Genomic DNA, 144,179 nt, shown 5'->3' with positions numbered 1-144,179 from the left:
GGACTCCAGCAACCCAATCTTGCCGTAAAAGGCGACTATGCTTGTCGTAAGAGACGACTAACGAGACCGGGTGCTCAGGTTCGCTGACTTACTTGATGCATGTCATTGATCCCATTTGCGTGGATCGATGCTCATGTTGTCAATTAATGGATTGTCTGGTCCAAACTCAATTAATTACAGACCGCCGTCATATAGCTGGAATATTGCTGAGTGCGGCTTTAAACAACAAACTAACGTAATTGTCATTTATTAGGAAAATAAAGTGTATTATCTGAGCCTTTGGAAAGCATAAGTCATATTGCTAAATCCTAATTAAAGGCATTTACGACGCGGAAACACACGAGGGTAATAACCTCTTTTATCATCATATAATGTCATTCTTAAAGTAATGGATATTTAAGACGTAATTTTACGACGAAACTTAAGAAACCTTGTATTAATAACTTTTGAGTGAACCGCCCAATGTATAATATAGTGACTTGTAGAAGCGGTGTTGGGAAGCGGTGGGTTAGCCTAGTGGTTAAAGCGTTCGCTCGTAAAGCCGAAGACCCGACTAGGCATGGGTACAATGTGTGAAGCCCTTTTCTAGTGTCCCCCGGTCGTAATATTGCTGGAATATTGCTAAAAGCGGCGTACAACTCAACTCACTTAACTCAATCACTACCCATGTTTGTCGACATGTACACTGGAAAACATTTAAGCAAATTGGGAACGTTAGTCAAGAATATTGTTGAGAAAAAAAAACGCATAGAGATTTGGAGGTTGACAGTAGTTCCTGCCAGGTCACCTAATTTGCATATTAATCGAATTATGATACCAGGTTTATCGGATTGATTTATCGCATCGAAGACACAAGCCTGTATTTGATAACATTTGTTACCCACTGACATTCCCATGAGTTAATCGTCACGATATGGCTGAAATATTGCCGATGTGACGGTAAACTTTAACTCACTCACTCACTCCTATCAGCTGTCGCCCTGAAAGCAGGGTTTATCGATTAACGAGGTAGTCCAGAATAACGGGTCCGGACCAACAAGGACACGGTGTAGACTAATTTCTCGTTTACGACCCTCTTCTTGAATAAGGTATGTCTGTAGTTTTATCGTCTTGACATTCCAGTAACCAGAGCCCCATGGCAATTTTTAAGGACTAACTGAAATATGTATGAAATGTTAAAATATGTGATCTATGTGAATGTGTGCATAGGTATCAGTGGTGGTTACATAGATCATTTCACAACGAGCGGCCGTGATATACAGTGAAACCTCGCTTATCCGGACGGTAGCTTTCGTACTTAAATCATTCGGATTAATACTGTACGGATTTGGGAGTATAGAAACAGACGGGATATAGACGGGATTCCGGGTTAGAATAGGTCCTCAGCAAGTTATGCTGGTTGCAAGGCAACATAATGGATCGAGTGGTCAGGCTCGGGGACTTGGTTTATTGCTTGCCATCGTACTCCGACGGCGTGAATGAGTGTGTGAGTGAGTAAGTTGGGTTAAACGCCGCTTTTAACAGTATTCCAGTTATATCACGGCGTGTCAGCTTAATGTGGGAGGAAAGCCCGAAGTGATGCAGATCTCAGACGTTTACCACTTCGATGAAACCCACGAGCACGGGTATGGTGCTGACAAACCTAGAAACATAATCGGGGCGAACCGGGATTCGAACCCACAATCATAGGTTTCTGGCGTGTGCAAGGGACGCAACTCTGCACAGCGAATTGCGGCGCCTTAGACGACTGGGCCACCCGTGCCCCCACGGCGTGAATGAGCGTGCAAGGATTAAACTGCGTTGGGATTCCGGTTTAGGGTTGGTCCCCAGCAACCTATGCTGTTTGAACGAGGCGACCAAATGGATCGGGTAGTCAGGTGATTGCGGATAATCGTACCCCGGCGGCACTGATCGCTCTCCCAATATCAATCACTGGGTTCTCTGGCCTAGAATCGATTATTCACAGGCTGTCGTCATTTAGCTGGAATATATCTGACTTCGGTGTCAAACAACAAACAAACGTTTTTCGTCCGGTATATGCAGGTTTCCTGATTCATATGGTCCGGACTAACGAAGGTTTAGTCAACTGTAATATTTCTGTCTGTGACTAAATACAACACCCCCATGCATTCAAATTTGCATAACCTATAATGTAATTTAATGTAATTCAGTCTGCTTCCACCACAGGCAATACATGACACTTCAGGAGGCGGCAAACATCATGCAGAAGGACCATGCCTTTGCCATGCTGGTTGCCAAAAAGATGGATACTGACGGTGAATATCCTTACGCAATATCAACAATATATTGTGCTCTCAACACATATGATTTAAAAGAAGGTTTATTAGCGTTGAGCGCATTAAATGGATGTTTGAAATGAAAGCTAGCAAGTTAAAGCTTACATGGAGACGTTACATCCATCACTGGCCTTGAAATATAGGCTTTCCTTGATGTTTAAAACAATAGTGGCTCTTATAAGTCAACAAAACATATATATTAAAAGAAGTTTTTGAGTGATACTGACAGCCTCCGCGGTCAGAGCGTCTCCCCGGAGACAGAAAGGTCGGTGGTTCGATACCCGGCCGCGTCATACCAAAACACGTTAGAAGATGGTACTTGTTGTCACGGTGCCTGGCTCTCGGTATTAAGGGGATAAAACAAGGGTTGGTCGGCTCGGAGACAGTATACTTTGTCCGAGTACGGAATTCATGTCAAACTGAGGCATGGTATCTTATCAGGATAGCTTGATAACACCGGCATTAGTCTTGACTAGTACGAGCACGCAAGCACGCACACACACGCATGCACGCACGCACGCTCTCTGCGTGTCTCTATCTTTGTGTGTGTCTGTCTCTCCATTTCTCTCTGTGTGTCTCTCTCCCGTCCTCTCTGTGTGTGTCTTTCTCTCTCTCCGTGTCTGTCTCTCTCTACCCCCCCCCCCCCCCCTCTCTCTCTCTACTGCGTTCCCTATTCCCTGTTTGCATGCGACGCTAGTGCCTTCACAACCATTAAAACATCCTGACTGAACATATCTTCCAAAATAAGGCGTTATGAGTATAAAACACCGTGACGCTAAATTATGATAAATAAAGTCTAATTTTGGGAATGAGCAGCGCTTGGAATGAATGCTCGATAGTTACCTTTAAACATTGCCTATATATTTTTCTGCAGTCACAGATCAAATGACTGTGTACTCTAGTTGGAGGCACTGTATTCCAGACAACCCCTTTTTGCTCTGGAAATGAAAGTCGCTGACTTCTTTTATGTCTAAGTGTAACAATAGCATATCAAGTCCAGACACAACAGTAACATTTACACGCTCCTGTAACAGATCGTTATGGAGCGCAAGCACATTTTATTTAGTCTCACTTGGTGTAAAACGTTTTTCGAAAACAGCACATAAAGGTTAGCCTGGGTTCGGTACATCTTCCCTTCCATTCCTTGGCAAACAATACCTTCCATTGCCACACAAATGTCAAAAAAATTAAATTGGACATCATTTGTGAAAAATGATAACCGGCATTTTGATCCTTCCCACATCTTGCTATTTGGCTGATGGGAGTAACTTTTAGGTGCCACACATACAAACACATTGTTCTGAAAATGGGCGATTAAAATCAAATAGAGACATGTGTTCATGTTTAGTTGAAATGAATTAATTGATCAATCGTTTAATATTCTGGGGGTAGGGTGAGAGAGATGGGGTGGTGTTGTGCGCAAGACATATATTTTGTCAGTCAGAGGTTTGGTTTTCGACATTCATTTTTCTCAAATATATGACTAAGATCATATTCGTTTGATTTGAACCCACACTCAAATTGTACGCTATAATAATTGACATGAAGGTTTAAGTCGATTCCCTTTCATACACAGCAGTTGATGCAAGTATAACAGTGAAATCAATAATGTATGCTTAGATCCAAGCCAATTCGGGATGAAATCATTATAATGGATTTGATTACAAGAAACGAGAATGAAAGCTTTATGAAAAACTATTTTCATATGAGGACCAAGAATTATGCTCCTTGTTCTCAACTGTAATCTACGCGAAAACATATGTTTATTTACTAATGGATTTGTGCCTAAGGTTAATAGTCATGCCTTGTGAAATGAAGTACGCTCGTTTCTTAAGACATGAACAATGCTGAATGGGTATCTGGTTTCCAAATGAAAATGAGACACAATATTGTGATTCTTGATGTACTTAATTAAACTAGATGTTGATAAATAAGTTTTTTAAAATCTCAAAGTGGGTACCTAAACAGATTGAAATGAAGACAGTTGATCATAATTAAAGCGTTTTTCTCAGCTAACTGATCTTGTCTGTCATGTGACCCCATGTTGAGAAATAATACAAGGCAATGATAATGGAGTAATTAAATTCAATTGATGAAAGAAGTAAAATCCTTTACCAGGTGTGTATTGATTTATGTAGAAGGCAATTAAATCCAAGCAGACACTGCCATGATAACTACATGCAGACAACAACAAGTTCTGAAGTTCACTTGTGACAACAGTTGTCGAAGCGTCTCAATATAACACTGTGACCTTTTATCTACATCTATAATAAATCATACATATTGCCTTTATAGATGATACAAGACATGTTCATAGGTAAGAAATGTTAAAACGCAGAATGATATTTTCACCAGGATATGCCATGCGTGTACACAATAGATAAAATTCCACTAATGAGCAATAAAGAAGTTTTTGAAAATGTCACTTTGCCATGAAATAGGAACATTAGAGTATTTTTTAATCTTTGATTTGAAGTGACACCATAAAAGGAACGATTAATTAACTCAACTGAATACGTGTTGTTTTATTTTAGGTGATGGCTACGTGCAAGTAACGGATCTACTTTAATGACGTCATGAGTTACTGACGTCATGGCCTGATGACGTCATGAATCAAGGATCCCCTGCGTGCCTTTTATTGCCCTTATGTGTTTGTGTCATATCTACGTGCTATGTACTGGCCATGTGATGAGAACAATATCAACTGATACACTGCACTGCTCCTAAATAAGAAAGAACATTTTGTCAGACAAATGATAACGCAGATCATTTCAATGTGAAAATTTCAAAGGCACAGCTGAACATGTTTTGGATTGGACGCATCTGCCAGAACGTAACCCATGCAGTGGTAATAAAATTCACTTCGCTCGGAATTCCGTTGTCTCCAGGCTAATCTTTATAACGGGTAAATCAAGGCCTGCAACTGTGTACATAAACAGAAGCCTCATTCCTAGGGGTCAAATGCAATATTCTTTTTATTCTACAATAATGTTACTTCAAAGTGTATTTGAAATTCGGGCATTTAGAAACTACTAACACTTGGAAATATTACAGAAAATGATGCTACATTTACTTCTAATACTTCTGTCTGCAGCATTTGAGAAAAGTATGTTTAAAACATTTATTCTTTTCTTTTAAGAACCAAAATAAAACATTTATTTGAAATATTATCATCAATTGTCATCACTTTATTGCAATGACTGAAGTAGCAATATGTACAAGTATACAAGAATCATAGATCGACAACGGATGTGGTCATTGGTGGTTGGTAACTTCATGCCTTCTCTGGGTAACACATGATGCCATCTCAATCAGGGATTGACATGAACAAATATTTCTCGAGGAAGACGACGACGAAGAAGAAAAAGAAGACGTTTATTCTTTTGAATCACATTTGTTTGTTGTTTAACGCCGCACACAGCAATATTCCAGCTATATGGCAGCGATCTGTAAATAATCGAGCCTGGACCAGTGATTGACATCATGCGCATCGATCTACGCAATAGGGATACGATGACATGCATCAGCCATGTCAGCGAGCCTGACCACCCGATCACGTTAGTCGCCTTAGACAAGCATGCTCTTGAATCACATACAGTGTCATAGTCAACATACAGTTCTTATATAGTAATTTACAAAATACATAAATAAACAGTACAGAATAAATATTATTTTAATACTTACACAAATATTCTTAGATATATTCAGCTATTTTTATCATGAATGGCTTAAAATTACATTCAACAAGAAAGATAATTTTTTCTTGAGTTGGGTGTTTACATAAATATTAGGATAACATGAGGTTTCTTGAGTATGAAAGACTTGGGCATTTTAATATAAGTGATACTCGTCTCCCACAGCTTAATCACATGATGTACAAATCCTGTGAGCATGATCATTTTCATGACAGTGGCAATATTTGAGTGGGTTGAGAAAACATCTTCAGATATTCAGGACAATTTGTCAAAAATGAAAGCAAACGTCATCTGAGGTTTACTGAAAAAAATAATATGTGAAAGTTTTGATGTTTTTTTCTTGATAAGTAGACATCATCCTCTTGTTGATCTATTTCTTTATGCATATGAATCGGAATTTCTGCTCGGATTGGCAAAAGCAAAACAAGAAGTTTAACTAAAGTTTCAGGTATATCGAAATAAAAGTGACCAGTGAAACCGCCTCATCTATTTCATAAATATGCCTAAAAATTCAGAATGACAAAAACTATCCTCAACACTCGATCTTAAGAAGGATGACTTCAAGTTTCCAATTTTCAACTTTCCATTTATGTGTAGCGATATTCATCCTACTCCAGAGGTCTACATTTCGCTACGAATTTTTAAAAAAGCAATATATGACTTTTTCTCACAAAGGTTTACAACATTCAAGGCCTCAGCAAAACTTTCAAAAAGGTCTTATAGTGGACATGTGGAGGCCATTTTCTTAAGGCATCAGTAACCAAAAGGATGGGATTTTATCGACAACAATTAAATTGTCCCCGAAAATACTTGAAAACAAAAATTATGCTTCAGACTGTTGAAAAATATGAATTTGTCTGCCACAAAGATTACATTGTTGCACCGTGATCCTGGCACAGTCAGGCTGGTTAGGCTCATCATCAGCTCAGGGCATTAAGTCAGAGCAGTGAATCTACTTCAAGCTATACCGTACGTAATGCTATGGAAAAAAGGTACTATCTTCATTATTAAAAAAATAAATTCAAAACATAAGTTAAGATTTGCAAATCAAATTCTGGCAAGATGACAGACATAGATTGATTCTCAATTTTATAACATTAAAATATTTTAAGTTTCTTTCCGTCAATATAGAATCGACAAGCACTGATGTTACGTCTTTTAACGTATAAAGACAGCAAGCTTATCTATCAAATGTTGTGTTATAAAACGAGTGAACCACTTAGCCACCAAATGGAAATCTAAAGTGGGAGAACCGCTATCAAATGAACACCTCTCTATGTTTTCAATGGTTCAATGAATACAGCATCGTTTGTATCGTTTTTATACAGAATAGGAATATCTACAGACTTTAAGTGGAACTTCTGCAATGACGAATATGAGACGTTGGAGCATCTCTTCTATGACTGTCATTCAGTTTATTCCAGTTATTTGATCAATCAATTTCAAACTTGGTATAAAGCATTTTACTTAACCACTTATTCAAAATATATAAGGCTCTACGTGTGCATGCCTGTATGTATGTATGTACGTATAGTGAAACTACACTAATTATCAATCAACTGCAGAATATGATAAGACAAAATTCTTTCATTAATTTTTTTTAATTCGAACATGGTTGCGACAACGCATCATGTCCAAACAAATGGTCAGGTGTCGCTACATATCTACAAATATATAAATACAACAACAAATATATAAATCTGCATATCTAGATTTCCCTCTACAATCCACTTACTTTAATTCTTTAAGTCCCCCGCCGTGATATTGCTAAAAACGGCGTAAAAGCATACTCACTCACTCACTCACTCACTCACTCACTCACTCACTCACTCACTCACTCACTCACTCACTCACTCACTCACTCACTCACTCACTCACTCACTCACTCACTCACTCACTCACTCACTCACTCACTCACTCACTCACTCACTCACTCACTCACTCACTCACTCACTCACTCACTCACTCACTCACTCACTCACTCACTCACTCACTCACTCACTCACTCACTCACTCACTCACTCACTCACTCACTCACTCACTCACTCACTCACTCACTCACTCACTCACTCACTCACTCACTCACTCACTCACTCACTCACTCACTCACTCACTCACTCACTCACTCACTCACTCACTCACTCACTCACTCACTCACTCACTCACTCACTCACTCACTCACTCACTCACTCACTCACTCACTCACTCACTCACTCACTCACTCACTCACTCACTCACTCACTCACTCACTCACTCACTTCTTTAAATGTCAAAGACAAGTTTAGATCACCGTGACTAAATTCTTCCTTACACGAAGTTAAGGATTTGTCAACCTTAGAAACATATTTAGGTCCAGTCATCTGATAGTGATAGTCAAACAAGGAACATATATGATATATTATGCCACCTAACATGGCCTACCTTTATCTCACAAGCAGTTGGAGGAACTTGAAGAAGATGGACACGTTTATGAATAAGAACTTCTTTGTTAATTTTAACGACGTCTCAAGGCTAACCCCAACACACTGTGAGTAGTTTTCCAGCAATATTACGACTTCACTTGTTGTACAATGTGGACACCAGAAATGCGTTTCACATATCGTGACCATGTGAGGATTCGAACCGGGTCTTCGGCGTGACGCGCGAACGCTTGAACCACTAGGCTACCTCATCGCTCCAGTATTAAATGACGGACTTCACACGTTTCATGATGACATGGTAGACAGTGGTATGTGCCATGCGTACATATCTGCTTGGTGTGTGCACACTCCATGAGCCATTAGGTAAAAACATACACATGGCCCCAGGAAGGGGACGGAGCCGCTATTCTAATACTAACCGAAACAAGTAACTGTGCTTCATATCAAGTTCAATAAAAAGAATTTTGAAATTAAATAAAACACCTTCCATTACATATTCATGAATACTTATCCTCGACTTAAAAGGTCGCTATTCACAATTTGCAGGTGTAGTCTAGTGCTTGTTAATTCCCGGTGCACATTTTGGATGTTTGCGTGATTGTTGGGGGCTTGATACTCACACACCTGGTTTTTGAATGTGAACAGTACACAATTGTTGTTAAATGACTTATATTTAACTGTACATAACGCTTACGCAGTGCCACGACTTGATAAAAATCGCCGGTGTAGACAGCCTCGGAGATTCAGAAGACAAGACTTGGGCAGTGTGGTTGGTTGGTTTGTTGTTTAACGCCGCACACAGCAATATTCCAGCTATATGACGGCGGTCTGTAAATAATCGAGTCAGACCAGACAATCCAGTGATTAATATCATGAGCATCGACCCACGCAATTGGGATCGATGACATGCATCAACCAAGTCAGCGATCCTGACCACCCGATCCCGTTAGTCGCCTTTTACGACAAGCATAGTCACCTTTTACGGCAAGCTTGGGTTGCCTAAGACCTATTCTACCCCGGAATTTTCACGGGTCACTTGGACATTTTGCTCTTCACAGATGAGTCCAGGTTTCATCTGGACAGCTCTGATGGTCGTGCTAGGGTCAACCGATACCCTCAGGCTGCCGTTGTACAAAACGACCCTAAACTAAGGTTGAGTGAATGAGTGAGTGAGTGAGTGAGTGAGTTGGGTTTAACGTCGCTTTTTACATTATGCAGGGACGTGACGTCACGTTGCAGCGGCATAATGCCCTCCCAGTAACATAGTTACTTTTTGAGCCAGCATAACATTGATGTACTGTCAAACCGGATGTTTCTCCAGACCTTTCCCCCATAGAACATATCTGGGATGGGATGGGTAGACGCCAACGCCAGGCTCAGAATCGCCCGATAACGCTAACTCAGTTGGGCCAATCTTTTGTTGTAACAACAACCCCCAGGTTGTTTTCAATCATCAGGAGTCTTCAATGCGCCGCCGCTGTCTCGCTTGTACCAACGCAAATGGTAGTCACACCCGATATTGACATTGTTAATTGTTACATTGTCACACCACCCCTCTTTTAGACTAAACTTGGCCAGGCGCTGCAAGAGGAAAGGGACAGACTCCCTCAAATCTCTATTGAGGACTCATATGCGGTATGCCTCGTCGTGTGAATGAATGTTTGACAAATCGTGGCAATATAAGACACGACTGATCCAAAAACGTCAGCATTGATTTTTCCATTTTTCCCTATCGTCCTTTAAGATCGTTGGCGGTCATACCATCTTCTGTCTTACTTCACTTCAAGCTGTAACGTATTCCCAATATGTTCATTATTATCCTACAACTATTACCGGAAATTAGTTATTCTTTCAAGTTTGGAAACTCAAACTCAAGTTATTTCTGAGTATAGCCAATAACCTGTGCCACCCGCCTAGTTGCTTCTATTCCCATCCCAGCCACTGTGTTCCCACTGTTTATCATGATGCGCTCGTCTGTATATTTATATTTATTGATTTTCTATGTCGAACCGCACGGTCTGTGGTTAAATACAAAATATAAATATGATAGGAACTGTTGCTTTATCAAATGTCTGTTGCTGGGAGGATGAAATAAAACAAAATCGACAACATATAACTCAGAATCCCCTTGTTAACTGAACTTGTTTTATTAACCCCAAGAAGTGTGTCACAATCGTAGACATTTGTATTGCTGACAGTTGATACACAGTGATGAGTATATGTTTTCTAAAACTCTGGACGGAAAAATTTCTAATATAGAGAAACTCACAGTTATCCAATCCCCTGAAATCCGTATCACATCTTGACGGAATGCGGATAAACAAAAGCCTTTCTGACCGGAAAGCATAGTACTCGCTACATACCCCAAGGGAGCTAAACATACTTGCCACTAACGAGGAGAAACAATAAAGCGCTACTAAAATATCTTATTTACACACTGATACTGACTACCGTTGCAATGAGGAATAACAAGTAAAACAAGTCATATGAAAGCGGTGGTTATCCATTAATCGCATATGCCACTAATTATCACTACAGTAAACTACGGTTATAACGAACTCAAACGGACCACTAAATTCAGTTCGTAATAACCGTAGTTCGTTAAAAAACATATAAACAGCATACATGCAACTAATGGCCGGGACTAAAAAATAAGTTCGTTATAAGCGTGTGTTTGTTATAAACGTAGTTTACTGTATTTTGTTTTTTACGCCCAGTGGAAACTGTTTCGTCGGATACTCGAAACTGGTTATGCTCTGGCGTTGACGTTATATATATTTTGCAACAAAACCCTTTTCCACAACCATAATATAAATTGTCAATGCAATTGAATAACCAGTCTAGATTATCCACCGAAACAGATCCCATTTGGCGTCCAGGGCAAAACAGCTGTGAAAATAATATGAATGGACCCCTGAAAATCAGTTATGACACAAAGGCCCACTTACACAAAGCAATCTTAGGACTACAACTATTGTAAACCTATGTTAAAGAATGGTAGTTACGATCATCTTAGCGCTAAGTTCGCTTTGTGCAAGTGGGCCCAGGTGTTCGCAAAAAGGGTAAGCATGGCTTATCGGTAACACCCGCCATTCACCGATTTGCACAAAAAATGCGACGGCGTCCTATAAACAAACCAGACAATCAAGTGATCGATGAACCAGAAAATCAAGTTAAGCGATAGTGCATTAACTGCTTTTGCTGAAACTTACAAAAACGATATGATAATATTGAACTACATGCTGTGTACAAGAGTTTCAACTGCTAATACGTAATGAAAAACGTTTTAAGAAATATATTCCTTTTGCAACACAGCGTGGGGCAGTGTTACTGTCTCGGCTCAAACATTTTGCAGTTGACTCAGCACAGATAAATGCTACTAGGCTCATGACGAAACTTGGGGGCTTCAGTCCACCAGAAGAAACATCGACCCAGTTTTTCGGGTAAATATAAACTGTCGATGCAAGAGAATATCAAGTCCAGACAATCCGCCGAAAAAGATTCCATTTGGCGCACAGGACAAAATAGCTGTGAAAATGGACCACTGCCGATCAGTGATGCTACAAGGTTTCCCCGAAAAGGGTTATCATATCCTGCTTTACCGGTAGCACCCACTGTACACACAGTTTGCATAAATGGTAAACATTCATTGCTTGCGGCGAACATTAGGACTCCTGCCATGCGACCAAAATGTCATCTCTACGAAAAGCAGAGCCTATGGCATATTCCAACTATATAAGCACGTGTCTATGAATCACTATTAAACATCGATGACACCTGGTGTTCGCGAAAAGGCGAGCGCACCCAAACTGACCGGCGCCACCACATGAAACAACGAGCAAGAGTTTACTACCCGTTGTTGACACAGAAGTGGCTTTCAATGTACTTTGTAAACTTGCATCATGTGATACATGCATTCCTGATGACTTCTTACTGTGGTGTAGGACGCCACAAATAGATGCGCAGAGTTGCTTCCCTTAGATATGACAGTATCCGCTGCTCTTGGATTCGTGTCCATTATAATCCTAAATCTGTATGCATAACCTTGTTCATGAGACATGGGTTGAGCTATCAACTCAGGTATTAATGTCTCATGTGGAACAAAGATGACGACGACGAAGATGATGATGATGATGATGATGATGATGATGATGATGATGATGAGGATGAGGATTGTGGTGGGTATTGTGAGGGTACGTAGACGTATAACACTTTCGCGAAAATCCCTACCATTGATGTATATAGTGCGGCCAAAAATCATGCATCATAATCAGGATGTAACTGAGATTCATCAAACCCGCGTTCAACGGAACTTTGCATCTCTGCACCCAACAAGGGCGACATGTTTCTTGGTTCTATTACTCCGTCGCGTAACCGCCCCCCGTGGTACTTGGATGGAATGTCTGTCAGGGAGCTGAAGGTCGTTCCCAAGCCGTGTCATCCCCGAAACGTTAAAAGATGGAACTTGTTGTTACCCTGCCTGGCGCTTGGCAATAATGGGATAAGGAGAAGGCTGTCCAGTTCGGAGCGTAATGTGTATGAGTGGGTATCAATGTTAATCTGCGGCATGATATTTCACCCCACTTCACCTTTGAGAACTTGTTTGTTTTGAATGGTGATTTACCTTATGTATAAAGAGAGTCTAACTGATAAATACCCCCATGAGACCAGGCCGTTGTCTCTTTTTATGTGTTCTAATGGCACTCAGCCAACGTTTGAAGGCGTGCGAGATAGCAACTGTTTGATAATCTCTTGCCAGTTCAATTTAATGGCGCAGTACTTTGAAGAACACGAAGCCAGTTTCCAACCCCAGTTGTACCCGAAGGATGCGTAAGTCGTTGCCGCTAGCTTTGATGATATATGCCTCTCAGAAGTGACAAAATTGATTTGTCCAATCCTATGTGATACGTTACACATGTATGCATGATGGCTAATTCAATAACGTTAACAGCGCGGTTTCCACTGGAATATCAAAGAGTTGTACATCAAAGATGTCTCTTGGGGAAGACGCCAATGTCAAGTTCTGACCACTCGTATCGTTCCGGTAGAGTGAGTAAGTTTAAAGCCGCTTTTAACAGTATGCCATTTACATCACGGCGTGTCAGCTTAATGTGGGAGGAAAGCCCGAAGTGATGCAGGTCTCAGACGTTTACCACTTCGGTGAAACCCACGAGCACGGGTATGGTGCTGACAAACCTAGAAACATAATCGGTCACAGAAGGTCACAAGAAGGTCACACAGTCTGGTTCCAGAATACGGGAAATAGTAGAGGGTTAACTATTAGTGATAAAATATTTGTAATGAAAGCGACAAAATGATTTTCATAATTAAAGTCCGTTGTCCGATTCCTGCTGAGTCATAGCCATGTGTTTATGAATTATTATTGAATAGTGATGGCATCAAGTGTTCGCGAATAGGTGGGCGTATCCTGTCCCGACGGTGACAAACACATGCTAAGGAAAGTCAAGTGTTCAAAATAGAGAATTGAGACCCGTGAAGATCCGGGGTAGAATAGGTCTTCAGCAACCCATGCTTGCCCTAAAAGGCGACTGTGCTTGTCGTAATTACGAGGCGATTATTCACAGACCGCCGTCATATAGCTGGAATATTGCTGAGTGCGGCGTTTAACAAGAACAAACAAAACAAACAAAGTTAGTCGTCTCTAACGACAAGTATAGTCTCATCTTACGACACGCATAGTCGCCTCCTACGACAAGCATGGGTTGCTGAAGACCTTTTTCTGACCCGGATCTTCACGAGTAGAAATAGTGGTAGTAGTAAAATGCCTTCGATCGGCAACCACAGGCACAAGGCGTCCTTCTTTGAAATAAGGAATATGATGATGACGGCGTCTATATTTCGCTCAACATTACATTATATTTAGTGTTCAAAACCACACTCAAACACATCGGCCAAGGGACAACCTTCGTTGGTCACCTATAGGCGCGTTTCTATATTGGTAATGTGTAGAGCTAAAATAATCATTTTACGTATGGTTCATCAAATTGCTTTCCTAAGTATGTTTGTTTGTTGTTTAACGGACCGCCTCCGTTAAAAGATGGTATTTGTTTTTACCCTGTCTGGCGCTCAGCATTAAGGGGCTAAAACAAGGACTGGTCGGCTAGGAGTCAGTGTACTGTGTCTGAGTGGGATATTCATGTTAAACTGCGGCATGGTATCTCAGTGAGCTAGCACTATAAATCGGCATCAGTCCGGACTAGTACAAGCAGCCACACACACACATACACGTGCATGCACGTGGCTACATAAGTGCAATAATGTTTGACGCGACATTAAACCCCATTTCACCTCACCTGTTGTTTAACGCCGCACTCAGCAATATTACAACTATAGGACGGCGGTCTGTAATTTATCGAGTCTGGACCAGACAATCCACTGATTGGCATCATGAGAATCGATCCACGCAATTGGGATACCATGACATGGATCAACCAAGTCAGCGAGCCTGACCACCCGATCCCGTTAGTCGCCTCTTACGCAAAGTCGCTTTCCTAAGTAAAGGGATGCATAAGGTAAAATGAGCTTTTCATTTTGTTTTAAAGATTGGTGTCCACCTCTCATATCACTTGCATTTGCTTCAAACAAAATGGCGGCGCCTGGTCAAGATGATCTGATCAAGTTATTCGAAGAAAAGTTTCACATTCCCTGTCTCAGACACCAAGTGGAGGGGGGGGGGGGGGGGGGGGGGGGCGGATGTCCAAAACTACATTTTGTCTTCAAGAGGGGGGAGGGGGACCCCTGGTTCCGCCCCTCAGGATCCGCCAGGGGCGTCTGCCCGGAGAGCGGAAGGTCGGTGGTTCATCTGTAAATACGTTAAAAGATGGTACTTGTCCTTACCCTGCCTGGTGCTAGGCATTAAGGGGATAAAACAAGGAGTCAGCATAATGTGTCTGGGTGTGGTTATCGTGTCACTGGATTTTTGTCTGGTTTGTTTACAGGCTCTTATCGCATGGCAGGAGTACTAATACTTACTTCTTTATGCAAATTGCATGAATGGCGGGTGCTTCCGGTAGGTACACGCTTATCCTTTTCGAAAACACCAGGTGTCATCACTGATTTTCAGTGGTCCATTCATATCATTTCCACAGCGATTTTGCCCTTTGCGCCAAATGGAATCTGTTTCGGCAGAAAATCTGAGCTAGTTATTCTCTTGCATTGACAATTTATATTTACATGTTGAACTGCGGCATGGGCTACACGCACGCACGCACGCACGCACGCACGCACGCACGCACGCACGCACGCACGCACGCACGCACGCACGCACGCACGCACGCACGCACGCACGCACGCGCGCGTTAATCCCCATTTTACCTCAACTCACTTCACTTCACCAAATGTCTTGATGGGTCAGAGAAACATCATTATCACGAACCAATTCCGAAGAGCACGTAAAAGATTAAGACTACACCCGTTCATGATGTTCTCAGCCTCAACGATGAACTGTGCACGTTCCACAAAACCATCTGAGCGCTGAGACGATCGTAGCTCCCACACTTTAACACAGATTTACGACGATCGTAGCCCTAAGATCGCTTTGATGAACAGGCTCCTGGTCTATTTTCTGAATGTCCCAATTCCGGGCAGGACAAATATTCAGTACCTCATGTTCGTGGTAACCTATGGTTTGTTTATTTGTTGTTTGACGCAACACTCTGCAATGTTCAAGCCATAAGACGGCGGTCTGTAAATAATCGAGTCTGGATCCGACCATCAAGTGATTGACATCATGAGCATCAATCTACGCAACTGAAATACGATGACATATACATCAACCAAGTCAGCGAATATGACAACTGATTCCGTTAGTCGTCTCTTACGACAAAAGTGGGTTGCTGAAAAACAATTCTAACCCGGATCTTACGGGCGTACTGTAGCTTATTGATTGTCATCGTGTCCTGACGTCGTGGATCGTTGCTCATGCTGTCAATCCCTGGTTTGCATGACCTATACTCGATTATTTATAGGCAGCAATGATATTACTGTTATATTGCTGACTGCGACGTAACATAACTTTCATTCACTCACTCCGCTATCTGTTCCTCCAAGGGATGACACTGAATGACCAGGTATCATTACCAACACATGAAATAAATAGTCAAATGCAGCGGAGACCCGTTTGCCCGGTAACCCCACAATCCGAACGATTACTATTCAATATAAGGGACATACAACGTCCTACGGTGCAGGAGAGCTGGGGTAGCCCAGTGGTTAAAGCGTTCGCTCGTCACGCTGAAGGCCCGGGTTCGATTCCCCACATGGGTACAATGTGTAAAGCCCATTTCTGGCGTCCTCCGCCGTGATATTGCTGGAATATTTCCAAAACCATGTTCATTCACTCCTACGGTACAGTCAAGGTGAGATGAAGAGAGGTTTAACATCGCCTTCAAGATTATTGCCTCATGTAGCGATGTGCGTGTGCGTGTGCGTGTGCGTGTGCGTGTGCGTGTTTACTAATGCCGATTGTATTGTGCCAGCCCACTGAGATACCATGCCGCGGTTTAACATGACTACTCCACTCGGACACAGTATACTAACTCCGAGCCGACTAGTCCTTGTTTTAGCCCCTTAATGCCGAGCGCTAGACAGGGAAACAACAAGTACCATCTTTCAACGTCTTTCGGTATGACTCGGCCGGATATCGAACCCCGGACCTTCCGCTCTCCGGGCGGACGCTCTACCACTAGACCACGGAGGCGGTCCTACAGTCAAGCGAACGTGTTTCAATGAATATCCATTGTATATGCATTGAAAGTTTATTGACTTGAAATATCTGGGACAAATATATTTCGACTGATCAGTAGTTCGTGATAAACGGGATACTACAATATATCCTTATGCCGAAGATGATGCTGTCGGAGCCTCAGTGAGACATTAGAGGTTGCAGCGTACACTGTACGTGAATTGTTTGACACATGCACACCTTCTTTTACTCTCATGGTTCGTGGGGGCACGGGAGACCCAGTCGTCTAAGGCGCCGCGATTTGCTCTGCAGAGTTGCGTCCCTTGGGCACACCAGAAACCTATGATTGTGGGTTCGAATCCCGGTTCGCCCCGATTATGTTTCTAGGTTTGTCAGCACCATACCCGTGCTCGTGGGTTTCACCGAAGTGGTAAACGTCTGAGACCTGCATCACTTCGGGCTTTCCTCCCACATTAAGCAAACGCGCCGTGGTGTCACTGGAATACTGTTAAAAGCGGCGTTAAACCCAACTCACTCACACACTCACTCATGGTTCGTGTACAGTTTTGGTTGCAGAATAATTTTGTTTGCTCGACAAGCAAAAGACCGGGTTCGATTCCCAACATAGGTACTATATGTCAACCCATTCTTGGTGATTGTTGAAACTGGTGTATGACAATACTCACTCAAGAATTGTAACGTATACAAAGACAGACGTTTATATATATGCTAAGGACAATAGTTGAGGGAAGCCCTGTCATTTCAGGTATAAGAATGTTTGTTTATTTGTTTGTTGTTTAACGCCGCGCTCAGCAATATTACAGCTATATGACGGCGGTCTGTAAATAATCAAGTCTGGACCAGACAATCCAGTAATTGACATCATGAGCATCGATCAGCGCAATTGGGATACGATGACATGCATCAACCAGGTCAGCGAGCCTGACCACCCGGTCCCGTTAGTCGCCTTTTACAACAAGCATGGTCGCCCTTACGACAAGCATGGGTTGCTGAACACTTATTCTACCCCAGATCTTCACGGGTCAGCTATAAGAATGAAAAAAAGGACCGCCTCCGTGGTCTTGTGGTAGAGCGTCCGCCCGGAGAGCGGAAGGTCCGGGGTTCGATCCCCGCCCGCGTCATACCAAAAGACGTTAAAAGATGGTACTTGTTGTTACCCTGTCTGGCGCTCGACATTAAGGGGCTAAAACAAGGACTGGTCGGCTCCGAGTCAGTATACTGTGTCTGAGTGGGGTATTCATGTTAAACTGCGGCATGGTATCTCAGTGAGCTAGCACTATAAATCGGCATCAGTCCGGACTAGTACAAGCAGCCACACACACACACACGTGCATGCACGTCGCTATATAAGTGCAATAATCTTGGACGCGACGTTAAACCCAATTTCACCTCAGCTATAAGAATGAAATGGCCGGCTTTGTTGCACGAGACACAGTTACTGACAGCGGTTAACGTAAAACAGGATGACACATCCGGGTTACTTGCATGTGCCAATAAAGGTCACAGGCACGAAGTTCACTGATCGGGTACAACGAAGGGAACTGCCGCTAAAAGTGAACATGACAGAAAATGAAAAAAATGCGCGCAATAAGTATGAAACTGGACCCAATAACAGAATGTAGTTGCCGGACACTTTGGTAAATCTAAAAGTGTGATATCCCGACTGATGGAAAGCTATCCTCAAACGGATGGGGTTAAGATTAGGATGGGTAGAAAGACTACTCCCAGGCAGGTATTGTCGCACCACTGCGTCCCCAAACCTGAGGTACAACTTCAGGGCGGCCACAGGAATCCGACTTTCTACGTTAACGATACGTAACACGTTGAAAACCTGGTTTGAAACCAAGACGTCCTTTCAGAGAAATGCGTAGCACACATGCGCCTCGGATGACAATGGGCACATCCGCTGGGGATTGTTAACAGCGGCATTGGAGACATACCATGTTTCCTGATAAATCGAGTTTACCCTTTACAGATGGTATACAACGTGTTTGGACTGAGTGAGTGAGTATGGTTTTACGCCGCTTTTAGCAATATTCCAGCAATATCACGGCGGGGGACACCAGAAATGGGCTTCACACATTGTACCCATGTCGGGATTCGAAACCGGTTCTTCGGCGTGACGAGCGAACGCTTTAACCACTAGGCTACCCGACCGCCCCCAACGTGTTTGGAGACGGCGTGGTGAGAGGTAGTATCCGACAGCAGTCCAAGAGCATGATGGGTAGGTGGTGACAGCATTATGGTCTAGATTGGCATCACTTGAAACAACAGGACGTTTATGACTGGTCAACGTTATGTGGACCACATTTTACGTTCAGTGGTCTCCCAGTTGCCAGTGTGAAGGTCAGAATGTTGAGTTCCAGGATGACAACGCACGTCACCACAGGGGTCGTGTTGCAGTCGACCGTCTGAGGCAGCAAGGTGTCACAACATTGACCTGGCCAGGCAGGTCTCAAGAAAGGTCACGGATTGAACACCTTTGTTCTTGGGGTCAAAGGGTTCGCAACCGACCTAAGCTTTCCCAAAATTTGAACAGCCTGGGTATGTACATGAAGTATGGCGAAGGATACCAGGGGAGACAATCCGGTGTTTGATTTGTAGTTTGCCCAGAAGATGTCGTATCCGCATTGATGCTCACGGGGCATGGGCCAGATATTGGCTTCATCGTGAAGATTAATTTACACACATCATTTCTGAATAAATTCTTTGGTTCTTAAATATTGTACCTGGTATATATAAAATGCATAGAAATTCCTTTGTGTGTCGCATTTCTGATGTATCCTTCCTGCCTGTGTATATGTCGAATATTGCTACAATTCCGACTCATATATTAAACTAATCAATCGATATAGTTGTTGAACTATGAATCCGATTGTAATGTGATAGAGGTGTCATAGGAACCCTATCCATTTCTCCAGCAATTCTACAGGTGTAGTCACAGATGAGACCGGTGTCCAGGTGTTATAAAGATGAACGCTGTTTTCACTCTATTGTTTTACAAGAAAAACGCCTTTTTACGCATCTTATTTCAGTCGGTAATGGTGTCCACTTTTATGGAAGGATAAACAGCAGTACTAATGTTCTCATGACGGTCTGCAGCTTTTGAATTTGAAACAAGATAATTGTCAAAGTTACCATACACAACGCCAGTACGTTATAATGTTACATTTTGTATACTGTTTCATCTGTATTGAAAAGTTTTTTCGCCTGTTCTGATAGAAGTATTGGTTTGCAGACCATTCATTCAATACACATACTTTTGAACAGCTTACCTAAGCATATAAGGGTTATGAAATAATAAATAGTCTTTGTGCACTCAATTCTGGCTCAAAGAATTAGTTGTTCTACTAATGTTTCCTTTATCTGCCGTTTCCTTCTGTAGCGAAATCTAAATTTCCATACCCATCCATATCTTCCCGTGCTTTTTCCATACTAATCCGTATTGTCACGTTCCTAAATCTATATTTACACACTTGTCCTTATCTTCTCATACCTAAATCTATCTTGAAATACCGTTTATAACAGCCCCTAAGATTTCACCATATCCCAGAGTTGAGTCATGGTTCCCGCTCAAAATATATGGTCATTGTATGTTTGTTTGTTAAACTTATTTAACGCCGCACTCAGCAATATTCCAGCTATATGACGGCGGTCTGTAAATAATCAAGTCTGGACCAGTCAATCCAGTGACTGACATCATTAGAAACGTCCACGCAATTGTGATCGATGACATGCATCAACCAAGTCGGCGAGTCTGACCACCCGATCCCGATCTTAATTTAAAGTTGCACTGTAATGTCTATAATTACGACCACCCCAGTAGTTTAGTGGATAGAGCACTTGCCCGGGGATCGGAAGGTCGGTGTTTCGGCCCCTGGCCGCGTCATACCAAAAGACTTTAAAAGATAGTACTTGTTGTTACCCTGCCTTGCGCAAGAGAAAACAAGGACTATTCGGAGTCACACACACACACACAGATATATACACACACAGACAGACACGTCGTTAAATAATTGATGCAATCTTGAAAGTGAAGTTAAACTTTAAGTTCAATTAATAAATGAAGTTCTTATTTTGAAGTGTGTTCACTGAAGTTTTTGAACAACCATTATTTATAACCTGAATATGATCACCGAGAGCAGTGATACAGATCACAGCCGTTAAGCCAGCAAGGAGTATCGTTACAAAGGGACCAAAACAAGAAAACAACAACAAAGATTAGAAATATGAGAGAAATACGACTTTAGTTTTCAGATTAGGTTCTGTTGAAATGTCGCGATGGAGCCGATACTTTCCTTTCTCAACTATAAACTGTTTAGATTAACGTATAAATGTATAATGTTTCTGTTCGTTGTCTCTAGTTTTTTTTTGTATGGTTGTACAATTACTGTGTTACTAGGTATATAAAATATAAAACATCAACGTCAGAGAATAACCTGTCTCGATTATCCGACCAAACAGATTACATTCGGCGTAAAAAGAAAACTAGCGGTGAAAATGATATGAATGGATAACTACAAAAAATGTCAACCCGTATACCCTTTTTAACCGAGAAAGTAATGCAATAACCCTTAAAGCGTAGACATTGAAATAAACTGGGCGGCAAAAGTAAGTATAGGTCGAGTTCCATGATCGATAAAAAAATAACAAGAAGAGGTTTTGTTGTGAATTATAATATAATCTAGGGAGGGGTAACACATGATTGATCAACCACATTTTGAATGAAATTGTGCAATCACAGGTAATGTAAGCTCAAGGTAAACAATGGTGGGGTAAGAAATTTCATTTTCAAAAGTTATCTGAAATGTCACCAAAAAATTGTCAGACACACTGCAAGTTCATTGTCGACACAGTTGCCTTCAATAGCGTGTATGACCTCCAGCTGCCCCAATGCATGCTCTGATACGCCGCCTCATCGATGACGTCAGTCTTCTGATGACGTGGACTGGAATCCGTTGCCACTCGTCTCTGAGGGCCTGCTGCAATTCTTGTCTGTTGACGGGAGGCTGATGGTATGCTCTAATCTGTCTGTCAAGAGGGTCCCACAGATGTTCAATAGGATTCATATCGGGTGAGTGGGCAGGCCAGGACAAAACGTCAACGTTCTTCTGGTTTAGAAAGTTCCGAGTCAGTCTTGCAGTATGGGGCCTGGCATTGTCGTGTTGAAACAATGTCCCCTGCTGTTGATTTTGTAAGAACGGAAGCACAACTAGCTGCTTGGTCTGCACAGCGTTCAGGTTTCCCTGTATAATCACCAAATCAGTCTTCTGATCTCCACAAATACCGCCCCACACCATGACACCTCCCCGCCGAATGGATGGACCTCTCGAATACACGCCGGAGCCAAACGTTCCCCTCTGCGTCGATAAACTCGTTCTCTGCCGTCATTTCGAAACAAGTTAAACCGACTTTCATCAGTAAACAACACTCGACGCGAATTTCTCACTTGCCTCGCCCATCGCAGTCTCAGGCGTCGATGTTGAGCAGTCAGTGCCATTCCTCGGAAAGGACGATACGCTCGGATTCCAGCAGCACGAAGTCGTCGTAGTATTGTACGTTGGCTAATGGGATGTCCCAACGCTGTTGCTGCCGTCGCCGTCGCCCTCGCCGTTACGAATCTGCTTCGCAGGTGAATGAGCCGTATCTGACCGTCTTCCAGTGGTGTTGTCACTCGGGGTCGTCCGGTTCTAGGCCTGTCCTGTGTCCTCCCTGTCTGCCTGTACCGTTGAATCAGCCCGGCTACTGTCAATGGTGTACAACCAAACCTTCTGGCAATTTGGACCTGTGTTGCCCCCATTTCGGCCATACCGATGGCTCTCTCTCTCTGCTCCTGTGACAGTCGTGGCATTTCTTTTGTGTGCTTTCATCACGTGTGGTTATACCCTGCAGACGAACGCATTTATACAGCTAACATGCACGTGCAGTTTATGCCATAGGCGGGAAACCTGTTTCACCATTTTTTTTTGTCACCGCACGAGCGCCGTCAAAGATGGCGCGTTCGGGTGAGATGTTTTTTTGGTACCTGTTCCTGGGCAGTCATATTCCCAATACCCACTTTCCACTAGTTATCGCTGTTTTTAGGAAAATTACAAATTGCCAACCTATACTTTCTTTTGCCGCTTAGTTTACATTGCCAGTGTGCCTGATGAGGCTAAGCGATAAGAAAATGTTATCAAAGGACTTGTGAAATCAAACACGTCTTACTTTGGGCCTTTTAACTTAGTGTTTGAAGTTGAATCTATTTCAAGTCGCCTTCATGCCATGCCGCACTTTAACATGGTTATCCCAGAGAGATAATATCAGACCGAGAGACCAATCCTTGTTTTATCTCCTAAATGCCGAACACTTGACATGGTAGCAACAAGTACTATTTATAAACGTCATTTGGTATGACACAGCTAGAGGATCGAACAACCGACCTTCCGCTCGACCACAGAGGCAGTTTCTTCCACAATGAATATCGGACGGCCATGGTACTTTATGTAAAGCCTTGTTGGCAAATACGACGATTTAAATTTATTTGTTTTTCTACCCTTACATTGGAATATTTTCTTATTTCACTCTCCTGTATATATTGTCTAACGTGTAGAAAAAAATGTGGAAACTGTACACAATTTACTAACTGTGACAGACATGAATTTATCCGGACAGTAACAACCAAAAGCATTGGAATACGACCTGAAGAGGTCCAACTTACATTGATTTGAAATAAGACTTGGAGAGGTCCAAGTTACATTGATTTGAAATAAGACTTGGAGAGGTCCAAGTTACATTGATTTGAAACACGAGTTGGAGAGGTCCAAGTTACACTGATTTGAAACACGACTTGGATGGGTCCAAGTTATATTGATTTGAAACACGAGTTGGAGAGGTCCAAGTTACACAGATTTGAAACACGAGTTGCAGAGGTCCGAGTTACATTGATTTGAAATACGACTTGGAGAGGTCCAAGTTACATTGATTTGAAACACGAGTTGGAGAGGTCCAAGTTACGCTGATTTGAAACACGAGTTGGAGAGGTCCAAGTTACATTGATTTGAAACACGAGTTGGAGAGGTCCAACTTACATTGATTTGAAATACGACTTGGAGAGGTCCAAGTTACATTGATTTGAAACACGAGTTGGAGAGGTCCAAGTTACATTGATTTGAAACACGAGTTGGAGAGGTCCAAGTTACATTGATTTGAAATACGACTTGGAGAGTTCCAAGTTACACTGATTTGAAATAAGACTTGGTGAGGTCCAAGTTACATTGATTTGAAAAAAGATTTGGAGAGGTCCAAGTTACATTGATTTGAAATAAGACTTGGTGAGGTCCAAGTTACACTGATTTGAAACACGAGTTGGAGAGGTCCAAGTTACATTGATTTGAAAAAAGATTTGGAGAGGTCCAAGTTACACTGATTTGAAATAAGACTTGGAAAGGTCCGAGTTACACTGATTTGAAACACGAGTTGGAGAGGTCAAAGTTACATTGATTTGAAAAAAGATTTGGAGAGGTCCAAGGTACACTGATTTTAAAAAAGACTTGGAGAGGTCCGAGTTACATTGATTTGAAACACGAGTTGGAGAGGTCCAAGTTACATTGATTTGAAAAAAGATTTGGAGAGGTCCAAGTTACATTGATTTGAAACACGAGTTGGATATGCAAAAGAACATTAGAAAGGTACAACCTGAATAGATTGGAACAATACTTGCAGAGATCAATCTTTCATTTCTTGGAACAAGACTGTAAACCGCCATTTCGCTTTTTTAGTTTACAAAGTGTTCTTGGTTCCTCAGAGAATTAAGTAAATCACTGTTAGAAATTAATGGAGTACAAATGAGATTTGGCTGTATACATTTCATTTTATTTTTTCAAAAAGGAAAACAAAACATTTTCATGAGAACTAACATATGGTATATATATATAAATATATTGATGACAATAGAATGTGATCATCTAAGGCATTGTTTTGCTGCAGATGGTATGTCATAACCTGAACACCGTTATTAGAGCAACAACTACCACCCTGCCACCACAAGTATGTGTGACAAATTGCAGACACGACAGTTTATTTTCCAGCTTTCGAAAAACGTTCACACATACTGTGGTGTGTGTGCTTACAGTTCATATCAGTAGACGGAGTGAGGTAAAATCACAGTTAGAAGAAACACTAGTATGTGTCATTGATACAGACATACATTCAGTTTTAATCGATTTAAATTCAAACTAATGTTGCTGAAGCGGGCTCATTCATGCAGACATACAGTCAAGTGCTTCGTATGCGAAACGGTTAATCGTATAAGGCACATCTGGAACCGTCTACTTCATCCTTCTTAAGAACTCCGCTTCGTTTATGAAACCATCACCTTAAGAAAAAACGAGACATCCTGTTGCATACATAAGTTTTTATCATCTCTGAACATTGAATAACGCTCAGAACAATTAAAGACATTTGTGATTATATTTCGTGTTCGTGTTTTTTGTGTGTTCATATGACATTTGCCAGGTGACTGATCCACATAAATCAACTCTAGACTCGAAGGAAAATATTATTTCTAATTTCTAAAAATATGATTAAGTTAATAAATTTCGGAAAATGTTTAATCCTTGGTTTTAAAATGAACAAAACTGGTTAAAACTAGAGCACTACGACATCGTCCCTTGAAGATCCGGGTTAGAAATTTATTGTTCTTCAGCTGGTCGTAAGAGGCGACTAACGGGATTGGGTGGTCAGGCTCGCTGACTTGGTTGATGCATGTCATCGTATCCCAATCGTGTAGATCGATGCGCATGATGTCAATCACTGGATTGTCTGGTCCAGACTCGACTATTTACAGACCGCCGTCATATGGCTGGAATATTGCTGACACAACAACAGACACACAGACAGACAGACTACGACATCTTAATACATTAATTAATCTTAATTAATCTTAATTAACATTATTAATTATTAATCTTAATAGTACTTTATGTATTTGTTCTTTATAGACAATATCATGATATCTAACACAACCGAAAGTCGCCTCATACAAAAGAGCATGAGTGTAATCAACTTATGCAGTGTTGTGTTAGGCACGCCAGGCGCCTATAATTGCGGGTCCGAATCCCGGTTCGCCCAGATTATGTCTCTTGGTTTGTCAGCACTATACCCGTCCTCGTGTGGTTCACCAAAATAGTAAATGTCTGGTAAACTTCAGGCTTTCCTCCCACATTAAACTGATGCGACGGGATACATAACAGGAATTGTTTTCAAAGCGGCGTTAAACCAAACTCACTCATTCCACTTATGTATGACGTACAACGTATGTTTTTTGTCAATTAACGATTGTCAAGTAAATATCTGAAGTTCAACGTTAATTACACTTAACGTTTCACATTTACAAGTAAAATAGTTGTGGACTGTTTGAGCATTACTTGTTATAAATTGAAAGCACAAACCGTTTTGGTCCACAAATTCCCTGACCAAGTAAGATGCTAGTTCTGGATCCTGTGTAAGTTGGAGTACCATTTCTCTAACAGGTATTGGAATTGATGCACTGGAAAGAGAGAGGGTAATATATTAGTGACATGCAGCCAACATATCACTTACGTTTGATGTTAATGATTTACTTCTGTAATTCCCGCCGATAATTTAGACACGTGAAAACACTTGATTCTACCATGTACACACAATTATGCATTACATGTACATGCATGTCTTGAATATATTGACCAAATTTCACAAAGTTATAAAAAAATAAAATCCCAAACAACGCTCACTTCCATAAATAAAGTAATATATACTTACAGGTCAAGCCAACAACCACCTGCCATCTCTTACAAGGTGAGGCTTTATAAATTGCAGCTTGTTAGTGCCCATATATCTTCCTCCCCTAGAGGTTTTTAACCCATCTGACCTTTTCTACAAAAGGGGGGGGGGTCATTAAAGTTTCAAGTTGTTAGATCCTTCTATTTTCCTTCCCTAAAACAACCCTCTTCTATCTCCCTCCCCTTCAGGCTCTTACCCCCTCTACCTTCCCTACAAAAGGGGCGGGGTAAATAAAGTTTGAAGTTGTTGAGCCCTTCTATTTTCCTTCCCTAAAACAACCCTCTTCTATCTCCCTCCCCTCCAGGTTCGTAGCCCCTCTACCTTCCCTACAAAAGGGGCGGGGTAAATAAAGTTTGAAGTTGTTGAGCCCTTCTATTTTCCTTCCCTAAAACAACCCTCTTCTATCTCCCTCCCCTCCAGGTTCGTAGCCCCTCTACCTTCTCTACAAAAGGGGCGGGGTAAATAAAGTTTCAGCTTATTCGATCCCTTCCCCTTAAGCAACATCTTCTATATCCCCCTTCTCTATAAGGTGACATTACACAAGAACGTCCATTTGCTTACGTTTGGAATGGTGTTGGCACAATGTAAACACACAATGTTTCCAAAGATTCCAATTCATCTGGTTACATTCGCAAGCATATCTACTTTAGAAATGAGGTTTTGAAATTTCAGCATGTTAGCCCTTCTATTTATTACTTGCCCGTGAAGAGATCACCCGTTTAATAAACATACAGCTGTATTACACATTGTGTAATACCAAAACGCGTGCTTTTGTACTCTCGGAACACGTTTCACGAACAAATATTGAAAGCTCTCAACATCGCTTGGCTTATTCAACGACATTGCGTGTGGAGTTGATAGATCACTGAGAGGAGCTTATGCAACCTTGTTGCTAGGCTGACGTCCCATGGCATTGATTCGCCGATGAATCTTGCAACAAAATTCCACAAATTACGTCATCGGGTATTGTGACGTTATTGTAAACTTTGAGGTGCAAGGCCCGTTCCACAAGGCGATCGTATTGTAGCGCAACGACAGACGTTAGTCTGTTAAAGCTTTCGCTCGTCAGATACCACAACTATTAACTCGTTTAAAAAAAAATGTATTACACGGGAGCTCGTTTAGTATTCTATATATATGTCCTACAGCAAAGCCTGGCGTTGAAGTTTCAGGTTGTTAATCCTTTCCACCTTCCCTCTACAACAAGGTGAGGTTTTCAAGTTTAAACTTGTTAGCAGCAAATACTTCTTACCTTTGACCCAGATCAGAAGGGGTGAGTAGCATAGCGGACAGCCAATCAGGTCGCTGCTTGAAGAGGTCATTAGCGATGTTCCCCCCTGACCTTTTGAACCCCCAGTTTTGCCTATATGCACTCCCTGATTTGAAGGCACCACATGCTCGTTGAACCCCCATCGTGATGACCAGCGCAAGGCAGCCTAAAACTAGAGTTAACTGCATCGTCGGGTCTGAAACATAAGAACCGCCTGTAAAATATGTTACACTGCATTTCACATAAGCTGGTGAAAAATGGGGTTTAACATGCAAAGGCAGGTCAAAGTGTTCCCCTGAATAAACACGGGAACAAATTGTCAAATTAGAGAATTTCATCAGACATAGTTTGGGTCACTGATGCTTCAAATTTGGAAATTGTATTCCACATAAAACCCTTTGAAAGATTTACTCTAGTATTGGGATATTGCAACCCTGATCAAGCAACGTTTCAGCAAGATTCGTATGACGCCCTTTGAAATTGTTGTAGAAAGCGTATGTTCAATTGGACCCAAGAAGCTAAATGAAGCCCAAAATACATATGTTAAATTTAAGTAGTTCCAGATATTACATCTCATACTGAGAGAGAGAGAGAGAGAGAGAGAGAGACAGAGAGAGACAGAGAGAGAGAGAGACACACACACAGACATACAGACAGACAGACAGACATTCCACTATGCTATACAAGGTATACAGTGATTCATCCAATCACGCACACAGACACAGAGACATTGAGACACACACACAGACACATACATTCAATTATGACGGTGCTACAATACAATGACTCGTCCAATTACACACATACAGACACACAGGATGACACACGCATTTATACACACAGACAGACATTCCATTATACTATCTAATGATTCATCCAATTACATACATACGTTCAGACAGACAAACACATTCACGTCACTGTCAGTTAACATGTACAATATACAGTAAACTACGTTTATAACCAACATGCTTATAACGAATTGACGGATATAACGAACTTATTTTTAGTCCCGGTCATTTGCTGTATATATGCTGTGTATATGCTTATAACGAACTACGGTTATAACGAACTAAATTTAGTGGTCCCTTTCAGTTCGTTATAACCGTAGTTTACTGTATTGTAAAATATGTCGTTCATAATTTTGTCATTTCCACCTTTTATATTAGAACAAACATCTGCTGGCACTTATGCTGTAATCAATATTAACATGTTTTAAAAGCGATCCGACCCAATAAGGTAATCAAATATTTAAAATGTATTAGCTTTCAGTGCACAAACGTTTAAAAGTTATATGAAATACAAACGTGAATACCCTGTAGTATACACCTCGTGCCACGCTGTTTAATCTCCATGACCACCTTTCAATACCCAATACAAGGATGAACCCAATTTATATTCGCTCCACTAAGCAAACAATGTTAAGTGATTGGTGTTATTCAAAAAGCCAGGAATCACTTATGCGAAGACTATAACGGGCCACGAGAGCAATCAACGATGCATCAATACATAAATCTTCATATTTCACACTTTGCCATTTGTAGTTTGCAGCAGCTTAACTGAATGACAACAGCTATTATAAAATCTGCGATAATAAAAAACCATCAGAAATCCATTTTGGATGAGTATTAATTATTTTTTGAAAATTGTTGAAAAATTCGGTCGACAATGAGGTGATACGAGTTACTACTGAAGACCAAGAATATAACCGGATGTAGAGGTTGTAATATTTTTTACGCTTTTAACGTACATTATATTGGACAACAAACTGCTCAGCAACGAAGCTGCTCAGGACGAGTCACTTCCAACTCAAAACCGTCAATGTGTGATTTTGCATCAAAATGTATATATGAAATGTAGATGATGCAATGAGTTTAATTGTACTGTCCAACACATTGTCAGTGAATGCCCATCTTTGGCACAAACACAGTATCTTAAGCGACATGATGGAGTGGCTCGATCCTTTTATTACCGTCTTTGCCATGCTTGTTTGTGGTTTGGACACATAGGCCCATCCATGTACGATCCACAATATGTAGAGGGTGTCATTGAAAATGATAAATACAATTCTTTGCAATAGTCCCGTATACAGCCTCAGACCTATCAAAGTCAACACACATGACCATGCCCAATTTGACAAGAACAATAAATTCATTTATATCATTGAATTTTCTGCCCCTTTTGACACTAATGTGATTGACTAGATTCAGGCAAAACATGGAAATGTGCAGACCACGCTTTCGAAATGTCACGCATGCATCCCAAGTATCAAGTTGTCAGACTCCTCATTGCCTTAGGTTTTGTACCTCCCAATCTGTTGACTGACACTGGGAGAGTACCCGGGTTTGCTGCCAGTAATACAGCCCTTCTGACATTCTGGGTAATGCAAAATACTGCTGTTTTGGGGAGTCTTCACATTCTCTCAAATGTTCTGGGTGGGTTCGATTAGACTTCGTTTCCTGGGAGAAGTCCCATTCGCTTTCTGTGCTGCGTGCAGAGGGGGCAAGGACCTTGAGCTGATGATGAGCCTAACCAGCCTGACAGCCAGGATCACCCCCCAAAAGTACGAGAATCTGTACTTAATTAAAAAAGAGTTATCCTAAATATCACATGTGTTACATTTGACCACTTTCTAAAGTGGCATTGCATGTTCACAATATTCCAGCTATATGACGGGTGTCTGTATATATGCAGTCAAGAAAGAGCTTGATAATGATTGTGAGTATCGATCCACGATCAATAATGGTGACAATCATAGTATTTATCTATCAACTTCAGTAGTCCAAAAGGTTCTGCATAGCTATGATTAAAACTGTACAGCAATTCAGTTCTGCCTCAGATATTTGACTGGTGTAAGTATGTCCAATCATTATGTTAACTGGTTTATGTCATATTCCTGACATTTGCCTTCATTGAAACCTATATGTATTTTCCGTCTATCATTTTCTTTCGCGAACTAACTTCCTCATTTAGACGATCCTTTGGCATCATGTCTTTCGTCAAATTGACACGACATGGAACAGTTATTTCAGAGAAATTGTGAAAAAAACTTTATTTATTACCGACGACGTTCATTGCATGCACGGCACCTTTCCTGCATGGTAGCGCTCTGGTTTAGTAAAAATCATTATATCACAAAGATGTCCAATCGGCGTATGAAGGTCTGCTTAGCGTGACCAGCTGTGGGCAGTGAGAGCCAGGAAAGCTGGTCACAAGCCGAGGACGATTACCACCTTTGTGAACTTTCTGTAGGACCAAGGATCATAATGCGAGAGAATCCTGATCATCGGATTCTGGAAAGCTAAGTGACACTACTCCACACATTGAATTGGTCCAATTATGTTCAAAAGCGATGCCCGCAAACCAAATGCTGTCCTACGGGATATCATGTGAGGAGAGGTGAAATGGGGTTCAACGTCGCGTCCAAGATTATCGCACTTGCATATAGCGACGTGCATGCTGGTTTTATAGTGCTCTTCCACTGAGATACCATGCCGCACTTTTAAAAGGACACTCCGCACTCATACTGACTCCGAACCGACCAACTCTTGTCGTATGCCCTTAATGGCGATCGCCATGCATCAGTTATGATGCGGCAAATGGATCTAACTACCGACTTTCCGCTCTCAGGACAGGCGCCCTGTCCAGTAGACCACGGATCCGTTCTCGGGATATAATGAACTCTATCTACCTTAAATATTAAGGCAACATGAAGGCAACTACTATTAAAAATGAAGTCCATTTTCTAACATCACCAAAATATGCTTAAATTAAAGTTGGAGGAAATTGTTATTTCTATACCGTCTCCATGGAGTATTTTTCATGTGGCACAAAATAGTGCAAAACTTGTCAAATTCTGATAATTGATCCTGATTTCAAGTCTAACGTTACAGCAAAAAAGATACTGCACAAAACCTTTCAAAGATCTGTTATGTCAAACTAAAAACGTCATTTAAGACATTGAATGTACACTTTGTGTATTGATTTACGTTGGAGAGATTCAACAGGTCTTATAACCTCAGACAAAGAATAAGAGAACGAATGTTATGAATGTAGCTGTCGTTCATGTACATTTACAATACCGGGGTGAAGCCAAAGTGTGCGCGCCCATAACGGAACACTCACTGACGCAACTGATCTAAGCATACGCTTAAATGCTTCCGAGACAGTATCTCAATGAACATACCAAACAGTGTAGTTTATCGATTTAATTTATGGGGTTGCAATGAACGAGGCAGTCCTAAAAAACGACACCTACACAGGATCGTCTCATCACATTAATTGCACTACGCAACGGATTCAAATCTACTCCTGTTATCAATAGAGAATTCCGTACAAAAACAGATCGGCGAACATCAACAGTTGCCGTTAAGAACCGGCTTTATGCAGCCCGCCTGAAAGCAAGGCGTCCTGTGGAGGGTTTGACCCCGACAGCTTAGCATAGACGACAACACCAGGAACGGACTGTGCGCCGATGGCTTTACAGCATGTTGACAGACGAATCAAGGTTTTGCCTCCGATTCACAGATGGCAGAAAACGTTGTTAGCGACGTAGTGGTGAGCGGTAAGCCAGGACAACAATTCTTGATCATGGGTGCGGTATCACACATGACAGGCGAATGATTTGATTATGAATGGATATTTGACTGGCCAGAGATATGATGACGAAATACTGCGTCAGGTCCTTGTTCCATTTCCTAATAACATCGGCAGTCTTTTGGAATTGCTAGATGACAATACCAGACTACATCGTGCCCAAGTCGTCAGCTATTATTTCTGACGAGAAGGCATATTGCATTGGTCTGGCCCGCTAAATCCCCTGACATCTCGCCAAAAGGGCAACCGTGAGATGTTCTCGGGAGGAGATTGTACGCCAGAAACCCAGTACCCACCAACGTAGCCCAGCAGGCAGAATGGGCAACCATACGCATGTTAATCACTAATAAGCCTAGTGGTTAAAGCGTTCGCTCGTCACGCCGATGACCCGGGTTCGATTCCCGACATGGGTACAATGTATGAAGCCCATTTCTGGTGTCCCCCGCCGTGATATTGCTTGAATATTGCTAAAAGCGGCGTAAAACCATACTTACTCACTTATCACTAATATGCCATCAATGTGTCGTCAATATGTCGACAAAAATGGTGGACACACCAGATATTGATCTCCACGCTCGAAAATAATTTTACAGACATTTATCGTCATTACTTCTTCACGATTAATTCATCAGTTACCTTATTCTCTGTCGGTTGTAATATATTTTAAAATGAACACCAGTCAACCAGCTCAGATCTATCACCAACAGAAAATATTTCCAATTGTGTATACCAACATTTCAATTCTCACTCAGTCCGTTGTATGAAAGTAAATACATTAGCGAAAATATACCCTTCATCTATTAGCATTGTATGCAGATTGGCTTATAGGATGTGTACTAACAAAACAAAACAGAACCGTTGGCAGTCGTTCTAATCGTTGCCAACGACAATGTTGTAAGACGTCTACGCAGTCATGGTCACATGACAGAACGAAGGCTAAAAGATGTTGCTTTGGAAGAGGTGTTGCCCTTGCTTCTATAAACACTGGGACTGAACAAGGTACAAACATCACGATACTCTCTGTCGTTGAATGAAATCAAACGACTTCACTAACTTTTGCTAAACAATGGGTCCACAAACGACGGTAAGTATGGACTTGCTTATCGCTTTTGATATTGCTTTGAAACGTTTGTCATAACTACAGATTACTCTACTGAAAAAAAATACCGACTGTTTCCCCAATTGTCTCCCAATATTTCAGAGACAAACAACATGTTCCAATACAAACACCTTATACTCGAAGTTGAATCATAGGAACGTTTTGCACAACGTGGATGTAAACTCAACTACTTGTGGCTGCCAAGGTTAATCATACTGCCACCAATCTCTTGGGCATAAAGGCCACCGGTAACTTCTCTAATGTAGACAACAACCTTCGCCAGTTATTCAAATATTACTCACAATATCGTGAACAGCCTTCTTTCAACTGTAATCACAACATTAAAATCATTATGTATTTGGTCGAAATGAGTCAAATATAATATGAACCTGTTGATTCTCTTTCGCAGTCGGTTAAATCAGTAGTTGTTATTGGTAGAATGCACAACCTAAATATGAGAAAAAAAAAGAATTGGAGTAAACTTATTCTGCCTCTAACAGCTGTCATCCAAAGTCTGGATGCCCTACATGAAACATTTGTAGTTGTCCCACTGACTAGACCTGATACACATATTCGTTTCATGTAACAACCACATTATTTGTTTGATCACATAACGTGGCATAAGTGACACATCACATAATGCCACAAGTAAGACCAGTATGTCAACTGGGGAAGACATCTACCAAAGCCACACATCATTGCTATCGATTTTTTGCTTTAGTCTAAAGGCATTACCATGAGCACCAATACTGTTTCCATCCGAACTGATCTGTTTGTTTCCAATAGTCAACTTTCCCTTTTACTTGTGCGATATTCCAGCAGCTCTAGCTTTTGGTGTTTTTATTTCACAACTTTTGAGGTACAATCAAGCATGCTCAAGCATTCTACTGATATTTCAAAGAGAGTCAAACGACTCTTCTTAAACAATTGTTTGAATCAGGACTACACCATTCAAGGTTTTGGTAAAGTTTCCAAAAGGTTTTATGATGTACCATTTGTTCCCGTATAATATTGTCGCCGTCGTATAATGGACTCTGTTTTCAACAGGGATTTCTTGTCAAATATGAAAGCAAATGCCATCTGAAGTTTACTGAGAAAACAATATGCGAAATGCTGGACTTCTTCATTGATAACATCTACGTAATAATTGGGGTAAGACATTAAGGCAAGAAATAAGCATCCCCATGGGCACCAATTGTGCTCCCCTTCATTCGGATCTGTTTCTTTATGCTTATGAATCAGAATTTCTGTTCGGATTGGCAAAGTCAAAACAAGGTAATTTTGCCAAGAAGTTTAACTTAAGCTTCAGGTATATCGATGATCTGATATCGTTCAATAACAATCAAATAGCCAATGCCCTTCCACCCACCTGAACTAGAAATAAAGGAGACCAGTGAGACCGCCTCATCTGTTTCATATTTATATCTTTGCATCAAGATTCAGAGTGACAAAACGCTCTCCACCAGACTGTATGACAAGAGGCACGACTTCAACTTTCCAACAGTCAACTTTCCCTTCATGCCGAGCAGTATTTCAGCAGCTCCAGCCTTAGGTATTTACATTTCGCTGCTTTAGAGATACCATCGAGCATGCTCTTTCTACCAAGATTTCAAAGAGCGTCATGCGACTCTTGCTCAGAAGTTGTTTGATCAAGGTTACAACATTCAAGGCCTCAGTGAAACTTTCAAAAATGTTCTATGGTAGACGCCAAGTGAAATCAGTGAAATCTGTTTCGGCAGATAATCGAGACTGATTATCTTCTGCCGTTGACGTTTTATATTTAATTTATATTAAGGTATTAATTTTGGAATTACACATGATGCCTGATTAGTACTCCTACAGTTTAGATCTTGCCAATTATCCCAAATCGTCACCATGACCACCACACTGGCCACCCTTGAATGAGTCTTTCATAAACTACGACCCTCCGCTTCACACATTAGTAACATAAACCTAATAACATCTGTACTTCAAAATCGCGAACAAAGTCAATTTGGAGTTTATGACCACCCAAGATAAATGGTCATTTAATCCGGTGCATTGTTATCATGCTGGTGACTTGTGGCATGATGCTGATTGCTTCAGCGATGACTGGATAGCCGTCCTGATTATCGGACAACTGCTGGGAGCCAAATGTTACCGCCCTGTATAGCGACATCGCTCAGCATGGATATGCACGGACCATCCATCTTTACGTACCGTTACTTACTGGTCTGACCGGATGGAAGCCCAGTGGGGAAATATCTCTCTGATAATAAGCAATGTTTTGGCCGTAATGACTATTTGGTAATGGCATTATTTGGAACATTGGGCAAATGGTCCATCGTGTTTTAAAAGAATGGAATTTGAATCATATGTATAACGTAACCAGCTCTTACCTTCAGTGTACGTGGCTTGTTGGTATCTCCTGGCAATCGGAACAATGTGGAAGAATGAAAACGTGCGCAGGTTTTAAACCAATTTGGACAAATAATGGAGACGAGTGAATAATTCTGAATTATTAATAGATATGAGACATAATGGTTTCATTTTCGCATGTCGTTAAGGCGACTTCCTGTTGAAGTCATTATGCAGCGACAACTGTGAATGAGATGATATGTCGCACAACTCTAGGGAATGATTGCTACGTGGGACGATTGCAATATCAGGTAGAGGACATCACAGAAAACGAGGAAATATCCATAGGATATTTAATGAGTTGCAGCTAATTCCCATGGTACAAATTGAGAGGGAATGGGTTTGATGATGACAAAAGTGCCTGCGTTATTTGATTGACAAATACATCATATCCTCTTCAGTCTGAATATGTTATCCGGAGATACAATCAATTTGACTGCATGTCATATTTCCATCAAATCTATAGAACACAGATCTTTGAATGTTTTAAATGGTTACAACTAAAAGTTTGGTATTGGAAATCGACAGTCATTCACGAGGAGGGTCATGATTCCTGAGACATGAAGACACTAAAAACATTTATCCCTGGAAATGTAATGCTTGCTGATATAAAAGATTAAAAGGTAATAAACATTCAGAACAAATTATCCTTCTCTTTTGAAAAGGCTAAGCAACTGATGACCCACTTGTATAATTACACACACACCTTTCATTGTTGACGTGAAGTCTAATGACGTCACAGTGGATAATGTACGTGTGAATGTAAATGCATGTTGAAGCCAAACATCCTTGTTTGTCAATGATGGAACTGGAACTGGATGAGGGTTACAACATTCCAGGCCTCAGTAAAGCTTTCAAAAAGTTGTATGGTAGACACGTGGATGACATAACCAAATTCCACGCATCAGTGACAAAAATGATGTCCGATGTAATTCCCTATTTTGTCTTGTACCAAATGTTCCCTTTTTTTCAGGTGAACAATTGACTTGCCTTTGGATGTGTTGGTGACGGGTGCCACCGGTGGGGCAGGATCCGCTCACCTTTTCGCGAACACCTGGTATCATTACTATTTGATAGTGATTCATAAACACATGCACATGATATAATCGGAATCGTGCAATCGACTTTTCTTTGTGTAGATATTTGTATTGGCTATGGAAATGGTTTTGTCGCTTTATTTACAGGATTGACCAATCAAATAGCTAGATTTTAAGAGGAGTAATGAGGAAAACGTTTACCAAAACTGAGTGAATTGGAAAAGAACAAATATGGGGCTAACAAAGCAATAGTCCACACTTGGACGAATCTGGGATTCCACGTTCAGTGGGTCCAAAGGGGTTCTGGATTCAGGATGAACGTATTCAACTATGATTACTACATATGTTTCCTTTAACGCCACACACAGCAATATTCCATCTATATAACGGTGGACTGGAAATAATCGAGTCTAGACATGACGAACCAGTGACTGGTATTGTGAACACCGATCCACGCGATCGGGGTTTGCTGACGACAAACTCTAACCGAAAGTCCCTACGATGGCTTGAGGTAAAACTATGGAATACCAACAGCCAGTTACCCTGCTACGAATATAAACCCATGAACAGGGACATCTGCATGTATTGTGGCACGTTAAATAATCCCCGTGGAAGAAGGGTTATATAGGGTTGGATTCGAGTGATTCACTTACCCTCACAGAGAGTTCATGGTACACAAATATAAAAATAAATCAGAAGCAAGTACATGTATACAATCTGAGCTTCTTTCTAATATATATTATTAAGACATTTTAACACCGAAGCATCTTTAACTATGTTCATTTCAGAGGCTAAATGCCAGTTTGATAATGTCGTTGTCTGAGCTCCTTTCTGTTATTTATTTAAAGATCATTTAACTTAACAAAACCTTTATTTTCATGGATGAAAACCGAGAGGGAAGACACTATTATCATTTCGTTATCATTAACAAAACTGTATTCACCTTTTATCTAAGGGAAAGTAGCAATACAAAATTTAGCAATCATGTTTATTACATCATTACAAATGGCAACTACTGTCCGTTTGCTATTAAATAACATCGATGAATTGCAATGTATTTAGAGAAAAATAGAAATGTATGTAGGAAACTAATTTGCAGAGGTTGATGAATACCGTGCTCCATGTCATATTCGAATTTTGATTTGTGCAAGAACAATGACTTGAAAAGTGATTGTTTGCACATGTAACCAAATATATGTAATACACCGATAGCGTCATACAAAAAAGAGATTGTCTGTATACTGGTTGCATCCATTTTATGTGGACTAGTACAAGCGCATACACACACAAGAACACACACACACACAAGAACACACACACAAGAACACACACACACACACACACACACACACACACACACACACACACACACACACACACACACACACACACACTTAAAAATTTCACGTCACCTCACCAATGACACACATTTGCATTTAGAAAAAAATATATTGCTTAGATCCAATGTGCTTGTCTTATTGCTTTTTTATGGAAGCTATTGAGTTTATCATAATGAATCAAAGTTTTTGTTTTGAGATGTCCCCTACCCGTGTTTACTCCTCAAACGGACCAGTTGTTTCTGTTTATCTGTTGATAAACAGACTTGGATCACGCTCCACATATTTATTGATGGCATACAATTATTTACCGCATTCACTTGCGAAAGATATACATCATCCTAAGCTGAAAAGCCTTCAAACCTTGCGTGGATCTGATCACAGGGGCTTGTTATGCCAAAAGAGCAGCTTCAAGATATATAGTCACACCCAGTGTCAGTATACTATATACAAGGACAGGGATGTAACGAGGCCAACTCACCAAGTTCGTTCGAGGACAAAATTCAACAATGTCAGGTGTAAATATCCCTATAAAACTATGCACTCATTTCAAGCCAATTCATTTAGCTACACAATGAGACATAGATGAAAACAATCGTAGCCGTACTTTGGGATCTGGCGTTTTTAGAAACTCAAAATATCGTGATTTTTCGATTCCGAGCCAAAGTCCCTGCTCAGAATGTGAACCGCTAACGTACCGATGTTTTTGTTTATTTGATCGTGTACACAATTACCACGCACCAAAACACATTGAATATATGGCACCTGTTAGCCCGCCCTTCGTCATTCTTTGCGCGACACATAAACCCGATGGAATAATGAGTTTAGGTGCATCTGTTCGTCTCAATAAGCCCATTGCCATGCCACGTCCGCCATAGACGACCTTGGCCTTGACATACCCCGCACTGAAAAAAGTCGCGCCATTCATTTGGTTAAAGGTGTAGAGGAGAAAAATTCTTCGTGAATAATTTATCTATAGCCAATCAAATGGTATTTTTTGGCTGTTTTGGGGGGTATGTCGAGGCCAAAGTCGTCTATGACGGGGCATAGCATCTTTACAAATTTTTCAGATATTGTTCTTGGACAAACCAACATTCAAATTTCACTGGGTACATGGTATGCATTACCATCTGCAATAGTAGTTGTCACCAGACATGTCTATTTTCTTAGATGTATTCATTTGTGTCATTAGTACGCTGAGCTGTACATCGCTTTGAACCCAATCTTAATTATGTAGAAATATAACTATCTCGCAGAGGCCGTCACCATAGGCCCGTGACTATCATAACCGTCATACTGAAACTGTCAGCATTCAGTATTTGTGTTGTTTCCTCCACATAACAAACAATGTGATCATTTGCATAGTCAATACACGAGTAGTACGGTTTGCAATCATATTAATCAATAACCCAGAAGGACCACAATGAACTCCTCAAACAAACCTTACTTTTAGAAAACCTCATGGCGATGTGACGTAGTATTTATTTAACCTTATGCATCTGTATGGGATAATGACAATAATAAACCTCTCTTCACCCGAGTCTTAATTAAGTTACACATTCTCATAAACAGAGGTGCAGATCAATAGGATTAAATCACATCCTTGCCAAACTTAGTAAGAATATAATACATATTCTTAAATATATATAACCCTGAGAGCGTTGTTTACCAAGAATTCAGATGTTAGGGTGTCAGCCCACGCCATTGCCAGCACGTTCAGGATGTCTGTGACGGCGCCCACTTCCTCCAATCATCGTTTTGCCTGCTATCGTGGGAAATTGTTGCCATAACTGGGCGTACATTTGTTAAATGGTTTGGAATGATCGTATGAAATAGAACTCCTACACTGATTTGGGTCATAGAAGGTGATACACAGATGCCATTTCACAGATGTGATACATTCTTTCGCGAACACCTGATGTCATTACTGATTTTCAGTACTGTTATAATATTTCACATTACTTGGCTTTACCCCTAATGGAATCTGTTTCGGTAGATAATCGAGACTGATTCTGCTTGCCGTTTTGAATTTGAATGAATTTGAACTTGATAAAATCCGACCCCGATGGAGACATGGCAAGTTACTGATAAATATCACTGAGACGTGTATATCTAAGTGTCATTTTAATACTGTGTCAATTAAGACAGTGTTGATTTATGGCATGTACATTCTTTATTCTTACAATGTGAGGTAAGGTGATTAAGAAATGGATAAGACTTGGTTATATCTACGATGCAAATGCACAGATGTTATGTGTAAGACATCAACACCAGAGAATAAGCTTGATTATCCGACGAAACTGATTCCATTTGGCGTAAAAGGCAACATGGCGGGGAAAAGAATATGCATGGTTCACTGAAAATCAGGGATGACACCAGGTGTTACAGGGAGGCAAATGAATCCTCGGGACGAACCCGGTAGAAACAAGATGGATGATTGCAGGGTGTAGTTACATGCTATAATCTTTTTCGCAAACACCTGGAGTGACCCAGTCATTTGACGTTCATGGCTATTTTGCCCTTTACACCCAATGGAATCTGTTTCGGCGGATAACTGAGACTAATTATTCTTCATCGCTGACGTTTTATATTTAGATTAGAAAAATGTAAGTTGAACTATTTTTTTTTAGAAATATCGCCAGTCTGAATACGTGGCGCAGCTTCTTTGCGACTGATAATGGTAAAGTTCTTATGATTTGACCGACATCACAGATGGAACACATAGAACTTCAGAAGCCAGTCAGGAAGGCGTTCAATTTTTAATTTACAAAACAATTATCCCCAGGTTGACATAATGCAAACATGTCCTTCTGTGTATGTCTCCTTGCAAAGGCAGTACTGGATGACATGTATTTCAACCTTCAGCAAATTTTGTAGAATATGTTATAACACACGGCGTGTACACACACAACTTGATACAGACATACGCACTGGCCATATAGAGACTAATGACACTCCTAAAGACCATTGCGGAGTGATATTGGAGCTGTCCGCTACCACATCAGTGTATGATAGATGATTTAAAACTATGGCCGAGTACACCAAGACGTCATGGTGTGAGGTATACATGTAACATGATGAGAGGACAGGGGATTAACCAGGAACTACAACAGTTTTCATAATGATATCTGAACTGATATTTTTTTAGCAGTTAAACATTTCTTTGAATTGAGACATTTGATTATTTTCTCTATTTATGTGGACTATCCAATTTTCGAAAATAGTAAAAATATGAAGATCTTAAAATATAACGTTATTCATCGCCAACGTACCCCATATATAATAAATGAACATAATTCATATCACTTTCATAACACCTGGTGTCATCACTGATGTTTAGTGATCCATCCGTATATATGTTATTTAATGCTAAAATCTTTAGATGAAGTTAATCGCAATACATGGGTAACTTATGTCAAAAGATTATTATTCAGTTATGGATTTGGCCACGTGTGGATTTCGCAGGAAGTTGGTAATGAGACCCCCTTTTTAATGCATTTATTCAAAGGTTAAAAGACCTTTGTAACCAACAGGACTGGTAAAGTTCGTGAAATACGTAAATTATCAATGTAGAAGGAACATAAGTCATTGCTAACAGTTGAAAAGTATCTCTGTGAAATCACAAGCCGTCATTATAGACGTATGTTTTGTTTGTTAAGAGTTGGCGAGTTGCCATTAATGGTAAATTTAGGTAGAAGATGCGGTATAGAGTACTGTAATAGGCTGTGCAGATTTTGTAATTTACAGGAAATTGAAGAGTAAGTGAGAATGATTTTACGCTGCTTTTAGCAATATTCAGCAATATCACGGCGGGGGACACCAGAAATGAGCTTTACATAATGTACCCATGTGGAGAATCGAACCCAGGTCTTTCGGGTGACGAGAGAACACTTTGACCACTAGGCTACCACACCGTCCCTCACTACAAGTGACTACAACATGTGGATGATAAAGATATCATAACATCCGTACCGGAATCCTACCGAACCTGCTGACCTGGTGTCAGAATCTATGTAATACAGAGCTCCTGAACCCCGTTCAGTAAAACCAGCACTGCACGCACGCTCATAAGATAATATGAATGTAATACGCTCTCTGAATGTAACTGCTGTCACAGGTGGCTCATTCATACAGGCGTAATTCGTTATGCATAACTTCGTCTGTTAGGCGTTGAAGAAATTATCTCGGATCCTGGGTTCGATTCCCGGTTCGCCCTGATTATGTTTCTGGGTCTGTCACCATACCTGTGTTCGTGGGCGTCAATATAATTGTAGTATTCAGACTTTCCAAGCTGACACGTAGTACATTAACTGGACTACTTTTCATAGCGATGTTAAACCCAACTAGATACAGTATGTAAAAGGTGACAACAGACAGATTTAAGCTGACAGATGGACAGGTCAGAATTGTATTTTGGGGAACATGTTTTGGAAACTACAGAACTACAGAACTACAGAGCGAATTGAGTTTTTCACACCCGTAAACAGCGTCGCCTATGTTGTTTGGTTCAGATCTGGAACAGGTAAACCAGCGTTGATCCTCCAAGCACAATATCAGATACAGATGTTTTATATTTATAATTTTATTATTTTTCGAGAGCATTTACACAGTTTTGCATGACAAAATATTCACAGAAATAAAGCATGACAGCTTATAATCTCTAAAACAATTAATGAGTGTACTTTGCTAGCTTATAAGATTCAGTGAGCTCCTTCTGTATCAAATTATTGTAATGTTGGTGGATAGTATAAAATGATTGGTTTTGGTAAAATAATGATAAGGTTTAAAGGATTGTTATTTTAAAATAAAGAACATTTTCTTGGGATATTATTACCGGGTTTTGCGCTTAATTTTGTGCGATATCTAAATTTCCATATCTGGATGGAGCTCACTTTGTTACATTCCCAAAATATATGTATAACATCTTCTGTTTCATTAGAACTGTAGCTACAACTTGTACTGTCTACGTATCCCATATCTTCGCGAGTTTGGATTGAAAGCCAGGAGACCACGTTTGTTGGTGTACTAGCGTTCATATCATTAATCTGCGACAATGGAGACGAGAATGGTTTAGTGATGAATCACGTTTTTCTCGTACAAAGACGGGTTGGCAATATTCTACACACAACGTACGCATCTTGTTCACGTGCAGGTTAATCTGACGGCTTTCCGTTACAGGGCGAAATCTTGCAGCAACGCCTCATTCATGCCATTGACGTCCAACGTGAGATTTTCCAACATGATAACGCCATGCCGCACACGGCTCGTGTCACGGAAACCTTTCTTGCCAATAAAAAGGTAAATGTGATTTGAACCCAATTGAACATCTTTGGGAAGAACTCGGCCGACGTCTACGACAGCATCAACCACAGCCTGCAACACTTCATGAACTGGCTCGATCACTGCAGGAAGAACGGAGAAGGATTCCACAGGCCATAATTCAGAGACGTTTACAGTCAATGCCTGGACGTTGCCGTGCGGTTATGCAAACATGTAGAGTCCATAACACATATGGAACTTGACGTCACCACTGACCATCTGCACGACATCCGTGTGTTATTAAAACCATATGGACAAATCATAGAGACAAACTTTGTTTGAATTTTCATGTTTCACAGAACTGATGATCATTCCCTTTCATGCTTTAAAACAAGCCCATTAACTTTTGAATTTATCAACTACGCATTTAATGTTTTGGAGAGCATATTTTCTGCATCACACGTTGGGAAAAACTTATTTTTTTAAAGCCTTTTAATTTAACTTCAACAAAAGAAAATTTGCGAAATACATGTACAGCCCATGGCCAATCGCATGTGCCCTCTTGGACGTAAACCATATAGAAGAAATCAATATACAATCCATCTTGTAAACGTCACACCCAATGAGATACACACACAGGTATTCGACAAACACGGTAACAATATTAATTTCGTGACAATCCCACATATTTCTAAGTGCAATCGAAATAATATTGTCACAATACTTCTTAAACAGTATACTCTACACCTAGATTTCTGATTGGTCAGTGTCGTTACATTGTGACCTCCGTCTGGGTGGGAATGTGTGTTTTGGTCAGTAATTGCCTCTCCATAGTTGTAAATTCGTCCCACGTGGTCCCCCTTCTGCAACCCCCATCACTTACGGATGCGTGAGATGTCCCCCGCCGTTAGTGTAGTGTCAATACCAGCGATCAAGGTTCAATGTGAAATTAAGAATGTGCCCTGTTGCAATTGTTTGTCGCACGACTGCGGACGCACTAGCGGAAAATCATATCCCTTCGGGCCAGGAGTTAAGTCGCTATGCTTTCAATATTAAGTTTCACGCTTTGTTAATTGTATTGACTGTTCATTTGAAGTGTAAATCGAGTAAGGAAACGCTCACTTCCCCTTGTTTTGCCACAAGTCATTGTGCATTACGCTGAAGGCTATATAGTTTTCAGTGTCGACATTAACTTGAGAAGCAGAGCTGCAGGATTCATCAGGTAGGGCGATAATTATTGTTACTTTCGTCATGACAACGTATAGACATAAACTTGCATTAGCTGTGAAGGAGCTTTCTCCTCTTTCAAAACTGATATCTTAATGTGACACGATGCTCAAAATGATTAATCAATGGATGTATGGACACGTTATGAATCACCAAATTGAAAAGCGGGTTTCTTTGATATCAAAACGGTTATGCTCATTGGAAACTTAAATTTACTTAAATTTAGTAGTTGAACCGCTTTCATGATAGTAGCTTGTGTGAATGTGTTTATATTTACAACTGACAAAAATATGTGAAAACCTATTCAACATTCACGGATAACGTCAAAATCAGCTCAATTTGGTGAAATCAACAAAATAGAAACTGTTTATGAAAAATAATACTTTTTGATTCCAGTTAACAAAGGTTAATGGTTAATTGGTAGAACGTCTATATACAAACAAGTTCCCTAAAGAAGGCATTAAAAGAGCCAGATTAATCTTTTTCAGATCCTTGATCAGCTAGCATGTACTCCTAAATCATACCCTCACTATTGCAGACATAATTGTCAATACAACCAATAATCCGGCGCTTGTTGATTACACGCTGTGTAATACGTTTGATTGGAGTAAATTTTAACGTCGTATAAGACACAGAAAAAGATTCCATTTTATAATTATTTACGTGATTTATGATATAAACTTGACTCATTTAAAAAAATCGAATGTACTAGGCACAAGTAAGACACTTACGAAACCTTCTACTCTATACCTTTCATTACATTACGGTGGTGCTTTTATAAATATATTTTGTATATATATTTTATATTATGTCAGTAAATGAAGCAATGTACAATGATAGCCACTTTGAATATAAGTAATATGCGGGAACTAGAGAATGATTACTTGACTGTGATATGTACATGTAATATTATTGATTTACAACATCAAAATGGATCCCAAAATGAATACAGATTATAGAGAACTTAGACTTTTTGTACTATTAACAAAGTATTAAATATACAAGCAGTTTAACAAAGTATTAAAAGAATATATACAGTAGAAAAATAGTGATAAATAATTCATATTATTTAAAATTAAAATATGTTTCCACATTAAATTGATGAAAATGTTTAAACATTGAATCATTTTGTTCTTAATTACGTGTCACATATTGCGGCAGTACACAGAAGTAAATAAACCTGTGTTACATATCACGTAGGTAGCACTTTGTTAAACCGCAAGGATGTGTAGTCAGCGAAACCACATTAATCTGATCATATGACAGGAGGGGAGTGTATTGTTGGGTGCCACAGCAGGTAGCAAAAATTTACTTTTATATACAAATTGTGGCGGTTCCTACTGGTAGAGCAGGACACGGTTAACCTTCTCGTGAACACCTGGTGTCCTCACTGATTTTCAGTGATCCATTCATATATTTTTCAACGCTATTTTTCCTTAAGCCCAATATAATCTGTTTCGGTGGATAATCGAGACTGGTTATTCTCTGGCATTGACGTTTTATGTTTACATGTAAGACATGGTGAATTTTTTCGTAATTTCATTCCCCATTAGTGATGTAAGCAATTCGAAAGGTAAAGAAACTTTTAGAAACGGCTTAATTCCCCTATTGTGCAAATAATGGCATCACGCTACTCCGGTCTGTCTTGAAGAGTGCTTTACTTTGTTCACGGATGGACTGATCAATCTATATTTTAATATCAGTTGTTCAAGTGATAAGGTGGCACTCGGTGGCTACGATGGTCTTTGTCCTTCATCATAAGTATGATGGGTTGATGAACATTACCTTTCCAGTTCCAAACTCTTAACTATGGTGCCGGGAGAGCTGACGTTGGTTCCTTAGATATAAATTATGTGTATTAAGATTGTATTCGCATATTGTTTTCGGCATTGAAAATAAATATCGGTTAATTCCTTCCTGTACTCATATTCCTGTAAACTGTCTACTTCGTTTTCATCTGCTGTTATAGACATTTTGTACTGGAACCGAGTTGTGGCAACAGTGCAGATTAATACAGTCAGTATAATAAGCCTACCTACCATAGTACCAAATACAACTGCAATTGTTACCGTATTTGAGTCATAGGCCGGGTTTACAGTCGAAGGATTTTTACGTTTCTCCTGACATGAACCATTTGCTTCTCAGACCAAGACTCGATTAATTTCCCAAAACGCATTTGCTATAATATAGCAGAGTTAGAGGCAAACCACAAGCGTTTCGCTCATGTTGCCAATGGTTACTGTCATTCAGCAACGTTCATGATATGTTACGTTTCGGCACATTAATAATGAGCTTGACACACATAGTGAATCGAACCTGGACGAACCATCGCTTTAACAAATAGCGCCCACACCCCTCTTGCAAGAGTAGATAACATTGGAAGAGAATGTCTTGATCACTGAGGATGAGAACTGATTTTGAATTATGTCTGCCACATTTTAAGCTGTTTCAAATCTGCTCCTTCAAATTTTTACATTTCTTACAACACATATATTCTGAGTCATTTATCAATTAGATTCTTAGTCTCTTCGATGCCTAATAAAAACGACAAAACCTTTTTCCCAGCCACAAAAAATCTCTGCTAAAAGCAGAGTCCATTGTTCGATTCCGACGACATGTACATCATTTGCATGTGTTTATGAAACACCATTAAGTAGTGATGATACCAGTTGCTCTTGAAGAGGTATTACTTCCCATCGGTGGAAGCCGTCACAAACATCTGATAAGGCAAGACAATTGTGGACTTGAAAAAACACAGGAGCATATGGTAAATGTCAAAATAAGGAATTGCATCATATCTGTCACTGTTGACAATTTGGAAATGTCCTCCACATGTCTACCACAAAACATTTTGAAAGCTTTACTTAGGCCTCAGCTGCTATCACCCAGTTCAAACAACTTTGGAAGAAGAGTCGCATGACGTAAACATCAAAAGTTGTGATATTTAGATACCGAAGGATGGACTTTCATAGATAATTTAGCTTCACTGGTGGACATTGGCGGAACATTGCTAAAATTGACGTAAGACGTCCTCATTCGCCTGGCTCTTGTACACCACACAATTATTTATTCTCTCCATTAAAAAATATTGAAACACTATACCGATTACGTGTAACCTGGTTTAAGCTCATTTTCAACACACGGCGTCAATACGCGCAGAAGACCGCCTCCGGGGTCTAATGAAGTCTGCCCGGAGATTTGAAGGTGGAGGGTTCGATCCCTGGCCGCACCACACCAAAAGACGTTAAAATATGGTACTTGTTGTTACCCTGCCTGCCACTCGGCTTTAAGGGGCTAATACAGGGACTGATCGGCTCGGAGTCTGTGTCTGAGGGGGGTATTAATGTAACATTGCGACATGGTTTCTAAGTGGTCTAGCACTATAAATTATACGGAATTATCCCAGACTAGTACAAGCAGCCACACACACACACACACACACACACACACACACACACACACACACACACACACGCACACACGCACACACTGACTTGGTTGATGCATGTCATCGTATTCCAATTGTATGGATAGATGTTCATGATGTCAATCACTGTATTGTCTTGATTATTTACAGACCGCCGTCATATAGATGGAAAATTGCTGAGTTCGGCGTTAAACAACAAACAAATAAACAAACCGATTTCAGAAATCTATCACATGAACCAATTTAACAAATGTATCACGTGTACCAATTGAATAAATGTATCACGTGTATCAATTGAACAAATGTATCACGTGTACCAATTGAACAAATGTATCACGTGTATCAATCGAGCAAATGTATCACGTGTACCAATTGAACAAATGTATCACGGGTACCATTTGAACAAATGTGTCACGTGTACCAACTAAACAAACGTATCACGTGTATCAATTGAAAAAACGTATCACGTGTACCAATTGAACAAATGTATCACGTGTACCAATTGAACAAATGTATCACGTGTGCCAATTGAACAAATGTATCACGGGTACCAATTGAACAAATGTATCACGTGTACCAATTGAACAAATGTATCTCGTGTATCAATTGAACATATGTATCTCGTGTATCAATTGAACAAATGTATCACGTGTACCAATTGAACAAATGTATCACGGGTACCAATTGAACAAATGTATCACGTGTACCAATTGAACAAATGTATCACGTGTACCAATTAAACGAATGTATCACGTGAACCAATTGAACAAATGTATCACGTGTACCAATTTAACAAATGTATCACGTGTACCCACTGAACAAACGTATCACGTGAACCAATTGAACAAATGTATCACGTGTACCAATTGAACAAATGTATCACGTGTACCAATTAAACGATTGCATCACATATCTCAGAGACCTGTAAATACTCGAGTCTGAACCATATAGACCGGTGATTTACTTTACAAACTTTTTAATACATTATTTTACACGTCTGGCACTGTCGGGATATTATAACACGGCATCAACCAAGTCACCAACCCTGACCACCCATTCGTTTAGTCGTTTAGACAACTGAGGACCTATTCCAACAAGGAATCCTCACGGTGGCGTGTTGAAACATCAGACGATTCAATGCACTTTCGCCTGGGACTTCAGATGAGAATTTCCCACATCATTAATCAACGCAAGGCGTTTGCAAAGTTTGTTTTTCTTGGGAGAAAAACTACACACAACCACCAGTACAGTGAGCAGATACAAAAACCGATTGTGATCTCACACGGAAAAAGCCTACTTGATGATCTCCTGTTTCTTTGAGGTCACGCAAGCACCATCCGCCCTCTTCGTGTATCTACCTTTATTGACCTCAAGATAAATGTGTAATTATTAACTCAAACATAATCATCTCGATATTGCTTTTTCAATGATATAGTTAAGATGAATGTCAGTTATTCTGAAATGTTTGCTATTTGCTTAAAAAACCCTAATTCGTATGATAATAAACAAGCAAGGGTAATGGCAAAATGCAAATATGAAGACGGCAGCATAAAATATTCATTGTTCCAATGTTTCTCAATATTGAAGACAATTTTGAAGATTAAAGAGCCCCATTATAATTGAAAGGCTATAAGCTAAAAGGAACATTATTCCATCATTTTTGAAAAACGCTATTAATGTAACTCGCATAATGCGCAAACGTGTACTTGGTGTTGATCTCATAGCTAACGTATGACGTCACAGATGTTAATTTCAGAAAATAGAGTGTGTATTTCAAACTTATCAGTAGCATCGGTGTATCTCTGCATTGACAAGTTAATAGAAGGACAATATCTCGCATATATGGTCAATAAACAAAGCGACAAAACCTTTTCCATATCCAAAGGAAATCTATTGTACAAGTCTGACTGTCATGAGCATGTGTTTATGAATCACTATCAAACAGTAATGCCACCAGGCGAAAAGGCGAGCGCATCCCGCCCCACCGGCAGCACCCGACACAAACACACGCAAAGTGAAGCCAACCGTCCACTTGAAGAAAACGCTCACTCATATTCACAATGTATTAAAAGTCCTGTTGCCTTGTATACAAAAAACTTTTTTTCAGATTCATTACAATTTCGAGAACACAATATTACCACCGATCAATGCATATAATTTTCCCGCAGTTTTGCCTTTAACCCCCAATAGAAACTGTATCGGCAGATCATCGAGACCGAATATTCTGTGGTGATGACGTTGTATATTCACGCAATCTACATTATGAGGTTCAGAGGATGGATGTATATTGTTCCAACAGGCATATTCGCACGAAAACAAACAAGGTCGTTAAATGCACGTGTGCATCTCTGTAATTATATGTGATGGGTGAGTTTTGTGATTACACTTTCAACCCATTTATTATTTGTACAAAAAGACAAAGACTCTAACCCAAGACAAAGGAAGGTTCAAATGTATAGCACCATCTAACACGGTCTAATCACGCTTTTAACCCGCATTTATATCAATAATTAAACTAATATTCATACACATCAATGCAATCATTCGCCTTGGCGTGAACGATGTGTTGCCCGTGTTTAATAATTAAGCACGAGGCGTCCATTGATCCAGCGTATTTAGCGTTGTGGAGGGCAAAGGTTTTCATTTCAATTTTCGTCTCGTTATTTCGATGATCTGTAAACAGGTTGGTGTTTTCATGTGTCAAGTAGGATGGGAAAAGACAACAACCATCTTAGAATCAATAACACGCCACGAAACCTAGTCAAATGACCTAAATGGTTACAAACACGACGGTGTATTATCATTTACCGTGGAGAAATAACTACACATGGTGTCTTTTGTGCGTTTCTTTGAGGGTATGTATCAATTATTTTCGTTGCAGATGACGGGTGTTTTAAAAAGTCTTTGAAGTTTTTAGCAAGCCGTTATCACAAAGTGGTTTTGAATCGAAAAAAAGTAGTCTCTCCCGGATTTAGTTTTGAAACCCAAAATAATCACTTTGAGAAATTCAGTGGTTCTTTAAATTATATTTTTTGACATGATGAAGACATGTACTGAAACTACATTGTATAATCTACATGTATCTCAGTCTGTTATCCGTGTAACTCTGTTTAAACCGTCATCTTGTTAATGGAATTTTCTATCTAATTTAAAACTAAAGCAAATTTGATATAAACCAAGTTTCTGCCACACCGATACTTTTTCTGACCCCAAAGAAGGCTTCTGTTTAAAGAATTCATTATTATTGTGCACTCCATCTCCGTCTATATTGCAAACTAGCAAATGTCACATTCATATATGTTGAAATATAAAGCTGTATGGAAATATGTAAAAACAAACCAGTCGTGTCTGAAATGTGAGGAGATATGTTTTTAGTATTTCTAATCAATACATGATATGTTTTGAAATCGGAAAGAGCAGGTTTATCTGACTCAACATTCTACATAAAACAGGCTAAACCCTAATGGCTGACAAGCCTTCGTGAACATTATATCCATGCTGAGGTACTTTCTCTCACGATGATAGATACAACAGGTTTCAATGCACAACAAAGTCGTAGTGAATCAGATCACTTACAGGAGTGAGTGAGTGAGTGAGTGAGTATGGTTTTACGCCGCTTTTAGCAAAATTCCAGCAATATCACGGCGGGGGACACCACAAATGGGCTTCAGACATTGTACACATGTCGGGAATGGAACCCGGGTCTTCGGCGTGACGAACGAAGTCTTTAACCACTAGGCTACCCGACCGCCCCTCACTCAAAGGAGGATCCAGAGGGGGGTCCAGGTGGTCCCCCTCCCCCTTTTGAAAACCAAATGCAGTATGTTGTAGGCAGTCAAATTATTTTAGAGATGATGTTTTATATGTTTGACCCCTTCCATTTAAAAATGCTGGATCCGCCTATGTCACTGCATTGTCAATTGTGGGTAGAAGGGTTACCTTGCCGCCACAGATCGCTGTGCATGCTTCAGCCCTTAGGCGTACCAGAAGAAAATGCATGGGTTCGAATCCCAGTCGCCATGAATGTGTTTCTAGGTTTGTCAGCACCATGTCGTAGATCGTGTTTCACCCAAGTGGTAAACATCTGAGAATTGCATCAATTCAGTGTTTCCTCCCACATCAAACTGACAGGTCTTGATATAAATGGAATTTTGTTCAAACCGGAATTGAAACCATTCACTCATTGTAAATATGTTCTTCCCATTTTCCTTGTTTTTGTAAGAATTTGTTTTCTGCGATGAATGCAAAATACTGTACAGTCATTCAGATGACAACAAATCGAAACGGCTGTTGAAGAGCCATCTGAATGTATTATCATTATTCTTTAGTAATGAGAAGAAGTCATGCTTTTTAATGGCCCCTGGTTTCAGGTTAGAAGTTTTGGTCCCTAGCAATCTGTGCTTGTCATACGAGGCGACTGAATATATCGGGTGATCAAGCTCGGTGACTTGGTTGATTGCGTGTCATCGTACCCCAACAAAACGGGACATTGTTGAGAATCTCAATTACTGTTTTATCTGGTCCAGACAGTGTTACACAGCCATTCTTGATACAGCTGTAATGTTGGTGAGTGCGATACAAACAAACAAAAGGCCGAGTCATATCAACATATAAGTCCATCATATGCAGTAAACAGTAAACTACGTTAATATCGAACACGCTTGTGACGGATATAACGATCATATTTTTGGTCCCGGCCAGTTGCTGTATATAGGCTGTACACATGCTTATAACGAACTACGGTTATAACGAACTTAAATTAGTGATCCCATTGAGTTCGTTACAACCGTAGTTTATTGTATACACTATTAAAGAGCAACAACTTCTTACTCCATTTTGTAACGGTAGGTAGAAGGAACATAAACCTTCCGTGTCTCCTTGTATCACTAATCCACGCTGACGACTTCTGTTTCAAATAAAATAGTTACAATCTCATAATTTTAATGAAAGTGACCTTTAAAGGAACTTCACATGTGTCTGACTTAATGAACGATGCACTATTGCCAATAAGAAATGATTTGGTGTACGAAGGTGCGTGATTTGAGGCAGTTATCGTGTATTGACCGTAACATTTTACCTTGTTAGAAAGGTGTGTAGTCGGTCAGTAGTATCTACTACAATTGTAAAATGATGCTGATAATCTACTCTATGCTCAGAATGACTCCATATACGGTAAGAAGGTAATACGTGTTTTCAGCTATTTCTTATTAAACAATCATCAACCCTTGGATCTTATGCCTCAAAGAAGCCCTCAGGCACACGTATCCTTTGTCTAATCGCTACCTTGGGAAATTCTTGGAAATCAGTGCCGGAAGGAAATGACCAAGGGGATCCCCATATGTCAAGAACACTATTTGGTACAAAATCCATGTCCTAAACCAATACTTCTATGGTTAAATCCATTTGGTAAAATGTTTCATACCAAATCGTAGGAAAACGCGACCACATATAATTATCTCAATGACATATCTGTTTTGACAGTCCTAACGCAGATAATCTTACAACAACAGTGTGGCCAGTCCTGATGCGAGACATGCGCCACGTAACGTATGATAAGCCCAGATGGAAACAGTGACTTAAGTATTGACCGGTTTTCCTGAATGTATTTGGACACTGAAAAGGGTAACTTGAAAGTTCTATTGATTGCAACTGAGAGGCGATCATATGACAGTGGAAACCCTGTGACTGGATGCCATCGATATCCCACGCTCCTATCTGACATCTTATAGCTTTACCTGTTAGGTAGATCTAGCGACTTGCCGTGAACCAGTAAGGAGACAGGACGCACAGGTGAGGATGATTTCTTTCATTTGAGACATATTTCTTATTTCAAGGATTTGTACATGTCGATAGTATAGGCATCAGTTTAAGGTAAGACCAAATTTACTTACAGTAATAAGAGGAAGTGGTGCAGGATGTCGGTTTGAAATATGATACTTATACTGATAGCAGGTGCGCGTCGCTTTTAAAACTATGGTACACTTTGGTGTCATTTGATATTTATTCCTTTTCGCGAACAAGACTTAAAAAATACTAATCTATACGATTGTATTTTTTGTCCCAACCAACGACGGATGATAAAACTATAATAACACAATATATGTGTTTTTGTATGTCTGTCAAATTGAGGTTTTACCGTTTACCGACTGCATTCGTGCTTTGACCCCCCGAGGATAGGGTATATCTTGTGTAAAAATATGAAGTTGATTGAAGCATTTGCTAAGGATTGAATAAGTTGTTTCAGTGGTGCCATGTTGAAACATGTTTGAGTTTCTAAGGATGTAATGTGTAAACTTTCTTAATCGTTTTGGGAAATGACTCTAGCATTCTAGAAATATGATATACGCGTTTATCTCACACTAAATGAGATGTAATTTACATTAATGGTACAAATGATATAAGACGCATATAATTCATAAATAATTAATCAGATACTCTATATCCATTTCACAAAACCCACTTTTGAAGTGGCATCAAATTAGAGATGCCATGGTTATGCCTTTTACCCCCAATGGAAATCTGTTTCGATTGATAAACGAGACTGATTATTTTCTGGCATTGAAGGTTCATATTATATTTGATTAAAACATTTTCAGCATTATGGGCGAAATTGTTTCCTGATATAGGTTAAACCGTAAGTCCACGATATGCTATACGCTACATATGATACCTTTTCAATGGAGCATTACTCTCGGATAAAGCTCATTTGGCACAGCAGCTTACAACAGTCAACTTTCACTTTACGTCAAGCAATATTCCAACAGCTTCATCCTTTGGATTCTACATTTCACGCCATCTTTGGTACAATCGACCATGCGCTTTCCACGAAGATTTCAACAGCATCATGAGGCTCTTGCTAAAACGGTGTTTGATCATGGTTATAGAATCCAGGCCTAAGTAAAACGTATTAAATAAGATATGTGGAGGATATTTCCAAATTTTACGCATTAATGACCAAAATGATGCCCTACTTGTACCATATGTTCCCGTTTGTTTTCAGGTAAGAATTATTGGTTTAGAATTAACTTGCCGTTGCATGGGTTTGTGACGGGTGCAACCGGTGGGGCAGGATACGCTAACCTCGTGAAAATCGGGAATCACAACTGTTTATTAGTAATTGATAAACACATACTTATAACGTAGTCGGAATCGTACAATCGTTTTTTGTTAATACCATCCGTCTGGTTGTAGATCCGCATCACCAGATGTGTGAGCACAAAGCCTGTACTGTATAGACTCTCTAGGAAGTAGATGTGATTGGTAAATGTTTTTGCAGTCTCGCCCCATGTCCGAAGAGATAACGTGGATGCAATCAATTTTACATATGAGCGTCCTTTGAGTAATGGCAAGTAAATAAAAGCGTCGAAACCATTCCCATAACCATAAGAAATATCTGCTGGTTTAGAGTCCGACTAGACCATTAGCATGTGTTTGTGAATCAGTATCAAATAGGGATATACCTATATACATCATTTACAACATACATCACTTTACAATAAGGTTAAAACAAAGTAACGCAAAGTATCGACCAAATTTCTTTATTCGTGTTTTCACTACAAATGGTAATAGTTAAGGCTGAAGGTACCATCAAATAAAATTTACTGTTGTTATTATCAAACAGGTATATATGTTAGATTGCCTCATATGGATTTTCAGCAACTTTCAATGTAGACAACACAATTTACTTCTATAAAACAATACCATGTACTCCAAATTCCATACATTAAAAGTAAGAAATATAATTTTGTGGAATATGTAAAGTCTGTTTTTTTAAGCGGATACTGTCCGGGTTAGAATGGGCAGGGTTTTTGTGTAGAAAGGGAAATGGGACTGATTGCTGACAGTCAGACTCGATTGTCTTTTAAGAATAAAAAGTCCATCGGCTATGTCTTGCGATTTCACATATTTCCTCCGAATATACATAGTGACGTCACATTATATCTGCGTTACGTGAGTGTCATTTCCAAAGATCCATCAGTTCTTCTTCACTTATTAGTCCGTCTCCTGGAAACAAAGACATGTCATCAGAAGGGCTGGATGATACATAGATTAAATGCTCACTAGTACAGTAAACTACGTTTATAACGAACACGCTTGTCATGAACTGAGGGATATAACGAACTGTCTTTATGTCCCGGCCATTTGCTGTATTTATGCTTATAACGAGCTTCGGTTATAACGAACTAAAATTAGCAGTCCCTGAGTTCGTTATAACCATAGTATCATTCGTGAGCTGACAATGAATTGTATTAAAGATGGATCTTATGGTTTCTTAATAAAGTATTACCTGCTTATCGATAGAAGAGTTTTCTTCATGTTTGTGTGTTCCGTTGTTGGAAACGACTTATATGGGATTTGAAAGGGAATTTTATTTCGTAATAACCGTAGTTTGTTATAAGCATAAATATATACAGCATATATGTAACACATGGCCGGGACTAAAAAATAAGTTCTTTTTCGGACAGTTTGTTATAAACGTGTTCGTTATAAACATTGTTTACTGAATAGAAATTCTCTGTAATAGTAAATTGGCTGTATGCAAAATACTTTTATTCCATATTTCAATTTACTTAGGCTCATTACAAGACTTACTTTACATTTTGCAAGAGTTTGGATAATTTGGGCAAATTATATGCTCCTCCCCTTTCTACCAACTGATTCGGCCTGTGATTAAAGCACGTTCGAAGGTCTCGCCCAGCACTCGGGTTCGACATCCTACATGGGTACAATGCTTTGAGCCATTGTAGGTATCCCCGTCGTGATATTGCTGTGTAAATGCTAAAAACGACGTAAATCTATATTAACGCACTTATAACCGGGTGGTTCGGTGGTCATTTTTGCAAATGGAGCCCTCCTATTGTTTCATGAGATTGTTGTAATGTCATTTTCATTTACAACTATTTCGATCATGCACCAAGAGAGAAAGCAAAAATAATTCCCGCTTATAAAATACTTCATTTGCACCTGCAAATTGTTTTCAAGACATAATGCTTAACGTTTATTTTCTCAGTAAAACATAGTTTTAATCTTAATAATCCTGAAATCAGGAATTCCAGTTTCCGGAAAGGCTTCGTGCTGCTCCAATGGACACAAGATGCCTTCATTTGTCAATAACATCAATTGCAATAAATTTAAAATTAACAGGGGTACTTTGTAATAATAACATTAGAAAACAACGCAAGCACAGAAGCATAAAATGAATGGAACATATAACTAACTACCTTTGCATGTAAATCAATTTAAGTATAATTATAACCCCGGTGTTATCGAAATAGAGCTTTCAACAGCCAAATGATCAAAAACTAATAAAGGCGAATTGATTTTGGCGTAACTATAATATGCAATTTTAAACTGTATCGTAAAGTACTTGTAGGCAAGAATTAGAAATAAACTGGAATGCATGACAGAAGGTATTGTCTTGATGTACCGTCTCTATCCACGAAGCGCTGCACTAATGCTTTGGCCATTGCCGGGACTTGTGATATCAGATCGGCCACGTCTTCCACAGTTACGTCAGACCTGTTAGAAAAAAAGGAAAAGGAAAGATTTTAAACATTTACTTAGATCTGCACCAAAGTTCCCCTCGTTTGTGTTGACCTAATGGACGTGATTTGGGACGTTTGTTAACGCAGTACGTTTCGCGGACATGACGCGAACAGTCCGCGTCCCGGCCGCGATCATGTGAAGGTTTGTTTTGAACAGTAGTGTAACTACCTCGTTACAGAAAAACTGATAAATGGTATATGGATCGTAATCAAGCAATTGTGATTATACATCGTTGACAGTTGAAACACCACATAGAGTCCTCCTGATTTCATGCTTACTTGTGTTGAAGGTGGTGGGATGACAAAAGGATTTAATATAATCAAAATCATTGCACTTATATAGCGACATGCATGCACGTGTGTATGTGTGTGTGAGCGTGTGGCTGCTTGTACTAGTCAGGACTAATACCTTGTTATAGTGCTAGCCCATTGAGATACCATGACGCAGTTTAACACGAATACCCACTCAGAAACAGTATACTGACTCTGATTGACCAGTCCTTGTTTTAGCCCCTTAATGCCGAGCGGCAGGCAGGGTAACAGAAACCTCTAACGTTATTTGGAATGATGTGGCCGAGATCGAACCCCCGACTTTACGCGCTCCGGAGAGACGTTCCGTGTACTAGACCACGGCGTTGCTTGTGTAAAAGACTAGACAGCAAAATCCTCCTTTAGCTTGCCACATTCAAGGCATCATAAAATATGGGTCCTTCTAGTTCATCTTCATGGCATTATAACGGTATTTGTATCGATTACGGTCCATTTATTGAATACAAAATACATCACGGAAAAAAATCACATTTATTGTTTCGGTGATTAATAGGTTAATCAAAAACACTTAAAAGTAAAATTTCCGGTAAGAAATCGAAGCCAGATTTTTTAGGAAATAAATTGTGAATTACCTGACATAATGTGTAATTAATATGTACATTGGCTATCAGGCACTTGTATCCTAAGCAGAAGAGCGATCTTGAAGTTGTTAGCGTACTGCTGGTGTTTGCAACCATGTTAAACGGGCACTGTGGACTGAGAAATGACCACTTTACATTCAAATCATGGTACAAGTAAGCAGAAGGTTGTCAATTTAAAGATTCACTTTACCGAACAAATCGCTTTATTCGCGCACAAGCTAAGGTTGCTGAATTCAAGCAAGCGCCCAGAATGTGTATCAGGTGAGTCTCCAGAGACATATATGATCAAACTTTAACTGAAGAGTCACCGAAAGGTAAAGTATGTTCTTGTATTTAATATCCCGTATCTATTATAGCATGACGTTTCTTTGGCTGTTTGATGAAGTTTACAACATTCAAGTGCTCAGTAACGCTTTCAAAAAGTTTTATGGTCGACATTTGGACGACATTTCCAAATCTGGCGCATCAGTGACAAAAATGATATCCAGTGCTATGCCTACTTTGACGTGTACCACATGTTCCCATGTTTTATTGGTTTACAATTGACTTGCTTTTGCATGTGTTTGTGACGTGTGCCACTGATGGAGCAGGATACACTCACCTTTTCGATAACCCCTGATATCGTCACCATGTGATTATGATTCATTAACACATGCCCATGATTAAGCCAGAATCGCACAATCGACTCTGTTTTTACCCTAGAATTCTTTTGAATATGGATTACCTGTTGTCGCTTTTATTTACTGTTGAGCCTATAGGTTCGTTGTGTAAGCCGAAATAGTAAACTAAGCAATATGGTAAAAAAACGATAACATTTCGATGACACGATTCACGCCAAGGAAAAGCCTAAATTAGAACTCGAATCACGATAACTCGAGGTTCCATTTACTCGATATCGGTTAAAGCGATGTAACATTTTTGCCCCGTCATCATCTTTAAGGGCACTGTGGTTTAATTCGGTAGATTGAAAACGTCAACGCCAGAAAATAATTAGTCTTGAATATCTGCAGGAACAGATTCATTGGAGCGAAAAAGGCAAAAAAGTGATGAAAATAATGTATATCGATAATTGAAGATCAGTGATGACACTATGATTATTGTGTTCACGAAATTGGTCTCTTATATCGAATTACGAATAATTCGATAGATATTCCATAGTTCCCATGACTTCGAGTTAAAGATGCTTTCCTGTATTTGTAGTAAGTTAGAATATGCAATAGAATATGCAGCTAGGGGAAGAATATAAATATCAATTATGTTATGCTTAGATGTCTTTCAATGATGAAATGTAGTGACGCTCTACGTGTCAATACTTATAGGATCCGACTGAAACTACAGTGTCAGTGTTAAGGGAAAATAAGAAAAAAATAGAAATAATGTTTAACTAACTGTTTAACTTCATTATAGGGTCATTGATCCAACCAATGGATAACACCCCATGGTGATTCGGGTCCCTTGTAACTCTTAGTCCCGACTAATGGGGATCGACCCGTGAAGATCCGGGGTAGAATAGGTCTTCAGCAAACAATGCTGGCTTGTCGTAAGAGGCATCGGGTGGTCAGGATCGCTGACTTGGTTGATGCATGTCATTGTATCCCAATTGCGTGGATCGATGCTCATGACGTCAATCACTGTATTGTCTGGTCAAGACTCGATTATTTACAGACCGCCGTCATATAGCTGGAATATTGCTGAGTGCGGCGTTAAACAAAAAACAAACAAACTTATGGGGATCAGATGGACACCTGAGGATCGGTTGGCTACACTGGTTTACAGAGCTGAAGGTGCGTCATCGTTCCCGGATCGGTGCTCATGCAGTCAGCCACTGCATTGCCTGGCCAAGACTGTATATCCCGGCTTCCTTGATACAACTGAACTTTAAAGGTTTTGGCGTACAGAAATAATCGCTTACACACTAAATAGTGACTATTAATCAAACATAATGCGAAGACTACACACCGATCTGGTGGAGACAGCAATGCGCTCAGGGACTGCATGTCGCGCTTCTTGTATGGTTGTCTTCCCGCAGCGTTGTCCCAGAATGCGGCACGTGTTTCCGTGGAGTCTGTCGGCTTGATTAGACATTGGGACAAAGCAGCGACGGCGAACACGTACGCCAACATTCGGCTCCACTCAGGCATTCTGGTAACTGAAACAAGAATGCAAAATAATAATTGACTGACATTAGGAGAGTACCCAGGTTTCCTGCCTGGAATACAGCCCTTCAGACAATCTCGGTAATGCAGAAGGCTTCAGTGTTGGGAAATCTTCACATCCTCTGAAACATTGTCGGTGGATTCGACAACGCAGTGCTTCATGGAGGAAGTCCCATTCGCTGTCTGGGCTGCGTGTAGAGGGGGCAAGGGCCCTGAGCTGATGATGAGCCAAGACAGCCCATATAATAATAATAATAATAACAATAATAATAATAATAATAATAATAATAATTACCCAAACCCTCTTTGCTGTATTTCTTAGTAAGTAAGTAAGTAAGTAAGTAAGTAAGTAAGTAAGTAAGTAAGTAAGTAAGTAAGTAAGTAAGTAATGTTCACAAAACCAAATCTGTGCAAGTTAGGAACTCGTAATGATAAGGTCGTTAAGTCTGTGTGGACGTGATGCTGTCATTGGTACAACGCAGAAACTACAAAAGAGGAAACAGAATTGGAAAAAAAACCATTTTAAGCATCAATACATTAATTGTTTCATTAAAGAACTCAGTTAGTATAAGTGACATGTATAGCATATATGTATATCCCCTCATAGCCGAACGTCGGGCGAGGTAACAACAAGTATCAGCTTTAAACGTCCTTTGGTATGACGCGGCCAAGGGATCGAAACTCGACCTTACGTTCTCCGGACAGACGCTCCATCCACGAGACTACGGAACTACGGAATAATATGAACTGTGGTTAGGTTAACTGACTTTGTAAAGCACGGTATGGCATTTGTCATGGTTACCGGACATATTTTTGTTAGAAATATCAGTCTGTTGTCATCGTTGTGTTGCCGGCCAAGACCCTGAATTGCCTGTTTCAAAATTACACAACGAAAACGGAAATACAGAATTCTAAGTAATTCGTGCTGCTTTTCTCCGAAAATTTACATTTTTATGTCAATGATTGATTGGAAAAGACAATCTGAATAAAATGTTCCAGATACCAAATGTAGCAAACGTTTAATTCTATTAATTTTCCAAATACTGTGCTAATATTTTAACTTCTTTACATATCCATACAAAAACATAATATATTATATGTATACTGAGTCAAATTAAAAACTTCACATTTTAAAAAAGGATCTCATATATGATATACAACATGTATCAGAGAAAGTAATTTTTAATCATTAATGTCCAAAGAAGGATTTTAATTAACGGTGGTAACCATAATTTGTTCCAAGCACCTACGGTATTCGGTAATAACATCAACAGTTTAAATCATAAGTCCCAAGCACGAGAATCTGATGGCACACAAGTTCAGTAGCGTGTATAGCCACCATGTGCGTTGATAACTGCCACACAACGCCTCCGCATGGACCTTGTGATGCTTGTGAACACATGATTGGGAAGACGACGCCAGTGTTGCTGCAAAATGGTGCCAAGATCTTGCAAATTCTGTGGTTGGTTCTGGAGAGTGCGCAGACTTCTGCCAAGAGCATCCCAGACGTGTTCGTTGAGATTGAGGTCGGGAGACCTTGACGGCAAGACCATGACGTTGACTCCCGCATTCTGAAGGAAATTCCTTGTCAAAATTGCTGTGTTGGGTCTGGCATTGTCGTGTTGGTAGATCAAACCGGGTCCATGTGCTGCTATAAAAGGCAGAAGTTCTGGTGCCAGTACCTGGTCGCGGTAAGCAGCAGCGTTGAGGTTGCCACGGATGACAAGAAGCCTGGAACGTGCATTGCCACAGAAAGCGCCCCACACCACGACACTTCCGCCTCGAAATCTGTCAACTTCCTGTAAACAACACTGGGCGTAACGTTCATGACGGCGCCTCCACACCCTCGCCCTACCATCAGCAAATCGAAGATTAAATCGGGATTCATCACTGAGGACGACTTGATTCCAATTCCTCTGAGTCCATCGTAAGTGTCGCTGTGCCCACAATTGACGTTGACGTCTGTGTAATTGAGTCAGAATCGGCCCGCAGTATGGCCGTCGTGCTTGAAGGTGAGCAGTTCTCAGACGGTTTCGAACAGTTTGCGCACTCAGTCTACCCCTAAACAGTTCATTTCTGGTTGATGTAGCCGTCAAAAATCGGTTACGGAGATGACGTAAGACAATCTGCTGATCCTCTGCATGTGACGTCACACGTGATCGACCTGGCCGAGGGCGATCAGCGGTGGTACCCGTTTGCTGTAGACGCGTCTGTAAATCATAAACAGTCCGTCGACTACAACCCATCGTCCTTGCGACTTCAGCTACGGACATTCCCGTCTGCAACATGCCTATGGCACGTTCACGTTGCACATTTGAAAGGCGTGGCATGACAAATGGCCGTAAAGACTTTTGTTTTCTTGTGTTTTTCTTTTTTTGTTAATGACTGCTAACAAGTATGGCTGAAAACACGTGCGGTATTATGGCCACGTGACCAGTTGCACGTGAAAAAACACTTTTGCCACTAAAGTGCTGTGCACATGATTTTGATCGATTCACCTGCACAAAAAACGGGTGTTATCTGAAGACAATACGTGGCCATTACTGTTAAAATACACAATGATAACTGGTCAAAATGTTAAAATTTTAGGATTGTGAAGTTTTAAATTTAGTTCAGTATATTTCAACCTGCTCATTGTTATTCTACATTGCTGTCTTGTAACCTTTCGCCGACATTTTCTTTGCCTTTATTTCGGATACTGGGAAGAGTGCATTTTCTCAAATATCCACCTGTCGATTGTGGCTCATTCTTATCAGCACTTTATGAACCTATATGACATACGCTCTTTCCAAAGCGTTACAGGTAATTATTATACGTCTTTAAGAATCTTTTAATTTCACTGCTTAATTCATACCACGTGACGGAAAAATGCATTTCAATTCTGACCTAACAACAGAAAACTGATAAAAAAAAGTTTGCTTAAAAACACTTGACACTGACCTCGAACACTGATGGTCATTTGATACCTATAGGCCTGTCACATGGCCAGTATTTACTTCGTCTGCTAGAAAACAACATGGCGTCTGCGAGCGGCAATATATTTCGGTCGATATTTCTTTCGAATATGAATTTTGGTAAAACTAAACAAGGTCAAAGATCCGAAGGGGTCAGGTTCGAGCGTCCTTGTCATCGCATTGTGACCTGGCTGAGAGTAGTTATTTGGATAATTACCAACACTCGAAAGTACAGTGCGATTATGCCAAGATCAAACTAACTGTTTTGCAAAATCACCATCTGTATGAACATTGTCTAAATGATTGAACCATGATAATCACGTGTGCATGAGAAACACAATTGGCAGTATGGAAGGATAGTCACGAATAACCTTCGTGTACACAATAATTATACATAATAAATTAAAGTGACAAACCGTTTCCATGGTCATATTAAGAAATTAACTACAGTAAGAGTCAACTATACGATTCCGATTATAGCCAAATATATAACGTCAACGCCAAAAAAGAATCTGTCTTGATTATCTGTCGAAACAGATTCCTTTGGGCGTAAAAGGAGAAATAGTGATGACAATACTATGAATGGATCACTGGAAAATCAGTAATGAGTGAGTGAGTGAGTGAGTTGGGGTTAACGCCGCTTTTAACAGTATTCCAGTTATATCGCGGCGTGTCAGCTTAATGTGGGAGGAAAGTCCGAAGTGATGCAGGTCTCGGACGTTTACCACTTCGACGAAACCCACGAGCACGGGTATGGTGCTGACAAACCTAGAAAAATAAGCGGGGCGAACCGTGATTCGAACCCACACTCAGAGGTTTCTGGCGTGCCCAAGGGACGCAACTTTGCTCAGCGACTGGGCCACCCGTGTCGCCCGTTCCGGTAGAGATGGAGCAGCTCGTGTTCTACAGGGGCGAGCGAGTGTCGTTGTCATAGGTCTCTGTCATAGGTCTCTGGCGTGCCCAAGGGACGCCGCTCTGCACAGCGAATCGCGGCGCCTTAGACGACTGGGACGAAGGGTAAGCATGTCCTGCACTTCCAGTAGCACCCTCCACTCTCACAATATGTATAAAAAAAGTAAGCGTTTGTTTCTGCCTTATGCCGCACAGTTGCACTCCTCTTATGCATATGTCGTTCCGATAGCTTAACGACATTCGCATTGCTTCTCCTTAAGTAATATCGCTGGCAATGACAATACGGACACCCGTGAAATAAGAAAAACCTCTCCATCTGCTTGAGTGCTATGAGATTAAAGTTGTTTTATGTGACAGAAACATCCTTTAGCGGATCAATAGAATTAAGTCTCGTCTAAGCGACGACCCGAAATGCCGTTTGTAAATTGTCAACCAAGCCTTCAGTAATTTATCGTTGAAATTGGATGCAATAATAATTTACGTAATAGTCAAAGTTTCTTCCAAATAATGTACGTTCGGGCACGTATCTTAATGTAGATAACTCCAGGTATGTTAAAGTTGCACATGAAGACACAATGCGTCACCTTGGCAGATATGCACACTGTCCTCAAAATCTGTAGTTTATTGCTTTCGAAAAATAGATTGTAGCCTTTGAGTATTAGATTTCATGTTGTCGAAGTGTGTAACAGTAGAACGCAAAGTTATAAAACGGGCTGATTGTAAAATTAAATGTGTTTGGAGTTACCTATATATTATTTTAGCTATACTTACGACCACTGTTATATCACAAGGGTTTCAAATTATCACGTGAGAAGAGAACCATTAGAAACATAGATACGAATATACATTTAATCACCCGCACCAGTCTTTACAGGTGGTCACTGATCCTGTTATATGAATCTTGAAGTATCGTAAAAACCTTGACTCGTATTGATGCACAAAAGGAATAGCTCCTTAGTCTATCCATTAAAATGTCCTTATGATTCAAGCCTACTTTTACGATGTTAGCAATTTGAGTGAGCCTGCGTTTCAAGCACTTATTGAAATTCAATGTAATTATGGTAGTTTTAATCAGCAATGCAACATTAATGTTGTCGTCATTCCTTTGAATCGTTGTCGAAGAGAACGTATTCGCTCCCTCCTGGAATAAGGGGCATATAAGTATGAATATCGAAAACAGTTACTTTATCATACTCCCTAAATTCAGACATTATTTGGTAAGTTGCCTTGTTATATTGTGAACTGTGTCAATGTAAATTATTGGCTTTAACCTTTTAAGATGATCCTTACATGTAAACGTGTGTGGTAAGCAGCAGTAGGTTATTCCAAATGTATCCACATGATGTCAGTAAAAAGCTCAGCTACACTTACATATGTCGGTAAAAAGCTCAAAATAGACCTACAAGATGTCAGTAAAAAGCTCAGCTACGCCTACATATGTCGGTAAAAAGCTCAGCTACACCTACATATGTCGGTAAAAAGCTCAGATACACCTACATATGTCGGTAAAAAGTTCAGCTACGCCTACATATGTCGGTAAAAAGTTCAGATACACCTACATATGTCAGTAAAAAGCTCAGCTACACTTACATATGTCGGTAAAAAGCTCAGCTACACCTACATATGTCGGTAAAAAGCTCAGCTACACCTACATATGTCGGTAAAAAGTCAAGCTACACCTACATATGTCGGTAAAAAGTTCCGATACACCTACATATGTCGGTAAAAAGTTCAACTACACCTACATGATTTCAGTAAAAAGTTCAGATACACCTACATGATGTCGGTAAAAAAGTTCAGCTACACCTACATATGTCGGTAAAAAGTTCAACTACACCTACATATGTCGGTAAAAAGTTCAGATACACCTATATATGTCGGTAAAAAGTTCAGATACACCTACATGATGTCGGTAAAAAGTTCAGATACAACTACATGATGTCGGTAAAAAGATCAGATACACCTACATGATGTCGATAAAAAGTTCAGCTACGCCTACATATATCGGTAAAAAGTTCAGATACACCTACATGATGTCAGTAAATACCTGAAGATACACCTACATGATTTCAGTAAACAGCTGAAGATACACCAACATTATATCAGTAAAAAAGTTTAGATACAACTACATTGTGTCGGTAAAAAGCTTAAGATACACCTACATAATGTCAGTAAAAAGCTTAAGATACACCTATATGATGTCAGTAAAAAAACTGAAGATAAATCTACATTGTGTCAGTAAAAAGCTTAAGATACACCTACTCGATGTCAGTATAAAGCTTAAGATACACTTACATGATGTCAGTATAAAGCTTAAGATACACCAGATACACCTACATGATGTGAGTAAAAAGCTAAAGATAAATGTACATGATGTCAGTAAAAAGCTTAAGATACACCTACATGATGTCAGTAAAAAGCTAAAGATAAATCTACATTGTGTCAGTATAAAGCGTAAGATACGCCTACTCGATGTCAGTATAAAGCTTAAGATACACTTACATGATGTCAGTATAAAGCTCAAGATACATCTAAAAATTGTCTGTAAAAAGCTTAAGATAAATCTACATGATGCCAGTAGAAAGCTAAAGATAAATCTACATGATGCCAGTAGAAAGCTTAAGGATTAATGACTAAATACAACTACATACACATGCATGTACGTAATACATCCTGGATTTGTGTACTAATATGGTTGAGGTCACATCTGGTAATGGTAAGGATAAGCCAAGTTTTTTGGATCAACACATTTGTCTTTAAGACATTGTCAAACCTTACAACCTACGACAGAAATATCACAGCTGACCCCCACCTCGCCGATCGGTCACTAACGTTAAGCGCCAGACAAAAGCTCACTTGCGTTTTTCCTGAATGGGCTGAATATCGATTGATATTCTGGCATGTATCCATGTATTTAAGTGACACAAGGGATGAGAAGCATGTGTGATAGTCATGTTGGCTCCATCACTGATCACTTATAACTCCCTCCTCGCTAAGACCTTCGCCAACATCGCCATACATGTTCCGGTAAACCGTTTCACATTAATTTCATTAAGGGTGAAATCGAAGGTGCAACGAAAGAGTATTTGATACTGATAGCGCGATATCCCACGCATGTTTTATGCAGCAACAAATCCAAAACACGTACTCTAATTTTCGTATTAGCTTTGTTGCGGAGGGCAGTTTTAACCCGTCGAGAGCGCAGAGAAAGAGTTGAAACTTTATGTTCGGTGGAGGATAATAGCCAGGCTGATTATTTACTTCATTCTCAAATATGTGCAGATCTAGATTGAAGAGATCGATATTTTATGTGTGAAATAAATATTTATTTTGACCGAGTCCTTCTTAACTTAAATGTCGTTGGAATGTAAAGTGCGATCCTTGTGAAACATGTTCGTACTTGTGATTTTCATGATGTCAGATGCTATTAATTCTGTGGTTATTAAGGCTGAGAACTTTTACACGAGAACAGAAATCATGACTACCGTCCGAACGTGTCATGTTCATTTTCATCGAACACACTTCTTACTGTCAATTACCAAATAATTAATAGGGCGCGTTACCTGGGTATGGCAGTGTCCAGTGTGTAAGTTTGGCATGTGAGTAGCGTGTGTGGGCTGGGCGTGTGGATCGCATGTGTGAGTTGGGCGCGTGGGTTGCGTGTGTGCGCTAGGCGTGTGGGTCACTTGTGAGAGCTGGGCGTGTGGGTCATATGTGTGAGCCGGGCGTGTGGGTCGCGGGTGTGAGTTGGGCCTGTGAGTCGCGTCTGTTAGCTGGGCCTGTGAGTCGCGTGTGTGAGCTGGGCGTGTGGGTCACGTGTGTGAGCTGGGCCTGTGTGTCGCGTGTGTGAGCTGGGCGTGTGAGTCACGTGTGTGAGCTGGGCCTGTGAGTCGCGTGTGAGAGCTGGGCTTGTGAGTCACGTGTGTGAGTTGGGCTTGTGAGTCACGTGTGTGAGCTGGGCCTGTGAGTCGCGTGTGTGAGCTGGGGTTGTGAGTCACGTGTGTGAGCTAGGCATGTGGGTCGCGTGTGTGAGCTGGGCTTGTGAGTCACGTGTGTGAACTGGCCTTGTGAGTCACGTGTGTGAGCTAGGCATGTGGGTCGCGTGTGTGAGCTGGGCCTGTGAGTCACGTGTGTGAACTGGCCTTGTGAGTCACGTGTGTGAGCTAGGCATGTGGGTCGCGTGTGTGAGCTGGGCTTGTGAGTCACGTGTGTGAGCTAGGCATGTGAGTCACGTGTGTGAGCTGGGCATGTGAGTCACGTGTGTGAGCTGGGCATGTGAGTCACGTGTGTGAGCTAGGCATGTGAGTCACGTGTGTGAGCTAGGCATGTGAGTCACGTGTGTGAGCTGGGCTTGTGAGTCACGTGTGTGAGCTGGGCAAGTGGGTCACGTGTGTGAGCTGAGCTTGTGAGTCACGTGTGTGAGCTGGGCTTGTGAGTCACGTGTGTGAGCTGGGCTTGTGAGTCACGTGTGTGAGCTGGGCTTGTGAGTCACGTGTGTGAGCTGGGCTTGTGAGTCACGTGTGTGAGCTGGGCTTGTGAGTCACGTGTGTGAGCTGGGCTTGTGGGTCGCGACGTGAGCTGGGCTTGTGAGTCGCGTGTGTGAGCTGGGCTTGTGGGTCGCGTGTGTGAGCTGGGCTTGTGGGTCACGTGTGTGAGCTGGGCTTGTGAGTCACGTGTGTGAGCTGGGCTTGTGGGTCGCGACGTGAGCTGGGCTTGTGAGTCGCGTGTGTGAGCTGGGCATGTGAGTCACGTGTGTGAGCTGGGCTTGTGGGTCGCGTGTGTGAGCTAGGCATGTGGGTCGCGTGTGTGAGCTGGGCTTGTGAGTCACGTGTGTGAGCTAGGCATGTGGGTCGCATGTGTGAGCTGATCGTGTGGGTCGCGTGTGTGAGCTGGGCTTGTGGGTCGCGTGTGTGAGCTGGGCTTGTGGGTCGCGACGTGAGCTGGGCTTGTGAGTCACGTGTGTGAGCTAGGCATGTGGGTCGCGTGTGTGAGCTGATCGTGTGGGTCGCGTGTGTGAGCTGGGCTTGTGGGTCGCGACGTGAGCTGGGCTTGTGAGTCACGTGTGTGAGCTAGGCATGTTGGTCGCGTGTGTGAGCTGATCGTGTGGGTCGCATGTGTAAGCTGGGCGTGTGGATCGCGGGTGTGAGCTGGGAATGTGTGCCGCATGTGTGTCGCGTGTGTTAACTGGGCGTGCCTGTCGCGTGTTTGAGCTGAGCGCACGCACACGCACACACACGTGCATGATCGTTGTAGTAAAAGTACAATAATCTAGAATGCGACCTTAAACCCCTTCAGGAAACTTCAGTCACAGTAAGAGTGGCTGTTCAAACCAAACGTTTTTACTCTCCCTGAACTATAAGAGAAAAGGTCGCCTTAAGAGCCACATGGTCAGACCATATGATTTTCTAAACGGGGACTGATCAGGGGTTAAAGCCGTGGTATTGCTGTCTGTCATTTCCAGTCATTTCAATCATCATATTCCCATTTGTTCCTGACGCAGATGAGATTTCACGACCATCATCTAGTCGCCAGCTGTTTCATAGTCAATTCAATGCCCCTAGCTGTCGGAAAGCGGTGCTATGTACATTTCTCGGTAAACGCTATTCGTTCTAAATTCAATATAGAGCACTGGCTTTGATACAATGGCAGGGCAGATACCCTAGAGAATTGTTGTGGATTTCGCATGAAATAATACCTTATGACTATTGACTGTATACAGTGTCAATATGCATATAGACACAGACGGAATATCATGTTCCAAACTGCTATCTTTGTACATGAACGTTATGAGCTGATACCAACACCAACGCAGTCTTGTTTCTTGTGGCTTAAATATCATTAGGTGGATTAAACAACCCATTTTGCTCACAACAGAATGTGATGTCATTCGTAAGATGTCTGACATTGTATAAGCTCGGATACAACGTTCAAGGAAATAATATTTCGTTTAGAAACCGTCACCAAATATAGGTGAGGTGAAATTGGGTTTAACGTCGCGTCCAAGATTATTGCACTTATATAGCGACGTGCATGCACGTGTATGTGTGTGTGTGGCTGCTTGTACTAGTCCGGACTGATGCCGATTTATAGTGCTAGCACACTGAGATACCATGCCGCAGTTTAACATGAATACCCCACTCAGACACAGTATACTGACTCCGAGCCGACCAGTCCTTGTTTTAGCCCCTTAATGCCGAGCGCCAGACAGGGTAACAACAAGTACAATCTTTTAACGTCTTTTTGTATGACGCGGCCCGGGATCGAACCCTGGACCTTCCGCTCTCCGGGCGGACGCTCTACCACAAGACCACGGAGGCGGTCTCACTAAATATAAAAACAAGCCTTCTTACTTATAGTATCCTCGATCACCTATAACGCTGCCGAAAGTATGAGCGTTTAATATGTTTAAATAATAGGAGGGGGGGGGAATGGACAACCCTGTAGCTCTCCTCTCGATCCGCGTATGCTAAATATAACGCCAAATTCTATTTAAAGACCCTTCAAATTTCTGCCCAAGCTTTTTTTAAAAGTGGAGGTTCTTTTTAAAATAATAAAAGTCAATTTATTATTCTTTTTTGCTGAACAAATGAATTATCGTCATCAGAATTATTATCTGAATGCTTAAAAAAGTGGGGAGGGAGCACACCCATCCCTGCACCACCACCTCCTCTGGATCCGCGTACACTGCCAAGTATAATAATAATATCACTAAAATATCAGTCAACACCAATGAATCATTTAGCCACAGGCTTGAATGCCACAAGGTGCCAACTTCGGAGGCCGACAAACTGTTAAAGGGGAGCTAGGAGGTGACAAATGAGCGGTCCCAGCAAGTTTGATTCTAGCCGTTTAAACAGCATTTTCTTTTTCTGCTAACTCAATATTATGATGTACAACAATATATCCCAATTTAACAGTTGCCTAATTGCATAGAAACAATGCATTATGTTCACACAAGGCACTTAATATAACATCGGTTCTTGTAGTGAAGTAGGCACATGACCCAGGGCAGTGTAATCCTTTAATGATTATTTTATTCGTCAGGGGTAGTAATTCATCTAATGACACTCGCGACCTGTGGTATTATTACAGATTCGTCACAGTTAACATATTCTGCATGTTATAGGCCTGAATTCAATGGAGTTTCCTCAAACCAGGTAGATATGTTTTTCCTCAGCTCTTCAAGCTTTCACCTACAGTATCAGTAGTGTGTGCTTGTTGCACATGAGACGAGGCATAGAGGGAATTGAAGTATTGATATAATATGAACAAAACTTAGACGGATTATTTGCTATATCTGTAACAACGGTTTTTCCCACTCGTACACCATAAGTCCCAATAATCTAGGGGTGACAGGTAATGTTCTGCGACAAACATAGACAAATTTGACCTGAAGACATTAAATTAAACTGGGCGGCAAAAGAAAGTATAGGTCGAGTTCCATGATCGATAAAAAACAAAACAAGAAGTTTTTTTGTGTGAATTATAATATAATCTAGGGAGGGGTAACACATGATTGATCAATCACAGTTTGAATGAAATTGTGCAATCACAGGTAATATAAGCTCAAGGTAAACAATGGTGGGGTAAGAAATTTCATTTTCAAAAGTTGTCTGAAATGTCACCAAAAATTTGTCAGACACATTTGCCTTCAATATCGTGTATGACCTCCAGCTGCCTCAATGCATGCTGTGATACGCCGCCTCCTCGATAACGTCAGTCTTCTGATGACTTGGACTGGAATCCGTTGCCACTCCTCCCTCAGGGCCTGCTGCAATTCTTGTCTGTTGACGGGAGGCTGATGGCGTGCTCTAATCTGTCTGTCAAGATGGTCCCACAGATGTTCAATAGGATTCACATCGGGTGAGTGGGCAGGCCAGGGCAAAACGTCAACGTTCTGCTGGTTTAGAAAGTTCCGAGTCAGTCTTGCAGTATGGGGCCTGGCATTGTCGTGGTGAAACAATGTCCCCTGCTGTTGGTTTTGCAAGAACGGAAGCACTTCTGGCTGCAACACTTGGTCTCTGTACTGCACAGCGTTCAGGTTTCCCTGTATAATCACCAAATCAGTCTTCTGATCTCCACAAATACCGCCCTACACCATGACACCTCCCCTGCCGAATGGATGGACCTTTCGAATACACGCCGGAGCCAAACGTTCCCCTCTGCGTCGATAAACTCGTTCTCTGCCGTCATTTCGAAACAGGTTAAACCGACTTTCATCAGTAAACAGCACTCGACGCCAATTTCTCACTTGCCAGCGTCGAACCTGCCTCGCCCATCGCAGTCTCAGGCGTCGATGTTGAGCAGTCAGTACCATTCCTCGGAAAGGACGATACGCTCGGATTCCAGCAACACGAAGTCGTCGTAGTACTGTACGTTGGCTAATGGTATGTGCCAACGCTGTTGCTGCCGTCGCCGTTCCGAATCTGTTTCGCAGGTGAATGTGCCATATCTGACCGTCTTCCAGTTGTGTTGTCACTTGGGGTCGTCCGGTTCTAGGCCTGTCCTGTGTCCTCCCTGTCTGCCTGTACCGTTGAATCAGCCCGGCTACTGTCAATGGTGTACAACCAAACCTTCTGGCGATTTGGACCTGTGTTGCCCCCATTTCGGCCATACCGATGACTCTCTCTCTCTGCTCCTGTGACAGTCGTGACATTTCTTTTGTGTGCTTTAATCACGTGTGGTTATACCCTGCAGACGAACGCATTTATACAACTAACATGCACGTGCAGTTTATGCCATAGGCGGGAAACCTGTTTCACCATTTTTTTGTCACCGCACGAGCGCCGTCAAAGGTGTTTTTTTGGTACCTGTTCCTGGGCAGTCATATTCCCAATACCCACTTTCCTCTAGTTATCGCTGTTTTTAGGAAAATTACAAATTGCCAACCTATACTTTCTTTTGCCGCCCAGTTTATGTATTTTTCACCATTATCCGCATTGATTCACTTTTGCCAACGATTTGGGGGAATTTTATCCAGTTTCGAAGAAGTCCTTTTCTTGGTTGCTCAGAAGTTCTCCACGGCTGCTATTTCGATTAGAATGGGTCCCGGCTTGAGCTTTCTTCATGTTTGGGAACAGATGCCATCTGACGGGGCCAGTTCAGGGAAATAAGGTGGGTGCTGAAGGTGTTCAAAGCCACACTCGTGCATTGTCGTGATGGACGAGCACACCTTTTCTCAGATTCCCACGTCTCTTGGTTTTAAGTTCATCCTGTAATCACCTTAAAGGCGCAGCATAATATTCTCCGTTTATTTCCTGACCTTTTGGAAGATAATCTTCCATGATGACACCTTCGGCATCCCAGAACAGGTGGGCCATAACCTTTCCAGCTGATGGGAGAGTCTTTGCGTTCTTTGGTGGTGATAACAGATGTCTCCAATCTTTTGACTGTTGTTTTAAACCCAGGTTTCCCCCATCGTCACAACTCGTTGCAAGGTTCAACTTCAAACAGAGCTAGAATACCACGCGACGTGGGCTTGGTGCGTTTTTGATCAGATGGCGGAAGCTTTGGAACCCAAATAAGCCGTTACATTCTTCATTTCTAAAGTTTCTGTGATAGTGGAATGGACTCTCTCTTGAGTAATGCATACTGAACTAGCAGCATGACGCGCATTCATTCGGCGGTCGGTCATCTCCATGTTGTGGATTCTCTGGAGTTCTAGTTGTGCTGACCGTCACAGGCCTTCAACGACGGAGGTCGTCTTCAAGACTCTCTCTGCCACGTTTAAACTCTGCTCTCCACCTCTGTACGGTGTCATGGGAAGGGACATCCTTCCCATCTGTTGTACGTGTTTTGCAAGTACTTGATCACTACACGTTCCTCAAGTTTGTCCACATTCCAAACGTGATAGACCCCCTACTTATTTTACTGAACATTTTGTTCAATTGCGTCAAGTTATTTTGTGCCTATACCTCTATACCTCTACCTCTATGATATCATGCCCAACATTTCTCTCCAAATCGAAGAATATACATTGACATTTTGAAAACATGGGATACCGTATCTCTTCAAGGTGAGCTGAGGTGAAATGGGGTTTAACGTTGCGTCCAAGATTATTGCACTTATATAGCGACGTACATGCATGCGTGCGTGTGGCTGCTTGTAATAGTCCGGACTGATACGATTTATAGTGCTAACCCACTGAGATACCATGCCGCAGTTTAACATGAATACCCCACTCTGACACAGTATACTGACTCCGAGCGGACCAGTCCTTGCTTTAGCCCCTTAATGCCGAGCCCCAGACAGGGTAACAACAAGTACCTTTTTTTAACGTCTTTTTGTATGACGCGGCCGGGGATCGAACCCCGACCTTTCGCTCTGCGGGCGGACGCTCTACCTCTAGACCACTGACTATACATCTATAATATGTGAATATATCAAAATACAATTGAACTATATTACTAAAACTGTACAATAGTACCGTTATGCGTTAGTTCTTTGATAACATTTAGTCAATACAACGGTGTTCTGGAATGACAAGAACTAAAATGAACAAATGAGTACTTTTAAGTATGAAGTTATAAGATTCGCTCACATCCAGTTCTGGCATTACAATGAGAAATGGCATAAATGAACCGATATCTGGGAAAGATATATAGCCTGTTACACTGAAATGCTATGAAATCCTACTTGGAGGCGAAGCAATCCGTTCCACTGCGTGGCTTAGCTCTGCCTTGCAACGTATTTCAAACTGAGTCAAATACACCAACTCACATATACACTAACATTTTAAAATGAAGAGAAACGAGATGTGAATTTGTTTTCACCCGGCATCAATTAAATTTACATGAACGTGAAGAAACTTAGGATTTAAAGAATAGATGTTTCCAACATACAATATTCTAGTTGATGTAAGAATGCTAAAAACGATAAAAAAAATCTTTAAATTCAGGAAAGGGATTGCCCATTGATAAGTTATAAAGCCGTTTTCATTTCGAACCTACTGACTGGTGAACATTGCCTAACCTAAACTCTGTTCTATAAATATGTGTGTGATACGAGCTCGCACGACACGGGTTAATGTTTTGCGATATCACGACAAATTAGAATGTGTTTTTCAGCGTCTGAATCACAGGTCTGAACAAGAAAGCTAAATATCAAATTCTGTTGGTTATAATATTCTCGGCACTTTATTCTAAAGGACTGCCAATATTATTATGTTGTCCGTAAAGCTCTGTTCAAATAAAAGCAACAAACACATTTAAAAGCTTTGACGCAGATGTACTTAAATATCCAGCGTCCATCGAAATGCGATTAGAAATCACAAAACAAAGTAAATACGTTTGTAATTTAATATTTACCACATTATAACAGGAGATGTGATAAATCAGTTTCCAGGCGAATTTTAACAAAATTAATGTTTAAAATATTCAACGGAGCTGATCGACATGTGATGTTGCGAAAATATAGCATTTCTCGGCTACTCTTTTCGACGTGAGACGGCAGAAAACGTTTCTTAAACGTTAGGACACCTTCATCGTCTTAAACGGCTTGGATGACAACCGAGTTCGACGACATCCATGTATTGTAGAGTTGGTAAAATATAATTAACATGTAGGTGATGACTGAAATTCCAGGGGGTTATTGTTTGTGTTTATGTTTTTTGTCATGGTAACTACAAACTGTTAAAAATGACTGTTCTGGTGTCATAAGGTCACATTACGTTGATAATGATGGACTCCAGGTCAACCTCCTCATTTTTGTAATAGCTCGCAATATTGCCGATGCGACGATAAATATTGATAACTCACTCACTCCAGAATGATAAATAATGTAGTACCCTGACTGAAACTGTTTGGGATTAACAAACCGCGGTAGTGCTAATTTCAATCACCCAAAATAAATTATCACACATGATTTTGCAGATAAATTTTTTACATTGACTTTTTAATTTAATTTCCATCTTCAAAGACTTATCTTTTGTATTGTAAAAGAAGAAATTGTATTTCACAACTATAGTATCATTGTTATTCCCGGAGGCCGGCCACATATATAAGTTAATCCATGTAAAAAGGACTATACCTATCTGTTTAAAAAAAACAATTAAGTGAGTCATTTTGGCTAGAAATCTGTAGATGTACGTGCATTTAACAAAAAATATACAACACAGATTGGATTTACCATGGCCAAAAAACTTCAATTCGCACCCGGACTCCTAACATCCTAAAATAATTTCTTTGACATATGATTCTCTGAAATTTGTACAAGTCCTCGAGCGTATATACATATTTAAAAGAAATGTACTGCTTCGAACTCACCTGTAGGCTGGACTGAAAATTGGATGCGGAGAAAGCTTGTCAGTGTTTTCTCATGGATCTAGCGTTGTAGTATAAGGACCCTTCTCAAGTCCATAGGCTCATGAGCTTCAAGGAAACAATGAGGGGTTCGTGTACATTTGGTAGAGATGCATGGAGCGGGTGAATAATTTATAGGAGCAAATGTGCTTTCAGTAGGAGTAGTACTTGGGAACATATCTTAACCCTTCCCACGTCAAACGTCCAGATATTGATGCGTCGTCCGAAAATATTTCTAATTCATGTCTAATTAACTGACGAACTATTGAGAGATGGCGAGAGGCCAATACATTCCAAAGATTGCTCAATTTCGGTGGTAAGGTTTCAACAATATACATGTGTATGTGTCTGTCTTCCAAATCTTTTATCAACATATACCCGAATGTACAAACTTTAAGATTATTAGCAAAATATAGAAATTGGAAAAGAATAATGTACCTACATTTTTGATAGATTGTGAACAAAACATGATTGCCGATTTGCGAACTTTCAGCTATGTAGGGGGCGGTCGGGTAGCCCAGTGGTTAAAGCGTTCGCTCGTTACACCGAAAAGGCGGGTTCGAATCCCGACATGGGTACCATGTGTAAAGCCAATTTATGGTGTCCCCCGCCGTGATATTGCTGGAATATTGCTAAAAGCGGGGTAAAACCTTACTTACTCACTCAGATATGTAGTGTAAAACATAACAATCCGACAGAAATGATAAAATTGCCATAATGACAATAGAATAGCCTTGGACCGTCAGCACCGTACCCCTTCTGGTGGGTTTCACCAGTTGTGAACATGTACGACCTGCGTAAGGGAACACGCAGTGATATTACCATATTATTACAAATGGTTACTACTTCTACTGCTGCTACTACTACTACTACTACTACTACTACTACTACTACTACTACTACTACTACTATAAGTATCCAGGCCAACAAACCTGATCTTGTCCTTTTTGATAAAGCCAATGAAATCATTTTAATTTATTGAATTTTCTGTCCCTTTTGACACTAATGTCATTGACAAGATTGAGGAAAAACATGGCAAAAATGCGGAGCTCGCTTTCGAAATGTCACGCTTGCATCCCAAGTACCAAGGTGTCCGGCTCCCCATTGTTCCCAGTGCCTTAGGTTTGGTACCTCCCAATCTGTTGACTGACATTGGGAGAATGCCGCGGTTTGCGACCAAGAATACAGCCCTTCTGACAATCTGGGTAATGCAGAAGGCTGCAGTTTTGGGGAGTCTTCACATTCTCCGAAAAGTTCAGGGTGGGTTTGACTAGGCAGCGCTTCCTGGGAGAAGTCCCATTCGCTGTCTGGGCTGCGTGTAGAGTGGCAAGGGCCCTGAGCTGATGATGAGCCTAACCAGCCTGACTGTGCCAGGATCACCGAAACCCTCTTTGCTGCATTTTTTATTTTAATCTGTAAATATTAATAATAATATGAAAAATTATTATTTAAGCCAAACTTATTCTTTCAATCTGTGTTAACAAAGAGAACCTCCACATTTTTCAGCGAATGGGCAAGAACTCGACACTTAAAATTACGTTTTGATGCGTAAATGTACTATTGACAAATAAACATTTTTGTATTTTATATGTTTCCTAAGTCAGAGGATGTTTAACTCAACAAGGGAAGGGGTAGGAGGGTTAACTTATGTGAACTCCTGTCATCGCAATTTGTAGTAATGAGAATGCTGGATAGAGCATTTACCAGCACGAGTTCTCCGTCCCGTGGCACAGGAGCTGCTGCTGATGATGCTAACAATGTCCGCGTGCTGTTCCCGACTGAGCGAGATAAAGGAGGAAGGTTCCTCTAATTGAATTAGCGTATAATTGTTTTGTGAGACATGTGTATAAAGGAGCACCCTGCGTTGGCACATTGTAGTTATACGTGGGAAGCAAATTGATGACTTGATATTCACAATGTCGTTTTTGAAATGGACAATAAAAGCGACAAAACCTTTTTCATAAAGATAAAAAAAATATCCATTGTAGATTCCGACTATCATAAGCATAGTCAAATAGTGAGGATACCAGGTGTTGCGAAACGGTGGGCGTATCCTGTCCCATCGACGGTACCGCTCATACGCATAGGAAGACAAGTTTTTTGTTGCTGCTTTTTTGTTCAGCTTAACAGACCCGTGAAGCTCCGGTGTAGAATATGTCTTCAGCAACCCATGCTTGCCGTAAAAGGCGACCATGCTTGTCGTAAAAGGCGACTAACGGGATCGGGTGGTCAGGCTCGCTGACTTGGTTGATGCATGTCATCGATCCTAATTGCGTGGATCGATGCTCATGATGTCAATCAGTGCATTGTCTGGTCCAGACTCGATTATTTACAGACCGCCGTCATATAGCTGGAATATTGCTGAGTGCGGCTTTAAACAACAAAAAACAAAAACAAAGTTCAGCTGAACAAACACGGGAACATATGGTACAGGTCGAAATAGGGAATTGCAGCAGACATATTGGTCACCGATGAGTCTCATTTGGCAATGCCCTCCATATGTCTACCATAAAAGGTTTTACTAAGGCCGTGCATGTTACAGATCTGATCAGACAACGTTTGAGCGCAATAGTTACATGACGCTATTTGAAATCTTCGAAGAAAGAGTATGCTCACTTGTACCTCTAAATTTGTGGAATGAAGACTGGAATAATGCTCGACATTTAAGGAGAGTTGACTGTTGGAAAGTTGAAGTCATGCAGTTTTGTGGAGAGTGTTTTTACACATGGAATCCAAATGCATCGATGTAAATAGGAAACAGATGTCATTAATCTCTTTTATTTGTACTTCATATGAGCAAAACAGTCGATGGGAATAAGCTGTTTCGCCGTTCTTAACTGATATCAGATTATCGATATACTTGAAACTTTAGAGGATTTACATAGAGGGAACGTTGACTGTTGGAAAGATGAAGTTCTCCCTCTTGTCATAAAGTCTTGTGGGGGCACGGGTGGCCCAGTCGTCTGAGGCGCCGCGATTCGCTGTGCAGAGCTGCGTCCCTTGGGCACGCCAGAACCTATGATTATGTTTCAAGGTTTGTCAGCACCATACCCGTGCTCGTAGGTTTCACCGAAGTGCTAAACGTGTGAGACCTGCATCACTTCGGGCTTTCCTCTCACAATAAGCTGACACGCCGTGATATAACTAGAATACCGCTAAAAGCGGCTTGTAACCCAACTCACTCGCTCACTCAGAAAATCTTGAGGATAGTTTTTGTGTCACCCTGGATCTTTATGCATTGATCTAGATATAAAAAATGTTAAATGCTACAGAATTTAGATTTACATAATATTCTTCAATCTCAAACAAATGGTGTACTAAAAGGGATTGAAACTAGAGGACGTAATTGAAATTTTCCAATTCACTGTCCTCAACTCTCAGTAACACTGCGCTAATGAAAATACATGCAGATCGAAATATATTAATCGGTATTTGCAGCAGACACATGTTCTAACAGACATGAACAGCAATGACGTTAACTTGAAATTCAGCTACGTCATCAACTAATCAATAACGCCGTATGTTTCTATGACAACAGAAGCGTTTAGTTAGTAGAATGAATAGAGAAATGAACTATATAATGGTTTTCCGTCAGAGGCTAATAACATTTAAGATTAATAATAAAGAGTTATTGATAACAGTATGCCGAATACTGTGAATGGTCATGCACAGTATAAAGTCCTGAAGCTGTAAGAAACTTTTAGAACAAGGAGACTTATCGAAAATGATGAAGCATATATGGTTCCAGAGTTTATGGGAGGGTTCGAAGGGACCATATTTGTCTAGAAGTATCAATAGAGTACACTCTTTGGAACAGTCAGATTCTACAGTAGTCAGCTTAGATTCTACAGTAGTCAGAAGTGTATTGTGAATCGATTGAAAACGAATGAGTGAGTGAGTGAGTATGGTTTTACGCCGCTTTTGGCAATATTCCAGAAATATCACGGGGGACACCAGAAATGGGCTTAACACATTGTACCCATGTCGGGAATCAAACCCGGGTCTTCGGCGTGACGAGCGAACGTTTTAACCACTAGGCTACCCGACCGCCCCGAAAACGAATGAGGATACTACTACTACTACTACTGCTACTACTACAACTATATTCAAGCCGTTTCGTGACTTTCCTCATTTTCTTATCATCCTGTTGGATTGGTACATCACCAATGTGACTGCAAGCCTCTGTTGCTTCATCATACAAATTCCATGTTTCCCACGCTGTGGAACGTTGGTTGCTTCCATTGATACACGCCCAGTTTATATTTTACACTTATATTTATATGTTTCCAGAAGACGTGTATGTCAATCGTCTATTACGTTTTCACGCGTGTTTTCAAGGCCTCAGTTAAGCTTTCAAAACGTTTTATGGTAGACATGTGGAGGGCATTTCCAATTTGACGCATCAGTGACAAAAATGAAGTCCGATGCAATTCCCTATTTTGACTTGTACCATACGTTCCCATGTTTTTCAGGTGAACAATTGACTTGCCTTTGCATGTTTTTGTGACGGGTACCACTGGTGGGGCCGGATACGCTCACCTTTTTGCGAATACCTGGTGTCATTTCTATTTGATAGTGATTCATAAACACATGCTCATGATAGAGTCGGAAGTGTCAAATAGTGATGATATCAGGTGTTCGCGCAAAGGTTTAGCGTATCAGTTCCCACCAGCGGCACCCGTCACAAACACATGCAAAGGCAACTGTGCACCTTAAAAAAACACGGGAGCAAAATTTAATGGCCCAAGTAAAATTAGGGAATTGCATCGAACAATGTTTTTGTCACTGATACGTCAATTTGAAAGTAATGGCACTCTTCTGTCGAAAGTTTAGTTTAGAAGAATAATTATTCAATCATGTGCTACGTATATGTTTCATAGATCTGACCCAACTCTTTTGTTGCTATGATCCAAAAGGTCTCTCGTCTGAACATTTCAATATCAATGTAAAGTTTTTGACCAAAGTATGAGGACAGTGTCTGTAGCTTCCAGGCACGTATTGATCATTTTCATCTTCGCGATCACAGATAGCGATGTTTGTATAATTGCAACCAGCGTCGGATCTTTTCTACAGATGCATTTAGAATCGCTAAGTGCAAAACAAGATATGGAAAGGGATATTTACAATCACCTTGAAAAATGACTGGATAAAATTTGCGTAAATAAATTGTAAGTGTTATATAGCAGACTTTAGAACCGACAAAGGTTGTTTACAGTATTCAAACATTTGCAAAGTATGAGTGACATTTCAATTTAGTCCCTGACGAATTTGAGAAAAAAAAAAGAATATGAGAAAATCAAATCAAGCAAAGTTACCTCGTGTTACCTCCAACAACCCAATAGCATACCATTATATTATCAATATACGAACTAAGGATCTTCTCTGACTGCAGGGGGCCGGTCGGGTAGCCTAGTGGTTAAAGCGTTCGCTCGTCACGCCGAAGACCCGGGTTCGAATCCCGACATGGGTACAATGTGAGAAGCCCATTTCTGGTATCCCCCGCCGTGATATAGCTGGAATATTGCTAAAAGCGGCGTGAAACCATACCCACTCACTCACTCACTCTGACTGCAGGGACATGAAGTTGAACATTGTAGATACACAGATCTTTAAGCCTTGTGATATTTATGAATAAACGATCACTGCCCTGGGCGCTGACAGTAACAGAGCGTTCCAAGCCCACAACGAAATCGGGATAGTATGGATAATGGTTTGTTCTTGATATAATATGATGTTACCAACATGAAAAAGCAATAAATGTATATATTTTGCATGAATGATAATTGAAGGCATCACATTATTCTTTTCTCCCAGTCCTATTAAGTTTGTTAAATCGTCTTTAATGTAAATTATATTGAGGAGATATCTTAATGCAATCCACAATCGCTAACACTAATGTACTAGAATGCGTTCAATTTGAATATTCATCAATATAAAATATTCATCATGTACAGCTACGAAGTGAAAAGCGGCATGCACGGATAGCCGTGGCTGAAGAATCTGGATCCTGTGTTCAACAACAAACGAACCAATCTCTGATATGATTATATATCATTAGTAACTATTAGAAATAATAAATGCAATTGATTTTAATATGTACCATAAGAGAAGCAGTAATGATGAGTTAGTACAGTCACTCCCTCAAGTTATAGTTTCATTTTACCCAAACCAATTAATGATTAAATATGAAAACCACTCCTATTTCATTTTGACGACTGTGAGAATGCTCCCCTACGATTTCGTTCCTAATTGGAATAATCGTTAGGATGGTAAGACTACTCGTTGTGGTACTAATATTGCTGACAGGAGTAATTCAGAATTATGCAAAATATTTTGATGCTATTTATCAAACAAAAGTGAATGAATTGTCATATCAAACTTTAGTGAACCTGCGTTCTGCTCTTCTGATCATCGCTTTCTCAGGTACAGAATAGCTCGCGATGACCTGAATGATAAAGTACGAAATCTTCTTCATCAAGATTTCTTGTCGAACTTGCAAAACGGACCTTAAACCATATTGCATATCATACGTGTTTTCAACGTGTTTAATTTCTTAACCTTTGTAAACCCTGTAACTTTAAGTTATTAGATATCTCCAAATGAATCAGACGCAGTCTTTTCAGTCGTTAGCAAGAGTAGGGAGAAGAATTCTGCACGACATGCCTTCGATTCAAGACTGTACAATTTCTTAATGCATCTGGCTACAAGTTTAAGTACTCGTCAAGCGGGAGTGATGAATATAAAGAAGTCGTGTAAATTCCTAATGCTAAACTTTAAAGAGTCGCTTGGGTCGAAATTTTATACTCTTCAGAGTGGGGGAAAGAAACTGTTATTGTTGGCGCTGCGCTAACGTTGATACTTAAGACGAATCGCCCTTCCTTCCAACGACCAAGTGATAGTCTAAAATGTACTCCCTCGATGCCAGTGGAATAGGACGTTGTGTAGACGGCAACTACATGCACATGTACAGCAACCCGTGAAGATCCGGGGTAGAATAGGTCTTCAGCAACCCATGCTTGCCGTAAAAGGCGACCATGCTTGTCGGAAGAGGCGACTAACGGGATCGGGAGGTCAATCTCGATGACTTGGTTGATGCATGTCATCGATTCCAATTGCGTAGATCGATGATCATGATGTCAATTACTGGATTGTCTGGTCCAGACTCGATTATTTACAGACCGCCGTCATATAGCTGGAATATTGCTGAGTGCGGCATTAAACAACAAACAAACAATCAAACAAACAAAAACATATACAGTATAACATCGGTTATAGAACATCGAAATATTGTTCATTTGCAATGGGATGGGGCTTCGGGCTGTGGTATCTTCTCAGGCAAATAACTTTATTCGAAATGTATCCATGCTCACCTAGGGAATAGATACCTCGTGGGATGAGATGTGGAATGATAATATTCCAGCGCCTCACAGGTATATTTGTATCCTCCCCAAGAGACCTGACAATGTAAATCGTGTACACACTGATCCATTGACCGGGGTAATAATGTAGCTCTTTGAACATGCTTGATCATTAAATATTATGCAAATTAGTTTTTAAATATAATTTTTATTTTTCTGTTGCGTTTTACATGATTTTGCATAGTTCCTTGCTGTATAAAGAGGGGATGACGACTTGGCCATTATTATTAGGAGTAGTAAATGCATAAATGACCCACGCTGTCGAACACACAATCAACAGATCACACTGACCATCCAATCCCCGGTTCCTTGGTTTGCTCGAGGGACACTGGCCATGTGGACCAATCCTTCACCTGAATCCCCACGGGGGTCTCTTGTAGGAAATCATTCATAGATAATGCCCACATCCTCCATGAAAATATCACTCCCGCGTTCAATGGTGTTGGCCAACCTTTGATATTCTCTGAATACAGTCGCATCCGGCCCGGCTTTGTCATATTCTTTCCTATATTGTGACATGCTGGGTTCGTGAATTACACCATGTTACAGCGTAATCTATTTGACGGGTGCACTGCAGTCGGTCCGTAACGAACAATGAACAGTACTGTGAGAGCGGAACATTAAGCGTGGAGGTATGGTTGCTTTAATCACGACATGGCAACCTGATGGAGCCAATGGTCATTAAGGCGTATGGCGATGAACTATGGTGACACGGAACAATGACAGACATATGGCAAGAGATATAACACTCAGTATGACAACATACAAATGTTCAGACTATTGTTGTGTTGTCACTGAGATCCTAAGGGACAAATAAAAATATGAATTGACGGTTGTGAATTATTAATCATTCAGACAATGTCATTATTGTATAAAGTTTCAAGGCATGATATCCGAACTGAGATTAAGCTATAATTACATGGAGGGTGCGTTTTTCACATTTATTCAGTACTTTTATATCCATTAATCAATTTGGATGCATGTGACAGAATCATAATGGTTTGAAATATAAATGCCGGGCAAAAGAAAGTATGCAATTGGATGCGACCAATAACTTACAGACGTAATTAAAACGTTAACAGCTTTAAACCAGTCGCCGATACAATACAAACCTAAGGTCCAAAGCCATCCGTCCCACCCGTATCAAATACATCACCATTGAATAACCATTTCTTGTTTGTATCATTTTTATCCACAATCAAACTTGGGTGTATACTTTCTCTTGCACGGCAATATTTTTACGGCGTTGCTGTTTAAGTCCAAGAATACCTGACATATTATGTAAGGGTGGGACATCACACGACTGTTACAGGTAAGGTATATGTGGATGTATTTCTTACTAGTATTTAACACCGCACTTCACAATATTCCAGCTATATAAAGGCGGCCTGTAATTGAGTCTCGACCAGACAATACAGTGATTGATATTATGAACAACGATCAACGCCATCGGGGTAGGTTGACACGCCATCAACCAAGTCACCGAGCCTGACCACCTATCCATTAAATCACCTCTAACGACCAGCAGTGGTTGTTAGGGACAAATCTTCACCGGAATTCCTGTTTACAGGTCAGCGTGATATAGTTGAAATACATCTTCCCGAGGCAAGGGAGTTAACTGACTATACAAATCCAGTTTCCACCTTTGCCAGACTAGGCTGGAATTATGAAGTTATAGTTTGGCTGGACTAAGGAGTCAATGCTCAATCTAATAGAATCGCGTAACGAAATCGACATCAGGTTCGTAAACCCCTGGCCACGTTTTACCAAAATGGTCCTTGATGTTGCCCTGCTTGGCGCTTAACATTAAGGTGGTACAATAAAGACTAAGTGTCTGAGTGGAGTATCCATGTTGAGCTGTAAAACCGGCATAGGTCTGGACAATACACCCACTCCACCCACCCCCACACTTCCTCCAACCCCCACACACGTCCTCCCCCCCCCGTCCCACACATCCTCCCCACCCCCACACATCCTCCCCACCCCCACACATCCTCCCCATCCCCACCCACCCACACTTAGACTTGATTTCTATGTCCATATATGGTACTTATTACACTGCCTGACGCAGTATTTGTACCTCAGTGGGTGGGGGGTGCGGGGGTGGGTGGTCCTTTTTGGGGTTGGGGATGGGGGAGGAGCAGTCCATTCGACTCATGTTGTTGACGGCACTTATTCCGATTCTTTACGAGAGACAATTAAAACATATGTTAATGAATCTAAACAAATGCATTTGCAAAAATATTTATTCTAAACTTAATTTCGCAGCAAATACTTGTATGTATGTAGATGTTGGCCAATGGAGCAAAAGATGTAGATAAAAGAAATTCGGTTGGGAAAAAATGGTGGGCTTAGACCCCTCTGCTCATTCAGGCTTGCACAAGCGTGTAAATATGTCGCTATATAATTGCTTTAATCTTGAACGCGACGCTAAACCCCATTTCACCTCACCTCACCTGATTAATTCTCAAAAGTGTAACTCCTTGTAATTCAAAAATATCCTTTTGAAGGTCGAATTATCACCATTTGACTATGCCGACATTGCTTCCTTTTTAATCGTATATGTAATATCACTTCTACATTTAGCAGGGACTAATCGAAACATAACATGCAAATATTGTTTTTTATGTTGTGATCAATACGTTTCTGAAGTGATTCCACATTAGCGGAAAACAAGAGAGAATTCTCCGATCGGGAATATCCGCTTACTGCGCCAGACCGGAAGCAGACATGCACTCTGGGTAATAGCACTCTTGAAATTGAAGTACGGAAATTGCCTGTTTTCCCGTTCCTACAATTATTCAATAAGAGTTCTATTTAGACAATTGACACTCTCAATATTTTTATGGATGTGTGAAACGCTGTTGATTTGCATGACAATAAACTGACCCACCCAAATCCGCCGTCACACAGTAAAACGCTGCGCCTGGGATGAATAATTAAATATCTCGTTTAGCACTAGCTGTAAAGGCTCGCATTGTCAACATGCATCGTAGTTTCGGCGTGTAGTTTGATTAACACCTTTCCGGTGATGCTATGAATTTTAGGCAGTTACAAAAGGATTTTATTAACTCTCTCCTAGAGTGATATCAAATTGACCACGCTCACTTGTGTTTGACAGCAAGCAACTGACAATGACGTTATCTTTGGAAAGGTTTTTTTCCGGGACTTGCAGTTCAGTGGATCCGATTAAATACTATTCCCGATCTGATCTTCAGATAGGTATTCGATCTCATTCGTCATGAACCTTACGAACAATGTATTTGACTTCCCCGCAGTCACATTTTGAGGTGAAAGGGGATGAGACGAAGGCAACAGAAGCCGAATGGTTGGTGTAAAACAACCAATATAAACGCTATAGCAGAAACAGTCATAATAGATATTTGATAAAGGTAAACAGCCTTTATATTAGTTTGGTATAACGCCTTGCATCTCCGTTAGGAACTGACCATATATTAGTCTAGGGTGTGCAGGCGACTCTTACTTTTACTCACTCACTCAGGGTTACAACATTCAAGGCCTAAGTAAAGCTTTCAAACAGTTATATTGTAGGTGCAGAACATTTCCTAATTTAACGCATCAGTAACAAAAATGATGTCCGATGCAATTCCCTATTTTGACTTGTATTATGTGTTCCCGTGTTTAATCAGGTAAACAATTGACCCGCTCTTGCTCGATATTGTGACGGGTACAAACGGTGGGGCAGGATACGCTCACTTTTTCGCGACAGATAGTCATAAGCGGAACGGATCCAGGACTAAAACCCACATTTAGCGGATCCCCACACAGCGCGACCGCCTCTAAGGCTTGTTGGAGATATAGCTTCTGTGGTATGAATACTATCGCTACATTCCTTGAGTTAATTGACGTCCTTCATTGTATATTTCCAGTGTTGCTTGACAAGCAACAGCGAGGCGGCTTAATTGATCAGGTGGTCAGGCTCGGAGATGTGTGATGCTCATAATATCAATCACTTGTTTGTCTTTTCCAAACGCGATTATTTACAGGCCGATGTTATACTGTTGGAATATTGCGTTAGTGCGGCGTCAAAAAGACAGAGAAAACAAATAAAGATTGTGATTCATTGATGCTAGATAGAAGCTGACTTAATCACCTTACCCAAATATCTGCTCAGACAAGTCAAATGTTCACCTGAAAAATCACGGAAACATATTGTACAATTCAAAAACAGAATTGCATCTGACATCATTTTGGTCACCGATGCGTCAAATTTGGAATGGCCTCCACATGTCTACCACAACAATTTTTGAAAGCTTCACAAAAGCCTTGATTGTTCTAACCCTGATCAAACACCTTTTGAGCAAGAACTTTCAAACCACCCACAGGGTGTTCCAAAGAACCGATTATCTCTTCGCAAACAGTGAGCATTGAAATTTATAAAACTATGGACAACCAGTATTGTGTTTCAGAGTTATGTACACGATCCCGGCGGGTAATATTTGGAAATATATTAAATATTAATATGATCAGTGATTGCAATTTTCGAAGAATGGCAGGATAGGGGCGATGCCATCAGACACTGACCATTAAAGCTTTTAAGAGGAACATACGGTGTTCTGAATCATGCATAAATACCACGTCAATTCCCCCTGCCTCAGACAGCAATACGTAATTTGAGAGGAACGTCACTTGGGACATTGAAGGTAGGAAAGATATGTCATTCTTGTATGTCACGAGTCAAGCTATCTTTTCAGAAGAGTTCACGAATATAACAATATTAATTTAAACTAATTTGCTGCTTTCTTCAAAGAAATAACTTCAAAATAGTCATTACTCCACATGCGTCTTGAAACTGATATGGAAACATATTTGAGGATCGAGTTTAATGTGTGTGAGGAAACCAACCAGTTCGAGGAAATTCCCTGGTCGTGAGTGATGAGTATGCACCTTAGGTGTTGTTACTGTCAAAAGAACACATCCAGACATGGTCATTAGATAATTGGTCATGTATATTTCTCTTGTAAAATCGATAACTCCGTATTCAGTTTGCTGCTTGAAGTCTCTCGAGTCCTGCAACAGTGGGGAGGTGGGTAGCCGAGTGGTTCAAGCGTTAACTCGTCACGCCGGACACCCGGGTTCGATTCACAGGAATAATATGTGAAGCCCGTTTTTTGTGAGATCCACCGGGATTTTGACGGGCTAATGCTAAAAACGGCGTAAAACCATTCTCACGCATGACACTCAGGGACTCGTTTTGGGGCGCGGATCTTGTCTTATTCATAGAAATATTGTGCGAACCAAACCGTGCAGATGTACAGATAAAAGGTTTTGAGTTTGTTATGAGATAATCTTGAGTAGGTGAGATGAAGGTGTGAATAGATAACACCAAGCGAATCATCTTAGTTGGGTTGCCCCCCGCTCCGTCAATATGCGCGGAGGCATACCGAGTGCAATAATTGAATGTTACAAGTTGTTTACACTAATATATTATTAATTACATGTGATAATGCTTCGTAGTACAGTATCGTTTAATGCCCACTGGTGCATCAGGTCATGTAGGTTCTTGTCTCATCAGTCAAGGTACGGTGTGGTCATATCATATCTAGTGCATAAGGTCATGTAGGTACTTGCCTCAACAGTCAGTGTTCTGTGTTGTCAAAATTAGTGCAGTAAGTCGTATAGGTTCCTGTCTTATCGGTCAGTTAACGGTGTGGTCATATCTAGTGCAAGAAGTCATGTACGTTCTTGTCTCGTTAGTCAGTGGTCTGTGTGGTCAAATCGTGACTAGTGCTAGTGCAGCAAGTCATGTGGGTTCTTGTCTCATCGGTCAGTGTACGGTGTAGTCATATCTATTGTATCATGTCTTGTAGGTTCTTGTCTCATCGGTCAGTGGACGGAGTGGTCATATCTATTGTATCATGCCATGTAGGTTCTTGTCTCATCAGTCAGTGGACGGAGTGGTCATATCTATTGTATTATGTCTTGTAGGTTCTTGTCTCATCGGTCAGTGAATGGAGTGGTTATATCTATTCTATCATGTCTTGTGGGTTCTTGTCTCATCGGTCAGTGAATAGAGTGGTCATATCTATTGTTTTATGTCTTGTAGGTTCTTGTCTCATCGGTCAGTGAATGGAGTTGTCATATCTATTGTATCATGTCTTGTAGGTTCTTGTCTCATCGGTCAGTGGACGGAGTGGTCATATCTATTGTTTTATGTCTTGTAGGTTCTTGTCTCATCGGTCAGTGAATGGAGTGGTTATATCTATTGTATCATGTCTTGTAGGTTCTTGTCTCATCGGTCAGTGGACGGAGTGGTCATATCTATTGTATCATGTCTTGTAGGTTCTTGTCTCATCTGTCAGTGAATGGAGTGGTTATATCTATTGTATCATGTCTTGTAGGTTCTTGTCTCATCAGTCAGTGGACGAAGTGGTCATATCTATTGTATCATGTCTTGTAGGTTCTTGTCTCATCTGTCAGTGAATGGAGTGGTTATATCTATTGTATCATGTCTTGTAGGTTCTTGTCTCATCGGTCAGTGAATGGAGTGGTTATATCTATTGTATCATGTCTTGTAGGTTCTTGTCTCATCAGTCAGTGGGCGGAGTGGTCATATCTCTTGTATCAAGTCAATTAGGTTTTTGACTCATCAATCAGTGTTCAGTGTGGTTTTGCATAGTGCATCAAGTCGTGTAGGTTCTTGTCTTATCTGTCAGTGTACATTGTGGTTATATCTATTGTATCAAGTCATGTATGTTCTTTTCTCATCAGTCAGTGTACGGCGAGGTCATAAAATATCTAATGAATCAAGTTATGTAGGTTCTTTTCTCATCAGTCAGTGTACGGAGAGGTCATAAAATATCTAATGCATCAAGTCATGTAGGTTCTTGTCTCATCAGTTAGTGTACAGTGTGGTTATATCTATTGTATCAAGTCATGTAGGTTCTTGTCTCATCAGTTAGTGTACAGTGTGGTTATATCTAGTGCATCAAGTCATGTAGGTTCTTGTTCCAATTGTCAGTGTACGGCGAGATCATATAATATCTAATGCATCAAGTCATGTATGTTATTGTCTCATCAGTCATTGAACGATGTGGTTATATCTCTTGGTTCAAGTCATAATGGTTCTTGTCTAATCAATCAGTAGACGGTGTGGTCATTGCAAGTGCATCAAGCCATGTAGGTTCTTGTCTCATCAATCAGTAGACGGTGTGGTCATTGCAAGTGCATCGAGCCATGTAGGTTCTTGTCTCATCAGTCATTGAACGATGTGGTCACATCTTGTGCATCAAGTCATGTAGGTCCTAGTCTCATCAGTCAGTGTGCGGTGTGGTCATATCTAGTGTATCAAGCCATGTAGGTTCTTGTCTCATCGGTTAGTGTACAGTGTGGTTATATCTAGTGCATCATGTCTTGTAGGTTTTTGTCTCATCAGTCAGTGGACGGAGTGGTCATATCTAGTGTATCAAGTCATTTAGGTTCTTGTCTTATCTGTCAGTGTGCAGTGTGGTCATATCTAATGCATCAAGTCATGTAGGTTCTTGTCTTATCTGTCAGTGTGCGGTGTGGTCATACTTAATGCATCAAGTCATGTATGTTCTTTTCTCATCAGTCAGTGTACGGCGAGGTCATAAAATATCTAATGCATCAAGTCATGTAGGTTCTTGTCTCATCAGTCATTGAACGATGTGGTTATATCTCTTGGTTCAAGTCATAATGGTTCTTGTCTAATCAATCAGTAGACGGTGTGGTCATTGCAAGTGCATCAAGCCATGTAGGTTCTTGTCTCATCAATCAGTAGACGGTGTGGTCATTGCAAGTGCATCGAGCCATGTAGGTTCTTGTCTCATCAGTCATTGAACGATGTGGTCACATCTTGTGCATCAAGTCATGTAGGTCCTAGTCTCATCAGTCAGTGTGCGGTGTGGTCATATCTAGTGTATCAAGTCATGTAGGTTCTCGTCTCATCGGTCAGTGTGCGGTGTGGTCATATCTAGTGTATCAAGCCATGTAGGTTCTTGTCTCATCGGTTAGTGTACAGTGTGGTTATATCTAGTGCATCATGTCTTGTAGGTTTTTGTCTCACCAGTCAGTGGACGGAGTGGTCATATCTAGTGTATCAAGTCATGTAGGTTCTTGTCTCATCAGTTAGTGTACAGTGTGGTTATATCGATTGTATCAAGTCATGTAGGCTCTTGTCTCATCAGTTAGTGTACAGTATGGTTATATCTAGTGCATCAAGTCATGTATGTTCTTGTCTCATCAGTCATTGAACGATGTGGTTATATCTCTTGGTTCAAGTCATAATGGTTCTTTTCTCATCAATCAGTAGACGGTGTGGTCATTGCATGTGCATCAATCCATGTAGGTTCTTGTCTCATCAATCAGTAGACAGTGTGGTCATTGCAAGTGCATCGAGCCATGTAGGTTCTTGTCTCATCAGTCATTGAACGATGTGGTGACATCTTGTGCATCAAGTCATGTAGGTTCTTGTCTCATCAGTCAGTGTGCGGTGTGGTCATATCTAGTGTATCAAGTCATGATCATGTAGGTTCTCGTCTCATCGGTCAGTGGACGCTGTGGTCATATCTAGTGTATCAAGCCATGTAGGTTCTTGTCTCATCAGTCAGTGGACAGAGTGGTCATATCTATTGTATCAAGCCATGCAGGTTCTTGTCTCATCGGTTAGTGTACGGTGTGGTTATATCTAGTGCATCAAGTCATGTAGGTTCTTGTCTCATATGTCAGTGTACGGAAGAGTCATTTTTAGTACATTAAAGTGTGCAGATCCTTGTCTAATCTCTCAGTATACATAGCTTATGCATCAAGGCGTGTTCATCCTTGTCTAATCTCTGAGTGTACATAACTAGTACATCAAGGCATGTTCATCCTTGCCTAATCTCTCAGTGTACATAACTAGCTAGTACATCAAGGCATGTTCATCCTTGTCTAATCTCTGAGTGTACACAACTAGTACATCAAGGCGTGTTCATCCTTGTCTAATCTCTCAGTGTACATAACTAGTACATCAAGGCATGTTCATCCTTGTCTAATCTCTGAGTGTACATAACTAGTACATCAAGGCATGTTCATCCTTGTCTAATCTCTGGGTGTACATAACTAGTACATCAAGGCATGTTCATCCTTGTCTAATCTCTGAGTGTACATAACTAGCTAGTACATCAAGGCATGTTCATCCTTGTCTGATCTCTGAGTGTACATAACTAGTATATCAAGGCGTGTTCATCCTTGTCTAATCTCTGAGTGTACATAACTAGTACATCAAGGCATGTTCATCCTTGTCTAATCTTTCAGTGTACATAACTAGCTAGTACATCAAGGCATGTTCATCCTTGTCTAATTTCTGAGTGTACATAACTTGTATATCAAGGCATGTTCATCCTTGTCTAATCTCTGAGTGTACATAACTAGTACATCAAGGCGTGTAGATGCTTGTCTAATCTCTGAGCGTACATAACTAGTACATCAAGGCGTGTAGATGCTTGTCTAATCTCTGAGAGTACATAATTAGTACATCAAGGCGTGTTCATCCTTGTCTAATCTCTGAGTGTACATAACCAGTACATCAAGGCGTGTAGATTCCTGTCTAATCTCTCAGTGTACATAACTAGTGCATCAAGGCGTGAACATCCTTGTCTAATATCTCTCTCCGAAATTAATTGAGAAAAAAAAGATCATTCATTCATTCATTCATTCATTCATTCATCAAGGCGTGAACATCCTTGTCTAATATCTCAGTGTACATAACTAGTACACCAAGGCGTGTAGATCCCTCCCTAATCCCTAATCTCTCAGTGTACATAACTAATACATCAAGGCGTGTAGATCCCAAGGCTTGTTGGTTCAAGTCTAATCATTCAATGTATTTTAGAATATATCAAGGTTGCGACGGTGGTGTGGTGTGGTGTTGTGTGGTGTTGTGTATGTTTGTGCGTGTGCGTGTGCGTGTGTGTGTGTGTGTGTGTGTGTGTGTGTGTGTGTGTGTGTGTGTGTGTGTGTGTGTGTGTGTGTTATTAATTGTGTGTAATAATGTGGTATGTCACTTTCTATTATCATGAAAATGGGAAACGATATTAAAATGAAACTCATCACCAATCGCGTTTTTCATAATTCACAGAGTCCTGTATATTAAATACATGTTCCTTCCACTTGCCGGTTTCTATTTGGTTTGGGGCACGGGTGGCCCGGACGTCTAAGGCGACGCAATTCGCTGTGTAGAAACCTATGACTGTAGGTTTGAATCCCAGTTCACCCCGATTATGTTTCCAGGTTTGTCAGAACCTTACCCGTGCTCGTGGGTTTCACCGAAGTGGTAAACGTCTAAGACCTGCATCACAGGCTTTCCTCCCACATTAAGCTGACACGCCGTGATATAGCTGGAATACTGTTAAAAGCGGCGTTTAACCCAACTCACTCACACTCTTATTCTATTGGAGTTATCTATGGTTGTGAGGTACGGATATAGCTGGTCGTGCCAGTGCATGCAGATTCATTTCGCAGGACCTGGTTTAATATGTGGTCATGTAGCGAGGGAATCAAATCAGCATATCTCCTCATCCGCTATTGGTGCACGGCATGCGGGCTCACTTCCATCGCACCGTGTAAGCTTTAAGGGATGTACACTGCTTCAACGTAGAAGTTGTAGATATATAACACACCGTTCACTACAATCAGCACAACGGGACAATCACAGAAGTATGCGACATACTAACATATTTGAGTCCTTCCTATAACTTGATCTCTTTTACGACTTTCAACAGTACAGTTAGGGGCGGTGTGGTAGCCTAGTGGTTGAAGCGTACGCTCATCGCGCCGAAGACCCGGGTTCGATTTCCCACGTGGGTACAATGTGTGAAGGCAATTTCCCCCGCTGTGTTATTGCTTGAAGTTTGCTTAAAGCGGCGTAAAACCATACACACTCAACAGTACAGGTACTGGGAGAGAGGGGGTACATGACATTAGAGTGGATGAAACAGCGCGACAGGCCTTTGTTGATAGTGAGTTGGTCGAAACTGGTACTGTAGGTCACTGTACGGCAAGTCAACAGCAACTTCACACAATGTTTAATGCATAATAATAGTTTCTATCATTGGATACAATTCCTGATTTTCAGAGCTACATTGAAACAAATCATGAAACAATTTAATTTGTTTCATGCATCAGTTGACATTAGGATAGAAAATGATCTCCAGGGTGTTTAGAAGGACTGGTGTTCAATTACGGTGTACACTAAGAGGGCCAGAACCAGAACGGTAGGGTCACGGCGGGGCAATCCAAAGAGTAAGGAATCAAACATGTATTTACCCATAGATATTTTCGATTCCAGTCAGTGGTTAGATAGAGACGACCCGTCTTGGAATGCCCGTTCCAAGATCAGTGAGTGAGTGAGTATGGTTTTACGCCGTATGAAGCAAACACCAGCACAAGGCTTCACACATTTTACCCACATGGGGAACGAACCCGGGCCTTCGGCGTGATGAGCGAACGCTTCAACCACAAGACTACCAAAACCCCGTCTCCAAGAATAGATTTGATGTTAACCCAAATGAGTTCATTTTTACAAGAATGCAAAACAAGTACTCAGTGTAATCGGACCCTCCTAGAAGACATTGATCATCTGATCGTACCAGGCAATCGGAGAACAAAGACACGGTATTCTGTTGCAACTTAATATTATATACCTCGTAAAAAGATTAATTTCATAGATGCAAGGAATTACAATGACAAAGACCTACATATTTCGTTCCACCTTGCATCGAATGTGGGGCGATCTATATACAAGGATGACTTCTTTCAACACCTGAGTTACGATTTGGTAATTGTGTAAAAGTCCCTGCTTACCAATGCTTCATCTGCAAGCAGCATGCATGAGTTGCTAACGGGCTAACCAGATATGATATACTGATACTGCTTTGCTCTTGACGCGTCACGCAATGAGTCATCTGAGGAATAACCTTTTCTCGTATCAGTTTTCGTTTGTTATCAGTGAAATCGGCGTGTATGGCATGATTCATGGGGAAGAACGCTTCATCCAAATCTATACACTTCATAGTTTTAGGTGTTGCTTCACCAGGTAGCACCGGTAAGAATCAGAGTGAGTGAGTATGATTTTACGCCGCTTTCAACACGGCGGGGGACGCGAGAAATGGGGAGCAATGGCAAAGTGTAGGTCTTCGCATATGTTTGCAATGGAAAGAAACTTGACTTCGAAATGAAATGGTTCGAGCAAAATATTGTAGCCATGCCCTTCAGCATGACGTGCGAACGCTTTAACCACTTGGCTACCCTCCGCCCCGGTGAGGATTGTCTTAATATATGGGATATGGCATAGATAACAACACATTGAAACCAGTAACACAATGAAAACTCGGCTTCCGGACAGTTACTGATTTGGAACGTGTATAAATAAAGCGACATTTGTTCTTTATGTTTTAAGGGGATTTCACTGGATGGTTATTTTTCATATATGGTGAATCGAAACCTACACTTGCTAAAATTCCATTTTTGCATGTTCAAATATATATGACACATAGTCGTAGATATGTATCACCGTGTACATTTTTCTCCACAAGATGTACACGGTGAGGGGCGTTGGGGGTAGTTAGTGGTTAAAGCATTTGCTCGTCACGCCGAAGGCGCGGGTTCGATTCCCCACATGAGCACAATGTGTGAAGCCCATTTCTCGTCTCCCCCGCCGTGGTTTTGCTAGAATATTGCTATAAGCGGCGTAACACCAATCTCACTCACCATACACATAGTTTTGTGTAGTTTTAGTTTTCAGTTTAAGATAAGGTATATTTAATCTTTGATCAGCTTCAGTGCGTGTTGTTAGCGTGTGATCAGTCCAATAGCATGGGCTTCATATGAGACTTACTTCTCCCTTTCATAAAAGGTGAGGTGAAATGGGGTTTAACGTCGCGTCCAAGATTATTGCACTTATATAGCGACGTGCATGTACGTGTGTGTGTTTGTGTGGCTGCTTGTACTAGTCCGGACTGATGCCGATTTATAGTGCTAGCCCACTGAGATACCATGGCGCAGTTTAACATGAATACCCCACTCAGACACATTATACTGACTCCGAGTCGACCAGTCCTTGTTTTAGCCCCTTAATGCCGAGCGCCAGAGGTGAAGGTGAGGTGAAATGGGGTTTAAGGTCGCGTCCAAGATTATTGCACTTATATAGCGACGTGCATGCACGTGTGTGTGTGTGTGGCTGCTTGTACTAGACCGGACTGATGCCGATTTATAGTGCTGGCACACTGAGATACCATGCCGCAGTTTAACATGAATACCCAACTCAGACACAGTATACTGACTCCGAGCCGACCAGTCCTTGCTTTAACCCCGTTAATGGCGAGCGCCAGACAGGGTAACAACAAGTACCATCTTTTAACGTCTTTTGGTATGACGCGGCCCGGGATCGAACCACGGACCTTCCGCTCTCCGGGCGGACGCTCTACCACTAGACCACGGAGGCGGTCGCCGAGCGCCAGACAGGGTTACAACAAGTACCATCTTTTAACGTCTTTTGGTATGACACGGCCGGGGATCGAACCCCGGACCTTCCGCTCTCCGGGTGGACGCTCTACCACTAGACCACGGAGGCGGTCCCCTTTCATAAAGCGACAAAACCACTTCTATTATCATAAGAAACCTCTGCTAAAAGCAGAGTCCATTGTAGGATTCCGACTTTATCATAAGGATGTGCTTATGTGTTGAATGTGTATGCAGATACGTATGATATCAGGCGTTAGCAAGAGGATGAGCGTATCCTGCCTCACAAGTGACAACCGATCGATAAGATTAAGGTTCCTGAATCTCCATTGAAAAATTATGCAGTTAAACTGAATTGTTCTTGATGGGTATTAAACCGTACATGTATATATGCACTTCGTCCGGGTTAATCTAAATATTCATATACCGTCGTAAAGAGTGAGTGAGTGAGTATGGTTTTACGCCGCTTTTAGCAATATTCCAGCAATATCACGGCGGGGGACACCAGAAATGGGCTTCACACATTGTACCCATGTCGGGAATCGAACCCTGATCTTCGGCGTGACGCTTTAAACACTAGGCTACCCGACCGCCCCCCGTCGTAAAGAAAGACGTTATTCATTATGATACCCGACGTTTAGGAATCTTGCCTTAGTCGTGCCAGAATCCTACATGAATGTTCATGGGTTCGAATCTACGATTTGAACTGATGATGTTCTTGGGTTTGTCAGCACCATACCCACAGCCGTTTCACTCCGAATTTCCTGACAATGTTGATACACCTAGAAACATTTTAAATCAGGGCCAAACTGGGATTCGAACCCAGGATCGGAGGTTTTGTGCACGCCTTAGGGATGCAACCTTTCATAGGGTTTAGACGAATTGACCACCCGTGCCCTTTAATTACTACCATCCAAATAATACTGTCCCTTAATTTATCAAAATACTTACATACAACTGCCCCAGTGTATCAAAATAAATAACCATCCGCATGCCACTCCCCCTTGATTTATCAAATGACCATCATTGACCAACCCCAACTGCAACGTCACTGACAACACCCACACACGCTACCATACAGGGGGGACAGCTTCATTATACATCCAGTTAAGGCGTCGGAAGCTTTTCAAAAGGACGGAAAAATGCTGTCAGCTATTTTTGGCACGAGACGATGGAAGCGTAAATTTGCAACAAATGAAGTGTTAATAACGAAAGAAGATGCCTTTTCAGATAAAAAAGTAGCTGATCCAGTTAATTTGTGTTTTTCACCAATCACAGTCTTGCTCAAGCTCATAAATAAATCGGAACACCGCGCGTATTAAGTTTCACAAATTTTATCAATATTTTTATCAACATCTTATCCTATAAATTGATTGAAGTTTTGTAAAGTTGGCTCTTTGGATGCCAGATTACATGTTATTACTTAATGTGTTTTGTCATTAGTTTAACTTACATTTCACTTCAAAGAATATTTGTGGTTGATTAATTGTGAACTAATAAAGTGATTTTAAGGAAGAGAATATATGGATGTCAACTTCTTTATTATGCGGAACACAACGTTTCGGAGTATATGCTTACTCATTCATCAGGTGAATGCATGCCATGAGGCAGAGAGCATATATACTGAACCGCAAAAGAAACGTCACCATGGATAGATATATGAGAAACCTTATTTCTCCTAACACTGTAAACATACTTTGAGACATATTAAAACGATGAAACTTGGCAAAACTGATCATCAAGGTTGAAATTAAAGTGTCAAATGTTCTTAAAGTGAAACACAACACTAGTCTGAGAAAATTGCATCACAAGCTAATATCTCGTGTGTCCGCCATGTGCATTGATGACTGCCGTGCAACGTCGAAACATGGAATGGATGAGGCGGTTGATGAAGGCCATAGACACTTTAGCCCACACTCTTAGGAACGCCTGACGCAGTTCAGCTGCAGTTGTCGGCCTTTGTCGGACGTCATTCAGCCGTTTTTGAATCTCGTCCCACAGGTGCTCAATGGGATGTAAATCAGGACTGAGGGCAGACCACTGCATGGTTCTGATGCTATTCTGCTGGAGGAAGTCTCTTTGTGCTCTCGCAGTGTGGGCACGGGCGTTATCACGCTGAAACTCGTGGTTGCGTCGACGTGCCAAATGAAGTATGGCGTGTGGTCTCAAGACTTGGTCAATGCACCGAGCTGCTGTGGTACCATTGCCTCTCTCTTGACGGATGTTCTGGAAGACCACAGGGCCGACCCTCTGTGCAAGACCAATATTCCATCCCACAGCATGATGCTCGGACCACCCCACGAGTCTCTCTCAACGACAAAATCATCCGAATAACGTTCCCCACGGCGTCACCAGACTCTCTCTCTGCCATCTGCTGTTGAGATACAGTAACGGCTCTCGTCTGAGAAGAGGACTCTTCTCCACTGCTGGTGCTGTGTTGCCCACTGAAGACGGTCCCGGCGATGACGTGGTGTCAGAATGGGTCCTCGGTGTGGCCTGTGACAGTGGAGGTGTCTGCTTGTCAATCGTCGACGCACGGTGTCCGCACTAATGTGTCGCTGGTGTGTCCCCATGGTCTGTCGAACAGTTTCCAAAGCAGTAACAAAGCGATCTTGAAGATGCTGTCGCACAATCTGACGATCCTGGCGTCGGGTTGTGACCCTTGGTCTTCAACTACGTGGTCGGTCATCTGTAGTGTCGGTGGTCTGGTACCGTTGCTGGAGCCTGCATATGGTCCTTACGTGGACTTGAAATTCTTTGGCTACTTGCCGGGCGGTTTGCCCAGCTTGCAATCGTCCAAGGGCTTGGTGTCGCTGATTTCTTGTCAATCTTGGCATGTGGTAGCAATTCAATAACGAATGAATGTAATCCGATCTAGGTGGATTTTTATAGGGCAAGAAATGGGGGAACGCATGTGCATTTCAATTTGCACGGAACTCACGTGCATCGGGTTTACCATGGCCGTTGTCGTGATGCATTTGGGCGATCGATTTTATTGTCATCTGCTTTGGTTTTTCTATCATCAAATTTCATTTTTCCGGTCAAGGTAATGTTAAATTTGAGAAACTTTGACAAAAAATACCCAGATATTTAGATGACAAGTTTTCATGCAATGATACTTGGTGTGACCTTTCTTTTGCGGTTCAGTATATATGTACATGCAAGGACAACAAAATTAATAAGATAACAAAAGTTGGAAAATAACAAAGTGTAGAAACTAACAAGGGAAGCCAACATATGATTGGCGCTGATAGGTGATTAGCAATAGACAATGGAAGCCAACACTTTAGAGTAATTAGCGCTGAAGGTATGGAAGCCAGTACTTAAGATATCGTAGATAACTAATAGGTAATGGACACTAGGCAAACGGGAAGCCGGGGGTAATTAGCACTGATTGGTGAAAGAATGGACATAACAAAGGGCAAACTGGGGGTAACTAGCACTGATTGGTGAAAGAATGGACATAGCAAAGGGCAAACTGGGGGTAACTAGCACTGATTGGTGAAAGAATGGACATAGCAAAGGGCAAACTGGGGGTAATTAGCACTGATTGGTGAAAGAATGGACATAACAAAGGGCAAACTGGGGGTAACTAGCACTGATTGGTGAAAGAATGGACATAGCAAAGGGCAAACTGGGGGTAATTAGCACTGATTGGTGAAAGAATGGACATAGCAAAGGGCAAACTGAATCCAGCTAGGTAAATAGCACCGACAAAGATCAAAGCAATAAGTCCCAAGCACTAGGCAGATAGGTTCCCTGGTCACGGTTCTCCTGATGTCAATGGATTCTTGTAGTTTTTGGAAGATTTTAGTCCGTTGTCAGTGTGAGGACCGATCTAAAAGAGTCTGCCGTAAAATCAATAGATGTGCTCGATGTAGAAGGCGTCGGTGTTGTGCTAGAGTACTGGCGTGCTTTTGGTGACCATCATTAGATATCATTTCACAACATGCAAACAATAATAAGTCAGGACCCGCCCAGGTGGACCTGGTTGACTCATTTAGGCAGGATCCGCTGGTCAGGTGGACCAGCATGACTCGACGGTTTAAAGAGCCATAGATCACGTTGCAAGGATCCGCTGGTCAAGTGGACTCGAGTAACTCGGCGGTCTATAGAGTCATTGATTACGTTGCCAGGATCCGCTGGTCAGGTGGACTCGAGTAACTCGGCGGTTTAAAGAGCCACAGATCACTAAGCCTGAATTTGCCGATCAGGTGAACTCGGGTGACGGCGGTTTCAAGAGCCACAGTTCACGTTTCCAGGATCCGCTGGTCAGGTGGAGTCGAGTAACTCGGCGGTTTAAAGAGCCACAGTTCTCGTTGCCAGGATCCGCTGGTCAGGTGGAGTCGAGTAACTCGGCGGTTTAAAGAGCCACAGTTCTCGTTGCCAGGATCCGCTGGTCAGGTGGAGTCGAGTAACTCGGCGGTTTAAAGAGCCACAGATCACTAAGCCTGAATTTGCCGATCAGGTGAACTCGGGTGACGGCGGTTTCAAGAACCAGAGTTCACGTTTCCAGGATCCGCTGGTCAGGTGGACTCGAGTAACTCGGCGGTTTAAAGAGCCACAGTTCTCGTTGCCAGGATCCGCTGGTCAGGTGGAGTCGAGTAACTCGGCGGTTTAAAGAGCCACAGATCACTAAGCCTGAATTTGCCGATTAGGTGAACTCGGGTGGCGGCGGTTTCAAGAGCCACAGATCACGTTTCCAGGATCCACTGGTCAGGTGGACTCGAGTAACTCGGCGGTTTAAAGAGCCACAGTTCACGTTGCCAGGATCCGCTGGTCAGGTGGAGTCGAGTAACTCGGCGGTTTAAAGAGCCACAGATCACGAAGCCTGAATTCGCCGATCAGGTGAACTCGGGTGACGGCGGTTTAAAGAGCCACAGGTCACGTAGCCAGATCATATGAACCAAGGTGACTCGGTTGTGTAGGGAGACCTAACTCGTATAACCAGGATCCGCTGAAAAATACCAAGTCCATCCTCAACTCTTTTATCAGTTTGGCGTTAACGATGCTTTTTTGTACGTCTAGAGTAACACAAGATGAGAACTACGCTCGTTACCTCATTTACCTACAATGCATGCCACTTTTTGAAGTCAAGAACGCATAGTGCGATGGCAAAACACGAACGTATCTTGTTTCGTGAGCTGTATAACGGAATCGGATTAAAAAAATGATCACACCACTCCATAAATAATCTTTCAAGAAACGAAATACCTACACGTAAGGGCATTTACTCGAAAACAATATTACGTATTAATTCCCAAAGAACACATACTCACACTCATTATTCTATTTTCTGTTATTAGATACTGATGCGTGTTAAACATGAAACGGAACACTATGATATTCAATTTTCAGCTTCATGAACCAATAACTGAGCAAGTATCATTTTACAAAATAAAAGCCATCCTTTCAAAGGTTCCTTAATTATACACGCTGCCCACTTGTATTCCTTTGTTTTTATGATAACGTCTAATCTTATATTGGTAGATCATTTGCCTACGCGCTAAATCCCAGACGCCGAAGAGTATTATTGATCAAAAACATATTGTCTCATTCTTTCAGGCAGAGGTATTGAAGCTATGAAGATCATACTTGCCCTCACGATCGCCACTGTTATCTCCCTTGTTGATTCGAACGAGGAGTTAGGAACAGATGCTGATAGAGAAAAGAGAAGTTCTACACTCGACCGAATGCCTTTAAACTATGGAAAGAGAATTCCTTCCAGGTCGCTGCGGTCCGTCTTAGACAGAATGTCAGTTGGGTATGGAAAAAGGGATTCAAATGGAGGATATGAAAGGTGAGATTTAATCTAATGTATTATCGTACGTTGGAGCCAAGTTTAGATGGGAGTTTGAAGAAGATTTGCAGTTAAACGGTCTCCGTCCCTACAAAAAAGGTTTAGAACTATTTGTAATGCACTTTTATGTACATTGACATATATATATAAATGTTCTGAAGATAATTTAAATAAGGTTTAAACGGCATTCGATGAGGATTTGCAATTGGGGCAGAAAATTAAATAGCCGGTGCCTTTCCCGCCGATAAAAATAGTGGGAACTAGTTTTTAAATAATTGTTACATCTCTATGTACAGTGATCTTAATCACGTTCTACTTAAAGGGCACTAACAACGGTGGAGGATTTGGCAGCTATGATTTCTTCACAGCCAAACTTGGCACAGAGGTTTGTTCGGAACTTCATTGATACAAATGGTAAGCTGAAACTTTCATGTCTATTTTCTCTGCGGTGTAGTCAATATTTCCTCCTGTAATAAAAAAACGAGTTAACGTCTAATAAGTTCTCTTAACCTTCTCTGCGGTTTAGTCAATGGCTTCTCCTGTAATAGCAAACGAGTTAACGTCCAATTTGTTCTCCTTACATTCATAGCGTTGCGTCAATGGTTCCTGCTAAGGAGCAAACGAGTTAAAGCCACATAACGTCCTATGATCAGTTAATGCACTGTATTGTCACTGAAGTTGTCTGGCCCATCACTTGATTGTCTGCTTTATTTACAGACCGCCGTCGCATGGCAGGAGAACTGTTGTGCGGCGTCAGGCAAAAAACAAACCCTTACTTTTTTATGGAAATTGAGTGACTGGCGGATGCAACAGCAGGGCAGGACATGCTTACTATTTTCGAAACAGCTGGTGTCATCACTGACTTTCCGTTCAAATACCTTTTATCTCTACTTTGCCTTTCTAGTTTGTTTCGGCTGAAAATCGTGACTGGATATTATCTGGCGTTGACGTGTTATATCCCTTTAACCTCCTTAGATGAAAAAAGGCTTTCGATAAAGTTTCTTCTACAATGATGAGGCTTATTAGCCCAGGGTAATCTATCCCAAAAAGTGAGTGAGTGAGTGAGTGAGTTGGGTTTAACGCCGCTTTTAACAGTATTCCAGTTATATCGCGGCGTGTCAGCTTAATGTGGGAGGAAAGCCCGAAGTGATGCAGGTCTTAGGCGTTTACCACTTCGGCGAAACCCACGAGCACGGGTATGGTGCTGACAAACCTAGAAACATAATCGGGGCGAACCGGGATTCGAACCCATAATCATAGGTTTCTGGCGTGCCCAAGGGACGCAACTCTGCACAGCGAATTGCGGCGCCTTAGGCGACTGGACCACCCGTGCCACCCTTTCCCCTAAAAACGTACCTTGACTGATATATAGAAAGACATAACGAAAAAGAAGCATGATTTCAATATAGCTTTGAATAGCTCTGCAGAAAAAGATATACTGTGAATTCACAGTACCTCTTTAAAGAAATTAAAGAACACGTTCACCTCGGAAACCAAATCGAGTACCCTTTTCTTACATAGACCCATAGTAAATCATGAACTCCATTTTCGCTATAGCCTTCCCTTTAATATTTCTTTTGTCAAATAAAAACCTTAGGCACTTGATACGTGGTCACGTTGATCAAATATTCCACGCGGAACTAACGGCAATAAACGAATTATGGATCTCATAGATTATTTTCATTGCCAGAAAATACATGAACGAGACAGAACAGGCCATCCATAATTGTTTGACGTTCAGGTTTTGATTCACCACAATAATCAATTTCCCCCTTGATAATAGCATTACGGTGCCATATCGGAAACATTGATAGCAATGACAAGCAGTTTCAGTTGTGTCCTCTGCGTTTTCAGAAGGTGTATTAAACTATTTAGGTGACTACCCCTGAGAAAGGTCAAGTGAAATGCCAATGAAAGACTTTTGTCCAAAGGAAAAGCCTTTTAAGTTTGAATTCAAAACAAACACTAAGTTTCAGAATTAACAGGCTGGGTAAACACTGGGATAACGATTTTGTTACTAACTTATTTTAAACCATATTAAGCATGTAGGTGTTCACACTGTCCTGGATGTAATGCGATCTGCGACTCGGGTAACATGTATTGCTACACTTATGGGGAAAACGTAATGGATTCCACGTTCCCGTTACTGTTCGTAGCGCGGTCAAAGGGACCGCTGAACACTTAATTCTGAGTGATGCTTGTGTTAAATTAGTCTTTGTATTTCTGTGCAGTAAACGTTTCTTTATGCATTTCATTGATGTACTAGTGTGTTTTTTGGAGTTATAACACAACAAGGTTGTGTCTGAAGCTGAAGTTAGGGCAGGTTTTAACATTTCATTTATTGTCGCAACTTCCTTCCTTCCTCCCTTCTTATTATTAGGCGAAAACTGTCCTATGTATTTTACAGTGATAGAAATGAGAAAAGTGGAAGAATGATGGGGGAGTTTCAGAACAATTTGTTAAACTCGAGAGTTAAACATCTAGAGTTTGCTGAGAAAACAATCTGAAATGCTGGACTTCCTCATAGATGACGCCATTAGGAAATTAGGTGATAGGACGTTTAGGAAAGAAGTAGGCATCCCCATGGGCACCAATTGTGCTCACCTTCTTGCTGAACAGTTTTTGTGTGCATATGCATTGGTATTTCCGCGCGGATTGGGCAAGGGAATTTGGGAAAGAAGTTTATAATTAGCTTCAGGTATATCCTTGATCTGTTATCGTTTAATGATCGTCAGTATAGATAATTCCCTTCCAGTGTGACAAAAAACTCTCCACGAGACTGTATTACAAGAGGGAACTGGCTTGATGGGGTCATCATCCTGATGCAAGGGAGTTAACTGACTATAGAAGTCCAGTTTCCACCCTTGCTGAACTAGTCTGGAATTTCGTTGCTCGGTGGTAGCTTCACCAAAGGCTATTACGAGTTATGTCACAATTCTTTACTCGATTTTGATTGGACTATGCATAGACTCGTTTGTCCAGCCAAAATGTAACACCGGAATTCCAGACTAGTTCGGCAAGGGTGGAAACTGGACTTTTATATAGTCAGTTAACTCCCCTGCCTCGGGAAGATGTGATGGGGCAGGATACGCTCATCTTTTCGCGAACACCTAGTGTCATCACTATTTGATAGTGATTCATCAACACATGCTCATGATATAGTCAGAATCGCACAGTGGACTCTGCTTTTAATAAAGATTTGCCGCTTATATTTTACTTTCTAATAGTCAGTCAACTTTCCCTTTATGTCAAGTAATATTGAAGCAGCTCCAGTTTTTGGCGTCTACATTTTGCAACTTCTAAAGTACAATTGATCATGAGCATGCTGTGTCTACGAACATTCCAAAGAGCTATATACGATTATGTACAAAACTTTCCAAATTTGACGCATCGGTGACAAAACTAATCTCTGATGCAGTTCCTTATTTTGACTTGTACCATCATATGTTGCCATGTTTTTTCTTCATTTTGTTCAAGCGAACTTTTGACTTTCCTTTGCATGCGTTTGTGACGGTGCCACCTTTTCGCGAACACTTGGTATAATCACTAATTGATAGTGATTCACTATATAGTCAGAATCTTAAAATGGCACATAGGAGATATTTCTTATGATTATAGAAAGTATTTTTTCGATTATATTTTGGTTTACCGCAGGTTTTAACACTTATGCTAATAGTAATAAGAATACTAATAGGATGAAAGACCATGTACCATAATATAGTGTCATAATATATAATATATTATTTACGACCATCTATATCCAGTATTATTTAGAAATAATCTTTACTGTAAATTGTGAAGTTGTTTTTCTTATATATGTTACAGGGAATATGTATAATCAGGGAATATATTTAATGTCTGATTCACACACTGGAAACATAGTAAGAATCCGTTCGAGATTTTAATGAAGATCTTAAATCTGTGTCTGAATAAGATCACTTTTTGCAAACTGTCGCATAAATGAGAGATTCTTATTCAGTTGAATAAAAACAAACTCGGTATATTTTTTTTTGCCCCCCCCCCCCCCCCACCACCACCACCCCCCCCACCACCACCACCACCCCACCCCCCCACCCCCCCCCCACCCCAGTATACATGACAACTACACCTCGTTATGTTTGAGTAACTAGTTTTAATGAATATTTCGTTACCATTGTGCCAGATACACGCATCAATATCGCGAGATCTTGGGATTTGCAGAGACATATACCAGGATATCTCTTGGGTCTCTATTGTTGTGGTTTGACTGTTCTGCTCTTCGTTCCAGGTGATGGACTTGTCAGTGTGAGTGAGCTCAGCGGAGAAGGACTGATGTGAATGTTATAGCGAGGGGCCATAGTTCCATCAGGCAACGACGTCACGCTCTCTGCGAGTAAATACAAGCTTATCCTGGGGCAGAATTTGTACTCATTGCACACCACGGTTAAACAACTCTCCTGATATTTCATTAATTGATAAGAGACTCGGAACAGATTAATTTCTCACTATACACTATTTCGCATGTCAGTTGTGTCTCGACAATAGTTTGTTTGTGCAAGAATATGTTAATGTATTTACCCATGGCAACAGTGGAACCATCACCGATGGAAGGGGACTGTGTATAAAGTCAACATGGCTGAAATGTAAATAACAAATGTCGCATTTATTCAGTCCCCAACAAGAAATAAACATTTTGTATGTGAAACTGTTTTTTTTTTGTCTGTATTGAAATATTAGTGAGTGATTGAGTGAGTTGGGTTTACCGCTGCTTTTTACCGTATTCCAGTTATATCACGGCGTGCAAGCATACTTTGGGAGGAAAGCAGGTCTAAGACGTTTACCACTTTGGTGAAACCCATGAGCACGGGTATAGTGCTGAGAAACCTAGAGACATGGTTAGGGCGAAGTGAGTGAGTGAGTGAGTCGGTGAGTGAGTGAGTGAGTGAGTGAGGTGTTACGCCGCCGTTACAATCAGTCCAGCAATATCACGGAGGATGACACCAGAAATAGGCTTCATCTATTGTTGGAAATGGAACTAACTTAACAAGAAGGCTACCCAACCACCCATTATTGAATTAAGATAAACAGCCGGACAAAAGAAAAAAACATACACATGAAAATTCAGACTTCATTATTGTTTACTGTGAAACTGCCAGTGAGTATAGTAAACTACGTTTATAACGAACACACTTATAACGAATTGAGGGTTAAAACGAACTCTTTAATTTTGCTACCGTCCATTTGCTGTATATATGCTGTATATATGCTGTATATGCTGTATATATGCTCATTACCAACGCCGGTTATAACGAACTAAAATTAGTGGTCTCTTCGAGTTCGTTATAACCGTAGTTTACTTTGGATTCGTGTGTTTGTTTGTTGTTTAACGCCACACAATATTCCAAATATAAGACGGCTGTCTGTTAATAATGGAGTCTGAGTTTGACATCAGCATCCATCCACTTAATTAGGATACGATAACATGCAATCAACCAAGTTACCCAGCCTGGCCGCCTGATCCATTCAGACGTCTCCTGCAAAAGCACAGATTTCTTGGAATTGCTATAATCCTACCCGGAATTCTCGCGGGAGAGTACTTCTTGTACATTGCAACTCGTACAAAATCCCAAGCACGCAGAGGTCGTTAACATTAACTAGTAATAGGGTACGTATGGTGCAGGGAAGGGTCATTACTAGGGCAAATTGTTTGATTCTAGGCGTATCCTAGTACGGTTAAAGGGGCGTAACTCTGCAATAATGTTAATGTGCTATTTTAGGCAACGGACAACCTGCGATAATCCTCCTGATGAAATAGTAAGTGCGTGGTAGAGTGAGTGAGTGAGTGAGAGAAAGTGGATGGGATGGGGGACACCGGAAATGGACTTCACATATTTTTGGGAATCGAATTCGTACAACAAATAGGCTACCCAAACGCCCATTAGTTTTTTGAAGATAAACTGCCTGGCAAAAGAAAGTATACCCTTAAAAAATCACAATTAATTTGTTTGTAGTGTGTAATTGCGACCTCCATGCACGTCCACTGTTGTGAGATGCTCATAGCTATGAGGCATGTAATATCGCCTTTGATACCCGTATCGAATACATCATCATGGAATAACTATTTTTAGTTTGTTACATTTTAGCCTCTATCAAACATATATGTATACTTTCTTTTGTCCGGCAGTTTAGTTAAGTGCGAAGCATCTGGCCTGAACACTACACTGACAAACAATCTCATGTGACCGTTGGATAGAAAAGAAAGTTGAGCCTTCCTAGGGAGCTGTTCCGTTATTTCGTTCAGTAATCATATTTACAGTTTATCAGTTAATTTCGTTGAATTATGCAAACCGATATCTATAGACGTGTACTAAACTATATGTGCGAAATAAACACTAGTTAGAACCAAGAATGATAATTTTCCAAAACGTTTGAAGCAGTTGACGCCGTACAATGTTTGATGACGTTGGTGAGGCCATCCATAGTGAGGTCATTGAATAGTTTAATGAAATCATACATTACCATTAACTGAAAATGATATCATGAGTGTTTGTTATATGTCAGTAGTGACTGATGCTATTCTATAGAGAACATGGTGATCGGGTGATTTGGTTTATGGAGAAATATCATTTATGCTTCAGTTTGATTGGCATTGTTTTGTTCGTTTACGACCGGTCCTTAGCAACGCGACATTATACAGTGCGATGTCGTTAATAATTCATATAAATAACTCTAAGTGGCAATCACCTGCCGGGCGATGACTCATTTTGCGATTGTCAAACAAAAACGTTTCTATATTTTCGAGGACCGCCTAAAGAGGCAATATGAAGAATAGTCTACTCGTTCATATATTTTTCTCTCCTGTAAAGTGGGTTGGAGTTTGTTGCCAAGGCTTTGGTTGATTCGTTAAGGGCAGATGACCCTATATCCTCCGTTATCTGATGGACGTATACCCCGAGCCATTGGTGAGGTGAGATGAAATTGGGTTAACGTCGCGTCCAAGATTAGTGCACTTATTTCGCGACGTGCACGCACTGTGTGTGTGTGTGTGTGTGTGTGTGTGTGTGTGTGTGTGTGTGTGTGTGTGTGTGTGTGTGGCTGCTTGTACTAGTCCGGACTGATACCGATTTTGCAGTGCTAGCCCACTGAGATACCATGTCGCAGTTTAACATGAATACCCCACTCAGACACAGTGTACTAACTCCGAGCTGACCAGCCCTTGTTTTAGCCCCTTAATGTTTTAACGTCTTTCGGTATGACGCCACCGGGGATCAAGCCGGGCGGATGCTCTACCACCAGACAACGGAGGCGGACCCGAGCCACTGGTCCTTCAGTGGCACTGTGAGGTAGCCAAGAGATTAATGCGTTGGCTCGGACGGTGGTTGTAGAATGGGCATTAATCTTAATTCTTCCCTTCGACTGTTGGAAAAAAAGGTCATACTAAAGGATGCGACTTGAGATTATTTACTTCCATCTGTCCATATTAAATTAGATGCTTCCTTAATGGTAAGATAACATTCACTCATGCTTGGAGCCCACAAAACACAAAACAGGTTCCATATCACTTGGGGTGGCGATCGGGATTGACTTGGATCTGGGAGAATTGATATTTCGATATAACAGAGTTTGGTTTAACCAGAGTGGACTATATTAAAACCGCGAACACATACAAAAGCACATACGTGCTTCACGCCATACTACTTGAGAACAAATCTGACAATATGCTTCCCTGACCTTTGGGAAGTATATATGTTTTTAAACAGTACCCTAAAAATTCAACCATACCCCACACCACACCCTACCACAATTATCAATAGTCGGCCCCTTAGCCCTGGTCAAATTGACATTTGCTTAGCGATCATTTTAAACAATGGTTCGCAGTATTAAGAGAAGTTAATGATTACATTGGCAACACTTCAACGAACATTGACTAAGGGCAATGGAAAACAGTATAATCGCAATGGCGTGAACTTAATTGATATAATTTTTAAGAATAATCCAAACACCGAACTATTTTGAAAACAAACAGAGTCAATTGTCGTAATGATGTATCACATCAATAACAATATATCATCATTTATGAATGATCATTTATGAACGTCAATTACAATAACCTTGATTTAGGACCCTTCGTGATGAAATGTATTGCTCGTTTGGAAGTTCAAATTGTTTACATCTCGCCTCCACCTTTAGTAGGCGTGTGAGATTGGCTAAACGGTATGTGAGGAAGTTCGGCATATATTAAGTGCATGAACCTGATCGTTTATCTCTTTGGTAAAACCAATGAGCACGGTCATTGTGCTGACAACACTGAAGCAAGGAACTTCAGCGTCCTTAAGCACTGGCCGCCACGCAACGATGGCAAAAACGACTGATATATCGAACACAAATATATCCGGTAACCATAACAACGGAAATGTCATGCAGTGCTTTACCAAGTCAAATTACCTAACCATAGTTCATATTATTGTGACCTCCTCCATAACCAAGTGGATAGAGCGTCTGCCCAGAGAGCGGAAGGTCGGTTGTTCGATACCCTGACCTGTTGAACGTCACCAGAAGACGCTAAAAGATGGTAATGTTATTACTCTGCCTGACGCTCGGCATTAATGGAATAAAACAAGGGCTGGTCGGTTCGGAGTATCCATGATATCTCAGTGGGCTAGCACTATAAAACCGGCATATGTACGGACTAGCACAAGCATGCACAAACACACGTGCATGTCCGTCGCTATATAAACGCAATAATCTTGAACGAAACATTAAACCCGATTTCACATAATCTCGGCTTCATCTCATCCCGTATAACTGGGGGGCACGGGTGGCCCAGTCGTCTAAGGCGCCGCGATTCGCTGTGCAGAGTTGCGTCCCTTGGGTACGCCGGAAACCTATGATTATGGGTTCGAATCCCAGTTCGCCCCGATTATGTTTCTAGGTTTGTCAGCACCATACCCGTGCTCGTGGGTTTCACCGAAGTGGTAAACGTCTGAGATCTGCATCGCATCGGGCATCTCCTCCAGCATTAAGCTGACACGCCGCGATATAACTGGAATACTGTTAAAAGCGGCGTTAAACCAAACTCACTCACTACATGGACACACCACTCAGGGACTGCATACTCTGAGCCGGTCATTCCCCGTTTTACCCCCAGGCAGGGTACCCAGGGTGCGGCCAGGGTATCGAACAAACAACCTTCCGCTCTCCGGGCGGACGATCTAGACCACCCGGCTTCAACCTTTAAGGTATAGGTTTGTAATTTGTCTGATAGAGCAACAAACAATATCGTTAGTAAGTGTATATACCAGTATGCAGTAAGGTTTCGTCGACCTGGTGACCATCTAAAATCATTGAATTAACCGTAGTGCGATAGAAGCGGATATTCAATTTTACATTAATCGATAGTATATCGAGACTATAAGGTAACAGTTATAAATGGAGTCGATCGAGTTAAGGTTAATTGTGTAATATACATGTAGTGATAAACCACAGTGACTTCATGCTGTCAATAAGATCAACATTTTTCAGTGTGAGTGACTGAGTGAGAGCCCCCGGGCATTTGGCTTGACGAGCCTCGGGGCCCCAACGACACATCACGTTAACTTAGTTTTTACCGCATATATCATACGTTTTCATTTTTGATGTAAAAACTTATTTTTAAAATTTGAAATCACCCACGAGTATATTCAAAATAGACAAATAAACCAATATATTAGGAAAATAGTCATTTATTTGCATGATAGGAGAAAAGAAAGACTTCAAGGTGTGTTCACAACACCGTCTGTACGAATGAATACGGCATCATTGTACGCATACTTTGCATGTGATGGTCGAAATACAATATAAATCCTCAAAGAATCCATGATGTCATTTGTTGAAATGCGTAGCACCATTCTGTGATAGTTTGTAGATAAGTGTTATCGTGCTGTTTCTACCCAATGTAACAGTTCTAACAAAACAGGCTTCACGATCCTACTGGTACTGAATTCTCTTCTTCAGCTGCGCCATCTCTTCTTCGTCGATCAAGTCATCACCTGAGAAGAAACGTATTTGTTAAATCATGCAAAGTAATCAGATAGTGATTGAGAGTATCAGCTTACGTTAACTCTTCTTTTAACAGTGTCTCAGATGTATCAGGGCTTGTCAATTTTTATGGGAGGAAAGCTCAAATGACGCAGCTCGAGTGAATAAGTATGGTTTTACGCCGCTTTTAGGAATATACCAGGAACATCCCGACATGGGCACCAGAAATGGCCTTCCCACATTGTACCCAAATAAGGAATCGAACCTTGGCTTCGGGGTAACGAGGGAACGCTTTCACTACTAGGCTACCCACCGCATCTCAAAGACGTTTACAAATTTTGTCAAACCCAAGGGGTTGGGTGTGATGCTGACAAATCAATAAGGCTAATTTGTTGATCAAATAGATGACATCCATCCATCTATAATTTTTTTAAACTTTTTTACTTTTTTGTTTGTAAAACGTTTCAGGGCTACTTCTTGCCTCTCCGTCAGATGAATACTGATGATGAAGGGTCAAGAACTAGCCCCGAAACGTCGTTACAAACAATAAACAAGTTACTATCTATAACAGTTTTATGTCTTTATGTTTTTCCAACTTTTTAATGCCTAGCCAAGGCTTAAAAACGTCTTTCCGAAAACACAGGGGCAAATATTTCCTCAGGTCTTACAAAAACATAAACGTCTTAAATGGATGTTAAGAATGATAGTGTTCTGTGGGTAAATAAAAATCTTTGGCTTCTCCCGCATAACAAATTATATGTCTTGAAGCACTGTCTGCAATTGTATTTTGTCTAAAATAAACCAGCTCCCTAAAAGGTCTGAACCTAATAGAAGCATCTGCATAATGGCTTTAATAGCGTTCTTCTATAGAGATGAAATGTGAAATATTTCCAATACATTAAACACTGGCATATCGGATGTCGATATATCTCAATCGTTATTCGTTATAGTTTTACCTATCAAGCCTATGCAATCTGATCAAATGTCATCCTAAGTCATCAACGTATATCATTAAAGTATTTCTGTTTCACAGTTTCATTATTTGTTTAATATATTAAATAACATGATGCCATGATGTAAAGAAAAGGTATGAGAAATATAAATCTGGCTCATAACAAATGTATCAGTGTTTGGTTATCAATGATATTTGATATTCTGCTTCCAAACGAATATATAAAACATCTGTGAAATATATCTTATTTTATAACAATATATCGTGTAGCACGGATCTATGTGTCATTTTGCGAACCTTACCATTTCGGTCAATGTACCCTCTGATGATTCCTGCAAGAAGTCTTGGAGAACCAGACACCAGCTCCCGCATTTCTTCCGTAGTGTACAGAGGCCTATTTATAACATTAAGAGTAATATTAGCAATGGCATGTAAAGGTGTGCCTATAGAAGGAGAACCTCATCTAACCGATGTGGTAATTGACTACTTTTGGTCGAAGTACTTGTATAGTATTAAAGTTTAAATGACTTATGTATTCGTTTTTAAGTTAGACCATCTTCCTTGTTTCATTTACACTCGTTTAAGTCATCTGACACTTTTCCTCAAGAAATAAAACAAATTAGACCTTCGAAAACTATTTCTTCGCTTTACAAAATCCGCCCACCCATGGTACGTCACAAGATTCGTGTCGTAATGCTTGGTTTATGTGGAGTGATGTAAAGAGACAGCAATTTCATTTTGAAAAACATAGAAAGTCGGATATAATAGCCATGGACGGCATACCAGTAAAAGAAAAGACGCAAACCAGTATGTGAACCCCAAACTGGCACGCTTCTGACAATTCAATAGTCATTATCATGGCGAATCTTGTAAATATATATTAAGAAAACACTACCATTTCACCTGGAAAATTTTCAATTTTCAGTCGGAATTGTACGGATAAAATTACAGATAAAATTACATGAACTTTCTACATATTAGATAAACAACGCATCAATGCGAACAAAATAGACATATTTAAAACGGACACCCTTGCACATAAAAACATTGAATTTGTTTTTTATCATAATAAATTTGCAAAACCTTTGCAAACTTCAGTTATTTTTGTCAAATGAGCTTTTAATATTTGAAAATGACAGAGAAGAGCCGTAGCTGTCACACAACTGCAATTTAATAATTAAAATAATGTACACAGATCCCCCTATACGGTTTGTAATCATAAGGCAACGCAGGACGTGTCTGTGCGTATAGGATATGTTAATCACATGATCATCCTTGGTTTAGCTTTTAGCGGAATATCAAAAGGCAGTATGTGTCACTTACAAACCTTGCTTGAAGGGAACTTTAAGACAAACGTTTGAAAAAAGGTCGACAAAATATACCTCCGCCCCCAAAAAAAATTTCATCATAGATTGAGGTCTAAACTATTCTTTCCTTTGGACTCTGCGGATATGAAGAAAAAAATTAAAGCTTAATTTAAAGAAATTAAATTATTATTTTTTTTTTATTATCTCGGAAGTTTAGAAATTTGCTGAACTGCAGATACATGTACAGCCTTTCAATTCTGCGAGGTCATAATATGGAAAAACTGTGTTTCATCTTTTTGACTCTTACATTTAAAGAAGAACACATTTTGCCACACAAATTACCTGTAGATAGTAGCAGAATACTTGAAACCGTTTGCACCGACACTCGGCACAATACAGTAGTTATAGTGCTAAATACAAAGGCATAACGTACATGAACTCGTCGCATAGCTTAAAATGTTGTTACTTTGTATATTGGATATGCCAAACATATGTATTTGCAGTAAGTAGACATGATGTATGTGCATAAGATATGCATATGCATCGATATGCATGACGAACACATGGGACACAAAATGTGGTCCACATTATCCAAGTTCTCGAGGATGGCGATCATATTTTTGCTTGGCTGTATGGGTGTCATCGTACACCGACGGCAGGGATTGTTGATCATGCTATTGACCACTAGTCTGCCTGACAAAGGCTCGATTTCGTACAGGCCAGTGTAATAAAACTCGGAATTATTGGAAACTGCGGCTTTGAAAGAAGATTCAAAGTGACAAAGATTGAGGAACAACAGGTCGAGGCCCACCCAATGCGTTCCACGGCCTGTCCCCCTGGGTTACATGGATACAAACACACGTAGGTTTTGCATGGGCGTCATACGTCACGTCGTTGTTGTCTCCGCCGATGACGTTGATCACGTGGAAGGTAACGTCTGTTGATAATTGATTCATAAAGCAGCAAAGTCATTCAGAATACCTAATGAACTGTTCTAAGGTCGCTTGTATTGCTGCACCTAGCAACTGCTTGTTTTTGAAACTTTAAGCTAAACCTACATACCAGTACACCAATGTGTTATCCGTCAGACAAAACAATATAATCAAACTTGGTACGGTTCGTCATCAAAGACATGAATCACAAACAAATGACACTGAGTGATCGTCCATGCGTGGAATGTTATAGAAAATATTTTGATAGATGTTTATTTAATGAAAGGTTTGCGCTCGCCAGAGATTCAAGACATATTATTCTCTCTTGGGCTGCGACGGTTCAAAACAGAGAAGTTTCCTTCAACGGAAAGAAATCAAAGCTGAGGAATTTATATTTCTAAAGCATTTTTATTACGACATTGTATTGTTCTTTTGGGATCTAGAGTTCATTCGTAAATAACGAGTTTGATAGTTATCAATGAGAATACAAATCAACACAATACCAAAATGGTCTCATAGACAACGTAACAATCTGCTTTGCTCAACGGAACAGACGTTTGTGTGTAAATCACTAAGAATAGGTAGCCAAGAGCTTCTCGCGACTGAAACACATGTACAGCCGAACCATGTTGTCGTGAACTCGGATGAATTCTCGGTTTTGTCGAACTCACAGCCCGGTCCCGGCAAACTCTCAATATCTTGATCACTATTTTAACCCGGATATGTCGAAATGGACCTTTCCGTTAATATTATATACATGTCATTTACATAACATACACGATGTTGTGCCTTATGTTGTCTGATGGCTAGGTCAGACGGTAATAAGGATTTGTCAAACCCCGGAGAGGTCGAACCAGTTATCTAGTCTCCAGGAGTTCGAGACAACGGGGTTCGACTGTACTTTAAATACTCTATGTCTACATGATCTTACCTTATTTTACCATTCATTCCCTCCATCTCCGTTGAGCTTCTTTTCCCATAATATCGACCCATCCTGTCAAATATTGTCGACCGTTTTGCTTCCACTGAGGACAGGCTGCTGAAAAGATCCGACCCCTCGTGGACATCTCTGCGGAATGATTGTGACAATGATACCAATGTTGCAAACACAACACAGACCTGGAGGGAGGGCCGAAACTGCATGGTGCTGTGTCTGTAAAATAAATTAACCGATTGAAATATTGGAAAATGAAAAAAAGTACATAGCTTCCGCTTTTGCAAAATCAAAACTGGGAAATTGGCCAAGACGTTTAACTCAAACTTAAGTATAACCAGTCATCCGGGATCGCATCAATATCTAAAATGATGCACAATGTAATTCCCTTTTTTGACTTGTACCATATGTTCCCGTTTTTTTTCAGTAGAAAATGTGACTAGCCTCTGCATGTGTTTGTGATCCGTTCACCTTTTTGCGAACGCCTGATATCATCACTGTTTGATAGTGATCCATAAACACATACTCATGGTACAGACAGAATCGAGGAAACGACAATGCTTTCAGAAATTTCTTATGAATATGAAAAGGGTTTTGTCGCCTATATTTGTGATGAGTGCAACCTATGGGGCAGGATACGCTTACCGTTTCGCGAACACCTGATATCATGATTATGTTTTTTATGGTGATTCATAAACACATGTTATTGATATATTCGGACTCGAACAGTAGTCGCTTTTAATGAATCACTAAGAGTTCGCGAAAAGGTGAGCGTATCCTGCCCCACCGGTGACAATAAATTCAAACAAGTTGCTCTAAGAAATTAATGAAGACAGAAATTACTTTGAAAATACATTTTCTGGATACACTTTCATGAGCACAAAAGTGTTTAAAAGTAATCCAAATAATAAGATCACAAGAATGAAAATGGAAATGTACAGTGCGGGTAACATGATTTGTTTACAAACTCCAAACAATCTGAACGCAGGAATATGATAAAACGTAAAACTGCTTTGCAATATTTTTCATGGGTGCATTATTATAGTGAGTGAAAGTAATAAACAGAAATCCAATGACTTTGAACAATGGAATGGAAAAGTGTCGTAATATGAATTAAATTGACAAAACAGTACCGCGCCCCAAGTAGACAATCAAAAGTCAAAGGCATAAATGATTAGAGTGATGAACCAAGTCTCTTACTTGTTTCCAGCAGAGTAAAGCAGCGTTGTTGATGAAAGCCTGCAAACACCCTGACGCGAGAACAACTGTGAGATTGACCGCTGTAGCCTGTATTTACTGTCTACCTGAGTTATGAATTATTTACTGCTGTGGGTGGCAACTTCCCCATACCTGAGTGGAATATACGCCAGACAGGAACCGGAGAATCCCTCCTACTCTAGTATTGATCCTTGGGTGACAATGGTAATTGCATGCGCTCTTCCAATGGGAACAAGTGGCTGAACATAATGAAGCAAGGCCATAAAGAGCCACTGGAGTATAACCACTCATCCAGGATCGCATTCAATTACGTTAGCACTGGGCAAATGACGACATTCTACTCCCATTTTCCAAGAATGTAAAACCGTTGGTTGACGTTTTTCGGGGAAATGTGTCGGATTTCAGTGCGTCATGTACAACTCTTAACAATGAAACATGAAGCATTTATCAAAAACAAATCGTGCATTTTTAGTTGGTTAATCTGCAAGAACAGGTGTTTTACAATTTTTATGTTAAACATATTATTGGCCCGTCAAGAAACAACATCTCAGCTCAATTCACGTAGATGCGTAGATCAGCGTAGGCGGGTAAATGTGCGTGTTCATGATCACATATTTAGAAACTGATCGAGATATCTATACTTCATCATTGGATAAAAGGCGAAGAACATCACGAGAACAGATATTACGCATAGTCCATACTTCATTTGCGTCAATGTACGAGATTGTGGCTATAAACAAACACAAGGGACAGTATGATCTAATAATTGCTTAGTTTAGCTATCCCATAAATATACGCAACTGAAAACATAATGCTTTATTTGGGTAAGAGCAAATATGAGTATTTCTTAAATAGAATTATGTGATTGGCGGGTGCTACCGGTAGAGCAAGGTATGTTTACCCTTTATGCGAACACCTAGTGTCATCACTGATTTTCAGTGATCCATTCATTTTATCTCCATCACTGTTTTGCCTTTTACGCTCCATGGAATCTGTTTCGGTAGATATACGAGACCGATTACTCTCTGGCGTTGATGTTTTGAATAGTGATGAAAATTATATGAATGGACCATAGACTCAAAAAAAATTCATTTCGAAATTAACTTCCTGTGGTTAAGAAGGTGTGAACACTCTATGTGAAGTTGATGCCCACACTGAAACACCTGTTGCATGTAGTGTCACACTAGGCAAATGACTTTATATGCCTCTGTTGACCCACGATTAAATGGAAACCCGGTAGGATGAGATGTTAACTGTTAACCTACGAGCGACGTATAGGCAGTTTTAGTTGTGTACTCCCCAGGTAGCTGAGAATGGCATTCGAGAGTACACTGATTCATTGACCGCTGCAATGGTGTAGCGCTGTCAGCATACTCTAGTGTATGTAGCTCATTATAAATACATTTCTTCTTCTTCTGGATCGGTCGGGTAGCCTAGTGGTTAAAGTTTTCGCTCGTCACGCCGTAGACCCGGGTTCGATTCCCGACATGGGTACAATGTGTGCAGCCCTGTTCTGGTGTCCCCCGCCGTGATATTGCTGGAATATAGCTAAAAGCGGTGTAAAAACCGTACTCACTCACTCACTTCTTCTTCTCGATCGGTCGGGTAGCCTAGTGGTTAAAGTTTTCGCTCGTCACGCCGAAGACCCGGGTTCGATTCCCGACATGGGTACAATGTGTGCAGCCCAGTTCTGGTGTCCCCCGCCGTGATATTGCTGGAATATAGCTAAAAGCGGTGTAAAAACCGTACTCACTCACTCACTTCTTCTTCTCGATCGGTCGGGTAGCCTAGTGGTTAAAGCTTTCGCTCGTCACGCCGAAGACCCGGGTTCGATTCACGACATGGGTACAATGTGTGAAGCCCAGTTCTTGTGTCCCCCGCCGTGATATTGCTGGAATATTGCTAAAAGCGGCGTAAAATTCACTCACTTCTTCTTCCAGCATGCCATATTATTAAATGCCTCTGAATGTCTAACGTAAAATTTCGGGAATGACTTAACTATTAGGCCTTTGAACGTACAACCTTGACAGAAAAACTCTGCATTGGCTGTCATAAACTTTTATAAAAATATAATGTTCTAATGTACATTGAGAAATGTAGATGTCAGACGCTGGAGCTGTTTTGCTTGACATTAAAGAGGAAATTCACGATTGGAAAAACGAATGCATCTATCATGTCACACAGCTTGTTAATGAGGTTGCCCTTATTTTGAATTTCAATGAACAGATCCAAATGAGACACTGAATATGCTTGTTGTGTCCACCTCCACCTCCATCAGTATGGATATTCATAAATGACCCATTTTACTTTGATTTCTATGCTGATGGCCGTTACTTGGATAATGGAGGCTTACGATGCTTTTAGGGCATCCCATTTCTACTATCCATGATTATTTACACATAATGACGATTATTCCAATCACATAGGCAATCATATTTGCTGGTAACATAACAATGGTACAGCGACACCCCACTATTCAGTTCAAGGCTATAAGGAGACGAGTACTTAGGATATTTCCTCACTGGGGTAACGACACGAACATAACATTCCTTACAAGCGTGATGATGATGATGATGATGATGATGATGATGATGCTGATCTCACCAATTTGACCTCTAATCAATGCATACTTTATTAATTTTCATGATCATGATCGCAGTGGCGATATTATTATATTTGAACATTATTTATATCCTGTATTGTAACCAAAGAGGTTAATGTGGTCATAGTGGACCAAAGGTTGACCTGTGATTGATTAGCTTTGCCACTGTGATGGGTTGGTATGCTCGCCACATTGAGTATGGTTTATTGTTGTAGAGGCTTGGACTTGTGACAGAGCTAGGGGTCAGGTTGTGCATACTTCCGGGCGTTATAGTTGAGAGAGTTGCTCATGAGAGCTGAGACGGGTCCAGGACGGACGTCTCAGGCTTACAAGGCCCCTGTATTGACCATGTCGGTCTGTGACATTCCTACCAGTGGGATCTTGTGATGTATTGACCATGTCGGTGTGTGACATTCCTATCAGTGGGATCTTGTGATGCATTCGGTCATGTCGGTCTGTGACATTCCTATCAGTGGGATCTTGTGATGCATTCGGTCATGTCGGTCTGTGACATTCCTACCAGTGGGATCTTGTGATGTATTCGGTCATGTCGGTCTGTGACATTCCTACCAGTGGGATCTTGTGATGCATTCGCTCATGTCGGTCTGTGACATTCCTACCAGTGGGATCTTGTGATGTATTGACCATGTCGGTCTGTGACATTTCTACCAGTGGGATCTTGTGATGCATTCGGTCATGTCAGTCTGTGACATTCCTACCAGTGGGATCTTGTGATGCATTCGGTCATGTCGGTCTGTGACATTCCTACCAGTGGGATCTTGTGATGCATTCGGTCATGTCGGTCTGTGACATTCCTACCAGTGGGATCTTGTGATGCATTCGGTCATGTCGGTCTGTGACATTCCTACCAGTAGGATTGTGATGCATTCGGTCATGTCGGTCTGTGACATTCCAACCAGTGGGATCTTGTGATGCATTCGCTCATGTCGGTCTGTGACATTCCTACCAGTGGGATCTTGTGATGCATTCGGTCATGTCGGTGTGTGACATTCCTACCAGTGGGATCTTGTGATGCATTCGGTCATCTCAGTCTGTGACATTCCTACCAGTGGGATCTTGTGATGTATTCGGTCATGTCGGTCTGTGACATTCCTACCAGTGGGATCTTGTGATGCATTCGCTCATGTCGGTCTGTGACATTCCTACCAGTGGGATCTTGTGATGCATTCGGTCATGTCGGTCTGTGACACTCCTACCAGTGGGATCTTGTGATGCATTCGGTCATGTCAGTCTGTGACATTCCTACCAGTGGGATCTTGTGATGCATTCGGTCATGTCGGTGATTTGTCAGAAAGAGGATAACGGAGTGAGTGAGTGAATTCTACGCCGCTATTAGCAATATTCCAGCAATATCATGGCGGGGGACACCAGAAATGGGCTTCACACATTGTACCCATGTGGGGAATCGAACCGGGATCTTCGGCGTGACGAGCGAACTCTTTAACCACTAGGCTACCCGATCGATCCAGAAGAAGAAGAAGAAGAAGAAGAAATGTTTTTATAATGAGCCACATACACTAGAGTATGCTGACGTGACGAGCGAACGCTTTAACCACTAGGCTACCCCACCGCCCCTACAGGAAAGTGCAGCTGTTATTTGAGAAAAACTGAGCTTATGCACAATGTGTCGTTGGCTAATGGAACTGTGATCTGAATATGTTTGTGACCAGGATCGAGATTGTGTCCGATTGGTAGAGTTTCTGTATCCCGTTGAATATTCACTTATTTTGCTTTGCCACCTATATGTTAGTTTGCCAGATTGTATTTGCAATTGTGTTAATTTTGAATAATTGTAGGTTTTTGTGATAATTAAATATTCTTAAAAGTGAAAATGAGTTGGATCCTTCCTTTTTGTTACTTGAGACACTTTGTCACTGGTAACAATACCCATACCTAGTGTAACTGGATGTGACAATAACAGTATCCGCCACAGGTGTGGTTCATCAAGGCGATGGTGATAGTAAAGTAGACAAGGCAATACCCGTGAAGATCCGGGGTAGAATAGGTCTTCAGCAACCCATGCTTGCCCTAAAAGGCGACTTTGCTTGAATGTCGTAAGAGGCGACTAACAGGATCGGGTTGTCAGGTCGCTGACTTGGTTGATGCATGTCATCGTATCCCAATTGAGTAGGCCAATGCTCATTACATCAATTACTGGATTGTCTGGTTATGACTCGATTATGTACAGACTGCCGTCATATAGCTTTAAAGTTGATGAGTGCGGCGTTAAACAACAAACAAACAAAGACAAGACCTAAGAACATTTATTAAGACTCTAAAACCATCAAGCTTCGACACAGACGCATGTGAATTCGACCGAGAAACGTATCAATTAATTACAGTCAGGAGACCGCCTCCGTGGTCTTGTGGTAGAGCGTCCGCCCGGAGAGCGGAAGGTCCAGGGTTCGATCCCGGGCCGCGTCATACAAAAAGACGTTTAAAGATTGTACTTGTTGTTACCCTGTCTGGCGCTCGGCATTAAGAAGCTAAAACAAGGACTGGTCGGCTCGGAGTCAGTATACTGTGTCTGAGTGGGGTATTCATGTTAAACTGCGGCATGGTATCTCAGTGAGCTAGCACTATAAATCGGCATCAGTCCGGACTAGTACAAGCAGCCACACACACACATACACGTGCATGCACGTCGCTATATAAGTGCAATAATCTTGGACGCGACGTTAAACCCAATTTCACCTCACCTACAGTCAGGAAAGTAGTCTGTCATAATTTGATTTGGAGTAGCCGATCACTTACCTTGTATTAGATCTCACACATATGTTTGATACCAGTTATCTCAAATAGGTTTCTCACCCACAGGTATGTAAAAACCCAATTTCATTACTGCTTATGCTTTACCCGTACAAACAGAAAAAAACCTACGGTTTATGGGTCACGGTGATTTTGAGAGTATTGAACAATTCTTATTGGTACACGCAACAAAAACTTCCTAGTTTTGGCGAGACTTCCTGATTGTCATCGTGTGTTGTTTAACTTGATTTGGGAGCTGTTGCCAGAACAATATGAGTACTTGTAAATTAAAGCCAGTGTGCGTCAGGCCCCGGGGACCATGAACGCAGGACAGCTTCAGAGCCAGCAATGTAATGTTTGACATTTCATCAATATGGTTGTGATGGAACCATTTATCAACGAGCAAACACTGCTAGCAGACAGCAGATTGGTAAATGCGATAAGAACATAAAGGAGGAGTTAGTCAGTGATTTATCATGTTCTCGGTTCATATTTGACGTGAAGCTGGACAGGGTATTTGCTTTCAGCGCATCCAATTTGTTTGCGTGTGTTTTTATATATATTTCGTGACAAAATGATGACACAAAGGGAATGTGAAATGAATTATTGAATAAATCCTATGACATGGATGTGTTAGCAGAAAACATCAACCAGGTATTTTATCAGCACATTACAAGTGTAAATCGCTACTTATAACAAAGATAGCATGTACTAAGATATGTCTATTTAAAACGTCATCGCCAGAGATTTGAATTGTGTGATAGGCATTACTTAGAAGTTGACGGATGACAAAGTAGACACCATTTATGGAAAACAATATCTTTAATACTGTAAAGGCGACGTTTCGGTATAGATCCTTATACTGTTGTCAAGCAAGACAGTCTTACGTGACAACGGTATAAGGATCTATAAAGAAACGTTGTTATTATAAATGGTGTCTACTCTGCCAGAGAATTGGCTTATATGCTTACAGACACAGAATTTGGTTACTTTGTTTACAGACATCGCACCATGCAGTTACGGTGGTCGCTCCGGGTCGGTGTTGTGTTTGTGACATTGATATCATTGTCACAATCATTCAGCGGAGATGTCCCCCGATGTCCCCCGAGGGGTCATAATTATTCCGTAGCCAAACCAGCGTGGAAGCAAAACGGTGGGAAAATATTTGACAGGAGGGGTCGATTTTATGGGAAAGGTTCCACAGAAATGGAGGGAATGAATGGTAAAACGAGGTAAGATGATGATGTAAACATAGCGTATTTCAAGTAGAGTCGAAACCCGTTGTCTCGAACACATGGGGATCTTATAAATAGTTCGAATTATCCGGGGTTTGACTCCATGTTATTACCGTCTGACCTTGCCACTAAGAAATATTTAACCTTCATATAATATTAACTAAGCCATCTATTTCGACATAAAATAGTAGTTTGACATAACCCAGAATTCGACACATCCGAGTTCGAGACAACAGGGTTCGACAGCAGATGTACTTCAATCGCTAGAAGATTTAACAGAGTTCACTGTGTTCTCTTGGGGAATGCATATTTTTACATTGTCTATTTAAGAAATAATATGTACAGCCACTTCAAGGATGTTACTCAAAATACAATGTCACAGAGAAAACTCCATATAAGATAGGCATAAATTTTTATGAACTTTGGTCGTGATTTCTTTACGTTGAAAGAAACTGTCCCACATCATGCGCACCCCAGGAGATTATGTGTTGTGAATCTGAGACGACGGCAAACCTTTCATCAAAAATACATTTATAAATACAAGTCTATATAGTTCCACACATACACGATCAGTCATTGCCATTTATTTCAGATTCACATCTTAGATATATTAATCATGCGAAGTTTGATTGTATTGTCTGTGAGACAATTCCTGTCTTACGGACAAAACATCGGTGTACTGGTATGTAGGTTTGGCTTTCAATGACAAGCAGTTACTAGGTACTGCAATACAATTGGCCTGAGAAGAGTTCATTATGTATTGTGAATGACTTTGCTGCTTTGTGAATATATTCTCAACATACGTAACCTTCAACGTCATCAGCGTCATCGGCGGGACAGTAACGCCGTGACGTATGACGCCCATGCTCAAACGTAGATGCTCAAACGTACATGACACGGTACATGACCCAGGGGCCTGGCCATGGGGCGTCCTTGTGCCTACGCCTTTACTTTACCTTCCACGTGATCAGCGTCATAGCTATAGGCGGAGTGATTAACGCCGTGACGTATGACGCCGTTCCGGGGTAGAATAGGTCTTCAACCACACATGCTTGCCGTCAAAGGTGACTATGCTTGTCGTAAAAGGCGACTAACGGGATCGGGTGGTCAGGCTTGCTGACTTGGTTGATGCATGTCATCGATCCCAATTGCGTGGATCGATGCTCATGATATTAATCACTGGATTGTCTGGTCCAGACTCGATTATTTACAGACCGCCGTCATATAGCTGGAATATTGCTGAGTGCGGCGTTAAACAACAAACCAACCAACCAACGTATGACGCCGATACCGAATAACCAGTCTCGATTATCTACCGAAACATTTGGCATGCAAGGCAAACAATTTTATACTAGTATAATAGATAATTGAAAATCAGTGATGTGTTCGCGAAAAGAGTAAGCATGTCCTGCCCAACCCAATTTGCGACCGCCTCCGTGGTCTTGTGGTAGAGCGTCCGCCCGGAGAGCGGAAGGTCCAGGGGTTCGATCCCGGGGCGCGTCATACAAAAAGACGTTAAAAGATTGTACTTGTTGTTACCCTGTCTGGCGCTCGGCATTAAGGGGCTAAAACAAGGACTGGTCGGCTCGGAGTCAGTATACTGTGTCTGAGTGGGGTATTCATGTTAAACTGCGGCATGGTATCTCAGTGAGCTAGCACTATAAATCGGCATCAGTCCGGACTAGTACAAGCAGCCACACACACACATACACGTGCATGCACGTCGCTATATAAGTGCAATAATCTTGGACGCAACGTTAAAACCCAATTTCACCTCACCTCACCAACCCAATTTGCATAAAAAAGTAAGTGCTTCATTGTTGTCTGACACTGCACGGTACTCCTGCCACACCATGACGGCCTGTAAACAGTCTTGAACAGAAAATCGTGTGATGGACCAGATGATCCAATGACACGATAGCGCGTTTCTTGATGTTGTTAATGTTCACGATACGCTAATTTTCAATAACGTCTGCTGTGTACACGTGCTTATACGCCTAAGAAATTAGTTGGCTTTGCCATAATTGGGGCAGTCTCAGATCTTTGGTAGTTCATTAATAAATGATATTGAACTTATGATGAAACTTTGGGACTTCTGTTCACCAGCAGAAACATCGAATGGTAGAAATACCGACACAACCTTTTGTATATTATAACAAATCTCAGCCAAAAGCAGAGTGGATTGTACGATTCCGACCATATCGGGAGGATATGTTAATGAATAACTATCAAATAGTGACGATAACAGATGTTCGCGAAAAGGTGATCGTATCCTGCCCAACCGGTGGCACCCACACAAACACATGCAAAGGCAAGTCAAATGTTCACCTGATGGTAAACGTATCAATTTACGAGGGGCGTTCAATAAGTTTTGCAACTTCAATATAAGACAAAGTCGCAGAACATCTTTTGCACTTAGTCTGGGAGCTAGGGTGGGTGATTTAACTGTACAACCCAGACCTAGACCCCTGTGACTATTTCCTGTTCAGGCAAATTAAATCTGCCCTACGTGGAAGACGCTTCCAGGATGACGAGGACATAAAGGCTGCCACAGAGGCGCTGTTAGAGGGCCAATCTGCGGATTTCTATAAAAGTGGTATTAAAAGCTTGAAGGACAAATGGAAGAGTGTATTGAGGTGAATGGAGATTATATTGAAAAATAAAAGTGCAAATGATATTCTGCGACTTGGTCTTATATTGAAGCTGCAAAACTTAAAACCGCCCCTCGTATATACATGCATATGTCAGAATTGCACTTGATTCACTAAACTTCAGGACTTATATGTAGGTATCTGTACATAATATAGAAGTATGTTTTGCTGTTTAACATATAATGAGGACACGAGCTACGTTCAGGTATTTGTTATTATCACCCTTTGCGATAAATATGAGAATATAGTAATTGTCACGGTACATTCTTAACGTACATACATTTCTCCATCAGGTTAGGCAGAGAATAGTTTGAAGGCAAAGTAAATGACTTATGGAACACTGAAGTTTCATGATGTAAATCTATTTTGAAACCCATGTTTGATAAAAACAATATCATAGGAAACCCTTGTTGGAATATATGTTGCTAAAAGCAGCCCTTAAATCTCAATCTACATACATTGCTGTAGCGATGTAAACGTTTTTCAATGTCCAACTCGCTGTCCAAAGTATATGCAAAGCATCAACTGCTTTTCTGAAATACATGAATGTATGGGCAAAATAAACTATACCTCTGATTTGGTTTCATATGTTTCATTTTTAATTGAAAATTAAGTGATATATCCTAAAATGAACTGTACTAGCGCTTACTCGACACTCAAGAATACCCTTAGATGTTTCTCATATCTACAAAAAAATCTTAAAACTCTTAAAAGTTATAATACACAATTTCTTATAGGCACCTCATACATTTTAGCCTTGAAAGACGATACATTTTATGGCACACATTTACACTATTTCAAATATGGTAGGCGTCACGTTGTTGCAAGTTCATTTCTTACCCTATCTACATTGAAACAATGTATTATTACACATAGTTACTGAGCCATAGATTACCTTTTACAAACTGTGATGGTTTCAAAGACATAATCAAATTGAACAACAGTTCTTTCAATGTTCAATTACATAAAAAACCCCAACTACTTTCTGTTGCCCCTCAGTTTATATAGTGTCATCTAATCATTTGCAGTTGAAACCAGATTAACTGTATTGTAACTTAAAGTTTTGATGGGCACTTTGGAAGAGTGAGTGAGTGAGTTTGGTTTTACGCCGCTTTTAGCAATATTCCAGCAATATCAAGGCGGGGGACACCAGAAATGGGCTTCACACATTGTACCCATGTCGGGAATCGAACCCGGGTCTTTGGCATGACGAGCGAACGCTTTAACCACTAGGCTACCCGACCGCCCCACTTTGGAAGAACATGCAGCTATGAAACTGTTATGGATACAATAAAGAAGACGTTGCAAACACGTTACCTAGCTGGCATTCATATGGATTTCACGGCTGATTTGCCTCTTACGACCGGGGGAATCTGTTTCGGCGGATATCGAGATTATTCTCAGGGTTGAGGTTATATATTTACATATCATCACTGCCGATCAGAAACAACCTAACCTGGCTAAGAAAGTTTACTATAAAACCCAGTCCATGTTTATGTACATGCTGGTCTTGCTAGTGACTGCGCTGGTGATAATGACATTCGTGTGATGCTGTAGATGTGTATACAAAGCATTGCAGCATACTTCCGTTAACAAAACGGTTAGAGGTATCTTGAAACTTGTGCCGCTTTTGTGCCAACATGTGCCGAATCTCAAAGCTGTGTGCTTAAATTCGTTCGTTCATTATACCAAAGGTAACATGTAGATTATCGATATGGGTACAATGTGTGAAGCTCACCCTTGGCGTACTATGCTATGATATTATTGCATTAGTACAAGTGATATGAAATATATGTTCCTTTTACTATTTGAAGCTATTTCGTTTTCGAATTTATATTTACAAGATGGTAGTTTCTCTTCGATCAATGATATGCTATGCATAGTTGCGTCCCTTAGATTAGCAGGATGCGGAGGGGTCGTGAGTCGAATCCCAGATCACAACTAACATTGAGCTGACACGCTGTGGTATTAATGAAATATTTTTCAAATCAGTATCAAATCCAGCTCCCTCTTTCATTCTAATCAGTATGATGTATGCTGTAAGTGGTATTGTGATTATGCTATGAAGTTCACCATCCAGGAGCAGGGGCGATGAGGTAGCTTAATGGTTAAGGTGTTCGCCGAAGGCCCGGTTCGATTCCCCACATGGGTGCAATGTGTTTAGTCCATTTGTGGTGTCGTGATATTGCTGGAATATTGCTCACTGACAACGGAATTTGTACCTTAATGGAGATGCATAGAGATATATTAATTGAATTTGGACGTATTTAAAATATAAATTTGAAAATCATAACTCGCTTTAAGTACGTTTTTAGAATAATATGATTGCGATAATGATTCGTCAATACTCATATTATTACATTGTCAGTTACAACTGCATTTATAGTGGTCTCGTTATAAGTTATGTTCAACTTTGTGTAATACCTGTTTGTAGTTGATTATTCTTGTTAACGGAGCCATGTCTATCGCTCTATCTATCTGCTGTGTATCTTCTGATGAGTAAAAAATAAATGGATATCTTCTGGGTCAAAATGAAGCGACAATACACCATGCATATATCAGAAAAAAGCATACAATAGGGAAATGTTCGTCTATTGTTACATTTAACGAGGTGTTTTAAAAAAGAGTCATAATGCGATTGAATCAAGAAAAAATGACCAAAATTATGGTGAACCATTATGCAGTCATAATGACTGTTTCAGTCTGATGTATTATGCACGATGTATCATTATCCCTACATGGCGATCCTTTAGAATTTGAACAGTTTCTTTTATCGGTAGGGAATGTTTGCAATGTCAACTCAACATTCGAAATCTGGATCAGTAGGACATCTGTACCATATGGGCATTAGCTTTGTGGAAGAAGGTGAAACACTAGAGTTCGTAAGGTACAGTGAGTTTAGGTTGAGTTGAATTGAGGTATGGTGAGGTGAGGTTCATCTGAGATGAGGTGAGGTGAGGTAAGGTAAGGTGAGGTGTGTGTGTGTTTGTTGTGATGTGACGTGACGTGTGTTGTGATGTGACGTGACGTGATGTGACATGACGTGAAGTGATGTGACGTGATGTGATGTGTTGTGATGTGACGTGTGTTGTGACGTGATGTGATATGACGTGATGTGGTGTGACGTGACGTGTGTGTGTTGTGATGTGATGTACTCTACATTCGAAATCTAGATCAGTAGGATATATGTACCATATGCGTATTAGCTTTGTGGAAGAAGGTGAAACTCTAGAGTTAGTAAAGTATAGTGAGTTTAGGTTGAGTTGAATTGGGGTATGGTGAGGTGAGGTTCATCTGAATTGAGGTGAGATGAAGTGAGGTGTGGTGAGGTGAGGTGAGGTGAGGTGAGGTGAGGTGTGTGCTGTGATGTGACGTGACGTGTGTTGTGAGGTGACGTGATGTGGTGTGACGTGACGTGACGTGTGTGTTGTGATTTGATGTGCTGTTGAAGCTTATGCAAACGAAAATCCAGTATGAAACAACAGACAACAATGTCCTATAATAATTCATGAAACTCTGAATGAGAGTTGGATGTTGCATACTCAATGATAACACTTACCTTCAAAGTTTTCAAGTATAATCTTTCGGAATCATTTAAAACATGTTATCAAAATATATCGGTCAAGATATAAATCATTATCTATTAACAAACTTGAACTTGAACTATGAAAGAACCTCTGTGCTTGTACACACTGTTTTGAAAGGAATCATGGGGTTTCTCTTACACTCCGTGCACATCAGTCCCGGACGATATTGCATACTGTATTATGTGCTCTGAAAAATGTTTTATTTAATAAATGAATTCAACACGAATTACCAACATTCCAGGAAATCCAACGGGAGCTTACTCAATAATATTTACCAACAAAATAAATTGCTAATGTAAATTATGACATTGGGTATTTCAACACCTATTGATCAAGCTGTCATTTACTCTTCTCCTAATGTACCGCAACAATATATGTAATATGCGCAACTATAAAGTTAAAATGGAACAAAAATAACACGTTATCAAAAAATAAAGACATATAATGTACATTCACAAATTTAGTTCATACATGTCGCAAGTGTTACTTCTTGATTTTAGCAATACGCATTACAATAGAACCACATATTGTGTAAAATCAGCGAATACAACCAAATTAAATTCACAGTCCAGTATATGGGTACAACTGATCCGAGTGAGTGTATAGCCAAAGCTGTTGCAGCGTCTGGAGTCGTGGTTGACGTCGCCGGATTCGTCGATCGAGATCGTCCCAAAAGTGCCGAATGGGGTTTAACTCCGGGTATTTAGACGGCCTTGGGAGCACTGTGGTGTTCTGATTGGTGAGGAAGTCCATGGTGATGCATAGTGTGTGGGGCCTGGGCGTCCTGTTGAAAAATATGTCTCTGTTGATCGATAACTGGAAGAGGGTGACGTTGTAGGATTTCATCTCTGTAACGAACGGCGGTAATATTCCCTTGCACGTGCACTAGGTCGGGTCTGCGGCTGAAGGAAATGGCCGTCCACAACATCACACTTCCCACTCCAAATCTGTCCATCTCAACAACACAGTTACGGGCATAGCGCTCATTTTCGACGTCTGTAGATTCGGGTTCTACCGTCTCGACCTTGCATCAGGAAACGTGATCCATCACTGAACAAAATTCTTTGCCAGTTTCTCCAATTCTGCACAAACGAACACGTGATGATGATCATGCAGCACAGGTCCAACATAAGGTCTTCTGCAGGCAATCTTGGCATATCGAATGTCTCGGAAAAACACGGAAAGGCAAATGCTATGTACCCTGGTGTCATCCCTTCATACCCCTCATCTTGGAGCACAACTTCCTAAATTTTCACGTGCATTACGCATTATGATCCTTTTTATCAGGTGGTGTGTTTTGGTGATTGGTTACGATTCGATTTGCGGTGGAAAACAATTATTTCATCGTTTCAATTTACATGAACTAAATTCAACATTTATATATCATCTGTGCTTTTCTTTGTTTGGAGAGTATATTAAGATATAAGCCACCACCATTCCCTTGAGTATTTGCAAAGTAGTTCCACTCAGCTGATTGAGAACTGATTGAGCAAACGAAAGCAAGTAGCATTTAATAACTGATAGCATGATACTACAGTTGAATTTGACAACAACACGATGTAACGCGCAAACACTTAATGATTTAATTCAATTTATTATGCCTGGTGATAACAGTAAGTGCCTGTACTTGGTAAGGAGGACAGTATCAATGGCTACGGTGATAATGTGATGGTCGCACAATGATATCGATGTAGTTTTCGCCTTCACCTTCACACGTGAAATATCGCCATTAATTGTTTGTTTGACACTCTTTGATGTTGCTGTATCCTTGGGCTGACAGCCAACATGGAATATCGTTTTCCCAGTATGGAGCGTCAAGGCAAAGGACAGTGACACAGCTGTCAGTTTCTATGTAACCATCGAAAAACTGTGATGTGAGGGAAGTTGCCAGAGTTTGGATGATTCCTTTTGGATAGAAAGGATGCAACCTGAATATTTACAGACAGAAACAAAGATTAAACATAGTTCTTTCATATGTGATTGATTTATACCGTATTGTTTAACTGTTCATTTCAATAGTTAAGAGCTCTTTTGGGTGGATGTTTGAGGAATAGCGCCAGCTTTTGGAATCAGTTGCATATCAGCAGAAATGTCACAAACGTCGTGCATTCATTAATGGTTTTTTTTAGTTTTTTTAAAACCTGCTTTGAACACTATTTTATCTATTAAATGACGTGTCAAATGGGGGGGGGGAGTCCTAAGAGGTGTAGGTCTAAGAAGTTCACCACTTTGGTGAAATTGACGAGCACCAAAACATAATCACGGCGAATCTCGGATTTGAACCCATGAACATAGAATATTTGCATGTCAAAGGGACGAAACTCTTCGCATCGAATTGAGACGCCATAGACGAGTAGGCCACCCGTGCCCCTAAACTGGTTTCAAGAAGGCAATCCCCAACATGCAAAACCTCCTTTCCAGTTCACATGACCCAATTGCGGGTAAAAACGATTCCACTGGCAAAATAACTGTTCAAGTTTTCAACTTTGTAGATATCCACATATCACATCATGAATACAAAGTGTATTGTGCTACCCATTCTATGAATTCGGCACAACCTTCAACTGTTGTATATTGTTGATGTATGTTTATCCTAGATGCGTACAATGAGGTGAGGTGAGGTGAGGTGAAATTGGGTTTAACGTCGCGTCCAAGATTATTGCACTTATATAGCGACGTGCATGTACGTGTGTGTGTTTGTGTGGCTGCTTGTACTAGTCCGGACTGATGCCGATTTATAGTGCTAGCCCACTGAGATACCATGCCGCAGTTTAACATGAATACCCAACTCAGACACAGTATACTGACTCCGAGCCGACCAGTCCTTGTTTTAGCCCCTTAATGCCGAGCGCCAGACAGGGTAACAACAAGTATCATCTTTTAACGTCTTTTGGTATGACGCGGCTGGGGATCGAACCCCGGACCTTTCGCTGTCCGGGCGGACGCTCTACCACTAGACCAGCGTACAATGATAACACATAGTCAAATGTTAAGGTCGAACGCCACCTCTTGCTTGAAAGGCCATGATATGAAAAGGTCCCGTATCCCCTCAGAAAATGTCACATTCAAACTCTAACCGCCACCGCCAGGCACGGCTAGCTTGGTGTAGACAACATCTGAGGTCCAGAAGACGAAACTGGGACAGTTTACTGTTCCCAGATGAGTCAGGTTTCATCTGGACAGCACTGATGGTCGCGAAGGGTCAACAGACGTGACGGAAAACGTTTTCAGCGACGCTTGCGCTACTCAACGTAGTCAGTTTGGGGATGAGAGTGTAATGGTATGGGTTGGCACCTCAACTCATGGGAGAGCACAAGTCATAATTAATATTGCCAATTGCAATTTAATTGGCGTAAGCTACCGGGACGAAATCGTTCGAGATCATGTTTTGCCCCTTGTTCTGACGTTTTGAGACAGCATAACATTGCTCTACTGCCATGGACGACTGTTATTCCAGACCTCTTCCCCATAGAACATATCTAGGATGTGATGGAACGACGTCTACGACAGAACCAAAACAAGCCGATAACGCGTGCTCAGTCGGCCGAATCTTTGTTTGGCATATGGAAAAAACATCCCCCAGGCTGTTTCCAATGCGCAGCCGCTGCCTCGCCTGTATGAACGCAATTGGTGGCCAAACTCGCTATTGGCAGTGTTAACTTGGTTGTAACACCACCCGTTTTTTAAGACTTGGCGCTCTGTGTCCTGTTACCAGCCATGGATTTTGTCAATGAGTTTGTAATTGTAAAGCATTGATCAGACGAATGACCAAATATTATGTTGTTACTTTCATCGTAACGTAACATTTATAACCCTCTTTGTGAGTTACATCTACTTTTGTACGTTGGAATGTATAGCTTAGTCGTCGTCATACTTTTACTATCAATTTCTGTTGACACACGAGCAACAGAAGGTGTGGCTTCCTTGCGCCTGATTCCTTGCGGGTACTAGCCGATACTTACCTGAAATGCATCCATGTATCCGGTAGCGGATTCCTTTGCTGATTACCAGCCTTTGATGATCCCGGCATCCGGTATCAGTTTGATATCCGCAAAGGTGCCAAATTGTGGATATCACGGACAGGGCATCCGAAATGCCCATTTTTGGTTCCAGACAAGCAGACCGTGTCGTAAGAGGCGATTAACGGGATCGGGTGCTCAGCCTCGCTTACTTGGTTGATGCATGTCATCGTATCCTAATTTCGTAGATCGACACTCATGATGTAAATCACTGGATTGTCTGGTCCAGGCTCGATTATTTACAGACCGCCATCATATAGCTGGAATATTGCTGAGTGCGGCGTTAATCAACAAACAAACGAACAAACAAACAAATTATAAAAGCATACATTACCTACACTGAAAGACACCTCGGTTTGTGACGTTAACAAAGAGAAAGGTTCACCAGAGATACGATGACACCTGCGAGACTACATTGAGCGAGTGCTTCTATTGAACATACCAGGGAACTGCAGAATATGCATATATGTACATATATTCACAAAATAACATTCATAATCTTTCTGACGTGTCCTATTCTTCAATGGAGTGGCACCAGTACAAGTATTGCAGCTACTCACTTACTAAACACATGTCCAGTGTTCAACAGGTCTCAATCTACCCGAGCACCGAAAACGATAAGCAGGAGCACAGATATATATACAGTCAGGTACAAATACATCGATCGGTTGCAGGTATACATTAGGTTTCCATTGTCGCTATCCCGTGAAGATCTGGGGTAGAATAGGTCTTCAGCAACCCATGCTTGCCGTAAAAGGCGACTTTGCTTGTCGTAAGAGGCGACTAACAGGATCGGGTTGTCAGGCTCGCTGACTTGGTTGATGCATGTCATCGATCCAAATTGCGTGTATCGATGCACATGATGTCAATCATTGGATTGTCTGGTCCCGACTCGGTTATTTGCACAGACAGTGGAATATTGCTGAGTGCATTGTCGCTGGCTCTGCAAGAATAGGACATTTCATATAAGTTTGCCACAACGCTTGTTGACTATGCTGTTGAAACGCCATTAAAATCACATCTGCATGTATCTGAAAAAGATCGACGTCGGATTACTCACACGAATACGTTCCCAAATAGGGGGTCCCTAAATCGTGCCCGGATTTGTTGGTCTGGGTTCAAATCCCTGTTTGTGATCATTGGTTTGTCTGCACATCAACCGTGATGGAGCTTATGAGTTTAACATCACGACTGTCTCTCTTTGGAGTTTTCATTTCTCTCAACGTTCTTTATACCTGATGTAATTTTATACAATCTAGTGCTAAAGCAAATTAACTATACCGAAATCCTTACATTGCAAACTACCGAGTGCTGGACTAGACAGACACAGGTGAAGGTATTGCGTTCTATTCATCTTTGTCACTGATGCGTCATCTTCCCGAGGCAAGGGCGTCAACTGACTATAAAAGTCCAGCTTCCACCCTTGCCGAACTAGGCTGGAATTTCCAGCCTCAATCGTAGCGCCACCAATGGTTATTACGAGTTATGTCCCTTCTATGTCCAATCAGATTCCACCTCTCATATCACTTGCTTTTGCTTCAAACAAAATGGCAGCGCCCAGTCTGATCGATCATCAAGATCTAATTTGTAATGAAACGGGTCTTACCTTGCAAGGTACATCAAATCACTTGAAATACCTTGAAAAGATTTGCAGAATATATGTTCACGCCCAGTTGGTGGTTACCATGCTTTGCAAATCCTGCAGTCGACCAAAATCTGCACGGTGAAATCCATGTTGCTTGCGAACCGGATGTCTAGTTCGTCACGCGATTTTCATTGGACTATGCATAGACTCGTTAGTCCAGCCAAAATATAACTCCGGAATTCCAGCCTTGTTCGGCAAGGGTGGAAACTTGACTTTAATTGACAGTTAACTCCCTTGCATATGGACGATGCTGATGCGTCAGTTGTGGAAATGTTCTCCATACGCCTACCAGACAAAAACACCCGCAGTTGTTTTTGGTATGTGCAATGATCTATTCCGTTAGGGTTCGATGTGACACAATCGGCCAGGCCAATGACTACTCAACGTTTGATAGGGCTAATCAGATATAGCATTCTATTTAAATATACACCTGGCATATTGAGTCAGTTTTTGTATCATGGAAAAATATCTCTATCAAAAGTGTAGTATACATTTTGACAGTATTTATGTCGGAACTTACTTAAAGCATGGGCACCTGAGGTTCATTTTGCAACGGACAACCCACGGGGAGAAAGTGAATGTGCAAATTGTGCTTTCTTGCCATACAAGAACCAAAGGGGAAATTTTAGACAGTCCCAGGTTCGGAAAGGTTGACAAAACACCCTGACCAACAGCATACATTTGATACATTGAAGTATCTCCTGGAAAATGCATTTTTAGGATAAAAGTGCCTTGCACTCTTCAGTTAATGCTTCAGTACAGTGTTAAATATGCATTTTTGATGATGCCATTTATTATAACTGATTCATCATTGACCAGCAAGACGGCTAAATGTTTGACATTTTATGGCAACTTCGTGTACTCTAGACAAATATTATTTTTACAGATGCAGTCAGTTCACGTGCACAGCCACTCATATGACCATATGAGACAGAACAAACCCGAATACCACACATAATTACCATGAGACTGTTGTATTTTACAAGTAATGCAAGTAAGAAACAAGCATTTATAGAAGCGACGAAACCCTTTTGCAATCAAAAGAAATGTCCGCTTAAGGCAGAGCCATTTTCCAATTAATACATCTGAAAATATCCATTTCCATAATCATTGCAAATCTCTACTAAAAGCAGTACGATTGTTGTACGATTCCGACTATACATGAACATGAATCACTACCAAATAGGGATGACACCAGGTGTTCGCAAAACGGTGAGCGTATCCTACCCCACCTTGGTACCCGTCATAAACACATGCAAAGCCAAGTCAATTGTTTGTCTTAAAAACACAAGAACATACGGCACTAGTCAAAATAGGGAATTGCATCAGACATAAAAAACTGGCCAGGAAGCATGGGAAATTATTCACCTCTGGTAAAATTGAATTATAATTGAGCGAGTCACTTAGTTGTTTTTGTCGACGCCTTATACAATCTTTGACTTGCCAATATAATGGTGGCAGCACATGGCTTAGACTTGGAGGATTCCTGTAGATTCTGGCTTTCACGGGGGGCACCAGATATACAGAAATGATTCGACAAATTCAATAAAAAACCAATTGGAACCATTTCGAAAAGTCAGGCATGGTGATTATAATTCCTCTGGTAATAACCATAGTAAAAACATTCATTTTGTTCGGACTGCATTTTTGTCAGTGTAACTTTAACGAACCATATTGCTATTCACGAGACATCAACAACTACTACTGATGCAGCTGATTCAACACTCGCACAGTGGACCAGTGAAGATTCCGGGGTCTTCAGCAACCCATGCTTGCCGTCAAAGGTGACTATGCTTGTCGTAAAAGGCGACTAACGGGATCGGGGGGTCAGGTTCGCTGACTTGGTTGATGCATGTCATCGATCCAAATTGCGTGGATCGATGCTCATGATATCAATCACTGGACTGTCTGGTCCAGACTCGATTATTTACAGACCGCCGTCATATAGCTGGGATATTGCCGAGTGCGGCGTTAAACAACAAACCAACCAACCAACACTCGCACAGTGACTACAAATATCATGGCGATCGCTACTAGCATTCCAGCGTCTCTGTCCATATTCTGTTGATATGGCATGTTTTTGAAGCTGCCAGTCTCTGACTTTTAACAAAGATTGATATGTTTATAGGATACTGTTAAAGGCTATATTTTTCTCCTTTCTCAGCATTCTCTACCCTTTAGCGTTTCCATCTTACCAACACAAACTATTATACTGCTATGCCTGGAGTAGTAGTGTATGTTACGTTCTATTTGCGATGTGTCCACCATGTTTGAATCATGTATAAAGGGAATAAATCAATCACACTATAACTATCTAGATCTACAACCAACTCAGATAGAGACATGTTTTCACAAAGGTACAACACGATTCCTGTACGAATTGCCAAATTCGAAACATCACCCCTCCTTTTCCAAATAGTTTTTCCCCCGCATGCGAATGTAAAACCAACTGTAAATGATTTCATATCAGCTGTAAAGGACCAAGGGGTCAAATGTCTCCGTTCTTGAAAACCAGGATATCCAGAGTGTGTTTCCGCAGTTCGAACTCCACATGGCGACAACTTATTTCACATGGTTCACCTTAATTTTCAACTACTCTTAATTTACATAGTTTCAATTGCAATTAAAACGTTACAGTGCCAATTGCCGATCTGTGTACGTTCTTTCAGATTCATCGTCGACTTATGCCCAAACTTTCGCAGGTTTTATTCACTATTTATATGGGGTAATGTCAGAAAGATACCCTTTAGAGGCACTTTAAAAATAGTGTTAAGCCAAACACTTTTGTAGTTTACGGATGTGATGGTCGGGAGGTCGATATGAAAGTGCTTTCAATGGAGTTAAGGGATTTGGAGACGTACTGGGATCGGTAGAAAGAGCGAAAAACGTCTCTTACGATATTGTTTCTCCCCGCCTTTTTCCGTTTTTTTGGTTGGCGGTAATTTCTTCTGTGTTAAATAACAAAAGACGTTACGAAGCTAATCTCCATATTGCTATTAACTTATTATTATAGACATCTGCGTCGAAATGTTACATAATACTATGCGTGTGAACCATTGCTTGCAAGAATGTCAAGGGAATATCTATGTTTGTGAATGAAACTTGCACACAGCGAGTGGCGTATGCAGAAATTCGTCTTGACAAGAGGAGATATGCTATTGTGACTTGTCACACCGATTTTAGCTCATGACTGGTGACAACTGTAAAGGGTCAAAGTAATGTGTGCTTTGAAAAAAAAGGTCACCTAGAGACATTGATAATGACAAGGGAAAAAACCCTTGAAGTCAGCAGAATCTAACATTAACTTCTTCTTTGATTTTTCCAACCAGTATCCGCAGCAGTGTATCAGTGTGTATACGAATACCCTGCCAGTTAGAATCATAACGATAATATTATTAATAAATAATAAAGTATTCTCTCATTCTTTCCTCGTACGCGTTGATCACCAGCTGTTCTACTTGTCACAACTAGGGTCAATACACGACTCGTCAGAACAGTGTGACAATTCACGATTCCTTTCAGTGAGTTGAGTTGAGTTGAGTTGAGGTTGTACGTTGCGTTCAAGATTATTTTTTCTTCCTCCTTATGTAAACTGACGTCAACAACAGCGTATGTTTGTTTGTTTGTTTATTTGTTGTTTCACGCGGCACTCACCAATCACGGTGGTCTGTAAATAATCAAGTCTGGACCAGACAATCTAGTAATTGACATCATGAGCGTCGATCCATGCAATTGGGATCGATGACATACATCAACATAGCCAGCGAGCCTGACCACCCGATCCCGTTAGTCGCCTCTTACGACAAACATAGTCACCTTTTATGGCAAGCATGGGTTGCTGAAGACCTATTCTAACCCTGATCTTCATGGGTCCCAACTTCGTATGAATACTCCATGTTGAGCGTGGGGTGTAAAACATACCGCCAAACCGCAAACGGCTGTGATATCCATGCGAATTGAATAAAGAGACCATTAAACTATTTCTCAAAGTACAATAGGGATAACGTGGAACGTTTACACCAACAACAGATTTTGAATATGCAGCGCGTGACATAAATTGTTTGATCAAAGAAACTGGTACACGTGACTTATCACATAATACCACATATTAGGCCAGTATTGTAACTGAGGAAGAAATCTGCCCAAACTACACATCAGTACTGTCAACATTTGTCTTCACCTGAGGACATTTCATTCCTCTTTCGTGCTGATTTCTAAAGCGCACCCAAGATACGTACCAAGGCATATATATTTTAGGGATCGGCAAATGTACCACCAAATCCCTGTCTCAAAGATTAACCATATTAAATTCCTTATACACTCAAAAAAGGTCCTTTCTTATTATTCACAGACAGCATTTGAGACAAGTAGAATTAAAACCATATGGATTCTCAAAACCTCAAAGGATTTCCTTGAGTGTTTAGCAATCTCAGAATAAAACGAAGTTGAATTCCGCCAAAACATCTGATTTTCAACTTATTTAGTTCATGTACGCCACCATCCCACACGAAAAACTATGTGGAAAACTTAATTCCTTGATCCATGGGGCATTTGTCCCTCAACGTTATACATAGATAAAATAGCCTCCACGTGCACTGATTTACCAACCTGAGTTTGAACAGGCGACACAAGTCAAACCGCCTCATCTATTTCATATTTAGATCTGTGCAAGGAGATTCAGACAAAACCATATCAACAAGTCTGCATGCCAAGAGGGATGTAAACTTGCCAATAGTCAACGTTCCCTTTATATTGAGCAATATCTCAGTAGCTCCTGCCACAGGAGTCCGCATGTAAAAATAGACGCCCTTCGGGCTCGTGTGTGGAGATGGTCATGAATATGCATGAGGGCGTCTATTTTTGGTATCTACATTTTGAGCTTCAATCAAACATGCTCTTTCTACGAGTGAGTGAGTTGTATTTTACACCGCTTTTAACAATATTCGACAGCGAGGGACACCGGTAATGGGCTTCACACTCTTTCTACGAAGACATCAAATATTCTCATATGGATCTTCTTCAAAAGGTGTTTGATTAGGGTGACATCAATTGCATTAGTTAAGCCGTAAAAGGCGACTTTGCTTGTCGTAAGAGGCGACTAACGAGATCGGGTGGTCAGACTCGCTGACTTGGTTGATGCATGTCACCGATCCCAGCTGCGTCTATCGATGTTCATAATATCAATCACTGAATTGTTTGGTCCAGACTCGATTATTTACAGACCGCCGTTATATAGCTGGAATATTGCCGAATGTGGCGTTAAACAACAAACTAACCAACCAACCAGTTAAGGTTTTATGGAAACATAAACGACAGAATCCGTAAGAATTATATACAAAAAGCAGAGTCGATTGTACGACTCCGACTATATCATGAGCATGTGTTTATGAATCACTATCAAATAGTGATGATACCAGGTGTTCGCGAAAAGATGAGCGTGTCCTGTCACCGTCACAAACTCACGCAATGGCATGTCAATTGTTCATTAAAAAACACACACAAACAAATATGGTTCAAATTGTTTTGATAGGCATTACTTAGAAGTTGACAGATGACAAGGTAGACACAATTTTATGGATAACAACTTCTTTAATACTGTAAAAAGCGACGTTTCGATATAGATCCTAATGCCGTTGTCAAGAAAGACTGAATGAGGGACGAAAGTACAGAATATATACAGGAGGTGGAGGATTAACAGTAACAACAATTGCATACATGAGTGGGATAACATAGGTAGGTGTTGACAACAAGGGGATAATACTTTCACAACACGATGGGCAGAGAACACATGGGGTGCCAATGGGACATGAAGCCGATTAAACAGGATAAGTGATTATCGCTTGATGAGTTCATGGTAGACGGATGGGATGAAATAGCCTTGATCTTTGTTGATTGATGGCTTGTGGCGGCGAATGTGGATTGCTTCTGTTAGTTTTGTTTTAGTGAAATCATGGAGGTGTTAGTTTTGTTTTAGTGAAATCATGGAGGTTGTTGGAGAGGATTTGGACATTGTCCCAGTTGATGGTGTGATTAGGACAGGTGCTGATATGATCCGAGATGGCTGATTTACTGTCGGATTTATTGGTGGAGGTTTTGTGCTCTTTCACTCTGGTGTTGATTGGGTGGGATGTTTCACCTACGTAACATTGTCCACAGTTCCAGCCAATTTTGTAAACTACACCTTTAGGCTCTTGGGGTTTGGTTGTGTTCCTGTCGTTGGCTCTTAGCAAAGTTGACGACACCTTTGTCATCCTAAAACAAGACCAAAACC

General features: G+C 40.9%; 5 protein-coding genes across 8 annotated transcripts in view; 2 read left to right on the top strand and 3 right to left on the bottom strand.

Annotated features, from left to right (window-relative positions):
- Nucleotides 1-5,170, top strand: part of LOC124151680 — a 21,146-nt gene extending 15,976 nt beyond the window's left edge. The window contains exons 3-4 of the mRNA XM_046524273.2: nucleotides 2,188-2,276; nucleotides 4,832-5,170. Coding sequence (XP_046380229.1) covers nucleotides 2,188-2,276; nucleotides 4,832-4,866 — 124 coding nt within the window. The 3' untranslated portion in view covers nucleotides 4,867-5,170. The remainder of the gene's footprint in view (nucleotides 1-2,187; nucleotides 2,277-4,831) is intronic.
- Nucleotides 5,171-24,969: 19,799 nt separating this feature from the next.
- Nucleotides 24,970-36,419, bottom strand: LOC124151690. Its single transcript, XM_046524283.2, has 4 exons — nucleotides 36,282-36,419; nucleotides 28,191-28,404; nucleotides 26,569-26,666; nucleotides 24,970-25,493 (listed from the first exon to the last, which is right to left on the bottom strand). Exons 2-4 carry the CDS (start codon nucleotides 28,394-28,396, stop codon nucleotides 25,447-25,449), a joined length of 351 nt encoding a protein of 116 aa, XP_046380239.1. The 5' UTR covers nucleotides 28,397-28,404; nucleotides 36,282-36,419; the 3' UTR covers nucleotides 24,970-25,446.
- Nucleotides 36,420-45,026: 8,607 nt separating this feature from the next.
- Nucleotides 45,027-108,745, top strand: LOC124151700. Of its 4 annotated transcripts, none has more exons than XM_046524308.2 (4): nucleotides 45,027-45,155; nucleotides 103,827-104,061; nucleotides 104,384-104,475; nucleotides 108,329-108,745. In XM_046524308.2, the coding sequence occupies exons 2-4, from the start codon at nucleotides 103,844-103,846 to the stop codon at nucleotides 108,376-108,378; spliced, it is 360 nt and encodes a 119-aa protein (XP_046380264.2). In that variant the 5' UTR covers nucleotides 45,027-45,155; nucleotides 103,827-103,843; the 3' UTR covers nucleotides 108,379-108,745. The 4 variants fall into 4 exon arrangements, with proteins under 4 accessions (XP_046380264.2, XP_046380249.2, XP_046380256.2 ...); XM_046524293.2 differs by lacking the exon at nucleotides 45,027-45,155 and adding an exon at nucleotides 51,400-51,442; XM_046524300.2 differs by lacking the exon at nucleotides 45,027-45,155 and adding an exon at nucleotides 54,127-54,377.
- LOC124151724 lies at nucleotides 56,110-77,483 on the bottom strand. Its single transcript, XM_046524329.2, has 4 exons — nucleotides 77,329-77,483; nucleotides 61,003-61,192; nucleotides 58,015-58,106; nucleotides 56,110-56,591 (listed from the first exon to the last, which is right to left on the bottom strand). The coding sequence occupies exons 2-4, from the start codon at nucleotides 61,182-61,184 to the stop codon at nucleotides 56,545-56,547; spliced, it is 321 nt and encodes a 106-aa protein (XP_046380285.1). The 5' UTR covers nucleotides 61,185-61,192; nucleotides 77,329-77,483; the 3' UTR covers nucleotides 56,110-56,544.
- Nucleotides 108,746-113,746: 5,001 nt separating the features above from the next.
- On the bottom strand, nucleotides 113,747-119,540 carry LOC124152834. The gene is made up of 4 exons (XM_046525886.2): nucleotides 119,383-119,540; nucleotides 118,180-118,401; nucleotides 115,312-115,403; nucleotides 113,747-114,068 (listed from the first exon to the last, which is right to left on the bottom strand). The coding sequence occupies exons 2-4, from the start codon at nucleotides 118,389-118,391 to the stop codon at nucleotides 114,007-114,009; spliced, it is 366 nt and encodes a 121-aa protein (XP_046381842.1). The 5' UTR covers nucleotides 118,392-118,401; nucleotides 119,383-119,540; the 3' UTR covers nucleotides 113,747-114,006.
- Nucleotides 119,541-144,179: the final 24,639 nt, after the last annotated feature.

Source organism: Haliotis rufescens, unplaced genomic scaffold (assembly GCF_023055435.1).
Source record: "Haliotis rufescens isolate VD_foot unplaced genomic scaffold, xgHalRufe1.0.p SCAF_4, whole genome shotgun sequence".
Lineage (NCBI taxonomy): Eukaryota > Metazoa > Mollusca > Gastropoda > Lepetellida > Haliotidae > Haliotis > Haliotis rufescens.
This window is presented reverse-complemented; position numbering and strand designations above follow the sequence as displayed.

Coding starts and splice junctions, on each gene's coding strand:
- LOC124151724 (XM_046524329.2), bottom strand. CDS start 61,184: ATGCCTGAGTGGAGCCGAATGTTGGCGTACGTGTTCGCCGTCGCTGCT. Junction 58,107..61,002: donor TTGCTGTCTCCACCAGATCG/GTGTGTAGTCTT, acceptor TTTTTCTAACAG/GTCTGACGTAACTGTGGAAG. Junction 56,592..58,014: donor GCGCTTCGTGGATAGAGACG/GTACATCAAGAC, acceptor CTTTGTTTCCAG/GAGACGGACTAATAAGTGAA.
- LOC124151690 (XM_046524283.2), bottom strand. CDS start 28,396: ATGCAGTTAACTCTAGTTTTAGGCTGCCTTGCGCTGGTCATCACGATG. Junction 26,667..28,190: donor CCTTCTGATCTGGGTCAAAG/GTAAGAAGTATT, acceptor CTCTCTTTCCAG/TGCATCAATTCCAATACCTG. Junction 25,494..26,568: donor GGAATTTGTGGACCAAAACG/GTTTGTGCTTTC, acceptor TTTTTTCTTAAG/GTGATGGTTTCATAAACGAA.
- LOC124151700 (XM_046524293.2), top strand. CDS start 51,415: ATGGTGTCTTTTGTGCGTTTCTTTGAGG. Junction 104,062..104,383: donor TCAAATGGAGGATATGAAAG/GTGAGATTTAAT, acceptor TTCTACTTAAAG/GGCACTAACAACGGTGGAGG. Junction 104,476..108,328: donor GAACTTCATTGATACAAATG/GTAAGCTGAAAC, acceptor TCTTCGTTCCAG/GTGATGGACTTGTCAGTGTG.
- LOC124152834 (XM_046525886.2), bottom strand. CDS start 118,391: ATGCAGTTTCGGCCCTCCCTCCAGGTCTGTGTTGTGTTTGCAACATTG. Junction 115,404..118,179: donor GGAATGAATGGTAAAATAAG/GTAAGATCATGT, acceptor TGTTATAAATAG/GCCTCTGTACACTACGGAAG. Junction 114,069..115,311: donor AGGGTACATTGACCGAAATG/GTAAGGTTCGCA, acceptor GTTTCTTCTCAG/GTGATGACTTGATCGACGAA.